At 39.2% G+C, this 121,896-nt stretch overlaps 3 protein-coding genes and 1 non-coding gene across 8 annotated transcripts; 2 read left to right on the forward strand and 2 right to left on the reverse strand.

Annotated features, from left to right (window-relative positions):
- Positions 1–28,971: 28,971 nt before the first annotated feature.
- TRNAM-CAU (transfer RNA methionine (anticodon CAU)) lies at positions 28,972–29,047 on the reverse strand. The gene has a single exon. It is a non-coding gene; the product is annotated as a tRNA-Met (tRNA).
- A 21,906-nt stretch (positions 29,048–50,953) lies between these two features.
- ECI2 (enoyl-CoA delta isomerase 2) lies at positions 50,954–79,232 on the forward strand. 5 transcript variants are annotated; one of them, XM_033114291.1, is made up of 11 exons: positions 50,973–51,105; positions 60,806–60,920; positions 61,163–61,325; positions 63,816–63,914; positions 64,149–64,337; positions 66,194–66,263; positions 71,964–72,066; positions 72,815–72,935; positions 76,335–76,424; positions 78,192–78,335; positions 78,980–79,232. In XM_033114291.1, exons 3-11 carry the CDS (start codon positions 61,218–61,220, stop codon positions 79,133–79,135), a joined length of 1,080 nt encoding a protein of 359 aa, XP_032970182.1. In that variant the 5' UTR covers positions 50,973–51,105; positions 60,806–60,920; positions 61,163–61,217; the 3' UTR covers positions 79,136–79,232. The 5 variants fall into 5 exon arrangements, with proteins under 5 accessions (XP_032970179.1, XP_032970182.1, XP_032970183.1 ...); XM_033114290.1 differs by lacking the exon at positions 50,973–51,105 and adding an exon at positions 51,179–51,528; XM_033114288.1 differs by lacking the exon at positions 60,806–60,920 and having other exon boundaries at positions 50,954–51,105.
- Positions 79,233–79,270: 38 nt separating this feature from the next.
- LOC117027130 (uncharacterized protein C6orf201 homolog) lies at positions 79,271–105,294 on the reverse strand. Its single transcript, XM_033114512.1, has 3 exons — positions 105,102–105,294; positions 97,054–97,249; positions 79,271–79,555 (listed from the first exon to the last, which is right to left on the reverse strand). Exons 1-3 carry the CDS (start codon positions 105,292–105,294, stop codon positions 79,306–79,308), a joined length of 639 nt encoding a protein of 212 aa, XP_032970403.1. The 3' UTR covers positions 79,271–79,305.
- A 9,004-nt stretch (positions 105,295–114,298) lies between these two features.
- FAM217A (family with sequence similarity 217 member A) lies at positions 114,299–121,319 on the forward strand. Its single transcript, XM_033115011.1, has 6 exons — positions 114,299–114,415; positions 116,024–116,108; positions 116,275–116,288; positions 116,931–117,005; positions 117,101–117,168; positions 119,851–121,319. Exons 1-6 carry the CDS (start codon positions 114,332–114,334, stop codon positions 121,067–121,069), a joined length of 1,545 nt encoding a protein of 514 aa, XP_032970902.1. The 5' UTR covers positions 114,299–114,331; the 3' UTR covers positions 121,070–121,319.
- Positions 121,320–121,896: the final 577 nt, after the last annotated feature.

A 121,896-nucleotide genomic window follows, 5' to 3' on the forward strand; every position in this document is an offset into this window, starting at 1 on the left:
AGTTCATTTGATTTTCCTAGGAATTTTCTTATCAAAATTTACTAGCAAACGTGGCTAAGATAAGGCAAAAGAGATGCTGGGGTAGCCTGCTTGATCTGAGTAGGCTTCAGCTGTTATCTGTGGCTGTGAATGAGGGGGTAGTTATAGTGTTACACAAAAAGTTCCAAGATTAACACCATGGGGGATCCAAACCCTGCTCAGTCTGTGAGCAGAAAGAGGCTCTGAACACTGAATGTTGACTACACAGAAAGATCACAAGCAGGAGAGAACACAGCAGGGCACAATGTAGCACTTAAATGAAAAAGAGAAGCAAGGAATCATAGCACTGTGCAGCCAGTCCCATTAACTAATGAAACAGGCAGCCATAACATCTTGTAGGGATATTTGGACAGAAGCAAAGGCTGCCATAAAAATCAATCAATAAAAAATTGGTGTTCAGTGACTACTTAATGTCCAGGCTGGTTTGAAATCTTAAATCAGAAACCACAAATGCCAACAGATGTCAGTACTGGCAGTCACATCACCTAAATAAGTGTCATGAGCCCTGCAGAGGCTGTGGGGAACCAGAAACTCCTTAGTCTGTTGAAAGTAGACAGCCACTACCCACAGCCACTGATTTTTGCCCTGTGAGAACAATGTGCTGCCAAATCTTCAGATCTTTTTAAAGCTGGAATTCAGTTTGTATGTGCAATCTCCTAGTTTTAACTTTGACTCCGTTTTTTTTGAAATGTCAGTGAAAGGCAAACAAAATACATCTATGAACCAACAGTGTGTGACCTGCATTAATAGCTCCCTTTCTTCTCATATCCAATATTACCAATGTTCTATAAATATCTCTATCCCCGTAGGCCTCATCCCCAAGTTATCTTTTTCTGTCTTGCTTCTTTAGATGGAAGATTCTCTGCCAAACTTTTCATTCAGCCTCTCCTAAAATTTGTGTTTTAAATCGTCTTTCTTGGCTTGATCTTGCAGTCTTTGGATGAGTGACATTCCACTTCTGTTTGACCTTGGATTCTAGAGAATGCACCCCAATTTGAGTCTGGCATCCCTACTACTGCTTATATAAAGAGAGATTCTGAACATTTGTGTGTGTGTGTGTGTGTGTGTAAGAGAAAGAGGGAGTGGGGGGAGAGAGAGAGAGAGAGAGGTTAGTAATAAGAACGCTGAATTGAGTTGAGAGAAAGAGATTTGTTCAAAAGAACAGGTTGGGTTATGAATAGCATGGAACATTGAGGATTAGAACTTGAACAATCAAGACTATTTTCTTAGCCACACTGGTTAATAATTACTGACAGCAGCTCTCAACCCAGCTGCACATTACAATCACTTAGGAAGCATTTATAACATACAAATGATTGGGCACCACCCCAGAGATTCTTATGCAATTTATCTAGATTATATGATTTGGCATCATTACTTTAAAAAATATTCTCCAGTGACCTTAATGTGCAGCAGGGTTACAAACTACTGAGTGAGGAAAAGCCCCAGAGCATAATAGTTCAGAAGGTGAACTTTAAAGTCAACTTGAAAGTGTGCTTCAGTTCTGGCTTTATCATCCAGTAGCTATGTGACCTCAGCCAACATGCCTAGGACATTTAAGACTCACTCAATCGCGCAAAACACAGAAACAAATGCCTATTTCATGAGGCTGTGTTAAATGAGGCAATGTTTGTAAAGTGCTTAGCAAGTGTAGAATAAATGACAGCTATCATTATTATCAGCAGATATGAGGGAGAATTTGGTGACCATTCATTATTTAACAACATTTTAAATCATCTTATTTAAAAATAACATGTAATAACCCATGTTTAAATCCTAGTGGAGACTATATATATATATATATATATATATATATATATATATATATATATATATATATATATTCATTCAAAATGTTATTTCACCTAATCATTTTGATGACATAGAGATTTCAGTTGAATAAGCCCTTTAAGCACTCTGACATGTAGACACCTGGGCAGAATAGGTCCTTCTCACTCATTATAATTACGTGCAGGAAGATAATACAAAAAAATACAATTGGCTATTATGTATATGATAAGATATTGAACAATCCTAGCAATCAAGCAATTTCAAATTCAAATAACAGTGGAATACCTTTGTGGTCTATCAGAGTGACAAATACTTTTTTTAGACCAATATCACAACTAAATTCTATTCAGGTATTTTGGGACAATGAGAGAACCTCTTGCCAACACACTGAATAGGTTAAAAATATAAATCCTCCCCCACAAAAGTATTTTTTTCTCAAGAAAAGAGAAAAAGGAGTGAGGGTATCGGGGAGGTACAATAAAAAGGACACATATTTAAGGTGCTCATGGGGCATCCAAGTGAGGATGCCCAGTGGCAGCAGAAAATAAGGGACTCGAACTCAAAGGAAAGGTTGGCACTGAAGATAGCGCTCTAAGAGTTGAAGACATAAAGATAAAAGCAAAGGACGTGATGAGTTTACTTAAAAATGTATGTGTAAAAGGAATACAATGTCAAGAACTGAAATCTGGGGAAAATCATCATTTAAGAAATGGAAGTGGGAAAGATAGCAGTGATGGCAACATAGTTTTTCACCTTTTCAAACCCTTCCATAAAAGTAATGAAAGAAACTAGGCTGGTAAAAAGTCTCTGAACAATACCTACAATGTAACTAGGTTGACAAGACGTTTCATAGATTCCAAAAGCCAAGCAGGGGCACACAAATCTCTGGCAGCTACAAGATCTGCATAGCACCACTGCCTCTACCAAGGCAAGTGGCGAGAAGCAACAGAGCATCTGATGGACCTAAGAATTGCAAAATAGTCATTAGTGATCACTTGAAAAGCTTAGCAAGACAAATTAAAGAAATGGGAGGGGTTCATACATCCCAATAACAGATGATTTTGAGGGATTCCAACGAAGACCTGCAGGGGCTGAAATAGTTAATGAACTTTCAAAACAAAATAGCCAAAGCTGCATTCCAGGTGTGGCCAAACCTCAGCCTGAGGGTCAATCCCACCCACTGATGTGCCAAAAGAAATCAAGGCTCACTATAATAGGAGGGCACACACAACCCATACAAGGGACACTCCTGGAACTCCTGGTGCAGGTAACCAGGGAGACTGTGCCACTGGGCCCCACAGGGCATCTACTAGATAAGGCCACCGGCCAAGACTGGAAGACGTAGGATATCTACCTAATACATAGAAACAACACAGGGAAGCAGCTAAAATGAGGAAACGAAAAACTATGTACAAATAAAGGAACAGGACAAAACTCCAGAAAAAGAACTAAACGAAATGGAGGAAAGCAAACTACCAGATACAGAGTTCAAAACAATGATTATAAGGATGCTCAAGGAACTTAGTAAGAACTTTAATGAAGAGATAGCAAGCATAAAAAAGGACAAAGAAACCGTAAAAAAGAACCAGTCAGATGTGAAGACTACAATAACTGAAGTGAAGAATGCACAAGAAGGAATTGCCGCAGGATATATGAAGGAGAGGATCAAATTAGTGACTTAGAAGACAAAGTAGCAGAAAACACCCAATCAGAACAGCAAAAAGAAAAAAGAATTTTAAAAAATGAAGATAGCTTAAGAGACCTCTGGGACAAGATCAAATGTAATAACATTCGTATCATAGGGGTACCAGAAGGAGAAGAGAGAAAGCAAGGGATTGAGAACCTATTTAAAGAAATAATGGCTGGAAACTTTTCTGGTGAAACAAATAGACATACAAGGCCAGGAAGGGCAGAGAGTCCCAAACAAGATGAACCAAAAGAGGCCAACACCAAGAGAGATTATAATTAGAATAGCAAATGTTAAAGACAAAGAGAGAATCCTAAAAGCAGCAAGAGAAAGGCAATGAGTAAGTTATAAGGGAGCTCCCCTGAGATCGTCAGCTGATTTCTCAACAGAAACTTTGCATGTCAGAAGAGATTGGCACAAAATATTCAACATGATGAAAAGCAAGGACCTACAACCAAGACTACTCTACCCAGCAAGGCTATCATTTAGAAGGACAGATAAAGAGGTTCCCAGACAAGAAAAAGCTAAAGGAGTTCATCACCACCAAACAAGTATTACAAAAAATCTTACAGGTACTTCTTTAAGAGAAAAGAAGGGGGGGAGATCAAAAATACAAATAATAAAATGGTAATAACTACATATCTATCAATAATTCCTTTCAATGTAAATTGATTAAGTGCTCCAATCAAAAGACACAGGGTGGTGGATGATGACGTCATAGGAATGGCAGCAGCGGGGCGCACTTTCTGAGTTCTCCTCCGGATCTTATTACAAACGGGACCTATAACCCATCAAAGAACTCTTTGCTCATCACACAGAACAGCTAAGAGACTCGTGGAAGGATTACTTGAAGGTGCGCTAATTGGGCGAGCAGGGGAAGGAAGGAAGGGAGCGGAGTGAAAACGCGCGAGCCCGCGGTGGAGTCCCGGCCGGCAGCAGTGGCGAATCCTCGGTGGCACCCGCAGTTCCAGGCACGCACGGGATCCCAGGCCGGAACGGAGAGCACAGAGACCAGGAGAGCCCAGCTTAAGAGGCATAAGATTCAACATATCCAGAGGCCAACTCCAGACCAAACCAGAGTACTACTGGGTTTGACCTACAAGTCACACACCCAGAGGGAATTCTCTGCAGGCACTAGAGCCCATAGAGGCCAAACCACACTTAAGTGGTCAACCCTCATGCAGCAGAACACCCTGCAGTGGGCAGAGCCAAGTCTCACAACGAGTCAGCCTAGGAGTTAACCCCACCTACTCACAAGCAAAAAGCAATTAAAGATCTTCTTGAACAGGACAATATACACAACACAAGAGTCACCTTTGGAGCACACGCAGAGGAGAAGAACGAAGTAGTGCAAGTCAAATATAAAGGACATACTACATAAGATAACCTAGAAAAAACTAAGAACTCTAGGGGATCTACCTAATACATCAAAACAAACACAGAGAGACAGCCAGAATGGGGAAACAAAGATACACGTCCCAAATAAGTGAACAGAAGAAACCTCCACAACTGGAACCAAATGAAGCAGAGGTAACCAACCTTTCAGAGACAGAGTTCAGAACACTGGTGATAAGAATGTTTAAGGAGCTTAGAGAAGACATAAAGAAGGATGTAGAAATCATAACGAACAACCAGTTAGAACTAAAGAACACAATTACCGAAATTAAGAACTCACTTGAAGGAATTACCAGCAGGTTAGATGAAGCAGAGGATCGAATCAGTGACTTAGAAGACAAGGTAGCAGAGATCACCCAAACGGAACAACAGAAAGAAAAAAGAATAAGAAACAATGAGGATGGCTTAAGAGACCTCTGCGATAACCTCAAGCGCACAACATGCACATCATAGGAATACCAGAAGGTGAAGAGAGGAAGCAAGGGATTGAGAACATATTTGAAGTAATAATGTCCGAAAACTTCCCCAACCTGATGAAGGAAACCAACATACAAGCCCAGGAAGTGCAGAGAGTTCCAATCAGGATAAACCCAAACAGGCCCACACCAAGACACACTATAGGTAAAATGGCAAAGCTTAAAGACAAAGAGAGAATCCTAAAAGCAGCAAGAGAAAGACGGAGGGTTACATACAAGGGAACTCCCATAAGACTATCAAATGACTTTTCTACAGAAACATTGAAGGTCAGGAGGGAGTGGCAGGAGATACTCAAAGTGATGGAAAACAAAGGCCTACAACCTAGATTGCTTTATCCAGCAAGGCTATCATTTAAAGTTGATGGAGAGATAAAGAGCTTTCCAGAAAAAAATAAGCTAAAGGAATTTATTACCACCAAGCCAGCATTGCAAGAAATACTAAAAGGACATCTGTAAATAGAAGACAGATCAAAACAACCTAACTACAAATTTAAAAATGGCAATAACTATGTACCTATCAATAATCACTTTAAATGTAAATGGATTAAATGCTCCAATCAAGAGACATAGGGTGGCTGACTGGATAAGAAAGCAAGACCCTTGTATATGCTGTATACAAGAGACTCACCTCAGATCAAAAGACACACACAGGCTGGAAGTGAAGGGTTGGAATAAGATATTTCATGCAAATGGAAATGAGAAAAAAGCTGGAGTTGCAATACTTATATCTGACAAAATAGTCACATGCGGGTGTGGGATCAGCCCGTTCTGCATCTCTGCCCTTCCTAACAGTCTGGAGGTGGCTTCTTCTGCATGTGCTTAGTTGAAAGGCTTCAGTTCAGCTTGATTTTAGGTGATTCTCAATAATGGTTGTTTTGTAGATTAGTTGTAATTTTGATGTGGTTATGAGAGAAGGTAAGCACAGCATTTACCTACTGTACCATTTGGTTCCTCCTCCCCGAGAACATTTTGATGGTTACCAGATGGGAGGGGCATTGGGGGGATGGTTGAAAAAGGGTATGGGATTAAGAAGTATAAATTAGTTATACAAAGTAATCATGGGGATGTAGAGTACAGCATAAGGAATATAGTCAATAGAATTGCAATAACTATGTATGGTATCAGATGGGTACTAGATTTATCGGGGTCATAGATGGGAGGGGGTTTGGGTGGCAGAGTGAAAAAGGTAAAGAGATTAAGAAGTACTAATTGGTAGTTACAAAATAGTCATGGGAATGTAAAGTACAGCATAAGGAATATAGTCAATAATATTGTGATAACTATGTATAGTGCCAGGTGGGTACTAGACTAGTCACGGGGATCACTTCTTAAATCATATAAATGTCTAACCACTATGCTGTACACCTGAAATTAATATAAAATAGTATTGCATGTCAACTAAAAAGGGAGGGGGGAGTGAAGGGAAATAATACGTCCAAATTTCCAGGTATAAAATAAGTCATGGAGGATGTAATGTACAGCATAGAGAATATAGTCAATAATACTGTGACAGCGTGGTACGATATTAGATGGCTGCTGGACTTATCATGGTGATCACTTCTTTAGGTATATAAATGTTGAATAACTGTTGTGTACCCCTGAAATTAATATAATATTGTATGCTAGCTACATTTTAATAAAAACCTTTAATAAGAAAATATGGACTGCCCAGTTAAATTTGGATTTCAGATAAATTATTGCTGTTTAGCTGAAATTCAGATTTAATTGGACACTCCGTGTTTCATTTGTAACCCTAGCCTAACTTGCTAATAAAATCTCAGAAGAAGTGAAGAAAAAAAAAACAAAAACTCTGTAGGTAACCAAGTTAATATAACAAGTTACGTAAAATGGAAAGAAAATGTGATCACCATCGGACTTTTTTATGGCAACACATTCCTAGAAGAATATTGAGTAACATGTTTTAGGTACCCAAAAGAAGAAAGGCCTTTATATCTAGGTAAATTTATTTTCAAGCAAATTGTCATCAGCATGCAAGAATTAAGAAATATTGTTCTAGGCCGACCGGGTGGCTCAGGCAGTTGGAGCGCTGTGCTCCTAACGTGAATTCACCGGTTGGATTCCCACGTGGGACAGTGAGCTGCACCCTCTACAGCTAAGATTGCGAACAACAGCTCTCCCTGGAGCAGGGCTGCTGTGAACAGAGGGAGGTTGGCGTGGGCTACTGTGTGCCGCCATGAGCGGCCGGTGGCATGCGTGAGTGACCAACAGTTGTATGAGTGGCCGGCAGCCAGCATGTGCTGCTATGGGCTGCTATGTGCTGCCCTGAGTGGCTGGTGGCCAGCATGAGTGGCCAGCAGCCATCGTGAGCTGCTGTGTGCTGCCCTGGGCTGCTGTGTGCTGCCATGGGCTACCATGTGCAGCCGTGAGTGGCCAACAGCCAGCGTGAGTGGCCGGCAGCTAGGGAGAGCTGCCATGAGCTGCTGTGAGCCGCCGATGACAACTGGCGACTGACTGCTTCAGCCGAGGGGAGCACAAGGATCATAATACCAGCATGGGCCAGGGAGCTGAGTCCTATACAACTAGACTGAGAAACAATGGCTTGAACCGGAGTGGGTGGGGCAGAAAAAGGGGGAGGAAAAATATTGTTCTCATGAGTCCTTCTTTAGAGTCTACTAGAGAAAGAACTTTTCGGGGCGACCGGTTTACTCAGTGGTTAGAGTGCAGTGCTCATAACACCAAGGTCACCAGATGGATTCCCACATGGGCCAGTGAGCTGCACCCTCCAAAACTAGAATGAAAAAACGACAACTTGACCTGGAGCTGAGTTCCGCCCTCCACCACTAGATTGGGGGGAAAAAAAAAGAAAAATAACGACTTCACTTGGAGCTGGTGGATCCTGGAAAAATACACTGTTCTTCAATATTTCCCAGTAAAAAAATTTTTTAAAAATTTGAAAAAGAGCTTTAATCAACCAAAAATGCTTTGAAGAGATATCAACTTAAATACTGGCAGTGAGCACTAAATATATATTTAAATGTACACTGGAGGCTAAATGAAAGATATGAGAGAGAAATTATAAAATATTTCTTGACAACGTAGATTGTAGTACAACTCTAAAAATAGGGAGAACATATGCAAAATTTTTTTTAAAATTTTCATTGTCTTCAATAATCCTAACAGTAAAAATGTTGAGATTGTTATTCTGAAAATGTTTGGGGAAAAGCAAATTAATAATTCCATGATGTCTAATTTTATCATCTACGTGCCCTTGAGAATCAGGAATTTTGGTTTAGGAACAAATATATACAAACATAAGAGACAACATTAATTATTCTGCAATCCTAAATTTGAATTGGAAGTGTCAGTATGAACTCATGAAATGTTTGGAGTTTTTTAAGTCTTTAAATATACTAGCTCCACCTACTGAAAAGGCATAGAAATGATGACCTGTCCAGTAGCAAGGAGTGTCACTAATTTCCTGATTGTGATGTGGAGAAATGGCTGATTCCAGGCATTGGGAAGGAAATGTACAAGATTAGCCTGGAAAATCATGTCATACAGCAAAAAAAAGCTATAAAGACTCTTTAGGGTAGGGTTGGTCAAAAGGATGTAGGAACTCACTTGAAAAGACTCCCGCTGACCAAAGATGGAACAATTTGAGTATCAATAAGGATAATAGCTGTAAGATTATTTAATCCCTGAGTTCATAAATTGTACTCATCCCCACCACCAAAAAACAAAAAAAATACCCTAGTGAGTTGCACTTGGAGGGTGCTGGAGAACTGACTCTAGTTTGCAAACTAGTAAATATAAAGAAGATTTATTATCTTGTTTTTCCTTTAAAAATTCTACTTACTACAGAGTAATCAAATAGTAGATGAGAGAATGTTTCTATTTATAAAAGTGTTCCAGTCTAATAAATAAAGACAAAATAATAAATAGGACTATTACCATTTTGCAATCTTCAATTAAGTAAAGGATCTAGGCATTACCAATGGCTGTTAACAGCACAAAAAGAGAGACAATTAAACATTATATGTTTCTCAGTAAAGGGCAAAATAACACCTGTGATGAGGTTCTCCAAAAATAAAAAATCTAGGAGGCACCTAGAAATTAATATAGACCTAAGAAACATATATTGAAATAAAAGCAAACAGGGATAGCGATAGCACTTGGGTGATGTCACTTGGGTGATAAAATTATAAAGAAACGTAAAAACGTGGCAATCATAAAGATTAGAGAGTGGTTATTCATAGAAGAGGTTTGGCATTATTGGGGAAATGTGGCTAGACAAGGAGGACATTCCTTGTCCTGGATGGTGGTTACAAGGGTGTTTGCCTTATAGAGCAGGTGTGAGAATAAACGGCTGGGGACAGAACCTGCCAAGAGCCTCAGAATTTAAGGAAAGAATGGAAAAACAAAAGGAAATAGGATGGGGAAGGGTGGACGAAGATCTAGAAGTAAACCAGAAAAAAAAATGGTCTAGAACACAAAGAAAAAGAAGGAAGCAATGAAAATGTAGAGACCAAGTGAAACAATGGTGGTTCTCATGAAAGTCATTGATAACCTCCATAACCTCTTGGTAGCACCTCACAGGATCGACCAATGCTTGAGAAGCTCTCCTTCCCAACTTAGGTCATGTTCTCGGTGCCATTCTCACCCTCTCCCTGATTCTTCATTGGGACATTTTCCTTTTCAGATACCATAAATGTTGGGATTCTTCCAAGGTTCTGGCATTATTTTTTTTTTCCTTTTTAGTTATTCTCCTGTGCCAATTTCTAGTACCCCCACAACTTTGCTATCATGTCTAAGGTAATAAATCTGTGTCTCTAGTTCTAAACTTTCTCATAAACTCCCAACTGATTTCTGAACATTTCCACATGGACTCCCATTGGCACTTCAAGTCCAATATGTATGAAACCAAATATGCCAGCTCCCAACCATCATTTTCTTCTCCCATCAGCCTTGATTCTGTACACACCACTGCTATTCTCTTTCACACATGCTTGAAATCCTGTGATCATCCGGGCTTTTCCCTCTTCTTCCTGCCTTAGAAGTGCCACATTCTATCAAATCTACCCTCAGAATGTCTTGTGAACCAACAAACAAGCTCTTTCTATTTCTCCTGCTTCTTCCTCAGTGTAGACTTTCCTATCACTCCCCCAGTCTTATGGCAATAACTCCCTAACACCTCCTGGTCCGTTCCATCCTGCCTACCACCAGGCTGATTCCTGAACAGTAACTTTGATTGTAAGGAGAAACCAGGATCTTCTTAACATTCCAAAAAATCACACTAAGTAAATCCTCACTAGCTGCAACAAATTAAAAGGAAAACCAGTCGTGTTAGGTGTCATGGAAGATGTTTTATCTAGATGTACTTTTCCTGTTTTATCACGAGGAAACACACACAAAAAGCAATACTTCCTTGTAGGCTCAAGTTCGTTGTTGTCAGAAAATAGTGCAAGGTCTCTTTTTTCTGTTAAGCTTCTGGTTTTTAAAGAGAGATTCAGAAGGGAAAGCATAGGTATAAACAGAGGGTTCAGAGAAGACAATCACAGGGACACTGGCACAGTGAAGGGAGATGCAAGGACATGTGATGTGTTGTAACTGACACTGAAAAATGCTATACAGGTAACCCCCGTATAACGCGGCACTTCTATAACACGATTTCACTCTAACACGATTAGAGAATTGGGGAAAACCGTCGTACAACAGGGCATCATAGAACATGGTTTCACTCTAACACGGTTTGAGAATTAGAGAAATCCCCAAACAACACGGAGCGTAATAAGAGGTTTTAAGAGTAAAAAATATCTCATTCGAAATTAGGGAAATCCCCAAACAACACGGAACGCAATAATATTAATTATTAATATTATTAATTATATTAATATGTTATACTTTTGGTGAAAATTGCTTTAATAAAGATATTTCTCTTAATTATAAAAATATAATAGTATGTGGGTTTTTTTTTTAAGTTTTGGATCCTAACTCCCTTTTTTGTACTAGTTCTTTTTTTCATATAACACGGATTTGCATAACACGGCGTTTTTAGGAACCTAAGAAACAAGTTATACGGGTTTTACCTGTATATACAAACTGCAACACAGGCATATCACTTCACTAATACTGGCACAGAGTCAGAATCACAGCTGGTTGGAGGAAAATAAGTCAAAAGTGAGAAGCACACATCAGAGCAACCATTTATTTTAAGGCTTTCCCATAATCCATTGCAGCCGTGCACCTCCAGACCACGTCACTCTCTTCACTAACATATTAAACAGGTAATTATGTGCCTATTAAATTCGAGTATTCTGAAATCTCTGTCCCACTCCATTTAATACTTAATCCAGTTTTTGGCAAAGCTGAAAATTGCAAGAGCAAGAGTGTGTGCATGTGTGTATGTGTGCTCATGTATTTGTGTGGAGGAAAGTGCTAGGCATAGGATCCTCAGTGTTTGTAAAACTTGGCTGCATACTAGAATGATTAGGGGAAATTTTTAAAACCCTAATGTACAGGCTCCCCCGGCCCCAACTTAATAAGAATCTCTGAGGCAGGCAGCAGTATTTTTTAAAACTGCCCAGGTGATTCAAATGTGTAACCGATGCTGTAAACCACTGTCCTCTCTGCCATGTCATCTAACTCTGTCTTTCTCTTGGACCATCACTAATACGGTACTATAAAATCATTCCTTAGTATCTCCCATATCTTAAAACTCCTCCTTTGGCCGGGGTTGAGAACCAGGGTTATTGAATGAGTTCCCTTACATTTACCCTGGTATGGCTTTGTTCTTCTCACTGCTTATTTTAATGTAATAGAGAAGCCAAGTAAAAACAAGATTGGCTTCTAAAAATATTTTGAATTTTTGAGAAAAAAAAGGTGAGAGTCATACCTGCCTCTTTTCTAGTTATGTTGGTCGCATTCATGTGGTACTTTGATGTACTGTTGTTTGTTGTGATTATCTGTGCTCATCTTACTTCCCCATAAAACCTGAAACTCCCTGAGGGTGGGATCACATTGGACTCCTGACCCTTCCTAGCACTTTGTATCATTGCCTTGCACACAGTAGGCGCGCTATGTATGGTTTTCTGATTTTTCTAAGGTCTTTCACTCCCATTAAGTAGAAATATTTTAAAATATCTTAAAATTTAACATACTTTTTTGCTGCCTCTGATTGTGTTTTTGTTCACATTTCTAATGTAATCATGAGGTAAATGCCTTCTTCGCTCACCTCTTTTGTGGTTTTGGCCACACCCTGCTTAACAAATTTTGCCTGTCTAGAATGTTCCCTCTTGGTTTGGTTTCCATGGAAATCTACCTCTGGGGAAGAAAGGTGTATTTGCTGAAGGAGAACCATACAAGCCTGTTGCATCCTGGTATAAAGTCACAAGGGAGGTGGAGAAAGTTTGGAGTTGCACTAACTCCAGTGGGAAGCTAATGCATTCCAAGCCGGTCAATCCTGTGTCTACATGGCAGAGATTTCTTGAAAACCCAACTCAAGACAGAAGCAAATTATCACATACATTGATCGCCTTGTCACATACAATCAAGCACACCAATTTCTCATACTCCTATTCTAGAGCTTTTACTCTTCAGGGAGTGACCAGGGAGGTTGTGGAAAGGGACAGTGAGGTTTTTCAGTAGAGAAAATGGCCTTCCCCTAGACAAGACTGGTTGAGGCTTTCAGAACAATTGGAGGCTGGGATGAAATCCCTAGCGATGCCCACAAGGTGTCGCAATGATTCTACATAAGATTATTCCTCACCATCTTCGTGAGAAAAATATAGTAAATGCCTTATAGCTAGTTAGTAGTCTTCAAAGACAGAAGGGGACTTAGAAGATCCAGGAATGTTGGTACATTGAAAAAGAAGCTACAACATTGGTGACAGAAGTCATGCAAACAGACCTCCCAGTTCAACGCACTTGCCATTCAAAAGGACCCACAGTTTAAAATGCAGCTCCAAAGATGTGTTTCAAATTCATTACTAATACAAACAGTGACTGGTGGAGATATTGCAATAGCTGTCTTAATATTTAAATGTGTTCATCTGTGTTTTTAAATATGCATACACCCTTAAAGCTATGCTTAAACCTAATTACTAAATTAGAATGTCAGGAAGCAGCTACACTTAGAAATAAAGTCAGAAGAGGTGAGGGAAAAAGTATGTGCCCAGATGCATCTCAGGATTCTCAGACATCATCCCAGACCCCAGGTAGAAATGTCCATCTCCGAGCCCTCCCAGTTGCTTTGGCCATTCAATTACACAGAGATATTCTCCCTTTCTGCCCTGATCAATCATTTTTAATACTTAAAAATTTCCATCTGACTATACACATGCAATGTACAAGATGCCGAGCAATGAGAGATACAGAATACTGGGGAACTCCTCTCCAAAGAACTCAAAAGCTAGGTGTAGGAATAGTTTTACAACCAAAGATGACGATGGTTGTGGGACCACTCATCTGCCATTGGGGTGGCATATCTATTCCTTGGGGGAAACAATGACAGGGACTTTGAGCACTACTTAGTATTTACTCTCAAACACGGCATCACAAGAGAGGCCCCTAATTTGGGAGAAGTATCCTAGCCTTTAAGTGATGTCAAGTTTCATAGGCTTCAAGGGCTTATTTTGCTCCCTCAAAGTTGTTACTTTTTTACCAACAGTTTTCCAGCAGTCCAGCCAGCAAGCTGAGATTTAGGACCCACAGAAACCAAATCAGTTAAACCTCGCTGTACTGTATGCAGCAAGTCAGGAGGCTAAAGTTGAGAAATCAAAACTCTATTAGGCATCATAGTAATCAACTGGTATAATCCTCAAATAGGTTCTAAATCTGTAACACTGAAATTCCAAGTCCTGATACTAGATTTTAATATAACCGACTCTGCCTCTCTTTGAGCCCTCTTCTTGCTTCCTCTTCCAACTGCCTTTTTGGTGCTCTCTTCCAATTGTAACTCTGACTGTTTGTTTTAATTTATTATAGCCCATCTCTTTCATTACCATCTTGTCATTTGACTATTGAAGAGATGTTTCCGTGGTGATGTCAAAATATCTGCTTAGAGATTTGGCTACAATAAACTTTTAGGTTCCTAGCATGCCAGTTCGTCCATCTCTGGGGTCCAGTAAGTCCAAAGAGTGGTTGGGTATCCTTCTTCTATCTCCTGTATCTGTGTGTTTTATGGGAGCATTTAACAACACGGGGGTCAAGGGAAGGACTCTGAACATATTTCTTTCATTGTCATGGAACTACCTGCTTACCATATTCATGAGGGCTTCAAGTCTAGAGCGTAAATGGAAAAATAGACTACTTTATGGGAACTATCCTTGACAAAAGTTTTGACCACCCAAGATTTTCCTGGAAGCGTAGTACTTAAGTGGGAATGAAAGTCTGCCCCACCCAATTACCCAGTGGTGATAACTGGAACAAAAAAAGAAAAATAAGTAACAGAGATAATACCAGAACTTTTCCATTTAGCCAGTCAGATCCAGCGAGGGCCTACTCTTTGCCAGGCACTGCATAGGTCCTGAGGCATCCAGGGGAGGGAACTGCCACTTTCGGCGGGTGAGAGAGGCAGGAGCAGGAAGGCAATGACCATACAGAAAGAACATTTTGAAGACGGCAGAGATGAAGCAAAATCAGAACCCAGGGTAAAAGGAAAGATAAGAAAGTGCTTAGAGAGCAGCAATTGTACTGAGAGTGCTGCCTCTGTTAGAGTCAGTGTGTCCACGTGACCCGGGGAAATGCGAGACACCAAGGTAATTACAACACCGTGTGGTTAGTGCTAATCATAGAGGAAGAAACAGGTTGTGTGGGAGCACAGAAAAGAGAAATTTCTTCCTTCTCTTGTCTTTTTCCTCAGGGAAAAGACAGCAAGAAAGGAGGAGCTTTGTGTTTAATAGTGACTGCTCCTGGTGGCCACGGGGAGTCCCGAGCGGGCACATGGCACTTGCTAAGTCAGAACAAGGGCGGGTGCAGCCACGCCATGGAATTAATCAATGGCGCTTAGAAATCCTTAGGTGGATCCTAACCAAGTGTTTCAAACACTGAAGTTGCTCTTGGTCATCCAGAAAAGAAGTACTCGCAAGCAAGGAACATAGATTTAAAAAGGGAAATGTGCAAATAAATGTGGTCTCAAAAGAAATTAACTCTCGGGTCTCTGCCACCACCTTTCAATCTTGTGAAGAGGAATCTCTTGCTTCTTAATTACAGTTCTTCAGAGTCCACGGGGCTTTCTGAAATAATCGTTTCACGTGGTTGGACCCAGGGGCCCCTCCTTGGGGTAAAAGTAAAATTTAAAGCCCCAGGAATAGGAAAGGGAGCTGGGACAACTCCGTTCAGTCCTGGCTGGGCCTGTGGCTGTGCCCCTGGCACTGGCTACTGTGCCAGCAACCTGAGTTCTAGTGGAAGCCACCAGCTCTCCCCAGAGGAAACCGGGGGGGATTCACCCCAAGAGGAGCGCATTTACCAGTGTGCTACTTTGATGTAAACACTTAAAACACTGCCCGAAGAACCTCAAAGCAGAAGTAAATGAAAGTCATTTATCTGAAAATCTGAAAAAAACGTGGGAAGAGAGACTAAATGGATTGTTAACTCCAGCAAAATTTGCTAAATGAAAAAAGAAAGTATCTGAAGCTAACTTTGGAAACTTACAGGTAAAATAAGTAAAAAGCCGGTGTCTGGGTCATAATAATAATGTTTATTATAGATAAACAACAACATAGCTACCTGCAAGAAACAGTTAACAGAAAAGCTTAAAATCATTCTGTCACATTTACCACACAATTTGGAATCACAGTTTATACTTCTGGCACTTATTTAGCTTAACTAAACTATACTCACAGTGAGAAAGGATCACGTGATAGAGCCCAGAAAGAAACAACTGAAAACAGAAATTGGGCAGAGTTAGAGTTCTCAAAGGATAAGCACTCTCAAAACCATCAAGAAATATATTAGGCGACTCTTCTTGACCTTTAATTTTTCTCACCCTCACTGTACCAAGCCCCTTACCTGATATTCCTACCCCTTCCTATAACTGTATAGTCACTTTTTTTTTAGATTCTTTTACCTGTGTTATAGTATTTCTAGAATACATTTCTCCCAGATAGAAATTGTTAAAGAATAAAGTTCAACCAAGTAAACTTGAAGATCTAATTGGCTTTATTAAGCAATTCATGAAATGGACAGCATCCTACCTAGCAAGTAGAGGGGTACTCTGATGAGTTGTACAAAAGGGAAGAAGTTTATAGACATAAAGAAGGTGCGACAAGATTTTCAGGCAAGGTCAGCTTCCCTTAGGGGAAGACAGCGGGTCTTATTAGACAGGTTACCTCACTAGTGCTGACCAGGAAATTCCAACTACTGATTGGTTTAAACTATCACCCAGGGAGAGGCTGAAGCTACAAGTAGGTTAATTATTACATTTTGATTTGGTGATATTTCCCAGCTAAAGTGTCTCCATTTGGCCCGTGTAACAAAATAAAAAGTGTTAAGAATCCTATGCGGGTGCCCTTTTCCTGGTTTTGCTCACCCTTGAATTTAGGTTTTTAACTATGATTGTCAGGATAAGGTCTGTGAGGTCCTGTCGATGTAAAGAACATTTGAAGCTGTAGAAAATTTTTATAAGAGTTGGAGTCAAACTGAGGGCACGTGCCGGGGAGAAAGATCTCAAAAGCTCCAGAAAATAACAGTTTTGCAGCTTCTTTTATGCATTTGAAATTAATAAGGGGACATAAGGAAGGTTGGAGAAAGCAAGGTAGGGATTGGATTACAGGATAGTTAACAATTATGTGCTCTTTTGACAGTTAATGTCCCCTTAGAGGGTTATTACTTCTGGCATTTCAAAGGTGTGATAACCTAGATAGCAAAAGAACAGTGGACAGGGCTGGCTTAAAACCTTTCACTAAAGAAGTTATATTCCTGGGGCATGTCTACCCACCATGACCTGCCCAGTTAGGAATTTATGATCAGATCACCCTGTGAGGTGACTTTCCATAGAACCCTTTTTTGCATCCACAGTCTAGACTTTTACATATAATAATTATAACAGTATTAAAAAAAAAATCTCAGGACTTGAAGTAGACAACAAAAGTATTATTAGGTTGGTGCAAAAGTAATTGTGGGTTTTGCAATTATTTTTAACCTTTTAAACCACAATTACTTTTGCACAACCTAATAGTTGAGAATGACTACACTCATACTTTGTAATAAGAATTATGTTCAAATCACAACATGTGATTATAAAGGATATACAGTGAGTACTGAAACCAATTCTTAATTCCTCCAAAGAAACTAGTGATAATTCGACGGAGCCCTCCGCGGGATGCCCCACCTTGTTCCTAAGTGCTCTGATTTGAAGAATGACTGATCAGAAAGTTCTAAGCCACATTACTTGGGTGTGGTACAGGAGTAGAAGGTGAAGGTTCATATGACTTTTCAAAGCCTGATAGGAAAGTGAATAATGTGTTAGATTAACAAAGTAAATTGTCAATTCAATGCATGATTCTATTCATTCTTACAGGGTGAAACTGCAACTTCTTTGAGACACAATATGAAGACTTAAGAAGGAGCCTGAGGAGCACCACGTTTTTAAGTACCAATTATCTGCACCCTTCTCCTTCTCCAGTTTTGTTTTATGTTTTTCATGATAGACTGTGTGATATTGTCACCGCAGACTCAAAGGGTCCGCTTGCATGCACACATCCAAGCCAAAAACAAAAGATGTGAGCAGGAGTTTGCAGGAAAGAAAGTACAGGTTTATTTCAAGAGTTGGCACCACGCCCGAGACACAAGTGAGTTAGTGCTTTCCCAAACATGGCTCCTCATGGCCTCTAGCGGCCGGGTTAGATAGGGGAACATCATTCATCACGGGTACTATGGGAGTGGGGGCTGTGGGCTCTACTGATTGGTCGGGGCTAAAGCAGGGGACTTCAGGTCCTGATGTCAGTCATTGTTCTGTCCTGTTCCAAGGGGATACGGTCCGTGGATCTGTTCCACTTTCATGAGTACGAAGCTGAAACATAACTGAGGCCAAGGTGTTATCTTTGTTTGACTAAAACCTTATTCCAGTTTGAGGCTTTGTTATTACATCCTAGTCATGGTTGATAAACCTGAAGCTTTATTCTTCAATGAATTTGATGTTGAGCAGAACATAATGCCCTAAGGGCTTAATGATTAAAAGGAACGGACATACAGTATGTGTGCATGTATGAGGGTCTAGGGAAAGAATGCAAGTAAGTTACAGTTCTATCAGGATACACAAAGCTAGCTTGGATTAAAGCAAAATGCATGGTATGCTAAAGAAAGTTCATGTGCAGTTACAAAATCTGCCCAATTGAACACCATAGCCTAAAGGAAAATCCAAGTAAAGCAAGTCTAAAGTCACAGCAGGGAAATGAGCTGGTGAGGTGAATCACAGGCAAGAGCCAGGGGAATCAAAATGCTAAGAATGCTAAGGCCAACAGATGAGCGCACACAGCAGACATCAAAGTTGAGGATGACATGACAATTTTAGAGGTGTTCTTGTGTCAACCTGCTATGTGACACGGGGTTGAGTTCGACAGCTTTAAGAAGTTGAGTAGGGCAATGACAGACAAATAGAACAATGGGACAGATTAGAGACCCTAGAAATATATGCACACATGTTAGTTCAGTCCCTCAAGAAGCAAGCTCTGCGACAAGAATTTGAGTACAAGCAGTTTATTTGGGAGGTGTGGGAAATTAAGATAGAGGGAAAGGTAGTCTATAAAGGGTGAACAGCTAATAAGCTGGCTACAATAGTGAGCTATGGCACTATTTTCCTGTGGGAAATGCTGTGACAAGGTCTAAAACATGTCTCAGAATGATCCCACCTGAGGAGGGAGGGAGGGAACTAGGATAATCCTAAGCCAAGTCCTTTCAGACTTCGGTTGTCAGTTCCCCAGCATTTTCTGGCTTCTGTGGTTCTGTGAAAGTCTTCAGGCACAGATATCAAATAATGGTGACTGAAAGTCAACAGAAACACACTAAAGGTATATCACATATATTAAGTATAAGAAAGAGGTAACTCGAGGTGGCCGGATTGGTCAGTTGGTTAGAGCGCAAGCTCTTAAAAACAAGGTTGCCGGTTTGATTCCCACATAGGCCAGTGAACTGCGCCCTCCACAACTAGATTGAAAACAACGGCTTGAGCTTGAGCTTGGAGCTGAGCCACAGTTGGATGGCCAGTTGGCTCAGTGGTTGGAGCACGGTGCTCATAACACCAAGGTCACCGGTTCCATTCCCACATGGTTCAGTGAGCTGCACCCTCCACAACAAGATTGAAAACAACGACTTGACATCCTGGAAAAACACACTGTTCCCCAATATTCCCCAATTAAAAAAAAAAAGGTAATCCTACAAATAGTGAGGGAAAAAATGGACTATTCAATAAAAGATGTTGGGATAAATGACTATCCATATGGCAAAAGATAAAATTAGTTTCCTATCTCACACTATACACAAACATAGAGTCCAGATGGATTTAAGACCTAGAGGTAAAAAAAAGGAATATGTAAAAATCATTGGTAAATATCTTTATGACATCCAGAAATGGGATTTCTTAAGATGTGAAAGCTACAAATCATAAAGAAAAAATATATATAATAAAATGTAAAATAATATATAGATATATAAATTTGACTTTCTTAAAACTTAAAACCTCTGTATCTTTAAGGAACCACAGATGAAAAACCAACCTAAAAATGTAAAGAAGTTATTGGCAACTAATGAATATGATAGAGGATTAATTATCTAGAATATACAAAGTCTTTAAGCAGTAAGAAAAAGCCCAGTTGATGAGCAAAAGATATAAACAGAATTTGAAGCGAAGGAAACCGGTGTCCAATAATCATATGAAAAAAATGTTCAATATCAATAAAAATCAGGGAAATGCAAATTAAAAACAATAACATAACATGTCACACCTATCAGATGGGTGAAAATGTATGCCTGGTAATACCAAGTATTAGCCAGGATGTGGAGAAGCGGGAACTTCCATACATCATTGGTGGGAGAGTGCATGGAAAGGACACTCTGGAAAGCAACTGTGCGATACTAGTGAGGTAAAGATGCTATAAAAAAGCAATTCCACATCTAAGGATACACCATAGAAAAACTTCCACACATGTAACCCAGGGGACATCCAAAAGGATGGACACAACTGTTTGCAATAGAAAAAGAAAGACAAAGGGAGAAAAGAAAGGGAGGGAGGCAGAATTTAAATGTTCCTGAGTAGGAAGAATATATAAACTATTGTTTGTGACATACTGCTCAGCAGTTAAAATGGCTGAGGTAGACATATGCATACAAACATGGTTAAATCTCAAAAGCATACTGTTGAGAGAGGGAAAGGTAATTTGCAAACATTTAGTTATACCATTTATACATCTATTTAAACAAAATATGGTATAATTGTTTGTGGATACCAAAAAGCCCAAACATGTTAGGGATGTTGGTGCTCTCAGAAGGGGGTCTGGGGAAAGGTTCCAAGGAGGAAGAGTGCTGTTCAGGATTGTTTTAGGGCTTCTTAAAAAGATCTAAACAAATACGGCAAAATCTTAACATACATTTAATCAGTGGTGGGTATAGAAGTGCCTGCTATTTTTGTACTTTGGGGGACATTTGAAATATTTCATAATTTAAAATATTAAAAATAAAGTATTACTAAGTCAGAAGTAGCAGCCATAAAGGATCTACAGCAATAATCCTAAAGGGCCAACCCTGGGGATTTTCCCACACCCAGGCCGTCGTTCTTCTCCAGGACATCACCGGCACCTGCAAGAGTCCCTGATATGCATCGCCCAAACCTGGACACAGGTCACTCTTTCTCCTCGAAAGTGATCAATTTGAATCAGGTTGATTTGTCAAGCTCAGGACAAGCCAACCTTGGGACTTATTTCATTAATAAATAATCAAATGATAATAGCTAATATGTATAACTCTTGTCAACAATTATTTTATTTATTTTTATATAATATAAATGTTATATAATTATATATTTTGTTTTATATTTCCATTTATAATTATATTTATAATGTAATCATATTTAGGATTTTGTGGATTATATTTATAATTTATATTTCATGTTTTATAATTTCATGCATAGAATTATATACATATAATTATTATAATTATTCTTATCCCCATTTTATAGATAAGTAAACTGATGCCGGGGTTACAGAGTTTGCTCACGTTCTCACGAGTACTAGGAAGCAAAGCTGGGATCTAGACCAAAGTCTGTCTTTCTCGAAGCCAGAGTCTTCTGTGCACCAAATGGCTCTATAGGAAAGAGCATTACCAGAGAATTTCAAAGATGCAACCTGACACCTCAAGTTTTTATTGCTTTATGTTTTTGATTTTGGGAGCATGTATTGGAGGGGAAATAAATTCTCAACTTCAGTTGAGAACAGCATTGGTACCTGGTGTCTATCTGTGGGTGGCGCGTTTTTATAGACCAGTAGAAGTCAAAAACTGCTGCTCCTGCTAGGTCTACTCTAAGCCTAGGAGCTGGAGCTGCTCAAACCCTCGGTGTGAGGAAGGCCAGATTTGAAACACAGGATAAGGAATGTTTAAACTTCAGTTCCTGACTTTATCCCATCACTCCTTTCCCCGTGTTACTCCAGTTTTAATCTCCTCCCAGCTCAAGGCTTCTCCAAGTTGTGAGACAGTTCTCACCCCACGTAGTCCAACCCCATGGTACTCAGTATCAAGTGCACTTTGCTGCTGCCATAGCCTGACCTCGTACCCAAACCTGAAAGCTGTCTTGTCTGTGATGGAGCCCCTGCAAGGTGTCACAGGGGCCGACCTCCTGCAGTCTGGGTCCACCCTCTGTTAATGGGTCCTTGTCGGTGCTGTCCATGAGCCCAAGCTTGGAAGAAAAGCTCTCCAGGTTTTGAGCTCAGTTCCTCTTCCTATTTATGGGCTCTGAGGCTGAGCGTGTCACTCCACTTTTCTGGGCTTCAGTTTCCTCATTTGGGAGCAGAGGTAATAACAGTGTATTTCATAGGGTTATTGTGAGGAGTAAATAGATAAGGGATGAATAGTGATATTAGTGCAATGCCTGTCACTAAAGGGGCTCATTAATATTAGTTATTATTATGAATGTCAGGCTCCTCTTCTTGTTGCCCTCAGCCTTCTGAATATCACCTTCTCCTGGATTTTCCATGGTCCTGTTTGGTCCACCTGGAAGGCCCTTTTCCCACTCTATGTAAGAGCCTGCAGGATACAGCTTGTCTGTCTCAGGCCCTTCAATTACTGTCCTATTTCTACAATTGGATTTTCTCCCAGGGCCTAGGCTGCTTATGGCCTCTGAGGGCCTGCAGTACCCCACAGGGCAAAGACAGGGCCAAATACAGTGATACCTTGGTTTTCGAATGTCTCCCTTGACGAACATTTTAGTTTATGAACGCCGTAAACCCGGAAGTAAATGCTTCGGTTTTCGAACGTGACTCAGAAGTCGAACATGTCACACAGCTTCCGCTGAGTGCAAGATCCTGAGGCCTAGAAAACCGAAGTACCACTGTATTAGATTCTGGATTCTCCTAGTCATTGTCCCGCTGCAGTTAGACAGATAACCAAGCTCGACCTTGCCCTAAAATATGACAGAAATGACAAGTTGCTGGTGTTCTGTGAATAGTTTGGTTACCTCAGGGATAGCAAAGTTAGTGAGATTAGATGTGGCAGAAATTAAGCCCTCACGTTTTAGACACATCATTAACTGGGTCACCTAACTGCAAAGAAAGTAGAGCAATCAGGTTTCTCAGTCTTGACACTATCAACATTTTGGGCCGGGTAATTCTTTGCTGGGGGTGCTGTCCTCTACCTTGTAGGATGTGTAGCAGGATCCCTAGCCTCCACCCACTAGCCGCCAGTTGCATTATTCTCCCCACCCCTCTCTCTCCACCTCAGATAACCAAATGTCCCTGGGGGAAAATCATTCCTTTAGAAACCAACCCGTGTTCAACAGAATGAAGACAGATCTGACTATGGGTAAAAATGAAGTGATCTAAAGAAACTCCATTTCTAAGATCTTCCAGGATCACCAGGGTAGAAATTGTTTTCCATTTCCTATAGTCAGAGTTCCCAAGAACTACTATCCATCCATACCTTTGTTTTCTTAGGAAATGGCTGAAATAATGCACTAGGGTGACTAGGGTTTACTTGGGGCCACCTCAATGATGCTATGAAATCTGCCCAGGGCAAGAATGCATTTTCTCCCTAATGAATATGCTGGTTGATTTAGAAATAGCTGATAACAAAATTCTTCATCCCAGAGGATTTCATTTTCTTGTCTATGCCCACTTGTATTTTTCATCTTTCCTATACTAAAGATGTTTTATTTATGTAAATTTCAAGTTTATTACTTATAAGGGCTTTCATCATAAAATTTAATTCACAGAAATTAGGGAAAAGACTGAAAAGGGGAGTAAATCATTTCCCCTTTGAGCTTCAGATTTCTCATTTGTAACATGAGTTGTTTGCATTGTCTGTGAGGTAGATGGGTAAACAAAAAGACATAAAGGAGGAAAAAAGTGTTGTTATTAAATAAAGGGAAATTCAAGCCTGTTTCTTTCTTTGTGGGAAGGAAACAGACCACTATTGCTATACAGTGTGGCAGACACCCTGGGTGACCCCTAATGAGTCATACTCTTATACATCCCTCTCTCCTTAAGTGTGGCATGTGATTTGCTTTTTTTTTTTTTTTTTTTTTTAGTTTCAGGTGTACAGGTGTACAAAACAATGTAACAGTTAGACATTTACACCCCTCACAAAGTGATAGCCCCTTGCCCCCAATCTATTACCCCTCTGATATCGTATATACCTGTTACAATTTCATTGACTCTATTTCCTATGCTGTCCTCCGTATCCCATGACTATAAATATATTAAACTATAATTGACATTCAATATTATTTAGCTTCAGCTTCATGTGAATAGCACAGTGGTCAGGCATCTACACCGTCCATAAAGTGGTCTCCCTAATAAGACAAGTGCCCACCTGACACCCTACAAAATCTTTACAACATTATTGATTATATTACCCCCAAAAAGTCATTGGTAGTTTGATAGGAATTGCGTTGAATCTACATATCACCTTAGGTAGTATAGACATTTTAACTATGCTAATTCTTCTGATAAGGAATGGGAGAAGATATTTGTCAATGATACATCTGATAAGAGGTTAATATCCAAAATTTATAAAATACTCATTTAACTCAACACCAAAAAAACAAACAACCCAGTTAAAAAATTGCCATGGTTATTTGCTTTTAACCATAGGAAATGGCAAAGGTGGATGGCTGTTCATCCTTTGATTACGTTGTATAGCAAAGATGATAGGATGTTACCGCCTTGCGTAAGTTACACTGTTGGCAAAAGATAATGGGATATTATGTTCATGTTTACATTATGTTATATAAGACTCTTAGACTGAGAGAGCTTCTCCTGCTGGCCTTGAAGTAGCAAACAGCCATGTTTTAAATTGGTGATAAGACCACACAGGCCTGGCTCCCAGAAATAAGTGCTGATTCTTCATCATTCCCTGTTATCTGCATCCTTTGTTATGTAACTTCACAATTCCTCACACTAGAGGGAGCATGTATTTCTTGCTCTTTTATATATACTCAGCAAAACATCCTCTTAAAAAATGAAAACAAAATATATCAATAGATTGAAATGTAAAAATGCAGGAAAGAATGAAGAGTACTAGAAAGGGCATACGTATTTAAAATATACATGAATATTGACCATAAAAAGCAATAGTAGTTATGTCTTGTGAAGGTTTAAATATATCTAGAATTAAAATTTAAAATAACAAAAGGCAGGAAGAGGAATAAATGGAATTAATATATTCTAAGGTCCCAGCATTATCAATGACAGTGTAGAGAGGGACAGAGGAGGGGATTCAGAGACAAAGACATTGTAGAAAGATAACTTTTTGCTTGTCACAATAGGCAGTCAACAGATAATGTCTAAATTTTTAAAATAATTAGATGTTCAAGGGCCAGAGGAGACAGAAAATTGAAAGTGATTGCCTCTGAAGAAGGATTCCAGAGGGAGTGGAGAAGGAGAAACAGGGAACCACAGCATTTTCATGAGCCTTTTAGAACGATTTGATTTTTTTACAATTTTTACAATTCTGTACTCATGTTACTTAAATAAAATAAAAATTAAGCAAAGAAAGAATGAAATGAGAAAAAAAGTCTAAAAGAACATAAACCAAAATATTAATAGAGTGTGTCTCTAGGTCATGTGATTATAGGTTATAATTTTTTTTCTCTCTTTTTTTTTTTCTCCTCTGATTTTTCTACAATGGACATTTTTAACAATAAAAAGGTACAGTGGAATCTTACGCAGAATATTTGTTTTCTCTGAGGTCATAATTGTCTTACCTCAGGAAACTCCCCAGGGGGACATTACAGGTCGCTTGGCAATAGAATCAGAGCTCAGGAAGAGAGCTGGGGCCTGGGCGGAGGTGATATCACTGCAGAGAGCAACCAAGTGGTCCCAGCAGTGCCCAAAAGAGCACACCAGGCTTGGTTCTAATTCCTGAATCAGTCAGTGCACAAGTCTGATGGAGGGTGGAGTGCATGGGGGTGGATGATGGCTGAAGAAACCTGGCAGAATGAGCACTTGGGAGCCCAGCAGCAGGCTGCTATTGTTCAGAAGATCTATCCATACGACAGGCTCTGCCTTCCAAGCCTTTGATGCTCAAGTTGGATCTTGTTTCAGGTAGAGTTACCTAAGCTGGGGGACAGGTGAACCCTCAGTCTTAAAAGGAGACATTAGAGGACAGGCAAACAATCATTCTGTACTCAGTGAGTTCAGAAAAGGCTACGTGGGGAGCTAAGGGCTCTCCCTTGGCTCCAAACCCTGGGCTCCCTGGCAGTGGAGACACTTAGAGGCAACTCAGGGAGTCCTGTCATTGTGACCAAGGCCCTGAAAACTATACCAGGAGCAGTAAATTCATTTATAGCTTGTGTTAGTTTCCTAGTACTACCATAACAAAGTAGCACAAACTGAGTGGCTTATAAAGCAGAAATTTATTATCTCACTGTTCCGGAGGTTACATGTCCAACACCAAGGTATCAGCAAGGTCATTCTCCCTCTGAAGGTGCTAGGGAAGGATCTGTTCCAGCCTCTCTCCCAGCTCTGAAAGTCCTCGGCTTGTGACAACATCATGCCAGTCTTCACATGGCATTCTCCCTGTGCGCATGTTTGTTTCCAGATGTCCTCTCTTTATAAGGACACCAGTCACATTGGATTCAGGGCCCATCCTACTCCAGTGTGACTTCATCTTAACTAATTACATCAGCAAGGACCCTATTTCCAAATAAGGCCATGGTCTGAGGTCATGGAAGTTAAGGCTCTAACATATCAATACTTGGGGCACAGCTCCACATTGATATGGATGGGACCACCTGGATTCAGCCTCAGCCAGCAGTGGAGCACACCAGTGGGTCCAATTTCAAGAAGCAGAGGAAAGCAGAAACAAGATAAAAGAGCAAAAGTGGCGCCACTCTCAGGTGCATATGTGAGGATGGATGATTGGAAGGCATTTCCACTTGATTTCAGATATGACCTGGAAGTGTGGGACAGCAGGATAGCACACAGGAGTCATTATCACCATCACCACCGTGGACATTATCAAAATCACAGCGGACAACTGCTGAGCACTTACAGAAGTGATGTTTTACATGAGTAGACATAGTTAATACTCAACTTAGACCAATGGGGTAGGTATGACTATTATCCCCATTTTATAAAAGAGGAAAGTGAGGCTCAGAAAGATTGAGTAGTTTTGTCAAACCTCCCAACAATTAATGTAATGACCCAAGATGTGACTCTAATGTCTGTGCTCACCTTAACCCCTGTGCGTGTGCAGACGCCTGCTGGGTGAAAGGGCTGCCAGATCTCTGGTGGAAGAAGATGGTGAGATATGGTGGGAACCAGGCTAGCATTAGTTGTGGACGTCTGCCATGGATATGCAAGTTGGGAGCTAGGGTACGTGTGCTGTATATATGCCACCCTACTGGAAACAGCACCTAAAATTCAAGAAAGACTGCCTTAAATTGTTACAGGTCTTTCAGCCAATGAATGTCTGGCTGGCTTTTGAGTAGCACTGCATAGGTTGGGCCCCCTTCTGGCTCAAAGGTCTCTTTAAGTTTTCAGCTTGAACATAAAAAGTCAAAACTAAAAATAGACTCAGATAGTGGTTATGCGCTAGTAAAAGTGTAAGCACATCATCAAAGGCTACTACAGAAGCATAGGTTGAGACCAAGGACTGAGTTAACAGCAGACAGCTCTAATCTGGATGAGGCTGATGTGATCATCTGAACCCAAGGGCAGGCTGAGATGAGGTGATAAGTCTCATAAAGAGTCAAGCAAAGGAAAGGTGGCACAGTACAAAAGGCACAGGTCTCTGAACTGAGTGTCTGACAGCCCCTCCTTTGATGGTCTTTAAGTGATCCAGGCTGTCTATAGCCTCCACCGTGACTCTAATAAATCAGATTTATAAAGCCATCTGCTTAGAAATGTCAAGTACTGTTGACAACACCCACTGTGCACATCAACCTATTGCTCCGTGATGCAGGCCAGTTTTCTATTATAAGCAAGAGTGCTTGTCTTCCAGTTCTCACTGACTCATGGTGGCTGGGTACCCCACAGATTAGGACACTGCCTTTGTCAGAACTTTTTTGTTTGTGCATGACAAAACCGACTGAGAATATCATTAGCTATTACTCAGGAATTTTGTTATTTATTATAAATTATTTATTAAATAATTAAGAATTTATTGGAAAGCACTAGAATGCTTCACGTGATCCAAAGAAGGGTTGACCAGCAAGCTCTAAGAAAAATGGGGATGTATTTGGGCGTCAGGAACAATTGGAGTCAGCGTCCCCTGGACTCTTCATCTCTATCTGTGCTTCTCTTCAGTAGCCTTCTCTCTCCCTTATTGCTGGATAACTTTCTCCACAGGGCAAGAAACAAGGATGCCAACTCGTGAGTCCTACATCTTGCTGCTCTTACCTCCACAAACACTCTATGTTTCACTGACAATTCAAAACATTCAGAGGGAGGACACTCAGAGGCTCAGTGTGGCAGTGTACCCACCTGAACAATAACTTGTGGTCAAGTGGATGGGGGCTCCACGTAGCCCACCATGACACTGAGTAACTATGGGAGGCAAGGAAGAGAACTCTATGAATGTACATTCTTGGCAGCTCCCAGGGGAACCACAGAGTGAGAGTAAAGGAGCAGCCATTCCCAAAGGAAGGGAAGGGGCTAGGTGCCCCATAACAGAGATGTCCGATGCAAGTTCAGACAGTCCTTCCCCTGGGTAACTCCTATTTTCTGTCAAGACTCAGCTCAAGATAACTTTCCTGTCCCCCAGACTGAATGAAGTGCCCTGCCTTGGTACTTTCCAGCCCCTAGCACATATATCTGCCTCTACACTGAATTTCTGATCAATAGCCTTACCCCCCAACCCAAGACTGCTTTTCTTTTCTTTTTTAAAATTTTTTTATTGGGGAAGAGTGTGTTTTTCCAGGACCCATTAGCTCCAAGACAAGTCATTGTTTTCAATCTAGTTGTGGAGGGCGCAGCTCATTGGCCCATGTGGGAATCGAACCCATGACCTCGGTGTTATGAGCACAGTGCTCTATAACCAACTGAGCCAACTGGCCAGCCCATTGGCAGCTCAGCTCCAAGTCAAGCTGTTGTTTTTCCCTCTGGTTGTAGAGGGTGCAGCTCACTGGCCCATGTGGGAATGGAACCAGTGACCTTAGTGTTATGAGCACTGTACTCTAACCAACTAAGCCAACCAGCCCCGCCCCAAGACTATGCTTTTCTTGAGAATACAACTGGGGCCATACATCTTTGCATTTCTAATACCTAACCCAGTCCCTGGCACATGATATGCTTTCTGTGAAAATATGTTGACTAACACATCAAAGAAACATTGAAAAATAAAGGCTAATACAGTGGTGATGGGAGAGAGGCTACAAACCAAGAAACTATAAAACAACTTTTGAGCCATTTGGTACAGAAGAAAAGACAGTTGAGAATATCCTGAGGGCATAATCTCATGCCAGTGCAGAGCAACCAAGGGTATTCACAGACCATTGAGAAGTGGCTGAATTTGGTTCAGTTTATGTTGTTTAGAGAAGAGAATATATATATATATATATATAATATATATATAATTTATCTATATATTTATAATTTTATATATATTCATAATTTATATACATGTATATTTTAAGATTTTCATTAAAAATGGTAGAAAAAAATCCATTTTCTTCATTTCTGTAAAATTATGCTTACCTGATTCTCTTTATTTTTAATTAAGGAATACAAAAAGCACTTATCACTTGCCAATTATGAAGCAGAGACAGTGCTAGGAATCAGGGTTATAAAGGAATTCACAGCCTGCTGAGACCATCAAAGCCTTTGAGAGCAGAAGACACAGGGCTCTAGGTCAGGCTGGGGGATCTGAACCTTCCAGAGACAGTACTGTAGAGGGTGAGAGGATGTTGCCTTGGGTTATTTGGTTGCAAGCAAAGAATCTGACTCTGGCCAACTCAAGCAAAATGGGACCCTATTAGAAAGACCTAACAAAGAGAGACTCAGAAAGGAGGAGTCAGAGAACATCCAGGGGCCTAGGGATCCAGCCAGCAAGGACCTACTGACCATGTGTCAGAGCTTCTGAGCTGGGTAAAAGAGCTCCTAGCATTTCTTGTCCTTCTTTGTGTCACTTCAGTCACATTTTCAAATCCTGAGATGAGGATCCAGGGACCCAGCCTGAGTCACTCACACTCCCCTTGCTCAGGGGAGGTCAGAGCCTATAACTGGCAGCTCCACAATCCTGCATATAGTGACAATTAAGTTCTCGAACTCATCCTAGAAAAAGTGCTACATGCCTCATTGCTGAATATCACTATGGTTACCTTTGAAGTACTCCCCTTGGGAAGTTGGCACCAACGCCAGTGCCTAGTCCACCCTTCAAAGCAATTTTGGAACTCTTTTTCTGGAATGGCCATCAGAGCTGTCATCATATTACCCTTGATGTCCTGAATGTCATCAAAATGTCTTCCTTTCAATATTTCCTTTATCTTCAGGTAAAGAAAGAAGTCATTGGGGGCCAGATCAGGTGAGTAGGGAGGGTGTCCCAATACAGTTATTTGTTTACTGGCTAAAAACTCCCTCACAGACAGTGCCGTGCGAGCTGGTGCATTGTCGTGATGCAGGAGCCACGAATTGTTGATGAAAAGCTCAGGTCGTTTTCGTCTTTTTCACGCAGCATTTTCAGCACTTCCAAATAGTAAACTTGGTTAAATGTTTGTTCAGTTGGTACAAATTCATAATGAATAATCCTTCTCATATCAAAAAAAGGTTAGCAACATTGTTTTGACTCTTGATTAGGACTGACGGAACTTTTCTTGTTGTGGAGAACTGGCTGACTTCCATTGTGCACTTTGACGCTTTGTTTCAGGGTTGTATTGATACACCATGTTTCATCATCAGGGATAACATGGCCCAAAACACCGTGTTGCCTCTCCGAAAGGTTTTGGCAAACTTTGATTCTCCTTTGCTTTTGTTCATCGGTGAGCTTCTTCGGGACCATTTTGCACACATCTTTCTCATGCCAAGATTTCAGTTAAGATTTTCTTAACTGTTACTCCATTGATATTTACTTGGTCTGCTATGCTTCTCACAGTCAGCTAATGATTTTGATGCACAATTCAATGAATTTTTGCAATGTTTTTGTCAGTTCTGTTGGTTACTAGCCACCCTTGCCTCTCTTTATCAGTGACGCATTCTCTCCCCTCAGGAAAATGTTTAATCCATTTGTACACTACCATTTTCTTCATGGCATTATCCCCATAAACTTGGACTAACATGTCCCTGATTTCACTTCCACTCTTCCCAAGTTTAACAAGAAATTTAATGTTTGTTCGTTGCTCTAAGTCAAGCTCAGACATTCTTGCAACAGCACACAAAACCATGCAACAACAATAATGAACGCCACTCAGCAAGACACCACCACACATCGACAGGAACACAGCTGTGAGACACTGATATACCATGGTTATGATATCTCACCGAGCTGTTGTACAGTCCTGCCAATGGAAGTATATGGTGGCAAGTTCGCAAACTTAATTGTCATACCTCATATAACAGAAATTAGCTAAGTGAGGAGGAAGGGGAGAGCTTGGCAATTTTATGGAGATACAGTTGCTTGTGTTATTGGAACAAAAGGTCAATATCGGAAGTAACAAGATTGAGCAAGAGGAGTGGGCAAAGGCTGATTCTCAAGAACTTTCAGGGCCAAATCACAGTCTGCTTTATCCCAACAGCCTGGAGAGGTTCCAGAAACTACTGGAAGGTTTGAGGCAGGACGTGACTTCATGGGGTTTGTAGTTTTTTTAAAAATCCCTGGCAGAGATGGAACTGGCTGGAAAGGGACCACCTGAAGGGAGGTGGGTGAAAAGTGATGAGGAGCACAGTGTGAATTGGGGATGGGGGATGAAGAACAACTGAAGAGATAGAATCCCAGGACTTGATGGTTGAACTTGGGAACCAGAGATGGGGAGGCAAGGATAAAAACAGGAATTCTGGCTTTCTGACTAAATGTGACAGAGGACAAAGGTAAAGAAGTAGCAGGAGTCTCAGGAGCATTAAAAAAAAAAGTGAGTTCAGTTTTGGACATGTTGAGTCTGAGGGTGTTATGAGACTTCCCAGGGTCTTAAAACCCCAAATGTATGCTCCCCCAAGTATAAATGAACAATAACAAAAATGACACGATTCCTTTGTTCACTTATTCATCAAACATTTATTAACCACCTATAATATGCACGGGTTGGGAATATAACACTTAGCACAATCCCTATGTTTAAGAACTTGCCATCCAGCAGAGATAAGCTGACAAAGGAATACAGCACAGTGAGATAATGTGCTATATGTAAGTATAGTAGAGAGCTAAAGTAAATTTCCTCTTTTACTCTTTGACCTAAAGCCAGACCTAGGTGGAAGAAAGATTGATTTTAAATCTTTTTTTAATGATGACTTTAAATATTATGGTACTTCTGAAGTCATTTTTCTTACGATCCCCAAACTGTGTATTTTCAACTCTCCAGAGCTCTTCTATTTTCACACTGTGAAGACATGAAATTATAAAAAAAATATATATTCCTCCATAATTCATTTTAGTTTGTTTCAATTGAATAAGTATATTTACATTCATATATATATGTGTGTATATGTGTGTGTATATATATATATATATATATATATATATATATATATATATATATCACATTGATGAACACCCAGTAACAGAAGAGAGTTTGCAAATAACTGCAATAAACAACAAATTGGTGAAAAGACAACTTGATAGGAAACCAAGCTGTGAAATGAACCCCAATCACTGTCATGACTGCCATATGCCCTGCCACCAGAGGAGCCGTGGGAGTGTATCCTAGGCAGGAAATCTGGGAACTCCTCTTTGGTCCCCCCCACCTACTTCCTCTTGCTCTTTTCCAGTCCTGACCCAGAGGATAACTTCTGGGGTCTTTACAGACTCACACATCCCTGCAGTCACCTGTTTTTGAGAAATGATGGTGCCAAACTCATCCTGGGAAATGTACTATGAAAATATCTCTTCAACCATGAGGCATGTTGTGAAGAGTAGAAGGTGAAAGGAGAGCCTTTCTAGCTTCCCCAGATTCAGGAGTGGTACATACTCTTGGTCGGAGACTTGCTGTTCTCTTCCTGGAGGCACACAACTGTCTAAGTGGTGTCCGACTGGTAACCACTAAACACGTCTTTTTTTTTTTTTAATTGAGAAATATTGGGGTACAGTGTGTTTTTCCAGGATCCATCAGCTCCATGTCAAGTCAAATTGTTTTCAATCTAGTTGTGGAGGGCACATCTCATCTCCAGGTCAAGTTGTTGTTTTCAATCTAGTGGTGGAGGGTGCAGCTCACTGGCCTATGTGGGGATCAAACCGGCGACCTTGGTATTATAAGCCCTGTGCTCTATCCACTGGGCAAACTGGTCACCCCCTAAACACGTCTTCTAAATGTTTCCCTGGTACCTTGCTGTGATGCTTAATTTTATGTCAACTTGACTGGACGGTACCTAGATATTTTGTCAAACATTATTCTCAATGTTTCTGTGAAGAAATTTTTTGGATGAATTTAACGGGTAAATCAATAGATTTTTGAGTAAAGCAGATTACCCTTCATAATGTGGGTGAGCCTAATCCAATCAGTTAAAGACCTGAATAGAACAGAGACTGACCTCTGAGCAAGAAGGAATTCTGCCAACAAACCACCTTTGGACTCAGACTGCAACTCTTTCCTGGGCCTCCAGCTTCTCGGCGACCCGGCAGATCTTGGATTTACTAAGCTTCTATAATCACGTGAGTATGAGCCAATTCCTTAAATTTCTCTCTGTGTCTCTCCAGGAGAGATATAGATAAAGATATAGATATAGATATATAATCTATCTATATATATACATATGTAGATAGATAGATAGATGATAGATAGATATATCTCCTATTGGTAATATACTTGGATTCTCTTTAGCAATGTTATCCAGATATTTTGCTCCCAGGACCTACAGTCAGTACTGACTGCTCTTATTTTTGCATGATTCCTGGAACCTGCCACTTTATGGATCAGAAAGAAATGTTCAAATAAGTTGGGCGGCAACAGTGAGCCCCTCCCTCAGGCTTTCTGTGACCCTTCTCTACCCTCCCACCCCGTGCCCACCTCAATCCACCTCTGAGAATCGGGGGTTTCTAACCATGCTGCATTTCATTTGAGAAAGTGGCAAGGGGAGACCATGCCAAAAAGTTCCAGTCCAACCCAGACCATCTATAACGGATCAATGAGTGTGTCGGCCCCTTGCCCCTTCCACATTTATCAGCATTTATTGAGCACCTACTGTGACCCTGCTGATGTTGGAACAATGGATACAGCCATTAATAAAACAGCTGCTGCCCCCAGGGAGACAGAATTTTCTGTTGCTTTTCTTATTCTTCCTCACAACAGGAAACATCATCCAGATATGAGAATTTCAACCATTTTTTAATCCTTTTAGGAGCCATTTACAGGGAAAGCTATAGAAGGAAAAGCTATAAATCATCAATTGGGGATTGAATTTTGACATCCCCTTGACTTCAGGTAGCTATACTCAGGTACATAATGCAATTTAAGTGCTGAAGAACCAGGGGCATTTTAAAACATAAATGGGGCAGCATTTTTAGAGACGGCTGTTAAGTGCACCTCTGTCTACTCCCTTGAACTGCTGACAAAAATTTTAGGTTCTTGAAAGTGTGAGTTAATCTCTTACAGTGCAAAGGTTTTTAAAACATGTAAGGCATTTTGGAGTTTGTTTGTTTCTTTGTGTTTTTTTTTTTTTTAAGTGTAGTCAAAATAGAGCATTAGGAGGGAATTGCAGGCTTCCTTTTGCAGCGGTAAATGTGGTTCAACACTTTTGTTCCCAGTGGAAGACACTATAGAACTGTAACTGCTCACACTGTTGTCACCAGGGACTTCTGTGACTTCTGTCCACTGATTTGGGAGGGGTGGGGAAAGGGAGGGCACGGAATCACTGGCCTTTTGTTTTGATGTAGGTGGCTGTGGTGCTTTTCCTCTTGGCATTAAATAGGTCAAACCACCATAGCATCTATTGATATCAAAAACAAGTACCCCCAAGTGTGTAATTGATTTGACTGCATCATTATCAATGTGGGCAGGAGTTGCAGGGGCAGGAAACGGGAATTTGACAGATTCCAAAAGCACTTTGTGTTACTTGTGTGTATTTCCTTAGCATTTCTGAACGGTAGTGATATCCTAGCTTTAGAGCTGTTTTCTAAACGTGTATTTTCATAGCCCCACTGTCCCAGACACCTTTAGGCCTGGATTAGGGCTCAAGAGTACTCACTTCTCTCTTCCCACACTGCCTTTGTACAGAGATGTTCATTGTCCCCAACTTCCTGACCTGTGTCCCAAGGAGTCTTTCTAAAAGAACAGCACCGATTCTGTTCCCTGTGTCTGGAGGTGATTGACTAACCCTCTGTTAGGGATGCTATAGAGATGGAGAAGATTGGGTCTTTGGTTAGAAGACCAAAGTCCCTCGTAGGTCTAGGATCCCATCACTCATACAATCACTTGGCAATGCCAACAAACTAGAGCTCCGTAATGCCTCATAAGAAGAATTTCTTGGGGATATGCCCCTGAGAGAAGGCTCAATCCAAGCAGCAGTTAGTTTTCACCACCAGCCTGGGGCAAGTGTTGCTGCTTTAGCCGGCCCCTTCCTCGAACTTCCACACCTGCATCCATTCTTCCTCCAAGGCCTTTATCAGCACCATAATTTCATACTTATGTGTATGTTTATTTCATCAATCTCTGCCTCCTTTTCTTTCCTGGAAGCTACAAAGAGCTAAGAGCAGGACTGGTTGTGTCTCCAGGATTTTGCACAGACTAGGAGCTCAATTGTTGAATGAAGAGCCACATGAATGTCTGCCTTGGTGCCATCACTTCTCACAGGTGAAAGCCATTTGCAGGCCTATGTGTCTTTGTGCCCATTTTACATTTAGTGAGCACCCCCAGCTTTATGCATCTCAACTTCGCACTTACAGGAGAGCACCGGGGTTCTAGAGCAGCAGTGTTCCATCCTTTGAGCAAACTTCATTCCAGCAAACTTTATACTTTATGACCTGCTAAAACAGAAGGCTAGTCTTGGGCCAGTTCCATCACACTGTGACTGCCGTGCTTCGGGCTGCCACTTGCATTCAAGAGAGAATTCTTATGTCTGCAGTAGACATACAAACCTCTCCATTTTTTATTAAAATCCATCACAACACTGCCACTTTTGTAACACTTCCACAATTCCTGAAATGACTCTGTCCTAAGGGACTGCATAAACCTTTGTAGCCCCAGGGGCAGAAGAATGGAGGCCATTTACCAGGGACACTGGACAATGCGGAGCATAGGGTGTACACCCAGAATTACCCAATGTTAGTTATGACATGACTTACTGTGACCTTTGATAGGTTCTTTCTTCACTAATTGGCTTTAGTTTCCTCTTCTGTAAAGAGAGGTTTGGCCAGAGAGTGTCTCAGGTCTCTTCCACTCCTGAAAATATGTAATTATGCCAGAGACATGTGCCCTGAAAGCAACCCCATCCAAGATAAAGTTACTAGCTAAGCCCAGTTTTAGAATCTCTGTTGTACACCTACTTTAGTAGCTATATCTTGATATCCAAAGAAACCAAAATATGATAGGAGCTTTCACCTAGTTTCCTAAAATTCTCCTTAAAATGCAATAGCTGGGCCGGCCCAGTGGCTCAGGCGGTTGGAGCTCCATGCTCCTAACTCTGAAGGCTGCCAGTTCCATTCCCACATGGGCCAGTGGGCTCTCAACCACAAGGCTGCCGGTTCAACTCCTTGAGTCCCACAAGGGATGGTAGGCTGCACCCCCTGCAACTAAGATTGAATACGGCACCTTGAGCTGAGCTGCCACTGAGCTCCCAGATGGCTCAGTTGGTTGGAGTGCGTCCTCTCAACCACAAGTTTGACAGTTCGACTCCCCCAAGGGATGGTGGGCTGCGCCCCCTACAACTAACAACGGCAACTGGACCTGGAGCTGAGCTGTGCCCTCCACAACTAAGACTGAAAGGACAACAACTTGAAGTTGAATGGCACCCTCCACAACTAAGACTGAAAGGACAACAACTTGACTTGGGGAAAAAACAGTCCTGGAAGTACACACTGTTCCCCAATAAAGTCCTGTTCCCCTTCCCCAATAAAAAAAATTTTTTAAAAAAATGCAATAGCTGAGTCTCTCACGGACATATGTGGACCAAGGCCTACTGGAATTACTTCTCCAAATGATATCAATCAAGTGGAGCCTTGTCTATTTTTAACTTAACATTTGTAGTTTTGAGTTTTGTCAAGAACTTTTAACAGTCTACGTGACGTGGAACCATGGGTCATTTTTCTGGCGCCCTATTTTAGTAGATGATACAGAGTGAGCCACTTGCCAATAAATGGGTCAGCCAACCTCCAGCCCCCACAGGGAGAGGTGGCTTGGTTTTTCTAGTTCCTCTTAGAATATTCAGCAACCACCACTAAGTGATAAAAAAAAATTCACTTCTTTGACAAAAACAGCCCCCCAAAAAGGGCCAAGTGCTTATGTTGGTGATGGAAGTTGAAAAAAAAGGAAGCATGTGTTAGAAAATAATGATACTTCCAGAAAGTGGAAGTTGTAGCCAGCTACAGCATGGTCATAGCTCTCTGGTCTCTGAGAGGAATGGACCCACTGCAAGTCCTGCTGTGAAACATGACAGTGTGACTCAGGGCACTGTTCCAGTGAAGGCACCAGCCAGGGCCAAAGCTGCTCGTGGAGGGCGCAGATAAACTTTGGTGGCTACATTTTGGAGTTGTGTTTTATTATATTTTAGAGGAGAAATCATAGTGTATAGCAGAGGTCAACAAGCTTTTATTATAAAGGACCAGATAGCAGCTATTTAAGGCTTTGTGGCTATGTACTGTGTTATGAGCTCAGTTGTGCTCCCACTAAATGCATATGTTGAAGTCCTAACTACCTGTACCTAAGAATGTGACTGTATTTAGAGATAGGGTCTTTGAAGAGGTGAGTAAGTTAAAATGAGGTCATGAGGGTGGGCCATAATCCAATGGGACTGGTGTCCCTATAAGCAGAGATTTGCGCACACACACACACGCACACACACCAAGGGGTGACCATGTGAAGACACAAGAAGAAGATGGCCATCTACAAGCCAAGGAGGAAACCAACCATGCTGACATCTTGATCTCAACTTCCAGCCTCCAGAACAGTGAGAAAATAATTTTTTGTTGTTTAAGTCACCCCATGTAGTACTTTGTCATGGCAGCCCTAACAACGTAACGCACAATCTCTGTTGCAACTACATATTCAACTCTGCCTTTATAGAGCACAAGTCACCACAGACAATAAATAAACAAATGTTGTGACTGGGCTCCAATGAAACTTTATTCACAGAAATGAGTGGGAGCCATAGTTTGCCAATCCCTGATCTAATCTGAGCCACAGTGATCCCTGGGAGTGTCATTAGTTATTTACGCAATATGTAAAACTATTGGCTCAGTGAGTAAAGTAAAATAAAAGAACAACTTCAAGACTTTAGGTATCACTACACCTGACACCCATATTTTATTTATATCCGGTTTGCTTCTGGGAAAAATATAGCGATTTTTCTCTTAATTGCACTTGAGAAGATATCACATGGTTTTCAACAAAAATAATAATTCTAAATTGTTTTCTTTTTAATTAGTAATGAGCGCTGTTTGTAAATAGGAAAATCAGACCTAGTACCACAGCATACTGCAGCAAAAATACTGCCTGTCGGCCTCTCTGCTGTGGAGCCTCTTTATAGTAGAGCGAGGCTCTCAACAAGGTATTTCAGTAAATAGTGTCTTTTGGGTAGAGTTCAAGATCACTGACTCACCAACTTTTGTCTGTACAATAAGATGACTGGGCAAATGCTCTCCTACATAAATACTCTAACATTTATGATTCTTCTTATTGAATAAACACACAGAACAACAAAGGGAATACATGAAAGATGTTTCTCTCATAACACAGATGAAACAATCCATGAATAATTGAAAACAGTACATTTTTTAAGCACGGTGCTCTACATTGTAGTTCTCATGGCCTTGTAGACACAATGAGAATCCAGAGACAGGATAGATGAAAAGGACTGAAGATCACATTGGAGAAAATACCAGGGTGATACTTTAGTCAGTGAAAAATGGGTGGGACTTCAACAGTGGAAGGAGGAAAGTATTTTAGATGTGAGGATACATGGAAGAGGGCTTACGAGGCTTGTACAGATAGGTAACAGGTTGGACGGTACTATCTATATCCAGAAAGACATGGAAGCTAAAACAATGGTTCTAAATTGCTACTAGTGGGAGAAGAGGCAGGTGAGCAAAATGAGCTAGGAAGTTTTCTAAAATACACATGCCATCTCACCTCCTCCAACCAGAGCATAACAAAAGAAGGAATGATTTGATAGACCTTCCCAGGTGATTCTGATGCCCCCACCCCAATATTGATGGGTGAAAGGCCAGTGATTTTCAAAGTGTAGCCTCCATGCATTAGCATTACCTAGCAACTTATTGGAAATACAAATGTGCACACCCCAATTCTGACTTACTGAGATAGAAACTAGGCAATCTGTGTTTTAAGAAGCCCCCAAGTGAATCTGATACATGGTAAAATCTGAGAACCCTGGGCAGGAGGCCAGTTCTTTTCTACTCTGGCTGTACAGCAGGCTCACTTGGGGAGCTTTTATAGATTTAATTGTTCTGGGGTGGGGTCCCAGCATGTATTTTTAAAAAGGTGCCCAGATGATGTGCATACAGGGTTGAGAACCCCTGAGCAAGATAGTTGAGCCAAATCTACAATGTGGAAAATAATCAAGGCAAATATAATGTCCCCACTGTAGTTAAGAATAGGGACTAATACAGGCATACCGTGTTTTATTGCTCTTCGCTTTATTGAACGTCACAGATGTTGTTTTCACAAATTGAAAGCAAGATCCTCCATGAGCAAAAAGATTACGACTCATTTTATTGCGGTGGTGTGGAACTGCATCCACAATATCGCCAAGGTATGCCAGTACTCAAATACTTGTACATGGATGTATATAGCAGCACTGCTCATCATAGCCAAATGGTGGAAACAACACAAATGTCCACTAACAGGTAAATAAATAAATTGTGGTATATACAGATAGTGGAATATTAGTCAGCCATAAAAATGAATGGAATATTGATACATGCTACAATGTGGATGAACCTTGAAAACACTATACTAAGTGAAAGAAACCACTCACAAAGGGCCATATTGTGTGTTTCCATTTATATGAAATATCCAGGATAGATAAAGCCACAGAGACCAAAAACAGATTAGTGGTTGCTTAATGGGTTTTCTTTCAGGGTGATGAAAATGTTTTGAAGCTAGACAATGGTAATGGTTTACAACACTGTGAATGTACTAAATGCCACTAAACCACACACCTTAAAGTGGTTAATTTTATGTTTTATAAATTTCACCTCAATAAAAAAATATATGGATTAAAAAATATATAAACTCTTCTTAATAACAATACACAGTGAAAAGGCGCTTGGATGTATGGTTTCTCTGCCAACACTGCAGTGTGGATCTGGGCTGTTGATTTTCCCCATATATTCCTGTCCCCATTCTCCCCATATCAAGCAGCAAGCCTGGCTTTGTCTCTTTCAGGTTAAAGTCTAAGAAATAATATGGACTTCCGGTCGAGATGGTGAAGTAGGTAAAGGCCATGTTCACTTCCTCCCATGACCACATCAAAATTACAACTAAATTATACAACAACCATCATTGAGAACCACCTGAAGGCCAGCGGAACAGAAGTCCAATAACTAAGGATATAAAGTAGAAGCCATTTAGACTGGTAGGAGGGGTGGAGACACAGAACGGACAGGTCCTACACACATGGTGTGGCAATTAAGAATCAGGAGGGATATCTCAGATGCAAAGATCCCCTGTGAGGAGCGAGGGGTCCCAGTCCCACACAAGGCTCTCCAGCCCAAGGTACCATTGCTGGAAAGAGGAGTCCCCATAACATCTGGCTGTGAAAACCAGCAGAGATTACATCCAAGTGAAATGGAGGGCTACTAGAGTCCCAGGTATTCCCCTTATGGGGCCTGTGTATGGACTTGCTCACTCACAGACTCACTCACTCTGGGCTCAAATTCAGCACAAAAAAACTCCAGGGACCTATAGGGAGGAACTGAATTGACTAGCTTCAGGGCAAAGGCTAGAGGGGCAAGGCTCAGGGTAGCCTTCTCCAGGGCAGAAACATTGGCATGCACCATTGCTCCCTTGTTCAACTCTCCTGCCACCCAGCCAGCCCAGTGCAGGTAGGTGCCAAATCTGAGCTCTCCATTAAACTGGACAATATCATTCACCCCACCATGGTGATTCCCTGAGATTCTGCCCCACTCAACTCAAAACCCGGTCCAAGCCACTTTTGCACAGGAGTGGCCTGCCTTGGTTTGCACTGCAGATTTTCTTAAAATCTCTTAAAGTCCACAAACCCCAAACAAGCAGCAGTTGCCCTTGGTGTGTCTTATACTTATTGCTAAGCAGACACAAGCCTGGCACAAGCAGCAACCTGTCTGAACTTGCATTGTAATATCCATCAGGTGGCCACAAGCCTAGCATAAGCTGCGGTCAGTGTTGGCTTGGAATGTATCTGCATCTAAGTGGCCACAAGCTTAGCAAAAGGAGCACCTGACCTTAACACGCATTGTGGTTCCCACCAAAAAATCCCAAGTGCAAAATTAGTGGCAGATAGCCCTGGTTCACAGCACAGCCTGTCCCAAGCACGTCCAAGCCACAGTGGAAACCCCCTACAGATAATTTTGTAGCTCCCATCAGGCAGCCCCATGATGGGCACAAACAGCAGTTGATCTCGACCTACACCAGAGCTCTTCCCAAGAGGCTATAGAACCAAAACACGCAGTAGCCATTTTCAGACTGTACCATAGCATCATCTAACCAGCTCCACAAATGACAAACCCAAAAGGCAGATTTGGTTGGCAACAGAGCCCTGCTAAAGCAACTCTTGCTCCATGGCATCAGCCCCCTCACAATAGCTTGTCCACTGTACTTATGGCCAGGCCTCACAGCAAGTCAGTCTGAGGGTCAGTCCCATGCACTGAGGTGCCAACAGCAATCAAGGCTCAACTACAACAGAGGGGCACACACAACCCATACAAGGAACACCCCTGGAGTACCCAGCTCAAGTGACCAGGGAGACTGCACCACGGGGCCCCACAAGACACCTCCTACATAGGCCACCCTTATAAGGCCAAGACTGGGAGACATAGCAGATCGACCTAATACATAGAAACAAACACAGGAAGGCAGCCAAAATAAAGAGACTAAAGGACATGTCCCAAATGAACAAAAAGAACAAAACTCCAGAAAAATAACTAAGTAAGAAGGAAGGCAAGCAATCTACCAGACACAGAGTTCAAAACACTAGTTATAAGGATGCTTAATGAACTTAGGAAAAGAAGAGATGAATTCAGTGAGAACTTACACAGAAAGATAGAAACCACAAAAAAAAGAAGCAGTCAGAAATGAAGAATACAATAACTGAAATAAAAAATACATTAGATTAAAAAAACAACAGATTAGATGAAGAATAGGAATGAACCAGATTTGGAAGACAAAGTAACAGAAAACACCCAATTGGAACTGCAAAAAGAAAAAAGAAGTTTTTTTTAAAAAATGAGGATAGTTTAAGGGACCTCAGGGACAACATCAAGCATAACAACATTTCCATGATGGGGTACCAGAAGAAGAAGACAGTGAACAAGGGATTGAAAACCTGTTTGAAGAAATAATGACAGAAAACTTCCCTAACCTGGTGAAGGAAATAGATAAACAAGTCCAGGAAGTACAGAGAGACCTGAACAAGATGAACCTGAACAGAGACTGACACCAAGACACATCATAATTAAAATGACAAAGGTTAAAGACAAACAGAGAATCTTAAAAGCAGTTAGTTACCTACAAGAGAGCTTCCATAAGACTGTCAGATGATTTCTCAACAGAAACTTTGCAGGTCAGAGGGATTGGCAGGAAATATTCAAAGTGATGAAAATCAAGGAGCTACAACTGAGCAAGACTATCATTTAGAATTGGAGGAGAAATAAAGAGCTTCCAAGGCAAGAAAAAGCTAAAGGAGTTCATCACCACCAAAACAGTATTACAAGAAAGGGACAAAGAAGGAGGAGGAAAATATAAATATATGAATAATAAAATGTCAATAACACATACTTATCAATAATTACTTTAAATGTAAATGGATTAAATGCTCCAATCCAAAAACATAGGGTGACTGAATGGATAAGAAAACAAGATCTATACATATGCTGCCTACAAGAGACCTACTTCAGATTGAGAGACACACACAAACTGCAAATAAAGGGATGGAAAAAGATATTTCATGCAAATGGAAACATAAAAAACTGGCATAGCAATATTTATATAAGACAAAGTAGACTTTAAAACAAAGGATATAATAAGAGATAAAGAAGGACACACTACATAATGATACAGGAATCCATCCAACAAGAGGATATAAACTTTGTAAACATTTGCACACCCAACGTAGGAGCACCTGAATATATAAAGCAAATATTGACTGAAATAAAGGGAGAGAGCAACAGTAACACAGTCATACTATAGTAAGGGACTTTAACTGTTGTCACGCAGCAGACTACCCATCTGTCCCCTCGTACCTACCCTTAAAGAAAGGAGAGTCTGTGAGACTGATCCTTTCAGGGACTTTGCTTCACCTTTGTGTTTACACCTTATGTCTCCCTGTTTGGCCCCAAAGGATGGCTGGTTAGTCAATGATGGGTAAAGTGATTGGTTTGAATCAGTTTCTTAGTATAATGTATGAAATTCACAGACCATGGAAAAAACAATGTTACTTCCTTGTGTGTACATCAATAAAAGCCCCAAGGTGGCCCAATTCGGGGCTCTCAGTCCTTTGAGGCTGTGAGGCCCTTGGCCCCTATTGCATAAATCTCTGGACTTCAGTTTCTTTCTTAACCTTTCACCGCCCCTTCTCGTTCTCTCACTGCCCGTGTCATGCTGGACATGACATTTAACATCCCATTGACATCAATAAATAGGTTTTCCAGGCAAAATCAACAAGGAAACAGCAATCTTAAATGACACATCAGATGGATTTAATTGATATCTTCAGAACATTTCACCCCAAAGCAGAGGAATATACATTCTTTTCAAGCATACATGAAACATTGTCTAGGATAGACTACACGTTAGACCACAAAACAAGTGTCAATAAATTTAGAAGATTGAAATCATACCAAGCACCTTCTCCAATCACAATAGTATGAAACTAGAATTCAATTACAAGAAGGAAACTGAAAAACATACAAACACAAGGAGGCTAAATAACATGCTACAAAACAATGAATGGGTTAACAACAAAATCAAGGAAAAATTAAAAGATACCTTGAGACAAACTATAATGAAAATACAACGACCCAAACATCTATGGGACACAGCCCATATGGGACAAAGCAGTTCTGAAAGAGAAATTCATAGCAATACAGGCCTACCTCAAGAAACAAGAAAAATCCCAAATAAACAATTTAATCTTACACGTAAAGGAATTAGAAAAAGAAAAACAAACAAAGCCCAAAGTGAGTAGAAGGAAAGAAATAATAAATATTAGACCAAAAATAAATGAAATAGAGTCTAAAAAAACAATACAAAAGGTCAATGAAACCAAGAGCTGGTTCTTTGAAAAGATAAACAAAATTGATAAACCTTTAACCAGATTCATTAAAAAAAAAAGAGAGAGGACTCAAATAAATAAAGACAGAACTGAAAGAGGACACCACATAATACAAATGATCATAAGAAAATACTATGAACAATTATATGCACAAATTGGACAACCTCGAAGAAATGGATAAATTCATAGAAACACAGTCTTCCATAACTGAATCAAAAAGAAAAAGAAAATCTGAACTACTAACGAAACTGAATCAGTAATAACAACAAAAAAAAACTGCCAAGAAATAAAAGTCCTGGACCAAATGGCTACAGTTGAATTTTACCAAATATTCAAATAAGAATTAACACCTATCCTTCTCAAACTATTCTAAAAAATTCAACAGGAGGGTAGGCTCCCAAGCTTTAACACCCTAGAGAAGTGTTAGGAGGCTAGCATTGCCCTGATTCCAAACAAGCAGACATTACAAAAGAAGAAAATTATAGGCTAATATCCATTATGAACACAGATGCAAATATCCTCAACAAAGTATTAGCAAACCAAATCCAGCAATACATTAAAACAACTGTACACAACGATCAAGTGGGATTTATTCCACAGAGGCAAAGTTGGTTCAATATCTGCAAATCAATTAATGTGATACACCACATAAACAAAATGAAGGATAAAAGTCATATGGTCATATCAATAGATGCAGTAAAAGCATTTGACATAATCCAGCCTCCATTTATGACAAAAATTCTCAGCAAAATGGGAATAGAGGGAACAGAGCTCAACATAGTAAAGGCCATATATGGCAAAGCCACAGTTAACATCATACTCAACAGTGAAAAGCTAAAAGCATTTTCCTTAAGATCAGGAACAAGACAAGGATGTCCATTTTCACCACTTCTATTCCACATAGTATTGGAAGTCCTAGCCATAGCAATCAGACAAGAAAAAGAAATAACAGGTATCCAAATTGGAAAGGAAGAAGTAAAACTGTAATTATTTGCAGATGACATGATATTCTGTAGAAAGAACCCTAAAGGGTCACTAAAAATCTATTCAAACTGATAAATGAATTCAGTACAGTAGCAGGATACAAAATTAATATTCAGAAATGAGTTGCATTTTTATACATAAATAATGAACTATCAGAAAGAGTAATTAAGAGAACAATCCCATTTACAATTATTTCAAAAAAACCTATAAATAAATTTAATCAAGGTAAAAGACTTGCACTCAGAAAATTATAAGACATTGAAGAAAGAAATTGAAGAAGACACAAACAAATGGAAGCATAGACCATGCTCATGGATAGGAAGAATTAACATCATTAAAATGTCCATAACCCAAAGCAATCTATAGAGTCAGGGCAAGCTATATCAAAATACCAATGATATTTTTCACTGAATCAGAGTAAATAATCCTAAAATTTATATGGAACCACAAAAGACCCTGAATAGCCACAGCGATCTTGAGAAAGAACAACAAAGTTGGAGGTATCACGATACCTGATATGAAAGTACACTACAAGGTTACTGTAGTCACATAACAGCCTAGCCACTGTCCCTCCGTGTCTTTCCTTAAGGAAAGAAGAGTCTGTAAGTCTGTGCCTTTCTGGGACTCTGTTCCATCCTTGTGTTTACACCTTATGTCTCTCTGTCTGGTCCCCCAAAGATGGTTTGCAGCCAAAGACGGGTAAGATACCTTACGGGAGATACAACCTAAGCCAGGCGGAACCGAGTGGGGACCCCCAATGAGCTGCCTTAGAGAAATATGGAAAGGGGCCTTGCCTCCCCTTGCCCCTGCCTGGGAAAGTCTGTTGCCAGCTCTGGCTTTTCCCTTGCACCTGTTTGTGAGAGAAGTCATGAGGACAATAAAGATCAGTTCTCTCCACTTATCTCAATGGAGCTGTTCCAATATGAGAGACTTGACACTGAAAAGGTACATACCTTAGGTTAGACATCATGGTACCTTGTGCTTCGGCTGTTTATAGACAAAGGGTGATTGGAATAAACACTTTTCTGCTATGATGTATGAGTCTCACAGACTGTGTAAGAAACAATGTTACTTTCTTGTATTTGTATACCTATCAATAAAAACCTTCAGTCGGCCTTATTCTGGGCTCCAGTCCTCTGAGACTGAGAGACCCCTGGCCTTCTGAGAGATTTAACTGCATTAAGTCTCAGTTTGTTTCTTTCTTAAAAACTTAACCCAAACCGCCCCTTCTCTCACCCTCACTGCCCTTGTTGCGCTGGACGCGACAGGTTACAATAAAAAAGAAAGGAAGGAAGGAAGGAAGGAAGGAAGGAAGGAAGGAAGGAAGGAAGGAAGGAAGGAAGGAAGGAGGGAAGGAAGGAAGGAAAAGCATGGTACTCGCATAAACACAGACACATAGATCAATAGGACAGAATAGAAAGCTCAGAAATAAACCCACGCCAATATAGTCAATGAATCTATGACAAAGGAAGTAAGAATATACAATGGGGTAGAGACAGTTACTTCAATAAATGGTGTTGGGAAAAGTGGACAGATACAGGCAAATAATGAAACTAGACCACTTTCTTATACTATATACAAGAATAAACTCAAAACGGATGAAAAACTGAAATGTAAGACTCGAAACCATAAAAGTCCTGGAAGAAAACATAGGCAATAAACTCTCTGATATTGCTCTTAGTAATATTTTTTCTGAATATATCTCCTTGAGCAAAGGAAACATAAACAAACAAACAAACAAACAAATGGGACTACATCAAACTGAAAAGTTTCTGCACAGCAAAAGAAACCATCAACAAAATGAAACAACCTACTACTAAACGGGAGAAGAGGAGCGGTTGGATGGCTCAGTTGGTTAGAGCACAGGCTCTCACCATGAGCTGAGCCCCCTGTAATTAAGATTGAACGGCGACTGACTTGGAGCTAAGCTGCGCCCTCCACAACTAGATTGAAGGAAAACAACTTGGAGCTAATGGGCCCTGGAGAAACACACTGTTCCCCAATATTCCCCGATAAAAATTTTTTAAAAAGTGAATGTACTTAATGCCACTGAGCTATAAAAACCACAATTTTAAAATAAATAAATAAATAAATAAATGGGAGAAGACATCTGCCAATGATTCATCTGATAAGGGGCTGATATTCAAAATTTATAAAGAACTCATACAACTTAACACCAAAAAACAAACAATCCAATTAAAAAATGGGCAGAGAACCTGAATAGACATTTCTCCAGAGGACATACAGATGGCCAAGAGGCATATGAAAAGATGCTCAATGTCACCAATCGTCAGAGAATTAAAATAAACCACAGTGACATATCACAGCACAGCTGTCAGAAGGCTATCATCAATAAATCAACAAACACGTGCTGGTGAGGATGTGGACAAAAGGGAATACTTGTGCACTGTTGGTGGGATTGCAAATTGGTGCAGCCACTGTGGAAAATATTATGGACATTCCTCAAAACATTAAAAATAGAACTATCTTATGACTCAGCAATTCCACTTCTGGGTATTTATTAAAAGAAATCCAAAACACTAATTCGAAAAGATATATGCATTCCTATGTTCGTTGCAGGATTATTTATAATAGCCAAGATATGGAAGCATCCTAAATGTCCATCAATAGACTATTGGATAAAGAAATTGTGGTACATTTATACACTGATGCATTACTTTACCATGGAAAAAGAATGAAATCTTACCATTTCAACATGGATGGATCTAGAGGGTATTATGCTAAGTGAAATAAGTCAGATAGAGAAAGACAAAAACCATATGATCTCACTTATATGTGGAATCTGAAGAAGAAAATAATAAACAAAACTGAAACAGACTCAGATACAGAGAAGACACTGATGATTGCTGGATGAGAGGTGGTTAGGGGGCTTGTTGAAAAACGTGAAGGAATTAAGAACTACAAATTGGCAATTACAAAATAGTCATCGGGATGTAAAGTACAGCACGGGGAATATAGTCAATAATATTGTAATAACTACGAATGGTGCCAGGTAGGTACTAGATTTATCAGGAGGATCTCTTCGTAAGTTATATAAATGCCTAACCACTATGCTGTACATCTGAAATTAATATAATATTGAATTTCAACTGTAATTACAAATAATAAAAATAGAAATTTTAAATAAGATTTATTTGGATTTTTTAGAATTTTTAATAAATAAAATCACACAGCATAAAAAAATTGAGATGTCAATTAGGCATCTTGTTTGGTCAGAGTTCTGTAGGAACTGCCATCTAATGGATGGGTCTTTAGTAAGTGACAGCTGTTAAAGATGAAAATGATTTGTTCAACAGAAAAAAATTTGCCCCCAAATTTATGGTTTTATTACTCTGTAGGATATTAGACAGTTTTGTATATAACTTTGCAATCTATTCCAGCATTCTTTTTTACATTAACTATATAAACCAGTGTTTCAAATTCCTCTTTACGATCCTTCTGATTCCTTAGTTAATAAGTAAATATTTGACACATGCTCCTTCTTTATTGTTTAAATTCTTCTTTGATAAAAATAGCTAATTTCCCACACCCCACTTTTCTGTGTGAAACATAGTAGGCATAAGCCTGAGAAGAGTTCACTTGTATCATGAAAGGTTTCACAATCTATATCTGCTTACCAGTGAGAGATTTTAAAAAAGATTAATCCCTTTTCTATGAGTGGTGTTTCATCTTCTGGAGCCCAGTGGATATTCCAGTATCTGCAATTTCTTTATTATTATTATTATTATTATTATTATTATTATTATTATTATTAGTTTCAGGTGTACAAAACAATGTACTAGTTAGACATTTCACCCCTCACAAAGTGATAACCCCCCTCCTCCAATCTATTGCCCCTCTGGCATCGTGTATATCTATTACAATTCTATTGACTCTGTTCCTTATGATATACTCGATATACCATGACTATATATATTAAATTATAGTTGACAGACAATACTATTCAGCTTCAGCTTCAGGTGTACAGTGCAGTGGTCAAGCATCTATACTGTCCATGAAGTGGCCTCCCTAATAAGACATGTGCCAGTCTGACACCCTACAAAATCTTTACATTATTGATTATATTCCCCAAACTGTCTTTCATATCCCCGTGGCAATATTATGGCTACCAAATTATGCTTTCTAATCCCTTCCTCTTCTCCCTCATTCCCAGCCCCTCCCATCTAGCAACCATCAGTTTGTCCTCTATATCTCTGAGACTATTTCTCTTTACTTTGCACATTTATTCAGCTGTTTACATTCCACATATAAGTGAGATCATATGGTATTTATCTTTCTCCAACTGACTTATTTCACTTAGCATAATGTTCTCTAGGTCCATCCATATTGTTGCAAATGGTTAACATTGCATTCTTCTTCATAGCTGAGTAATACTCCATTGTATAAATGTACCACAGCTTCTTAATCCAGTCATCTACCGATGGGCATTTCAGTTGTTTCCAAGTCTTGGCTATTATAAATAGCGCTGCAAGCAATTTCTGACTATGTAGTCCCATTACCTCTGAGAGTCACCTAACTCAACCTGGGAGGGGGGTCAGGGTCTTTGAGAGACTCAGCTCAGCCTATCAACCATCACCTTGGACTTTCTGAAGAAATATTTAGAATAAGTCCAAATTGTTCTACTTGGTTTTCAACTTTGCCCCCACCTACGCCATTACCCAGATCTGCCTGATGAAGCACAAATAATAACGGGGCACGGGATAATAAAATTTCTTGGGACTTCGACCCTGGGCACTGAGTTGAATCAGGACTCTGATCACTTGCAAGTCTTGAGTCTTTGGGAAAGCCCCCAAATAAACATTTCTGGCCTTCAATTTCCACATCAGCAAACCGGGGCAACGACCTGTTGCATTCCAGCCTAACCGCTTCCAGGAGTCCACCTCTCACGCGTGGGGGTTCAGCCCTGGACTCGCCCAGACCTACTGCACCCGGGTTCCTCTTCTCGCCTCGCTTCGGCTTCTCCTCCCCCTCAAGTCGGCCACCCCCGCTCTCCTCCTCCACCCCCCCGCCCCCGCACTCCTCCTCCACCCTCCTCCTCCTCCTCCCCCCATCCCCGTACTCCTCCTCTCCCCTCCCCCCAGCACTGTCCCCATTCCAGCCCACCGGCCCCGCCCCACCCTCGCCACGACCCTGCGCGTCCCAGTCCCTCCTCCCATCGCCGCCAATCCCTGCCCTTGGGCCTTTCCTTCCGCCCCCGCGCGCCGGCCCCGCCCCCTGAGTTATACCCACGCCGACTCCCGGGCCCAGCTTTCGGGTCCCCCGGAATCGCTATGACTGAGTTTTCCCGGAGACTAGTACGGCGCTGCTGGCTGAGCGCCGTCCAGAAGTAAGTGCTGGGCCGGGTGCCCAAGGTCGCCCATCGGATGCCGCTATCCTTGCTGGGGTCACCGCCCGCGAGAGTCGCCCTCTCTGTTATCTTGTCTCCGTAGCAACGGGGTTAGGCTTTCACGGTTTTCCTACAAGTAGGTGAGGGTGGCATCACGTGACCATCTGAACCGCGCACCCACCTCCTCTGCTGCACCCGGAAGGGTCCGGCGGGCCGCGTCTGGAGGCCTGCGCTGCAGCGCTCTCTCCGCGCGTCCCCCTGGAGGCCTCTCGCGTCTCCCGCAGCCCGGAGTCTGCAAGTCGCCACCCTGGTTGCTTCTCGGTTGCAAACGTACTTTGCTAACGCGGTAGGACATCTACTCCTAACACGCTTTGCTTATTTCCTGAACGCTGTGGAAACGCAAGCCGTTATCATCAGTGTGAGGTTTGTTTGCTTTTTAGAAAATATTTCTGCTATAATGTTAAATGGCGGGATACACAAACGATGTAAACACCAAAAAAGGAATCTCTGCGCAGGAAACGACAAAAACCTGGAACACGGTGTTGCCTTGAGGTGATGGAGTTACGAATGATTTTCCCGATATTATATATTAAACGGTCGTGATTTGTAAGTTTTAAAAAACTGACTTTATTTTAAAATAAGTAAATTTGTACCATATTTTGTGAGAACTTGCACATTTAGGCCTTCTATGAACATTTTTAAATTTTCCTTTCGTTTTTTACTTGGAACTTGCCAGGTACCAAATTCATGTAGGATGCAGTTTTTTTCTGGAAAAACAAAGAAACCTAGTTAAATTATTTAATATAAAGCTTATTGAGGACCAATTTTACTGAATTACACATTAGTATTTCAAGGTGTAAACCCTAAATTTCATCATACTCTTTGAAAGTTACATATTCCAAAGGGAGTGATAACATTTGCTAGGTTTGAGCTTTATTTGTAAGTATTATTTTAATCATCTTTGATGTCATTAACTTTATTATTTGGGATCATCATTGTGAACATCCACATTTTGCTTCTTGGCTCAATATCGTGTTTCTCTGGAAATAAGACAGCTGGACAATCAGCTCTAATGCGTCTTTTGGAGCAAAAATTAATATAAGACTCGGTCTTATTTTACTATAAGGCTGGGTCTTTATAATATAATAAATAATATAATATAACGTACCTCATCTTATATTAATTTTTGCTCCAAAAAACACATTAGAACTGATTGTCCAGCTATGTCTTATTTTCAGGGAAACACAGTACTGTGCACTGAATTTTCCCCTCCCCTCTGCTAACTGTGCTTAAAAACTTACCTGCCTGGCTGGTTAAAACATCCAGGATGAGGAGTGAGTCTGTGTCATTTCAGGGGGGCTTCACCGACTAGCATCTCTACCTGGGGGAGGTAGATGTCCCCCAGGCAGCTACGCCACCTCACTAAGAACTGGCTCTCTGTCTGGAATGCTAGCAACTGCTCGTCTGTTTTTTTGTTTTGTTTTAATTAGATTCATGTGTACAAAACAATGTAATAGACACTTATCATTTATACCCCTCACAAAGTGATAACCCCCTTCCCCCAATCTATTACCCCTCTGACTTGCATACAGCCATTACATTTCCACTGTCTCTATTCCTAATGCTGTACTCTGCTTCTTGTGACTATATATATATATTAAATTATAGTTGACATTCATTATTATTCAGCTTCAGCTTCATGTGTACAACGCAGTGATCGCCTCTACACCATCCCTGAAGGGGTCTCCCTAATAGGAAAAGTGTCCATCGGATACCCTACAAAATCTTTACAGCATTATTGATTATATTCCCCAAACACTTTCGTATCCCCGTGGCAATCTTGTGGTTACCGATTGTGCTTTCTAATCCCCTCACCTTCTCCCTCATCCCCAACCCCCTCCCATCTAGCAATCCTCAGTTTTTCCTCTGTATCTCTGAGACTGTTTCTGATTAGTTCATTCATTTATTCTTTTCTTTAGATTCCACATATAAGTGAGATCATATGGTATTTGTCTTTCTCCGACTGACTTATTTCACTTAGCGTAATGTTCTCTAGGTCCATCCACATCTCCACATCGTTGCAAGTAGTAAGATTTCATTCTTTATGGATGAGTAATAATACTCCATTGTATAAATGCATCACAGTTTCTTAATACAGTCGTCTACCGATGGACATTTCAGTTTCCATGTCTTGGCTATTGTATATAGTGCTGCAATAAACATAGGAGTGCATAAAGTTTTTTGAATTAGAGTTTTGGATTTCTTTGGATAGATACCTAGGAATGGAATTGCTGGGTCATAAGATAGTTCCATTTCTTGTTTTTTGAGATACCTCCATACTGATTTCCATAGTGGCTGCACCAATCTGCAATCCCACGAGCAGTGCACGAGGGATCCCTTTTCTTCACATCCTCACCAGCACTTGTCGTTTGTTGATTTTGATGGGTGAGGTGGTATCTCATTGTGGTTTTTATTTTCATTTCTCTAATGATTAGTGAGGTTGAGCATTTTTTCATATGTCTGTTTGCCATCTGTATGTCCTCTTTAGAAAAATGTCTTTTCATGTCCTCTGCCCATTTTTTAATTGGGTTGTTTGTGTTTTTTTGGAGTGGAGTTGAATGAGTTTTTATAAATTTTGTATATTAACCCCTTATCAAATATGTCATTGACAAATATCTTCTCCCATTCAGTAGGATCCCGTTTTGTTTTATTGATGGTTTCCTTTGCTGTGAAAAGCCCTTTTAGTTTGACGTAATCCTATATGTTTATTTTTTCTCTTACTTTCTTTGCCCGACGGGATATATCAGTAAAAATATTACTCCGGGTAATGTCTGTAAACTTTCTTCCTATATTTTCTTCTAGCAGTTTTATGGATTCAGATCTTACATTTAAATCTTTAAGCCATTTTGAGTTTATTCTTGTATATGGTGTAAGGAGGTGGTCCAGCTTCATTTTTTTGCATGTGTCTGTCCAGGTTTCCCGGCACAATTTATTGAATAGACTGTCTTTACCCCACCGTACATTCTTGCTTCATTGTCGTAGATTAAATGGCCATATAGGCATGGATTTATTTCTGGACTCTCTATTCTGTTCCATTGATCTATGTGTCTGTTTTTATGCCAGTACCATGCTGTTTTGATTACTGTAGTCTTGTAGTATGATTCGATGTCAGGTATTGTTATACTTCCCACTTTGTTCTTATTTCTCAAGATTACCGAGGCTATCCAGGGTCTTTTATGGTTCCATATAAATTTTAGGATTATATGTTCTATTTCTGTGAGAAACATCGTTGGTAGTTTGATAGGAATTGCATTGAATATGTATATTGCCTTAGGCAGTATGGACATTTTAACTATATTAATTCTTCCTATCCACGAACATGGTATGTGTTTCCATCTATTTGTATCTTCTTTAATTTCTTTCTTCAGTGTCTTATAATTTTCTGAGTACAGATCTTTTACTTCTTTGGTTAAATTTATTCCCAGATATTTTATAGTGTTTGAAACAATTGTGAATAGCATTGTTTTCTTAATTTCTCCTTCTGATGTTTTCTTATTGGTATATACAAATGCAACTGATTTCTGAATATTAATTTTGTATCCTGCTACTTTACTAAATTCATCTATCAGCTCTAATAGTTTCTTGGTGGAGACTTTAGGGTTCTCTATATATAGTATCATGTCATCTGCATATAATGACAATTTTACTTCCTCCTTACCAATTTGGATGCCTTTTATTTCTTTTTCTTGTCTGATTGCTGTGGCTAGAACTTCCAGCACTGTGTTGCATAGGAATGGAGAAAGTGGGCAACCTTGCCTTGTTCCTGATCTTAAGGGGAATGGAGTATGATGTTAGCTGTGGGTTTATCATATATGGCTTTTATTATGTTGAGATATGATCCCTCTATTCCCACTTTCTTAAGGGTTTTTATCATAAATGGCTGCTGGATTTTGTCAAATGCTTTTTCTGCATCTATTGATATGATCATATTTTTGATGATCATATTGATGATCATATTGATATGATTTTTATTTTTCATTTTGTTAATGTGGTGTAGCACATTAATTGAACCACCCTAGCATACCAGGAATGAATCCCACTTGATCATGGTGTATGATTTTTTAAATGTATTGCTGAATTTTGTTCGCTAATATTTTGTTGAGGATTTTTGCATCTATGTTCATTAGAGATATTGGCCTATAGTTTTCTTTTTTTGTAGTGTCTTTGTGTGATTTTGGGATCGGGGTGATAGTGGCCTCGTAGAAAGTGTTTGGGAGCCTTTCTTCCTTCTGGATTTTTTTGAAGAGCTTGAGGAGAATAGGTGATAATTCTTTTCTGAATTTTTTGTAAATTCGCCTGTAAAGCTATCTGGTCCAGGGCTTTTGTTTGTTGGGAGATTGTTGATTACTGATTCAATTTCCCTGGTAGTAATTAGTCCATTCAGGTTTTCTGATTCTTCTTGAGTTAGCCTTGGAAGGTTGTATGCTTCTAGAAAATTGTCCATTTCTTCCAGATTGTCAAATTTGTTGGCATATAGTTGCTCATAGTAATTTCTTAAAATTTTTGGTATTTCTGCAGTGTCTGTTGTCAGTTCTCTTTCATTTCTGATTTTATTAATTTGGGTCCTCTCTTTTTTTTTGATGAGTCTGGTTAAAGCTTTGTCGATTTTGTTTATCTTCTCTAAAAACCAACTCTTGGATTCATTGATCTTTTGTATTGTTTTCTGGTTTCTATTTCATTTATTTCCGCTCTGATCTTTATTATCTCCTTCCTTTTTGGTTATTTTGCTGTTCCTTTTCCAGATCCCTTAAGTGTGAAGATAAACTGTTGATTAGTGATTTTTCTTGTTTGTTTAGGTAGGCCTGCAGTGCTATGAATTTCCCTCTTAGGACTGCTTTCGCTGTATCCCATAGATTTTGGGTCATCATGTTTTCATTTTCGTTTATCTCGAGATATCTCTTGATTTCTTCCTTGATCTCATGGTTGACCCATTCATTATTTAGTAACATTTTATTCAGTCTCCATGAATTGGTGTGTCTTCCAGTTTTTTTCCTGTAGTTGATTTCTAATTTCATAGCACTATGGTCAGAGAAGACAATTGGTATGATTTGAATTTTCTTAAATTTATCAAGACTTGTTTTGTGGCCTAACATATGGTCTATCTTGGAAAATGTTCCATGTGTGCTTGAGAAGAACGTGTATTCTGTAGCTTTGGGGTGAAATGCTCTGAAAATATTGATTAAATCCAAGTGGTCCAATGTGTCATTTAAGGCTGTTGTTTCCATATTGATTTTCTGTCTGGAAGACCTGTCCCTTGTTGTCAGAGGTGTGTTGAAGTCCCCTACTATGATAGTGTTGCTATTGATCTCTGTCTTTATGTCAGTCAATATCTGTTTTACATATTTAGGTGCTCCTATGTTGGATGCATAGATGTTTACTAGGGTTATGTCCTCTTGTCGGATCGATCCCTTTATTATTATATAGTGCCCATCTTTGTCTTTTAATATGTTCTTTATTTTAAAGTCTATTTTGTCAAATACAAGTATTGCCACTCCAGCTTTTTTCTCCTTTCCATTTGCATGAAATATCTTACTCCAACCCTTCACTTTCAGCCTGTGTGTGTGTGTTGATCTGAGGTGAGTCTCTTGTATACAACATATGCAAGGGTCTTGCTTTCTTATCCAGTCAGCCACCCTATGTCTCTTGATTGGAGCGTTTAATCCATTTACATTTAAAGTGATTATTGATAGGGACATAGTTATTACTATTTTTTAAATTTGTAGTTAGATTGTTTTCATCTTTTTTCTGTTTACAGAAGCCCTTTGAATATTTCCTGCATTGCTGGCTTGGTGGTAATAAATTCCTTTAGCTTATTTTTTTTCTGGGAAGCTCTTTATCTCTCCATCAACTTTAAATGATAGCCTTGCTGGATAAAGCAATCTAGGTTGTAGGCCTTTGTTTTCCATCACTTTGAGTATCTCCTGCCACTCCCTCCTGACCTTCAATGTTTCTGTAGAAAAGTCATTTGATAGTCTTATGGGAGTTCCCTTGTATGTAATCCTCTGTCTTTCTCTTGCTGCTTTTAGGATTCTCTCTTTGTCTTTAAACTTTGCCATTTTAACTATAATGTGTCTTGGTGTGGACCTGTTTGGGTTTATCATGGTTGGAACTCTCTGCACTTCCTGGGCTTGTATGTTGGTTTCCTTCACCAGGTTAGGGAAGTATTTGGTCATTATTACTTCAAATATGTTCTCAATCCCTTGCTCCCTCTCTTCTCCTTCTGGTATTCCTATGATGCACATGTTGTTGCGCTTGATGTTATCCCAGAGGTCTCTTAAACCATTTTCATTGTTTTTTATTCTTTTTTCTTTTTGTTGTTCCGCTTGGGTGATCTCAGCTAACTTGTCTTCTAAATTGCTGATTCAATCCTCTGCCTCATCTAACCTTCAAGTGTGTTCTTTATTTCAGTTTGCATTCTTTAGTTTTAACTGGTTGTTCTTTATGATTTTTCTATCCTTCTTTATGTCATCACTAAGCTCCTTAAACATTCTTTTTTTAAAAAAGATTTTATTGGGGAATGGGAACAGGTCTTTATTGGGGAACAGTGTGTACTTCCGACTTTCTTCTAAGTCAAGTTGTTGTCCTTTCAGTCTTAGTTGTGGAGGGTGCTGTTCAGCTTCAAGTTGTTGTCCTTCACTCTTAGTTGTGGAGGGTGCAGCACAGCTCCAGGTCCAATTGCCGTTTTCTAGTTGCAGGGGGCGCAGCCCACCATCCCTAGCGGGAGTCGAACCGGCAACTTTGTGATTGAGAGGACGCACTCCAACCAACTGAGCCATCTGGGAGCTCAGTGGGAGCTCAGCTCAAGGTGCCATGTTCAGTCTTAGTTGCAGGGGGCGCTGCCCACCACCCCTTGCCGGACTCAAGGAATCGAGTTGGCAACCTTGTGGTTGAGAGCCCGCGCTCCAACCAACTGAGCCATCCGGAGGCAGCTCAGCTCAAGGTCCCGTGTTCAATCTTAGTTGCAGGGCATGGAGCCCCCCCATCCCTTGCGGAAGTTGAACCAGCATCCTTGTGGTTGAGAGCCCACTGGCCCACGTCTGAATCGAACCGGCAGCCTTTGGAGTTAAGAGCACGGAACTCCAACCACCTGAGCCACAGGGCCGGCCTTCCTTAAACATTCTTATCATCAGTGGTCTGAACTCTGTCTCTGATAGAGGTAACCAACCTATTTCATTTGGTTCTAGTTCTGGAGGTTTTTTCCGTTCTTTCATTTGGAACATGTTTCTTTGTTTCCCCATTCTGGCTGGCTTCTGTGTTTGCTTTGATGTATTAGGTAGATCCCCTAGGGTTCTCGGTCTTTGCTGATTGAGTTTATGTAGTATGTGTCCTTTATATTTGATTTGCACCACTTCCCTATTCTTCTGTGCATGTGCTCCAAAGGGGACCCTTGTGTTGTGTGTATTCTCCTGTTAAAGTTGAGCTTTAATTGCTTTTGGCTTGTCAGTAGGTGGGATTGAGTCCTAGGCTGACTAGTTGTGAGACTTGGCTGTGCCCACAGTGGATGAGCTGCTGCGTGAGGGTTGACTGCTCACATGAGGCTTGGCCCTTATGGGCTCTAGTGCCTGTAGAGAATTACCTCTGGGTGTGTCACTTTTAGGTCAAACCCGGTGATACTCTAGTTGGTCTGGAGTTGGCTTCTGGGTGTGTTGAATCTTGTGCCTCTTGGGCTGGGCTCTTAAGCACAACAACAACAAAGAAAAAAACAAATACACTCACATGTAAAAACAACCAATAATCCACACTCAACACAGGCAAAAATATCAAAAATACAAAACTGCAAACAAAAACATTAATACAGAAAAATGGAAAGAGGGAGGAAAAGTAGGGCAGGTAAGAGAAAAAAGAAGAGATCGAAAAAGGGGAAAATGTGTGTGTGTGTGTGTGTGTGCACTAAAAAATGATAATAATACTTAAAAAAAAGAAAAAAAAAGAAGGCAGCGCCAGTCTTGGCTTAAGCCCACCAAACAATCTCCAGGTTGTCTTCTGCTGGACAAAGAGTCCCCTGCGTCTCATAGAGGCAGAGCCGGCCAACTGGCACCCAGAGTGACCCTGGCACTGCAATTCTAGATGAGTGCAACTATGGGGTGTGGATGGTAGTTTTTACAAAGTCAGTGCAGTTCCTGCTCTCGCCTGTACATACGTGTGCGGAGAGCACCACAGCCAGCCACTGGGAGTTGGGCTTATTCCCTGTGCCCAGGTCTCCAGAGTCTTAAGGCACTTCTTTCATCGGGAAGGTGTGGAGGGCAGGAGATTTCTGAGCTGCTGAAAGCCCAGAGCTGCCTCTGCCACCTGCTGCTGACCCCTGTGTGTGTCTCTGCAGCTGTACTTGCCCTGCCACCGGCAGGCCAGAAAAGGTGGGGGCTGGGGATGGAGGAGTTTTCTCTCTCCCAGCCCAGCAGTGTCACACTCTTCCCAGCCTCTTCCCTAGGTCACAGCTGCAAACGAGGTCTTCCCAGATCCTGAACGCTAGGGCTACTCCTCTGTAATCTGACACTACTCCTCAGAGACCTACTTGAGGCTCTGGAAGGGCAGGGGTAGGATTGCTGTGGGAGAGTAGGGGGAGGGGCCCACGTATGGCGTTTGCTTTTTTTGTCTGACCTAGGGCCCAGCTGGAGATCTGAGCTGAGGTTACTGCCTCAAAGAGAAATCAGCTGTGGGGAGCAGGGAAAGAGCCCACTTCCTGGCTCTTGTGATCTCTGTTCTGTGTCCTGGGGCCCCCATGCCTCCACTCCGCTCCCTTCCCTCTTCCCCTGCTCGCCCAGGTTGCCCACCTTCAAGTAATCCTTGTAAGAGCCTCTTAGAAGTTCTGTGTGATGAGCAGAGTGTCCTTTGATGGGTTATAGATGTTCAATTTGTGGTGAGTTCCGGAGGAGAACTCAAGAAGACCACGTCGGTACCTTCATTTCTATGGCGTCTTGTCATTCAGGATGTCATGCTGGGTCTCCTGTCCCGCTCCCCACATAAGAACGCAAGATATGGTGAGGCCAAAAAGGCACACCCATGGAGCCATAGATGGGGGAGTCATACCACTATATTCTTGCTGGCGGCTGAGTTGGAGACATAGGAAGTAGGATCAACATGATCTGCAACCTGCTGTCTGCTTCTCTGTCATGCAACCAACCTCACTTGCTAACTGCAATCCGCTCTTGCAGGCTCAGCCACCATCTTCTTGCTTGCCTCCATTTTGCTGCTAGCCCAGCCATGGCAGTTTTATTAGTGGCCAATGGTTCACTGGTTACAGCTGGACGGCCAACTAGTCACAGCTGATGGCCATCGAATCACAGTTGATGGCCATTTACTACCCGAGCCAGCACCTTTCCACGTGAGGCCAAGAGCCTGGAAACGGCTCTCCTGGCTCTTTCCCCACAGAGAGGAAAGAACTGACCTGATAATAATTTATACTTTTTGTTAATCAGTGACTGCAGAGGCTGTTTCTGGACTTTGGGCACAAGACTAAATTCTTTCTGTTCACGTTATTTACCCCTTTGGTCTCAGACTCCTGCTCGCTTCTATCTTGCCGGCGTTTCATTTACTTCTTGCCTGTGGCAAAATTTACATGGGCCTTGGGCTCTGGCTGCTTTTATAATATCTATACAGGCATACCTCGTTTTATTGCACTTGGCTTTATTGCACTTCACAGGTATTGCATTTTTTACAAATTGAAGGGAAGAACCTCTATTCCAGCAAGAAGCTTGCTTTACTGTGATACTTTGAGTGGATATAATACCTGGAACCAAACCTACAGTATCTCCAAGGTATGGCTGTATTTAATTTGAATTGCGACAAATAACGTGCTGGATAGTATCGTCCTTATCCTTTATTATAAAATTACTACAGTTAGCTTCTGTATTGATTTCTTATCTAGGGATAATTTTGGAAACCACTAACCATTTGCAGTCAGCTTGCTGAGGCAAGTATATGGAAAATATTTACAGAGGAACAGCATTTTGGTATATAAGGGTTGGGAATAATTAGAAATCAGTTTGCCTGTTTGCAGTCCTTTGCAGGTCATTAGTTTCCCAGCACTTCAGCTGCACGTGAGTGGAACAGCAATGAGAGCCAGTCAGGAAGACTTTGAAAATGCAATGAATCAGGTGAAACTGTTGAAGAAGGATCCAGGAAATGAAGTGAAGCTAAAACTCTATGCACTATACAAGCAGGTAAATGCCTAAGTTCTGATATAATTTAGAGACATTTTGAGCAAGTGGCTCCTCAAATACACATGCTGTATGTTTTACTAAAATTCAGCTTTAATATTTTGGGGTTGTTTTGCTGCCTTTCCTCTAAAAAATGTGTTAACCTAAAATAAAAAGTGAGAGGCAACAAGTATTTATTTGAGATCACAGAATTGCAATTTTGGGTACAGATGCAGTCAGAAACCCAAATTGTGTCTCAAGGCAAGGGAGTTTTATGAGAAAAGAAAGGGAAATGATTATATGAATAGAGAAAAGAAATTCCTATTGGTGCTAACAAACTGAGTTACTCTTTAGCTCCATGTGGCTGACTGATTATATCTTCAGAAAGAGTGTCCGAAATCAATAGTCCTTGTGGTCAGGATGTTCGTTTTCCTGTTGGTTTCACAAAAAAATTGTTTATAAGACAGTATTGCTTTGGCCCAATCCAAAGGTTACTTTGCTAGTTCAAACATTCCAAAGGTTCAAGGACCAAGATGTGCAAGACAGTTCCTCTGCAATAGCTGCTCTGGCTCTATTTTAAAATGGCTCCACCTATGTCAGCTTTTCACAGGTGTATACGTAAGTGTTTGTATATTAGACTCTCAAATGCTATTATTCAAAAAGTAACCGGTCAGGATCACTCCAGAGTAAGAGATTTAAAGGATGGAACAACCAAATGTGTAGATCTTATTTGGCTGCTGATTAGAATAAATCAACTGAAAAAGTTGTCTGAGAAAACTGGGAAATTTGAATATGGACTGAGTGTTAGATGACACCTAGGAACTTCAGTTAATGGAGTTGTGGTTATATAAGAAAATGTTGATTTTTTTTATAGGACTGCATACTAAATAATATGGTGTTTGGAATTCAATAAAATACTTAAAGCCAAAAAAAAGGATGGGGGAAGTAACTATGGCAAAAAGTGATAGTTGTTGAATTTGGGTGACGAATATTGCGAATTTATTATAATTTACTTTTGTTTATGTTTGAAAGTTTTTATAACAAAATTGTAAAACTTGAGTTTTTAAGTTGCAATGTCTAAGGACTGACTATTCTGGAAAGTCAGCTCCTCTGGGCTCCTGTGTATTCTGTTTTTCTCTTCCTGTGATTGGTCTGAGCCTCTCTTACTTTCATATGGGTGTGTATAGTGAAGAATTTAACTTTGCCCAAAAAGAGATCTGGCTTTTGCCCTTGTCTTCTGGGCAAGGTTACCATAGGTTACCCAATATCTACAGCTTTGAAACACCACGTCTGATAGGAGTGTCTTTGTTTCGCTGGAGAGTCTAACAGTGATTTAGAGTGGGACTGGCCACACGAGAGTAACAATATGATTTAGAGGTGGGGCTTCGGTTACACTTTCAATTATGCCTGTGCGATGGAGCCCCAAGTGAAAACTCTGAACACCCAGGCTTCAGTGACCTTCCCTAGGCGCTGCTCCGTGTTGGTTGTCATCCATTGATTCTGGGAGAGGTACACTGTCGTAACTCCACAGTGGGGACCGGAGGCGGGTACTTCCCCAGACTTCCCCTTATGCATCTCCTCCTCCCTTGCTGATGTTACTCTGTATCCTTTCCAGCAATAACTGTAATCAGAGTATAACAGCTTTCAGTGAGTTCTTGTGAGTCATTCTTGCAGATTATTGAACCTGAAGGTGGTCTCAGTACCTCCCCAGCCTTGCACTGGGCATCAATTTGGGGAAGTCTTGAGGATTGTTGCTCTAATTTCTCAGGTGCCTAACTCTTGCAAAGCCACTTTTATCTCTGTTTTTCCAAAGTCTTAGCCTCATTTACTGCCTGTGTTTTTCAAAGCCTCTTTTAGCCAATTATATTATGAAATTAAAATTTTTTAAATGTGGTTATTAAGTGGGGTTTTAAATTGCCATTTCTGAAAAATAGTTCAGTAGGGTATTTTATTCATCTGAAAACACTCACTCTGTCCTTCAAACAAGTAAAGTCTGTTGCTTTTTGCTTTCAATTCAAGTCCTTTGCTTCAGTTTCCTAAGGGCCAGTGGCTCTGACAGTCCTACCTTGCTCCCTCAGCTACATCTCTGTTGTTCAGTTACCAGAAATCCACTGCTAAATTAGTGGTAGTTTTTTGTACCTCTGAATGGTTTTTAGAATATACTGTGGATTACCAAGTGTTTATTGGCTAGTTATGCTTGAAGATTGTTTGAATATTCTATTGTATGTGAAAAATGTGATTATCAGTATAAAACTAATGAACTATTCGAGTTTTTGAAAAGTGCTTTCCCATAACCTTTATCTTGCGTTATTTTCATGCGGGCAGTTATAACTTATTTTAGAGACTCGTAGCCAATGGCACATTTTGTCTCTCCAGTCTTTTTTCTGTTGTTTATGCATTTGTGAAAGTGTTTGGGAGGGAAAGGTGCATTCTTGCTAGTTATGCATTTTATGGATCTTAAATATTTAAGGCTTCAAATTGCATGGGGGCTAATAATTGCCCCTCCTTTCACAGGCCACTGAAGGACCTTGTAGTATTCCCAAACCAGGTGTGTTTGACTTGACCAATAAGGCCAAATGGGATGCATGGAATGTTCTTGGCAACCTGCCCAAGGTAAATTTACCTGTTACTCTGCTTTTATTTTAATTGCTATACTCCTGAAGGAAGTTAGATGTTTCTCATTATCAATCTGCTATAGATGGAGCCTTCGAGATCTTGATGTAACTCTATTGAATCAGAACCTCTGTTCTTTCTTCATTGCAAGATGCTACTTTTCAGCACAGTTAAGTTTCTCAAAATGCTTATTCATTGACCATGGGCTGAAGTTACTTGTCATCTTCTCTTCAGGAAACTGCCCGGCAAAACTATGTGGATTTGGTGTCCAGTTTGACTTCTTCATCCAAGTCCTCTAGCCAAGCGAAGCCTGGAGCAGACAGGGAACGACAGGGATATGAAAACCTGGTGGTGACCTCTGAAGACGGCATCACAAAGATCATGCTGAACCGGCCCATCAAAAAGAATGCAATCAGCACTCAGGTGACATTACCTGCCCTGGAAGTTCATCCTACTGTTCTTTTCTTCCTCTGTCTGTTACACTCAAAAACTGTAGTGTTTCGGCATCATTCCTACTTTTGTGTGATCTCATTTGGTCTGTGCAGAAAGATTAGTAATTGTGGCTACATCTTCATACAACTGAGTTGGGCATTTATTATTTAGAATTTGTGGTCTCTGGGCAGGTCCTACATGCCCCCAAACCTCTGTAACTTTCCTAATGATGGAACCAGATAAATTAAATATTGATATAAGAGAATAGGCTTAGAGGTTCGCTAAGATCCATATAGACTGTCCCCAGAAGTATCCTCATGTCACGTAGACTTGACAGTGAGTACTATTCTACCTGCATGGAGCTTTATTTTATACAAGTAGAGAGGAGAGAAGGACTTCATCTTAAATAGATTACTACCCAGCTTTGCTTGAAATGTTCTACTTCACAAGAGCAACTTTAGTCTTTGAACCTATCATTGAACTAAAATGATAAGAAAAATAAGCACGTAAGCCCTTTCACCTTGAAAAACTTATAAAGAATTAATTGGATGCTTGGTGCTGGAGGGGGAGTAAAATTTGAGAGGGCTATAACCCCTTTCATTGGATTTATCATCTGCATCGTAGCAGAAAGAGCATATAACTTAAAATAGTCTTAGATTAGAATTCCATGAAGTTGGATATGTGCCATTCAATTAGTAAAACATTTGGTTCTCAAACTGTTTTTTCTTTCCCCCTATTCATTTCTATTAAGTTGGTGCAAAAGTAATTGCTGTTTAACAGGTTAAAAACAATTGCAAAAACCGCAATTACTTTTGCACCAACCTAATATATTATCATGGTAATAATAACACTAGCTACCCTTTATAGAGTGCCTCATATGTGTCAGCACTTTCCACACAGAGGTTTGTTTAATCCCCACAAGGAGCCCACTGTTGTTACTATCTAACAATAAAGTAATTAGATGAAGTAGTAACTTGCTCAAATTCACATAACTAATAAGCAGGAAAACCTTACTGAAACCCGATAATACCCATCTCCTAATCCTGGCTCTTGCCAGTTACCCTGTCATGCCGTGTGTGTCATCATATCTATAATAATAATGGAATGACTTCTTCATTCCCTCCCTCAGTGGAAATGATTTCACCTTTATTCATATATTTTGTAAAGTCCATACATTTTTTTTTTTTCAGTGTCTGTGTATCTGTAAATATCAGCCATCATCATTCTCTTCCCACATTGAAGTCTCATCTGAGGTAGAAACTGTAACTGTTTTAAATGCATTAAAAGCTATAACAACTACACAGCCAAGATTTTCAGAGATGTTGCTGATTTGAAATATTGGGCCCATTGTCTTTGTCATTGCAATGTCTTGGAAATCCCAGCCTTTTAACACTCATTAACACTTCGCAGACTGCCTAGGATCCTCCTGCTCCTTCTTGAGGTCCCCACTGAAAAATTGCTTCTAGGAAGTCTCTCTCTGGACACCTCCCATCCTGTTCCCAGCCCTAGATCAGTGTCTCCTCTGAGCTTCCTACTACTTCCCACCAATTTTAGAGCTATCCCCTCCATTAGCTCAAGGACTATCTTATTTGTTCACTTTTGGAAAAAAGTGGATATAGCCCCAGCATCTACTGTAGCACTTGGTACATAATACAATTCATTATAAAATGAATGAAACTCTTTTCAAGTGTATTGGGCTGCCTTTTAGGTTATGTAAACACAACCAACATAAATGTGTGGCACTTTGCCAAGAGCAGGCTTGCAGACTGACATTTAGTGAATCCACTGGGTGATGGTTCTCATTTTCAGAGTTCCTTTCTTTTCCTCGTCTTCCCTCTTTCATACAGATGTATCACGAAATCATGCTTGCACTTAAAACCGCAAGCAAGGATGACTCAACCATAACTGTTTTAACAGGTAAGACATTTTCTTGGATTTCTTTCTATTTGTGGTATTTCGTACTAGATAGGAAATTAAATAAATAAACTTTAAGATCTTTTCTACTACTGAGAGACTCTAATTCTTAAATATATGAAAAATATAATAGACACAAGATTGATATCTTTGTCATGTAAAAAGCAGATACCAATTGGTAAGAAAAATACCGTTGGTACTAAAATTGGGTACCTCCCAAAGGGAAAGGTCTTATGCAAGAAAGATAATTTTTGTAACATTACTTATAATCGTGAAAATGTAAAAACATTCTAAGTATGTTGCCATAATAGAATAAAAATGCAAATTATAGAAAATCCACAAGACTATATTGCACAAGCATTAAAACTTAAAATTGTAAAGACCAACAATATAGAAAATGTTTAAGATCCTTTTTAAAAATATTAAAAATTACATCAGCGTTGTATCAAACTGGAAAGTATGATGGATGCCCATGGACCTGGACTGATGAGAACATGGAAAAAGAAAGTCGTTGCATCAGGAAGGGGCACCATGCATAGTGGGCTTAAATTAAGGTCAGGACTCAGAACAACTTGAGTTTAAATCCTGGCTTTACTCCTTACTATCTGTGGGTGACCTCTGCTTCCTGAATGGAGAAGAGTGTTTTACCAACCCCACTGAATGGTTGAGATGATGACATGAGATAATGCAGGTGAGGGCCACGGAGCATAGCTGATACTCGATAGAAGATAGTTGTTACTGTTTGTTGGCATGGCAGAAGCAGGAGTGATTCGCTTTTCTTTTAATTTTTGTTAAAGTTTGTAAAATAAATATTATCTAGACATATCAGATAGCTTTTATTTAAAAAAAAAAAAACGGGGGGTGTGTGGGGAAAATGTAAAAGCTGATTCGAGGGAATGAAAGGGAAGCGTTGAAGATGGCCCTGGTATTTCATGTGTATACCCAGGTAATTTAGGAGAATGGAGATAAGAAAAACAATAGTCTAGACATATCACTGGTTTGATACAGGAAAGTAATGTTTTTAAATTAACTGTATTTTAATAAAAGTATAATGTACCGTGTTATATACCCAAAAATAAGACCTAGCTGGACAGTCAGCTCTAATGTGTCTTTTGGAGCAAAAATTAATATAAGACCCGGTATTATATTATATTATATTATATTATATTATATTATATTATATTATATTATAATATGTTATATAAGACAGGGTCTTATTTTAATATAAGACCGGGTCTTATATTAATTTTTGCTCCAAAAGACGCATTAGAGCTGATGGTCCGGCTAGGTCTTATTTTGGGGAAACACGGTACTATCAATTCAAATCTTTATCTTGAACATAAAGAATTGGAAAACGGCTAATTTTTTATATCATCCAGGAGCACTTTGAAAGTATTCATTCTTTATTTTTAAGGTGTAGAGTGAAATAATAGATCAGTTGGACTTACCTTTCTAATTGATGTTATTTAGATTCGCCAAATTCTGGTTTTGCTCCTAGTGAATTTGTCTTAGATTTAAAAAGAGTGAATTAAAGGCATCTTGTGTTTCTGTGAGATTTTCCTTTTTGTTCAAATAAAGCAAGTTTTTATCTTATTAACACTAAAAAATTTATAGTCAGGTCTTCACTGTGGAGTTTATTTTTTATTACAAAATGGATGTCTTGTCTCATTTAATGCTTTTTGCCTTGAACTCAACCTTGTCAAATAGTAATACCATAACACCTGCTTCAGTATCATTTGCACTTGTCTGCAAATCTTTACCCATTGTTTTAACTTTACACTTTTCTGAATTATTTTTTTATTGAGTGTCTTTTGCACATTGTTGTATTTTCTCCCTTTGATCCAGTCTGAGTTTTTCTCATAAAGGTGCGTTTACCTGTTTAGATTTATGTGTATGACAGACCTGTTAGGTTTTAGTTCTGGCACCTTACATGCTTTCTATTTATAATGCTTTTTTGATTGTTATTTTTTACTTCATGGTTTGTGTTTTCCTTCTTTTGCTTTGTGTGAGTTTTATTTCTCATAGTTTGGAAGCTTTTTACTTATTTTAGTAATTCCTTTCATAGGTTTATGGGATACACACCAATGTCTCTATCTTGTATTATTCCCTTTGGACAGTATCTGTCGTTTGCCCCTATGAAACGCGAAAAAGTTAGCATGAATTTCCCGATACCCCTAAACCTCTCTTCCAAGTGTATAGTCTGTTAAATACAGCTCCATTATTTTCTAGCATTGAATATTGCTGGGAAGATGTTGACGCCACCATTAATTTTGCTTTTAGCCCTTTTATACGATCATTTTTTTTTCCCTAGATGACCATTGGATACTTTCCCATTGTTTATCACTTTTTAAAAACTGATTACTAAGACGTCATTTCAAGTTTTCTTTGATAGTATCTCTGAATATTTTTGTTTCAATTGATCTGTTCCTTTTGAAAGAATTTCTAGTTATGGAAAAGAAATGTCTGGTCTGTTGGGACTGTTATCTGTTATTTTCTCTAAATTCTTAACTCTTGTCTTCCATTTATTTTGCTCAGTTGTCTTCAATCCTGTACTCCAATGCCCTGACTGCGTTTTTAGCAATGTCTCTTCTCCTTTTACTGCTTCTAATGCATCATTTCCCTAATGGCTATGGTTTTCTCTTTCATTTTTTTCCTGAACTTTCAGGTACCTTTTTATTTCTTTTTACTGTCCATCACTTCTATTTTGAGTCTACAGGACAGCTCAGCTCTTAATGTTATTACACACACACACACACACACACAAACACATCCAGTGCCAAAAAAATGTATACACATTTTAAGAAAGAAAAAAACTGTTAAAATTGTACTACTCAATATATACCGATAGAAAAAGATGAATACAAATCACGTTTGACTTCTGCAATGACAAGAGGTGCTCAAAGTGATTACCATCAGCGTCCAGACACTTCTCATTATGGCAAACTACTGCTTGAGCAACGTTGACCAAAGTGTCCATTTGTATATATATTTTTTGGCACCCCCCAGTATATATATATATGACTAGCATAAGAATTTGGAAAAGAAGTTTTATTGCTCATAAAATTATTGAAAATACTAAATACTATTTGTGGCACTATTTGCTCCTGGTAGAAATATAGGAAAATATTAAGGGACAAATTTACTATGGAATAATACTGCTAAAATCAGACATAGCTCTTTGTTTCTCAGTACTCCAAATATAACTGTCTGAAGCCCTACTGCAAAACAATCCTTTGATTCTTTCCTTTGAAACTTGTTCTTGAACCCATTCTACTGGGATCTCTACTGTTTGCTTGGGTCTCCACTGACCTTGGTATCATTAAATACTGGGATGTTTTTCAAGCTTCATCTAACTTTCCATCGTCCTTAAAGTTCTGTCTTCCCTGGGCTCCAGTGGCACAGCCTGCCGCTGGTTTCCCCCGTCCCTGATTGCTCTCTCTGAGCTTCTTTGCAGATTCATCCTCTACGTGGCCATCAAATGGGAGAGTTCCTGAAGGTTTAGCCCTAGGCACTCTTCTCTGTGTTCTCCCTGGGCCCTCTCACCCATGTCCACACTTCAACAAAAGTCTACATGCCAGTGATTCGCATATCTTCAGTCCAGGATGCCCCAGACTGGTGTACCCACCTGGAACTTCCTCATGGGTGTCACCTCCCACATTTCTCTCTCTGCATGTTTTACAATGTTCCAAGTCACAGTGGGTGGCTGCACATCTACCCTGTTAGGTAGACCAGAATCCTAACACTCATTGACAGTTTTCTCCCCCTCACCTCCCATGTCCAGTCTAATCCCATTTCACCTTATCAGTTTCTCTGGAATCAGTCCTTTTTTTCCCCCTGCCTCCTCTGCACTAGGCCAAGCCACCGTGCACTCTGAACTGAAGTGAGCCCATATCTAGCCTCTCTGGTTCCCTCTTGCCCGCCTCTCTCCCATTCCCAGTCCAGTCTCTTCACTACTTTCAATATAATCTTTTTCCAAATAAGAAAGAAAAATCTATTAACAAATGGTACAAGAGCAACTAAATTTCCATATGGGTGAAGATGAACTTCAATCCCATCTTACACCCTACACAAAAATTAATTTTAAAGCTATCTAAGCATAAAAGCCAGAAACATAAAGCTTCTAGAAGAAAATATCTTTGTTTACCTTGGGATAGGCAATGATTTCTTGGACAGGACAGAAAAAGCATTAACCATAAAAGAAACAATTTATAATTAGACTTTTCAAAATTTAAAATGTCTGCTTATCAAAAAACAGTAGTAAGAAAATGAATATAAAGCCACAGGCTGGGAAAAAAATATTTGCCATACATAAATCTGATTAAGGACTAATATCCAGAATACATAAAGAACTTCTACAAATTAATAAAATGAACCACCAGATTTAAAAACTGGATAAAGACTTGGACAGTTCATAAAAGAAGTGAAAATGTGCTCAATATCATTAGTCATCAAAGAAATGCAAATTAAAACCACAATGAGATATTTCACCCACTAGATGGCTAAAATCCCAAAACAGACAATACCAAATATTGGTAATGATGTGGAGCAACTGGAACTCTTAGACATTTCTGATATGAGAACACTTCTGGAGTGTTATTTGGCAACTTGTTATAGAACTACAACACATCAGCTCGGTGACACACCAATCCACACCTAGGCAATTAAGATAAATTAAGGATATGTTCACAAAAAACTTGTACAAGGACAATTATGCCTGTTTCACAGTAGCCAAAAACTGAAAATAACAAAATGTCCATTAAGAGATGTGTAAATAAACAAGTTGTTGACTATTCATACAATGGAATGCTACTCTGTAATAAAAAGGAATGAGTAATTGATACACACAAGAACATGGTAAATCTTAAAAACTTAGTTCAGTAAAAGAAGACAGGCACAATAAAGTACATATTGTATGATTCCATTGAGATAAAGGCAAAACTAATCTATAATGATTGAAGCCAGAAAGTCTCAAACACAGGGTGGGGTGGTATTATGTCTGGAAGGGAGCTCAAGGGAACTTTCTCTGGGATGATAGAAATGTGCTGTATCTTGTTCTACATGGATCACACAGGTATTTACAATTATCAAAAAATTAATTGAACTGAGTCTTGAAAACTGGTCATTCTGTATGTAAATTATAATTGAATTTAAAACTACAACAGCAACAACAACAATAAAACACCTTCAACGGCTATTCTCCCATGCTCCATCCTGCCTTTCCTCATCCTACATCAGCTTCTTCCCCCTGGCTTTTCCTGCTCTGGCACGGTGGCACTTCTTTGAACCCATCATAAACACTGAGATTCCCCCCTCCACAGAACATTTGCACATACTGTTCCCTCTGCATGAATGTTCTTCCCACACCCTTTTTTCTAGGTAATCTTGCCTGCCTTTCAGATCTCAGTCAGTTGCCCCTTCCTTAGGAAAGTCCCTCCCTAAACTCCTTGATTAAACCAAACCCCCATTACATAGTCTCATATTATCGTCATGTACCTCTCCTTTCTGTCATAGTTGGGTTGCTTACGTTTATTATTTGTGTGTTTTTCAATATGTGTCCAACTTACCAACTGATCTGTAAATTAGGGCAAAAATCAGAGCTGGTTCACCAGTGTGTTTCCAGTGGTTGGCATAGAGCCTGGTACATAGCAGATACTCAGTAATTATAGAATGAATGAATGGTGAGTTCCTTGATTTTATTTACAGGAAATGGTGACTATTACTGTAGTGGGAATGATCTGACTAACTTCACTGATATTCCTGCTGGTGGAGTAGAAGAGAAAGCTAAAAATAGTGCTCTTATGCTGAGGTAAGAGTGACGTTTGTCTAATCATAGAGGTTTCATTGGTATTTATCAAAGTGGTATTTATTTAAATACTTCTTTCTGTCAATGTAATTAATTGTTACTTTGAACAGGCATATTTCTCTCAACTGCTTCTATCAATAGGTGGGCCTTCATTCTGTCACTTGAACTTCTGTTCATTCTACTGTTCTCCATGAGATTTGTTTGGAAAGCATAAAAGTCAACTATAGTAAATAAAATTCTCTCCAGTTGAGGCAGAGGAATTGAGCAAATCCTCATCTGGCCAGAGGAATGCATGACTTTCATGTTTGCTGGTAATAGGAGACTTTGAAGTAATCTCAAAAAACACAGAGGATGTGAAGGCTTCTCATTCTATCTCATTTATCCCTGCTGAGTCTCTGACTCCCCCCGAGCTGTTACATTGCAGCGTATGCTCAGTCGGCCATCTTAATCTGGAAGCCTACAGGAGGTTTACAGCCCTGACCTAACTGCCCAGAATATAAGGTTTGAAACAAGGTTGAACTGTAGGACTCACTCTGTGAGCTTCCATCAAGTGCCATTCAAATGGGTGTCGTGGATGAATCTGGTGTGGCAGACCAGGGAGGTGGCAAGACAGGGAAGCCCTGCTCGGTGATGTGGAAACACCCAGCTTGGCCAGAAGAGTTTGTGATTTCAGACTCCTACTATCTTACCTATATTTTAGTAATGCTGCTTTGAAACATTTGAATATGCTTTTGTATTTCCATTTCTGTAGGGATTTTGTAGGTTGTTTTATAGATTTCCCTAAGCCTCTGATCGCAGTGGTAAATGGTCCAGCTGTGGGAATCGGAGTCACCACTCTCGGGCTATTTGATGTTGTGTATGCGTCCGACAAGGTAAGTGAGCTCCCAGAAACTTAGGAAGTCATGCAAGTGAAAATGAGATCCTTTGAATTCTCCTTTATTGTTGCCAGTAGCATACAGGTTACATTTGGTTTGTGGTTGGATGGACTAAATTTTTCCCAAAAAGGTAGTCTAACTAATTTGACTCATTTTATTTTGAATTTTTAACTTGAATTTTTCTAAACACCAATATGATTGTGACCAGTGTCTCAACTCTTTTAATCAGATTATACACAGCAGTGGTGCAATTTTCATATTACTCTAAAATAATCTGAAGACTCTGAAACCTTGTTACAGGGGGTAGGAGGGTAGGTAGCATCTTTGCAGGTTATGCAAGTGGATTATATGATACTTTTTTCCCAAGTAAATGAATTCTGGAATTTAGAATTTTAGAATAAGAAGGAACTTCCTAAAGCTCAGAGAAGTTACTAGCCCAAAACACAATTCACCCTTCTGTTCGCCGCTGAATTACAGATTTTTTTTTCTTATTACAATAGTAATATGTCATAGGAGAAAATAAAATTTTGAAAATGTGGAAAAGTACAAAGAATAAAGTTAAACATCATTCCTTATCTTACCACTCAGAGATAACCAGTGCTAACATTTGGGTTATGTAACTTACCTAATTTAACCAGTCCCTAGCTACTGGACTCTTGTCTGTTTCCAGTTTTTGACATTATAAGCAAAGGTATGATTAATATTTATTTTAGAACTTTTACCCTAGAACTTTTACTGTGTATCTAATAACAACTTCTAGGGTTATCTGATTTTTAGAGTGACTTTTGCTTATGTGATGGTAAGATTTGCTGATCTACAATCTGGTGGGAAACCTGTGGTTTTTACCACTAAAGAGATTCCTTGTTGTATTTGGAGGTATTTTCCCCACTGATACAGGACCATATATTAGGGTCTTTAACTCTTTGGTTTATCTTTTACTGGATTCCATTTAACAGATTGGGTGTGCTGGCAGACCTAATTCTTATTAATAATTTTCCACTGAAAATAGCAAATGAAATTCTAGGTGCTATGCTGCCTAAATTTTATAGGTGGGAATTTCTGCCCAAAGGTAGAAATCAATAGTCTTTGGTCACGTTCTGTGGCTTAAATGACCAGTTAATCGACCTGCTTTAAACAGGGGTGTCATGAGGAGTTCCTGACCTGAATTCGGGGGCCTCATTCTTCACTATTTGGAGGGCAAATATCGTCATATTTGAATCTTGTCCTAAGTCTCCCACTGTATTCAAAATGACTGTCCTAAACATCATCCTTTTAAAGATGTCTAGGACTTCCATCTTATGATATAAATTGGAATTAAATTGAAATTATAGAGCATATGTAGAAATATAAATATGTTGTGTGTGTGTGTGTGTGTGCATAATTTAAATGCTAAGAGATTTGGTCCAGAGTAAAATATTTCACAAATAGTGACCAGTGCTAAGAGTTCACGCAATTGAATTAAAACAAGGTTCAGTTTAAAATCAGGGAAGACACAGAAGAAAGAACCAGTGTCGAGGAATTCATTTTGTAGGATTTATCATTACTAGCTCATGAATAAATACCATATTAGATGTGGGTTAATATTTAACCCATATAACCAAATTACTCTTTATTATGGGCAATAGTTAATGACTATTAGTTTCTCTGTCAGCAAATGGTATATTTTCTCTGAGTTAATAAAAAGATAGGAATCATAAAAGTGATAAATATTTGAGTACTCGTTATGTGCTAGGCACTCTGTTGATGCACATTGTAATATTCACTTAATACACACAACAGTCCTGGGAGATAGATATTCACCCCCATTTTACAGATGAGGAAACTGTGGCACAAAGAGGTTAAGAAACTCCCAGAGTTACCAAGCGGTCTGATACCAGAACATCAGACTAAACCCATAACTACATCTACTGCTCCATTTCTAAAAATAAGCTAAATGCTTACTTATAATAATGCTTATATATAAGTTAAATGCAGCTATTGTCAGCTTTGTATGTACCTGTTTGTAGCCCCTTATCTATGGTTGGCTTGTTCTTTTTCGGTTCCCTGCTATGTTCCTTAGGCTGTGACTTCTCAGTATATTTCCTTAAATAAGCTTGCTTTTGTGGGAGGGAGGAAGAGAAGATAGGAGACATTAATAACTTTTTACTTTATATTTTTATTATTTCGATTTATATACTGCATACATTATATATTTATATCACCTAACAATATGCATTAAAATAAAACACTGTATCTGCTTATGGGAAATGAAGCCAAAATATTCCGTTTTCAATCAAAAAACCTCTGGGGCAAAATCAATACAAATGACAGATTGAGGAAACAGTTTTTCAACTCAGTGAAGGTTAATCTCTAATATTTAAAAAAATACATCTAAAAAAGGATAGGTCAACAACTTAATATATAGGTGAGCAGTGAAGAGACATAAATAGCCCACAGAAAATAAAGTATAAATGGCTCTTAAAAACATACAAGGACACCATCAAGAAAATGACTTATAACCAGCGTATATGAATGAGGTGTGACAATTAAGTTTGAGAACTTGTTGCAATGATGTTGCTAACCAATTTTGATATCAGAGGATTATTCAATATGAATTTGTACAAACTGGACAAACAGTTTTAATCAAGTTTACTATTTGGAAGTGCTGAAAAGGCTGCATGAAAAAGTTAGATGACCTGAACTTTTCACCAACAATTCATGGCTCTTGCATCACGACAATGCACCAGCTCACAGGGCACTGTCTGTGAGGGAGTTTTTAGCCAGTAAACAAATAACTGTATTAGAACACCCTCCCTACTCACCTGAGAATTGAAAACATACATTCGTGCAGAAACTTGAACACAAATGTTCATAACAACCTTATTTATAACAGCCAAAATGCTGGAAATAACACTGATGGCTTCAACTGATGAATGGATAAACAAATTGTGACATATCCATACAACGGAATATTACTCGAAATAACAAGAACAAAATGCTAATACATACAACAACGTGGTTATTCTCAAAGATTTATGCTAAGGGCAGAAGCCTACAAAAGGCTACACGTATGATCCAATTTACGTAAGTTTCTAGAAAAGTCAAAACTGTAGGGACAGAAAACAGATCAGAAGTTGCTTGGGGGGTGAGAGGAATGGATGACTGTGGAGAGACACAAGGCAACTTTTTGGGGTGATGCAAATATTGCATATCTTGATTACGGTGGTGGCTACATAAATGTATACATTTGTTAAAATTTATCAAACTGCATACATTAAAAGAGTAAATTTTATGTATATATAAGAACACAATATTCCTAATTTTTCAAAACAGTTTCTCAACTAAGTATTGTGAGGAGATAGGTAATGATTTTTAAAAATCATGTACAAAAAGAATTTTTTTTTTCCCTCCAAATAGGCAACATTTCATACTCCCTTTGGTCACCTAGGCCTAAGTCCAGAAGGCTGCTCCTCTTACACTTTTCCGAAGATAATGGGCCCAGCCAAGGTAACCTTTGGAAACCTTAAAAATAAATTTTAATAAGTCATCTCTATTCGAAAAGTAATCCCATAGTTCTCTTCTTTCCCTCAATGATACAGACAAAAGAGAAGCAAACTGTCTGCTCCCCAACTCTTACATGTTTTAAATATAGAAGGACCAGGCTACAGGAAATGTCTGGTATGGGGGAAAGTCAGAAACTCTCTGCAGCCCCACAACTGGGGGCTGCTCCTTGAGCTGGCTGCCAGTGCTGGTCTCATCCGCCACAGCCGGGGGTTGTTAATCAGATGAAGGACCAGGGTTGTGCCAGCCTCTCTTGGTTGCTGAGCTCATTCTTCCACTGAATTTCTTCATGGATAAGTATCATCCACTAAATGATGACATCTTGACTTTCAGAATCATGTAAAGTACCAACAGGTATTGATGCCTCTGGGGCTTTACCACTCCCAGTCAGCCTTTCATCAGCCAGTTTTCCCAGTGTATCAAGGCCCCGGGAGTGGTTAAGTGGCTGCTCAGATCTTTCTGATCTGAAATGCTGTTTATGGAAACAGCATTGCCCACACTCTGTGCATGAGTCCATGGGATCCTGACCAGTCCAGAGAGCCAAATGGATATGGAAAGGCTTGGTGAACACTCAAGATCTGAAAGGGGAGTGGGATTGAGCCTGTTTTCATTGCCATTAGGTTTTGGTTGTACATATATATTTTTAAAAATCTCTTTATTCTGTCACTGAATTGTTATATACATTTTAACTTTGAAAAGTTGGGCTAAACCAACACAAGGCTTAGAGAATTTGGCTATGGAATAGCCTTTACTTTTCTTAAAGAGAAATTGTAAATGTAGAGAAAGATATGTACTTAGTGACCTCAGTTCTGTTAGAAACTAAATATTAGTCTTCTTCACTTTTCTTCAGTCGAATAGAACTAATTTGAGTACCTGTTCAGGTAAAAGAAAACCGTCAGAGCTGGACCACTGGGTAGACTTTCCAGGGAAGGGAATTTTGAAAGTTAGGATTCTCTGGCATTTCTATGACCATGATCTTTTTTCTTTTTTTTTTATTGGGGAGTATTAGGGAACAGTGTGTTTCTCTGGGGCCCATCAGCTCCAAGTCATTGTCCTTCAATCTAGTTGTTGAGGACGCAGCTCAGCTCCAAGTCCAGTCACCGTTTTCAATCTTAGTTGCACAAGGCACAGCCCACCATCCCATACAGGAATTGAACCGGCAACCTTGTTGTTAAAAGCTCACGCTCTAATCCAACCAACTGAGCCATCCGGCCACCCTTCTGGCAGCCCAGCGGCAGCTCGTTGTCTTCAACCTCGCTGTGGAGGGTGCAGCTCACTAGCCTATATGGGAATCAAACCAGCAGCCCTGTTGTTCAGAGCTCGTGCTCTACCAACTGAGCCATCCGGCCATCCTTTTCTTCTTTTTTTAATTATTTATAGTGTATAAAATGGAAAATCATAGCTTCCATGGGCTATAAAATCAGCATGTGCTTCAGGTTATTTCAGCCCTAGGCTCCTTGCTCTTGCCTCTCCAACATAGACACAAACAGAAGCAGCAACCTCTGCAGACCTTCTAGAGCACCTAAGATGGTCTCAGCAAACAGTTTGCAAACCATTGCCTATTGAGGTCATCAATTTCTTCCTTTGAGAATTCCTAGCAACCTCTAAAGGCCACAAGTAAATTTTCCTCTGTCTACTAAAAGCAGTTAATTCTGAAGTTAACTGAGCCTTGTTTTCTTTAAGTTAATTTCTTAATCTTGCTTTTCATTTCAGGCAGCAGAGATGCTTATTTTTGGAAAGAAGTTAACAGCAAGAGAAGCATGCGCTCAAGGACTAGTTACTGAAGTTTTTCCTGATAGTATTTTTCAGAAAGAAGTTTGGACCAGACTCAAAGCATATTCAAAGCTCCCCCCAAATGCTAGTATTCTTTTTTTTTTACTTGTGGTAACCGTGGAAATAATTTATTTACCTTAAGAGAATAAGCAATCAAAAAAACAAGACATATCTTGGTTGGCCTTAAGTGCATCCAAATTTGAGATTTAAAATAACCATAATAACGTTAGTAATATGGATTTTTACAGATGTATCAAATAGTCATCCCGTGTCTAGGATATGAAGACAGAGGGACAGTTCTTTCTGGGGATAACTTTGAGGAGGATGGTAGACAGTATTTGCCAAGCACTTTTATTCTGAGTCTAGGTGAGAAACCAGATAGGATAGGTTGACTTACGAGATTCTTACCATGTAGCACTTCCATTTTTTATATGTGGTAGCTAGTGACTGATTGCTCTCATATTTTTGCTGCTCAAAATGTGGTCTTTGAACCAGAAGCTTTAGTGTTTATCTGGGGCTTTTTAAAAATGTGTAATTGCAAGCCCTGTCCCATACCACTGAGATGATTTGGATGCACATTAAACTTTTAGAAGTACTGTCTTATATTACACATATATCTTAAGGTATAATTGTATTACATGAACAATGAAGAAACAAGAAGCAGAATTATAGACTAATCACTCCTATCCACATACCTCTTCACCTTATTGTTGGTTTTGTTTATTCAGGCCATGAGAGTTTCAAAACAGGTCATCAGAAATACAGAGAAAGAAAAGCTCCATGCTGTTAATGCTGAAGAATGCAGAGTCCTTCGGGAAAGATGGATGTCAGACGAATGCATAAATGCAGCCATGAACTTCTTATCCAGGAGAGCAAAACTGTGACGACTACTACAGCGAAGTTAAGAAGGCACATGCTATGATTTCTGATTTCTAGTACTTCAATTAAATAAACTTCACTGTGCCTTTTTCTGTGATAAAACGTTGTTTATGATGATTATATTTCACTAGAGCCCTGATGAAAACCAAATTATGTCAAACAAGCTTTAAGAAATTTACATTTTGGTAACGTGGAGTCTTACATCTTTTGACATGAGTCGTTGTTGCCAGGAACACTGAAACATTGTGCCAGGGGCCCTGCTTTGAAACGCATTTATGGCCTTACAAGCTGAAGTCATGTTCTCAAACTCCACTATTGCACTTTGCCGTCCACAGAGGTTGACTGACTTAATTGGGCCAAACACAGACAGCTTCTGGATTACTGAGCGAAGATCTTCGATGGGTTGCATGTTCTTTTTCAGCCACCTAGCCAGGGAGCAAATTGAAGCATTACTAATAATCTTAATTTCATTTTTTCCCATAATTTAATAAAAAGGCATGGAGGGAGGATTGGGTTATTTCATGGGGAGGTAGTGTTCTGTATCAGTAATTAGTTCCTTACTTATTATGTAGTCTTCATTCTTGTTTAACTTGCTATTTTATAAAAGGCATACCCGCAAGCTTCCTTAACTCCTTGCAACTCTCTGTTTTGATTTCTGCCATATGTATCAATTGAAAAGGGTGAGGGTATAACTCCAATGGCTGCAAAATTGACATAAAATATTTTGCCTTTCTAAACATCCTCCCTTTTAAACCTTTCCTTCAAGCATCAGCATCCACGTAGCCAACCCACCAAAGCTCTTTAACTTTTTAGTTCTTAATTTTTTATTCCAATAATCCCAATCCAAATGTTCACACTTATGGGAAATACATGAATAGTAATAACTATTAATGCTCATTGAGCACTTACTGTTTGTTACTAGTGCTTACTGCCTGTAATCACATTTTATTCTCAAAACACAATGCAGAAGTTAAAAATGAGGTAGGTACTGTTGCTGCTACCATTTTACAAGTAGGGATCCAAAGGCATAGAGATCTAAGTAGCTTTTCCAGAGTCAAACTCCCATAAGTGTTCCCGTTGCACTATGTCACCGTGAGCCAACTACTGCCTATCCTTCCACAAATTTCAACTTAAATCAACAAAAATATGGAAAACAACGACTTGAGGATGTTGAAATTAAAAGCAGTTGGGTGTGTTGGGGTGTCAATATGGAGAAGCATCTGCACAGGAATGAGTTTATCAGACTGGAAAATAAGGAAACAATTGCTGAGATGTCTCCACTGAGCATGTGACTTATGCTTCAAAGGCAGAAAGACTCTTACTGTGGAGCTAAATAAAATTTGAGGTAAAGAAAAAACATCTTTCTAACCAAGAACAGGATCCCTGAGGGCTAAAGAGAGAGTGAGAAGAGAATCACAAAGCAGAGAGAGTCCTTCCCCTAATTCTCTGTAGTGGAGGGTAAGAGGGGCAGAAGCAATATTGGTACCCAAGAAGCCACTTCCTCCCCCCACCGTTGCGAGAGAACCTTGTATCTGTGGTAGAGAGGTGCCTAACAGTACAAAGGTGCTAGAGGCCATTCATAACAAGGAGGCAGCTCTGTGGGCTTGTGAGTCTGGCTCTCCACTGCCCTGCACGTCTCCCCACCACAGTGGTGGTACCCCAAGACCAAGGTGACACGGCATACTGGGGAAACCCACTACCCTCTCACCCAGTAGTCAATTTCTATGAACAAAAGTGATACCCCTCCCCCCATGATCCCGGGAGGCACAAGCAACACAGGTGAGAGAAAACAAAAATTTGCACTATAGCGTCATCTACCAGAAATCAAAAGAAAGACATAATTATCAGCCTGCTGAATTGTTAAGATCAAAACAGTAACTAAACAAGAGCCCAGTACTACAAATGTGTCAGCAGAGGAACAAAACATCAAGCAACATGGTAACAAAAAGAAAATGACAAGCCTCCAGAAACCAAACTCAAAGTCATGGAAGACTGTGATTTAAATGACAGAATTCAAGATAGCCATTACGAGGAAATTCAATGAGATAAAAGAAAACCTCAAAAGGTGATTCCAAGAACTCAGGAAGAAAATTAATGAATATTTCAGGAATTAATACTTAGCAATACTTCACCAAAGAGACTGAAACTATAAAAAAAAAAAAAATCTGGAACTAAAGAAAGCAAGAGATGGAAGAGAGAATTAACAAAGTTGAAGATAGAAATCTATAAATGACTCGGAAGAAAAGAGAGAACTAATTTTTTTTTTTAAACGAAAGAACTCTATGAGAACTATCTGACTCTGTTAGAAAGAACAAAATAAGAACAATCAGTATCCCAAAAGAAGAGAGGAGAGAAGCGAGAGTTTATTGAAAGAAATAACTGGTGAGAACTTCCCAAACCTAGGGAAAGAGTTGGTCATTCAAGTGCAAGAAGCTAACAGACCACCTAACTACTTAATGCAAAAAGACCTTCTCCAAGACTTATATTATAGTATAGTATAGTATGTCAAATAAAAGTTAATGATAAAGAAAAAATTCTTAAGACAGCTGGAGGAAAAAATAAAAGCAGTAATCTACAAAGGAAGTCCCATCAGATTTCTCAGCAGAAACTATAGGACAGGAGAAAGTGGAACTATATATTCAAGATATTTACAGTGGAACCCCCAGCCAAAAATAATATATCCAGTGAAGTTATCCATTGGATATGAAGGAGAAATAAAGGCTTTTCCAGACAAACAAAAGCTGATGGAATTTACCACCACAAGAACTGTGTTACAAGAGATGCTGAAAGGAGCTCTTCTACCATAACCAGAAAGACAAAAGTATACAAAATTTTGAGCTAGGTGACAAACAGAAGCAGAAAAAATGCAACTCTATTTCAGAATAGGGTAATAAATAATTATAACATAAAGGTTAAAGGGGGAAAGCATTGGAAATAACTATAGTTACTGCAATTTGGTGACAAGTGCACAACATAAAAACATAATTTGTGACAAAAAAACAAAAGGAGAGGAGGAAAAGGACTGAACACGTATTGGTGAATGAAGATAAAATGCTATCAGAAGCAAAAGTATTATTTTATCTATCAGACATTTTATATAAACCTCATGGTAATCACAAAACAAAATTCCACCTGAGACACAAAACACAAAAAAAAGAGGAAATGGAGAAAAATAGCACAGAAAACCAACAAACTAAAATATCAGACAGAAACACAAGGGAAAGAAAAAATGGAAATAAAGAGCAACCATAAAAAATAGATAAAATGACTGCAGCAAGTCCTCGTATATTAATAATCACCCTAAATGTAAATGGACTAAACCCACTAATCAAAATGCACAGAGTAGCTTGGTGGATTAAAAAACAAGACCCAATTATATGCTGCCTTCAGGGGACATATCTCAGCTCCAAAGAAAAACAGGCTTAAAGTGAAGGGGTGGAAGATGATACTCCAAGCAAACGGCATCCAAAGAAAAGTGGGTGTAGCCATACTGAGACAAAACAGATTTCAAGACCAAAAAGAAAAAGGTAACAAGAGACAAAGATGGACATTTTATAATAATAAAGGGGACAATCCTTCAAGACATAAAAGTTATTAATGTATATGTACCCACCTTAGGAACACCAAAATATATAAGGCAATTATTAAAAGACCTAAGGAAGGAAATGAACAGTAATACAATAATAGTAGGGGACTTTATTACCTCATTAACACCAATGGATAGATCATCCAGACAGAAAGTCAACAAGGAAACATTAACTTTAAATGACATATTAGAACATATGGATTTAATAGGTATTCATAGATCTTTCTACCCCCAAATGACAAAATACACATTCTCCTCAAGTGTACATGGAACATTCTCAATGATAGAACATATGTTGGAAAGCAGAGCAAATCTCAGTAAATTTTGGAAGATTAAAATTATACCAAGCTTTTTCTCTGACCACAAAAGTATGAAACTAAAAGTCAACTGCAAGAAGAAAGCTGGAAAAATCAGAGATGTGGAGATTAAACAACATGTTACTGAACAGTTATTGGGTCAAGGAAGAAATAAAAGAAGAAATTAAAAGATACATAGAGACAAATAAAAATAAAAATATGACTTACCAAAATTTTTTTGGATGTAGCAACAGTGGTGCTAAGAGGAAATTTTAGAGCAATACAGGCCTATCTGAAGAAAAGTCTCAAATAAAAAATCTAACATTACACCTTAAGTAACTAGAAAAAGAACAAATGAAGCCCGAAGTCAGTAGAAGAAAGGCAATAATAAAAATCAGAGAGAAAATGAATGAAATAGAGAATTAAAAAACTAGGAAAAATTAATGAAATGAAGAGCCAGTTCTTCCAAAAGAAACAAAATTGGCAGATCTCTATCTAGACTCACTAAGGAAAAATGAAATAAGATTCAAATAAAATCAGAAATGAAAGAGGTTACAATGGATACCACGTAAATACGAAGGATTTTACAAGAACACTATGTAAGGCTATATACTACCAAATCGAACCTAGAATAAATGGACAAATGCTTAGAAGCATATAACATTTCCAGGCCGAATCAAGAAGAATTAGAAAACCTAAATAGACTGATCATCAGTAAGGAAATTGAAGCAATAATCAAAAACCTCTCAAAAAAGGACCAAATGGCTTCACTAATGAGTTCTACCAAACATTCAAAGATTTAATACCTGTCCTTTCAAATTTGTACAAAAAAACTGAAGAGGAGGGAATGCTTTATAATTCACTTTACAAGACCAATAATACCCTGATAACAAAACCAGGCAAGGACATCAGAAAAAAAGAAAAATTACAGGCCAATATCTCTGATAAATATAGATGTAAAGATCATCAACAATTGTAACGGTGACACTGTATTTTCTATTTTGAGATTTAAATCTCTAGTGTAATTCAATTTAACAGTAGTTTAGCTTGGGACTTTTTGAAAGTTTTTCTTTTCTTTGCTTCACTTTCCTGCCACAAAACCTTAATGATTCTGTTTACTATACATTTACTATGCAAACCAGTTTCAATGTTTCTGTTTACTCCAAACCATTTGCATACCAGGCTCAGGCTCAATGACCCTGTTTCCTCAAGGAAATCTCCAGGACACTGACTTGAAAGAAGTTTTTACTTCTACATAAAATCCACTCCTATCCCTGAAACAAACCAGCCTCTGGGAAGCACCTTTTTCCAGGAATTGCTTGACCAACATCCCCTTTCCTTTGTTCTGCCTCTCTTTAACTGCCTATAATGCCTTTTGGCCATGCTGGGAGGGGAGCAGATGTTTTTTGGACATGTCTGGGAGTCTGCTATACTCCCAGAATGAAGGCATTCTGAATAAACCTGTTTTTCTTTCTACCAACCTCACCTCTCAAGTTTTGGCTTTTGTGCAGCAAGCAGCCGGATCTTTAACATGGTAACACAATTACTAGCAAATCAAATATGACAAAACATTAAAAGGATTATACACCACAATCAAGTGGGATTCATTGCAGGGATACAAGGATGATTGCATCCACAAATCAATCAACAACATTAACAAAATGAAAGATAAAAATCATATGATCATGTCAATAGATGCAGAAAAAGTATTTGATAAAATGTAGCATACATTTATGGAAAAAAAAAACCTTAATAAAATGGGTATAGAGAAAAGTACTTCAACAGAATAAAGATATGTGACAAACCCTCAGCTAACATACTTGATGAGAAACTAAAACCTTTTCCTGTAAGATAAGGAACAAGATAAGGATGTCCACTTTTGCCATTGTTATTCAACATAATAATGAAAGTCATAGCCAGAGCAATTGGACAAGAAAAAGAAATAAAAGGCATGTAAATTGGAAAGGAAGAAGTAAAACTCACTATTTGAGGATGACATGATTTTAATATATAGAAAACTCTAAAGACTCCACCAAAAACTTATTAGAAACAATAAAGAGATATAGTAAAGTTGCAGGATACAAAATCAATATACAAAAATCTGTTTCATTTCTATATACTAACAAGGAAATACCAGAAAGAGAAAGAAAACAATCTCATTACAATCACAATGAAAAGAATAAAGTACCTAGGAATAAGCTTGACAAAGGAGGTGAAGGGCTTGTATGCTGAAAACTACAAGACTTTGTCGAAAGAAATTGAAAAAGACACAAAGAAATGGAAAGATATTCCATGTTCATGGATTAAAAGAATAACATTGTTAAAATGTCCATAAAGCAATAAATTGATTTAATGCAATCCCAGTGAAAATTCCAATGGCCTATTTCACAAAAATAAAACAAAAATCCTCAGATTTGTATGGAACCACAAAAGAGCCTGAATAGTCAAAGCAATCCTGAGGGAAAAGAACAAAGCCAGGAGTATCACTCCCTAATTTCAAAATATACTACAAAGCTACAGTCGTCAAAATAGTATGGTGCTGGCAGAAAAACAGACACATGGATCAATGAAACAGAACTGAGAAACATGGATCAATGAAACAGAGCTGAGAAATAAACCCACATGTACATGCACAACTAATTTATGACAAAGGAGCAAAGAATATACAATGGAGAAAGGAAAGTCTCTTCAATAAAGTGTTGGGAAAACTGGACCACCGTATGCAAAAAAAAAAAAAAAAGAAAGAAAGAAAAAATCTAGACTAGTATCTTATACCATACACAAAAATTGACACAAAATGGATTAAAGACTTGAATGTAAGATCTGAAACAATAAAATACATAGAAGAAAACATAGGTACAAACCTCCTGGATACTGATCTTAGAGGTGTTTTTGTGAATTTGAGTCCTAAGGCAAGGGAAACAAAAACAAAAACAAATGGTACTACATCAAACTAAAAATCTTCTGATCAGCTAAAGAAATCATCAACAAAACAAAAAAAAAGCAACCATCTGAATGAGAAAAGATATTTGCAAATGATATTTTGATAAGGAATTACTATCCAAAATATATAAAGAACTTATACAACTCAACAACAAAAAAACAATCTGATTAAAAATGGGCAGAAAATCTGAATAGACATTTTTCCAAGGAAGTCATACAGATCGCCAACAGACATATGAAAAGATGTCCAACATCACTAATTATTAGGGAAATGCAAATCAAAACCACAATAAAATATCACCTCACACATGTTAGAATGGCTATTATCAAAAAGACAAGAAATAACAAGTGTTGGAGAGGATATGGAGAAAAGGGAACCATCGTGCACTGTTGGTGGGAATGTAAATTGGTACAGCCACTATGGAAAACAGTATGGACCTTCCCTTAAAAATTAAGACTAGATGGTCCAGCAATTCCTTTTCTGGGTATTTACGTGAAAATATGAAAACATTAATTCATAAAGATATATGTACCCCTATGTTCATTGCAGCATTATTTATAATAGCCAATAAGTGGAAATAACCTAAGTGTCTGCAGAAGGATGAATGGATAAAAATGTGATATATATATAATGGAATACCATTTATCCCTTAAAAAGATGAAATATTGCCATTTGTGACAGCATGGATAGATCTTTAGCATACGATGCTAAGCGAAATAAGTCAGACAGAAAATGACAAAAATGGTATGATTTCACTCATATGTTGTAGTCACACAACAGCCTAGCCGTCTGTCCCCCCATAACTTCCCTTAAGGAAAGAAGAGACTGTGGGACCGTGCTTCTCTGGGACTGAGTTTATTACAACTTATGTCTCTCTGTCTGGTCTCCAAAAGAGGGCCTGCAGCCAATGATGAGTAAGATTCCCCACGGGGGGAACAACTTAAGCCAGGTGGGACCCTACAGAGACCCCCGATGAGCTGCCTTATGAAATCTGGGGAGGGGCCTTCCCTCCCCTTTCCCCATGCTTGAGAAAAGTTGCTGCTGACTCTTGCTGTTCCCTCTCACCTAATTGTGAGAGATCTTTAGAGCGATAAGATCAAGCTCTTTCTGCTCAGCTCATGGAATTGTTTCACCACGAGAGATTTTGCCCCCCAGGGAGGTGCATACTGCACCTTACTCATCATGGGACTATATGCTTCGGCTGTTTTGGGACAAATAGTTTTGGTTTGAGGTAATTTTCTGACGTAGTGAAAGAGCTTCACAGACATTGTCTAAAACAATGCCACTTCCTTGTGTGTGATCAATAAAAGCCATCAGTCGGTCCAATTCGGGGCTCCAGTCTTTCGAGGCTGTGAGACCCTTGGCCCTCTGAGATTTAACCGCATTGAGTTTCTGCTTCTTTCTTAAAGCTTAACCCAAAGCCACCTCTTCTCACCTCCCCACAGCCTGTGTTGCGCTGGACGCGACAATATGTGGAATATAAAACAAAAAATAACAAATGAATTAAGAAAACGAACAAAAACAAACTCATAGATACTGACAACAAAATGGTAGATACCAGAGGGGAATGGAGTGGAGGAGGTATGAATTGGGTAAAGGGGGTCAAATATATGGTAACAGAAGAAAATTAGTCTTTTGGCAATGAGCACAGATATTGAATTATAATGTTGTATACCTGAAATTTATATGTTATTAATGTTACCTCAATAAATTTAATTAAAAAAAGAAAAACACACCTGAAATGATTCAAACTATATGAATTCAGCAGAGAAACACAAATTACAGAAAGAGAACAAAATAAAAATTAGAATTCTGAACAATTAAACAATTAAATCTAAAATTAAAACAAAAATTCTCTGAAGGGAGTTGTTAGCAGACTTAATGACAAAAGAAGGAGTTGATGAACCTAGAAGATAAATCAATAGAAATTAAACAATGTGAAGGATAAAGAGAAGATAATATTGGGAGAACATAAATAGACTGACATCAGCAAGATGGAACACTAGGAAGTTTCAAGTCCTCATTTCTCCCATAGAAACATGAAATGAACAATGACAGAAACAAGTCTAACAACTACAAGTGAATGTCCAACCAGGAAAAAAATATCACATTAAAAATATAGGAAATTTGATGAGGGTGAGGGGGATCAAATGTACGGTGATGGAAGGGGAGCTGACTCTGGGTGGTGAACACACAGTGTGATTTATGGATGATGTGATTCAGAATTGCATAACTGAAATCTGTGTAATTCTACTGACAATTGTCACCCCAATAAATTAAAAAAAAAAAAATATATAGGAAATTTGTGGCATTTTTATTTGCCATTGGCTCACCCACTCCCCTGCATGATGTGGTTGGAAGGAATTAGCGTAATTCCCAGACCCCTCCCTTAGGATGGAAGGAGCAGAGTGGAAGTTGTTTGCAACATTCTGGCCTATCTGTAGGTTGACTGTGGGACTGGTTGTTCTCTTGCCTCACTCATGTTTACACAGGAAACATTGGCATAGTTTGGATCTCAGGCCAGAAGTCACAGAAGGCAGCGGCAGGCAATGAAACACATGAAAAGTACAGCTGTTTGCAGATCTTTGGATGTGTAATGGTGACACTATATCTTCTATTGTGAGATTTAAACCTCTAGTGTAATTCAATTTAACAGTAGTTAAGCTTGGGACTTTTTGAAAGTTTTCCTTTTCTTTGCTTTACTCTCCTCACGCCAAACATTAATGATACAGTTTACTATACATTTACTATGCATACCAATTTCAATGATTCTGTTTACTCTAGACCACATGCCAACCAGGAGCAACAACCCTAGTTCCAGGAGGGAAACCTCCAGGACACTGATTTGAAAGAAGTTTTTACATCGAGTGTAAAATTCACTCCTATTCCTGAAACAAACCAGTCCCTGGGCAGCGCCTTTTTCCAACTTCCCCTTTCCTTTGTTCTGCCTCTCCTCACCTGCCTATGAAACATTTTGGCCAAGCTGACAGGAGGATGGGATGGTCTTTGCACAGGAGTCTGCCTCCCTCCTGGAACGCCAACATTTTTTAATAAACCTGCTTTTCTTTCCACCACTCTCTCAAGTTCTGGCTTTCATGCACTGAACAGCGAAACCTTTCACACAGTAACAGATGCGGAGGAAGATATTACACACAGAGGAATAAAATGGAACATTTAAGGCCCTAAGAAAAAGCTGGAATTAGACTGTTTAGGAAATAAAGGAATTTAAAAGCATCTGTGGAAAAGTTTTTAAAAAGATAATAAAATAAAGCATATACACAGACTCAGACAGAAAGTATGCCCAGAAAAGAGCTGAGAAGTCCTGGTCTGATCTTAACTCATGGGCTCACTAATTTAAAAAGATGACACACACCAGCGTGCAAACACCAGGAGAACGGGCTCTTTTTTTTCCTCAAATGTCCAACACTCAACTAAACATTAAAAGGCATTCAAGGAAACAGGGAACTAAGGCTCACTCAAAGGAACAAAATCCCCACAAAAAGTCCCTGAAATAGCATAAGCATCAGTGTTACTAGCAAAGACTTTAAAATAACTGTCAGATATGCTCAAAAGAGCTAAAGTGAAACATAGAGAAAGAGCTAAAGGAAATCAGGAAAATGATATATGAACAAATAAGAACATCAACAAAGATGGAAATTATTAAACAAATTTTGGAGCTAAAAATTACAATAACTGAATTTGAAAATTCACTAGAAGGTTTCAACAGCAGACTCAAAAAGGTAGAAGAAAAAAATCATCAAACTTAGAGGTCATTTAAAATTATCAAGTTCAAGGAGCAAAAAAAGAAAAGATTGAAGAGAAGTGAACAGAGTTCAAGGAACTGATGGGATACCATTAGGCAGATTAATACACGCACAGGTGAAAGAAGAGGGGGAGAGAAAAGGATAGAGTTTCTATTTGAAAGAATAGCGGCTGAAAACTTTCCACATTTGAGGAAATACGTGGATATACAAATCCAAGAAGCTTAATGAACTATAACCAGGATAAATATAAAAGATCTACATTGAGGCACCTGTCAAAGATAAAGACAAAGAGGAAAACAACTTACCACATACAAAGGATCATCAATAAGACTACCAACAGATTCTTTGGCAGAAATGTTGCTGGCAAGAAAGCAGTGGGATAATATATGTAAAGTACTGAAAGAATAAAACAATTGTCAACTGATTACATCTGGAAAAGCTGTCTTTCAAAAATGAGGGGAAATTTAAGAGATTTCTATACAAAATCTGAGAGAGTTCTTTACCACTAGACCTGCAGTACAAGAAGTGTTAGTGAGTCCAAGTTGAAATTAAAAGATGCTAGATAATAACTCAAAGCCACATGAAAATATAAAGAGCTCCAATAAAGGTAAATACATGCACAAATATAATTTATAATACTACAATTTTGGTTTGTAACTCCACTTTCGTTTTCTATAAGATTTAAGAGAAAAATGCAATCTATGTTAATGGGTATACAATGTACAAAAATGTAGTTTGTGGCATGAATAACATACGAAGTCAGACAGTTAAGTTTGTGAACTCATCCTGGAAAAAGTGCTACATATCTCATTGCTGAATATCACTATGGTCACCTTCGAAGTTCTCCCCTTGGGAAGCTATGCACTGACGCCAGTGCCTAGTTCATCCCTCAAAGCAATTTTGGAACTCTTTCTGGAATGGCCATCAGAGCTGTCATCATATTACCCTTGATGTCCTGAATGTCATCAAAATGTCTTCCTTTCAATATTTCCTTTATCTTCAGGTAAAGAAAGAAGTCATTGTGGGCCAGATCAGGTGAGTAGGGAGGGTGTTCCAATACAATTATTTGTTTACTGGCTAAAAACTCCCTCACAGATAGTGCCGTGTGAGCTGGTGCATTGTTGTGATGCATGAATTGTTGGCCAAAAATTCAGGTTGTCTAACTTTTTCATGGAGCCTTTTCAGCACTTCCAAATAGTAAAACTTGGTTAATTTTTTGTCCAGTTGGTGCAAATTCATAATGAATAATCCCTCTGATATCAAAATAAGTTAGCAACATCATTGCAACAAATTTGTGAACTTAATTGTCAGACCTCATAAGCAGAGAAGCAGAGTTGTAAAACAGTAGTTTTTGGATGCAATTGAAGTTAATTTTGTAACAATTTAGAATCGATTATCATGACTTTAGAATGTTATGTGCAATCCCCATGGTAACCACAAAGAAAACGTCTATAGAAAACACACAACACAAATGAGAAGGGAACCAAAATGTGTCACTACAAAAAAAATCAACAGAACTCAAAGGAAAGCATAACAGAGAAAATGAGGGACAAAAAAAAAAAAGATATATGAAATACAAAAAACAAAATGGCAAAAGTGCTTTCCTATCAGCAATTACTTTAAATGTAAGTGGATTAAACTTTCCAATCAAAAAACACAGATTGACAGATGTATAAAACAATCATGATTCAACTACACACTTCCTATAAGAGTCTCATTTTAGATCTAGGGACATGCATAAGTTAAAAATGAAAGGATGAAAAAAGATATTCAGGCAAATAGTAACCAAAATAGAGCAGGGATGGATATACTCAGATCACACAAAATAGACTCAAAATTGTTGGAAGAGTTAAGGATATAATATAACAATAAAAATATCAATACAACAAGAAGATATAAAAATTATAAACATTTACACACCGAATATTAGAACTCTAATATTTATAAGGAAACATGGACAGAATTGAAGGGGTAAATAGTTCTACAATAACAGTTGGAGACTTCAATGCCTCACTTTAAATAGTGAATAGAAAACCAGACAAAAGGTCAATAAGGAAATATGATTTGAACAACACTATGAACCCACTGAACCTAACAGACATATACAGAACAACCCACCTGACTACAACAGAATACAGTTTTTCTCAAGTATACATGGAACATTCTCCGGGAGAGATTATATGTTAGCACAGAGCAAGTCTTAATAAATTTAAAAGACTGAAATCATATGAAAAATATTTTCTAATCACAATGGAATGAAACTAGAAATCAATAACAGAATAAAAACTGGAAAATCTACAAATAAGTGAAAATTAAGAACACACTTTTATACAACCAACAGGTTAAAGAAGAAATCACAGGGCAATTAGAATATGTCTTGAGACAAATTAAATGAAAACAACATACCAGATGAAGCAAAATCAGTGTTAAGGGTGGAATTTATAGTTGTACATGCTCACATTATGTACAACAAAAGAAAAGTCTTAAGTCAGCGACCTAGCTTTACACCCCCAAAAAACTAGAAAAAGAACAAACTAAATGGAAAGGTAACAGAAGGAAGGAAGGAAAAAATTAACAGTAGAGCAAAAGTAAAATATAGATAGAAAAACAATAGAGAAAACTGACTAAGGAAAAAAAGACTTAAAAAACTAAAATCAGAAATGAAAGAGAGAACATTACTACCAATTTTACAGAAATATAAAGGATTACTATGAAAAACTGTATGCCAACAAATTGAATAACATAAAATGAACTAATTCCTAGATACACAACCTACCAAGAATGAATCATGAAGAGATGGAAAATCTGAATAGAATTATAATTAGTAAGCAGATTAAATCAGTAATTAAAAACCTCCCAAAGAAAAGACCCGGCTCAGTTAGCTTTACGATGAATTCTATGAAACATTTAAAGAATTAGCACCAATCCTTCTCAGACTCTACCACAAAATTGAAGAGAAGGAAACACTTCCTAACATCCTATGAGGCTAACGTTACCCTGATACCAAAGCCAGACAAACACACTACAAAATAAGAAAACTACAGACTAATATCCATTATTGATATTGTTGAAAAAATCTTCAACAAAATCTTAGCAAACACAAATACAACAGCATATTAGAAGAATTATATACTATGATCAAGTAAGATATTTTTCCTGGAATGCAAGGATGGTTCCACATATGAACATCAATCAACGTAGTATACCACATAAGGGAAAAAACACATGATCATCTCAATTGATACAGAAAGAGCATTTGAGAAAATTCAAAACCATTTCATGATAAATACACTGAACAAACTAGGAATAGCAGGGAACTACCTCAATATAATATAGACCATATATGAAAAACCTACTTTTTTAACAGTTAATTTTTTAAAATATGATGCAGAACATTTTCAGTGAATAACCTTAATTCTAGAGGGGAATTCAGAGGGGAAGTCAGTGGCCAACTATTCCAAGGTTAACCATGACATGCAGTAACCTTTGGACCATACTACCTCTAGAATGTTAAAATATATCTATTGAAAGGTTTCTGTGAGTGCATTTCTCACCATCACACTCAGAAAACACTAGAGATAAGCACCCCAAAAGATGACATCTTTCCAAAACTGAAACCTTTCCTTCTGAGACCAAAAACAAGACTAGGATGCCTGCATTCACCACTTCTATTCAACATAGTACTAAATATTCTAGCCAGAGCAATTAGACAAGGGAAAAAAAGCCACTCTGGAAAGGAAGAAGTAAAATTATCTGTGTTCACAGGCAACGTGATTTGTATATAGAAAATCCTAAAGATTCCATCAAAAAATGATAAAATTAACAAATTTATCAAAATTGTAGGAAGTAAAATCTACACATAAAAATCAGTTGCAGTTCTATGTACTAGCTATGAACAATCTAAAAGGGAATTGAGAAAAAACATTCCATTTACAATAGCATCAAAAAGAATATGCTTAGGAATAGATTTTACCAATGAGGCGAAAGATTTTTACAATGAAAACTACAAAACACTGATGAAAGAAATTAAATAAAACATAAATAAATAGACAGATATCCCGTGTTCATGGATTGGAAGACTTAATAGTGTAGAGATATTAATACCACCCAAAGTGATATACAGAGTCAATGCAATTTCTATAAAAATCCTAATGTTTTCTTTTTTGCAGAAATAGAAGAAGTCACCCAAAAGTCATACGGAATTTTAAGGAATCCCGAATAGCCAGAACATTCTTGAAAAAAAAGTTGGTAGACAAACTTCCTGATTTCAAAACTTACTACAAAATTGCAGTAATCAAAACAGTGTAGTTCTGGCATAAAAGCACACCTATAAACTAATGGAATAGAATAGAGAACTCAGAATAAACCTTTGCATATATGATCAAATGATTTCAACAAAGATGCCAACACCATTTAATAGGGAAAGGATGGTCTTCTCCATAAATGATGCTAGGAAAATTGGATATCCACATGCAAAGGAAAAAAGTTGGACATTTTTATTGTTATTGTTTTAAAGATAAGTTTATTTCTTGACTTGCATCCTTTACCACGAACTCTTTAACTAAAACAAATGTAACCAAACTTTTTCACATCCTTTCAATTAAATCATGCTTTCATCATGTTTCTGCTACTTCTATTTTATCTACAAAAATATGTATATTTCCATTAAGCAATACATTCTGCATATGAAAACTGATATATTCTGATGTTAGGATTAATTCTGGAAAAAAATTTTATTATTAAATTTATTGGGGTGACAATGGTTACTAAAGTTACATAGGTTTCAATTGTACATTTTCATAATACATCATCTATATATCACATTGTGTACTCACCACAGTTGGACCTTTACTTTACACCATACACAAAAATTAACTCAAACTGGATCAAAGACCTAAATGTAAGAGTTAAAAGTATAAAATTCTTGGCAAAAAAAACATAAGATAAATACTTCATGACATTGGATTTGGCGATGATTTCTTGGATATGATACCAAAATCGAAGCAACAAAAGAAAAAAATAGATGAATTGGAATTCATCAAAAATTAAAAACTTTGTTCATTAAAGAAAATTATCAAAAAAGTGAAAACCCACAAAATGGGAGAAAATATTTGCAATTCTTATATCTGATAAAAGATTAATATCCAGAATATGTAAAGAATGGCTGCAGCTCAACAACACAAAATAAATAACTCAATTTCAAAATGAGAAAGGACACAGTGACCTCCATGGTCCTCCATGTCTGTCTCTTTCTTCAACCGTGTTTGGACAGAACAAACCCAGGGACACCCCTTTCTTCAACCTCCGACTAACCTCCAACCTCTTCCAGTTGCAACCTTCAGAACCATCTCAGTCATCCGTAGCCTCCAAGACCAGACAATACTGGGTTTTTTTTTTTTGGTTTTGATTTTATTGGGGAAGGAGAACAGGACTTTATTGGGGAACAGTGTGTACTTCCAGGACTTTGTCCAAGTCAAGTGGTTGTCCTTTCAATCGTAGTTGTGCAGGGCGCAGCTCAGCTCCAGATCCAGTTGCCGTTTTCTAGTTGCAGGGGCACAGCCCACCATCCCTTGGTGGGAGTCGAACCGGCAACTTTGTGGTTGAGAGGATGCACTCCAACCAGCTGAGCCATCCGGGAGCTCAGTGGCAGCTCAGCTCAAGGTGCTGGGTTCAATCTTAGTTGCAGGGGGCAGAGTCCACCATCCCTTGTAGGAATCGAGGAGTCGAACTGGCAGCCTTGTGGTTGAGAGCCCACTGGCCCATGTGGGAATCAAACCGGCAGCCTTCAGTATTAGGAGCCGAGCTCCAACTACCTGAGCCTCCGGCCAGACCCCAAATAATACTGTTTTTTGAGCTTAACTCCTTATTGCCGAGGAACCATGAGCTTCCAAGTTCATCAGAATTATTCCACCAGAATTATTCAACTGTCTGGTCAGCCTGCATCTGCAGGCCTCCTACACCTACCTCTCACTGGGCTTCTATTTCAACTGCAAAGATGTGGCTCTAGAGGCTATGGGCCTCTTCTTCCACGGGTTGCTGAGGAAAAGCGTGAGGGTGCTGAACGTCTCTTGGAGGTACAAAACAAGCATGGTGGCTATACCCTCTTCCAGAACCTGCAGAAGCCTTCCCAAGATGAGTGGGGTAAAACTCAGGATATCATGGAAGCCACCATGGTCATGGAGAAAAACCTAAACCAAGACCTTTTGGACCTGCATTCTTTGGGTTCTGCCCACACAAGCCCCCAATCTCTGTGACTTCTTGGAGAACTGCTTCTTAGATGAGGATGTGAAACTCATCAAGAAGATGGGCAACCACTTGACTACTCTCCACAGGCTGGCTGGCCCGGCCCGCAGGCTGGGCTGAGTGAGTATCTCTTTGAAAGGTTCACCCTTAAGTATGACTAGGAGCCTTTGGAGCCCAGAGAACTTTGAAGCGCCCCTCTGCATCCCTCTGGCACTGAGCTTCTGCCTGAGACTCTCCCTGCAACCAGTAGGCAGCCTTCTAACCACCCTGGAGCTCTGTCCCATGCCGTGGACCAAATTGAAACGATAAAGATTTTTGCAGCAAAAAAAGAAAACTATAAATAGAAAATAAAAATGGACAAAGGACTTGAATATACATTTATCCAAAGAAGATATACAAATGGCCAATGAGCACATGGAAAGATTATCAACATCACTGATCATTAGGAAAATGCAATTCAAAATAACGAGATAATATTTTCAAACTCATTAGTATGGCTATTATCAAAAACAAACAAACAAAACAAATGAAAACTCAGAAAGTCGCACATGTTGTCAAGGAATTGAAAAATTGCAACACTGTATTGCTGGTGGGAATTCAAAATGTTAAGCATAGAAATATCATATGATCCAGCAATTCCACTTCCAGATATATACACAAAAGAATTGAAAGTAAGCACTCAAACAAATATTTGTACATCCGTATACATATCAGCATTACTCACAAAAGGTGGAAGCAACCCAAATGTTTATAGACAGATGAATGTATAAAACAAAATGTGGTATACACATGCAATGAAATATTATTCAGCCTTAAAAAGTTCATACATGCTACAGCATGGATGAACCTTGAGGGACCCACATGCCTTCTCTTATCTCGATGAGTTTTCTCCCTATGAGGGCTCTTCCAGACACTTGGGCTGTTTGAAAATGGGGTTCATGTGCTTTGATACAGAGCAATGCTTGTTTTTATGCTTGCCATCTAACTCAAAGACAATATTAAGTCATTTTTTTAGCTAAGGCATAAAGAGAGTTTGTGATCACCCTGTATATCTCTAAATATGTCTGCATAGGACAGTTTAGACACCTACCTGACAACTATAGTTGACATTGAAGAATATTTTATGTTTTTATTCAACAAGTGGCATTTCTTCCACCCATTTTCATTGTTGATGGTTTTTCTTTTCCACAGGGGCATATTGCTTGGCTTTGGGGTCAGATTAATCTCCTTTGGAAACTGATGTCTTGCTAAGATCCTTTCTAAGCCAGAGAGTTCAGAATTCTCACCTAGTAGTAATAGAATAAGTATTACTGCAATTCAGTGTTCCTCTTCATTTTTGCATAGCAAGAGTAAATAAAATGACATTAATTTGAGAAAGAATATTTATGCCACTTAATAATTGTTATTTAGCTCTTCTGCTCCTTCACTGCAAAAATATTACTGAGCAACGTTTAGACTTTAGCTTGATCCTAGACATCTAATAGATGCCCAGTGAATGAATGAATGAACGAACGAGCAGATATGCTCGTACTACCACACATATTGAAGGTTATTTGTACAGTTTATGCATTATTTTCAAACTAATGGCAAATTACTGTCATTACAATTATTTTATTTTCAGAGATATCAATGACATTCTTCATTTACATCACATATACTGCTTCACATTGACTTCAATTGGCCCCTAACCAAATTACCCATCTGCAGTGAGACAAAGAGCCTGCCTCAGAATGTAATTCAATACACTATTTCCTTCATCAAAACAGTCTTGCTACAAAAAAAAAAAAAAAAAGAAACAGAAAAGAAAGGAGGGGGGAAGGAGGGAAGGATAGAAGGAAGGAGGGAGGGAAGAAAGGAAGGAAGGAATGAAGGAAGGAAGGGAAGAAGGGAGAAGGAAAAGAAGGAGGGAGTGTGGGAGGAAGAGAGGGAGGAATGAGGCCGAGAAGAAAGGAGGGAGGGAAGAGGAAAGGAGGAAGGGGTCAGCTGAACTACTTAGTGTATTTAGTGACATAGTTGACTTATATTGTAGTGTAAGCTTCTTATCTCTGCCAGCTGGTAACTATTTGAGAACCAAAGCCAGTTTGCAGGCTACACTGTGAGTAGCTCAGCAATCCATTTAGATGTATTAGAAAATAAGAGAGCCGTCATAAACCAGTGCAGGAAGAGAAGCTGAGCGTCAGAGAGATTCAGGGTGACCCTTCATAGGAGTTAGATCAGAACTTGTGCAGCCCCCGTTGTTTCTCATGCTGAACCACTGATGATTCCTGCCAGCCAGGGTAATAGGCAGAAAACCCAAAAAACAAAGAACTGGCTCGAGGCACCTCAGCTTGGCAATCTAAGTGACATAATGACTTAATGAATAGCTTGATCCTTTCAGGCCCCCAACCACTCCAAGTGAGCGAAAAACAGGACTGGAATCTGGGGCTCCTGCCCAGTGGTCAAGGCCTGGCCCAGACAGCTCCCACATAGTGCTCTTAGTAGCAGTTTATGTGCTCAGTGAGCACACAGCTGGGGCACCCAGAAGCTCTCACAGGCACACTCAAACAATAGGAATAGCATGTGCTTTGCTTTGGTTGTCAGAATTTCATAGCTAAATTTAACATTCAACTAAATTAATCAACCCAATTCAGGTATTTGGTGACATCCAGTTAAAATAAAAATTTTTTGCCTCAAGATAATTTTTCTGATTGTCTTGTTGTATACACATAGTTTGTGTATACTGCATTGCATACTGCCTCATATAATTTTTATAAGCAACTAGGGATAAATTAAAGAGAATAATATTTACAAATTCTCATGTTCTCGAGTATGAATAATTATATTTAGTACTGTAACCAAAATGAGATAAAAACTCAGAATTCACTTTGAATATTCAATTGGGTCGTACAGCCCACCTTATTTGAACTTATAAGCAAGTTTCCTGGTTTTGAAAGAAAGTACAGTAAGCATAGGGACACCTCCAGAAATTATTGGAAGTAAAAAACTATTGATTGTCAATTTATAGATGACATTTTGGAGATATTGAACTGTAAGCTGCTTGGATGTTTTTGTTTTGTTTTTTAATTTCTTATTTCAATGTGTGGAATGCAATACATGGTTGATGGATAAATGAACAGATGAATGGATTGATAAATTAGTAATCACAACACAAATCAGCATAAATAAGGTATATAAACCAGTACACAAGCTACTGCGTGTGTGTGTATTTACCGTGTTTCCCCAAAAATAAGACCTAACCAGAAAATAAGCCCTAGCATGATATTTCAGGATGCTCGTAATATAAAATAAGCCCTAATGTGTCTTTTGGAGCAAAAATTAATATAAGACCCGGTCTTATTTTGGGGGAAATATGGTAGGGCTTATTTTATATTACGAGCATCCTGAAAAATCATGCTAGGGCTTATTTTCTGGTTAGGTCTTATTTTTGGGGAAACACGGTACCAGAGACAGTAAAAACAGGTAACTTAAAACTTTGGGCTGTAAGGTGATTTGTTACTTTTGCACCTCAGAATTGTCTTCAATGTATGAACAAAAGTCATCGATTTTGTGGCCATCAGTCGACTGCAAGCATGTGACCAGCACACACTGCTTCTCCAGCTGCCCACTGGTCTCCTCTCCGAGGCCACTCACTAGTGGAAACCACTCTTCCTGCTTGCCTCATCTCTCCCTGCACTTCCCTACCATCCAGTTAAGTATTTGGGGAAGAGGGGGTAGAAGCAGTGAATTAACCAAGGGAGGTATCTTCTTAAGCATTAAAAACAACAAAAAAAGCTATAAACTTCCTCCCACTTTCTATTTATTGGTTTGGTGCTGCTCAGTCATTTAGGAAAGTGATATGGAGAATGTATTAAATATCATAAAGGCAGTAGTACCGAGATCTCAGCATAGCCCCTTCTGCTGTACTGGGCTGGGGTGGGAAGAGGAAGGGAACATCTTGTAGAGTCTTATGATGTTTTGGGGACAATTATCTGGACAGCAGTATATCTAAATCCATATATGTAATAGATCCTCATTTCTCAGTTTTATGCTGTTCTTATGATTTAACTTCGTTGTTATTTAAAGTAGAGAGGAAAACCTGGGTTTTTAGCAATACATTTTTAGTTCTTTTTTTCTTTCTTTCTTCTTGCAATGGCTCTGAGTAACAAATATAGGCTAACCAAGGGAAAGTTCCCATCCAGATGAAGAGGCAGGTGCCAGGGGAAGGATAAAACCCATTGGGAAAGTCAGGTGAAATTTCTATAGAAGGAAGGCGTTAGACATGGTAGCAATGTAACATTAGTATCCATTCTTGAATTCATAATCTGATGAAATAAAGTGTGAGAAATAGGGTCAACCCTTCAGGATGCACCTTCAAGGCGAGCACTATACATTTGGAATGGAATTTGGGAAATGAAGCAGCCTTTTGAAGTGAAGAAGTCAGGGCGTCAAAGGCTAATGTCCCCTCAGTGACTGGATTCTGCCTTAAGGTGCAGGTCCTTCAAGGAACAGACTTGGAACACAGAGGTGACATTTCTTACCCCAACACCATTCACCTTAGCTGCCCTGCGCATCTTTTTAAACTGGCTTCCAACCACAGCAGACAATGATGGCTGCCAAGCCCCTTGGAAACAAAGGCCCAGACAGTATGGGCAGCAGTTTTACATGCCCGTTGTTGCCAAAGGTGTATCAATATCCATCGGTGTCTAACTGGGCAGCTAAGGGAACAGAAGATAGATCACTTCTTCAGTCTCACATGAACACTCACTGCATTTTTCAATTTTAACATCACATTTTAATTACAAGAATACATGGAGAGATTTCCACTAGAATACATAAAATCAAACAACTTAAAGAAGTATACGTAGTCAAAAAGAAAGTATTCCTTCCTTCACTCCCTATTCTTTCTCCAGATATAGCCACTGTCCTGAATTTGGTGTGTCTCTTTTCAGAACTCTTTTCTATGCATTTAGGTACATATTTGTATGTACAAAATGTGGTCTTCTTTGGACATAAGTGGAATCCTTGTTTCTTATTTTGCAGTTTATTAAAACTCTACAGTGTATTCTGTAGATATTTTAATGTTAACTTTTAAAAAAATAGATTCCACAGTATGGGTGTATCAGTTTATTTAATCATTCTACTATCGAACGACATTAGGCTGTTTACAGTTTTTCACCTTATAAATAATGCTTCAACACACAACTTTGTTCACGCACCTGTGTGCACAGGTGTGAGTATTTCTCTAGGACACTAACTAAAAGTGGAATTGCTAACTTGAAGAACATGTATATGGAAGGGGGTGTTAAAATATGAATTTTTCTGTTGTCTCTATTTTGTCCTAAGGCCACACAGTCTGAGAAAAATCCAGTAGGTGCCAGGTACCCACTTATGTACAACATACTTATCTATATAAGAAAAAGCTAAACTTTCTTCAAGGCAAGTGAAGTTTTCTTTAGGCAAAGTTGCTGTAGTGCTATGTCCTGTAGCATCTTCCCTGGCAAATGAAGGTACTGGACTATGTCTGCTAATGCCTCATTTATTAATTTCCTAGGGCTGCCAATTACTTTCCTAGGCCTGACAATTAAGTTTGAGAACTCATCCTAGAAAAAGTGCTACATACCTCATTGCTGAATATCATTATAGTCACCTTTGGCATACTCCCCTTGGGAAGCTATGCACCAATGCCAGTGCCTAATCCACCCTTCAAAGCCATTTTGAAACTCTTTTTCTAGAATGGCCGTCAGAGCTATCATCGTAATACACTTAATGTCCTGAATGTCACCAAAATATCTTCCTTTCAATATTTCTTTTCTCTTCTGGTAAAGAAAGACATCATTGGGGGCCAGATAAGGTAAGTTGGGAGGGTGTTCCAATACAGTTATTTGTTTACTGACTAAAAACTCCCTCACAGACAGTGCCGTGTGAGCTGGTGCATTGTCGTGATGCAAGAGCCATGAATTGTTGATGAAAAGTTTAGGTCGTTTTTGTCTAACTTTTTCACGCAGCCTTTTCAGCACTTCCAAATAGTAAACTTGGTTAATTGTTTGTCCAGTTGGTATAGATTCATAAAGAATAATCTCTCATATCAAAAAAGGTTAGCAACATCGTTTTGACTCTTGATTTGGACTGACAGAACATTTTTGGTCGTGGACAATTGGCTGACTTCCATTGTGCACTTTGACGCTTTGTTTCAGAGTCCTATTGGTACACCTATGTTTCATCTCCAGTGATAACATGGCCCAAAACATCATCTTGCCTCTCCAAAAGGTCTTGGCAAACTTCGACTTTCCTTTGCTTTTGTTCATTGGTGAGTTCCTTCGGGACCCTTTTTACACATACCTTTCTCATGCCAAGATTTTCAGTTAAGATTTTCCTAACGGTTTCTCTATAGATGTTACTTGGTCTGCTATGCTTTTCACAGTCAGCTGACAATTTTGACGTACAATTCGATTAATTTTTGCACTGTTTTCATCAGTTCTGCGTGTTACTGGCCTCCCTGACCTCTCTTCATCAGTGACACATTCTGTCCCCTCAGAAAAACATTTAATCCATTTTTACACTGCCTTTTTCTTCATGGCATTATCCCCATAAGCTTGGACTAACATGTCCCTGATTTCACTTCCACTCTTGCCAAGTTTAACAAGAAATTTAATGTTTGCTGGTTGCTCTAATTCAAGTTCAGACATTCTCGACAGCACACAAAAAATGCAACAACAATAATGAACGCCACTCAGCAAGACACCACCACATGTTGACACGAACACAGCTGTGAGACACTGATATACCAAGGTTATGAAACCTTATCGAGCTGTTTGTACAGTGCTGCCAATGTAAGCGCACGGTGGCAAGTCTGCAAACTTAATTGCAGATCACCAAATGGGTGACTTAAAACAACAAATTTAATGTTTCACAGTTCTGGAAGCTACAAGTCGAAAACCAAGGAGAAAATTCTTCCTTGCCTCTTCCTAGTTTCTGTTGTTTGCTCGCAGTCCTTACTTCTCAGACTGATAAATGCATCACTCCAAGTTCTGCCTCTGTTGTCATATGGCCATCTTCTCCCTGTGTGTCTCTATCTTCTTATAAGAACAAGTCATATTGAATTAAGAACTCACCCTACTCCAGTGTGACTTCAATTCAATCACATCTGCACCTCTATAAAGACGCTATTTCCCAATAAGGTCACATTCTGGAGTACTAGGGGTTAGGACTTCAACATATCTTTTTGAAGAACACAATTCATTCCCTAACACCTAGAAAAGTCTATCAGTAAGCGGTTAGGACCACAGTTGCCTGTGGCCACAGAGAAAAGAAGCCAGTGTTGGAAGCCAGTTGTACTTTCACCAACTGGGTAAAGATATGGAGGACAGGAGTTCAAAGCTGTATGTGAACCTCCTGGAAAGTAGTTGTTTTTGAGTCATCTTGAGTAGCATCTCAAGAGGGTTTCATCCAAAGGGTGAGACAATCTCTGTTGAAACAGGATGGAAGTGTACCATGCCAAAGCTGGGGAAGGGATGGAGCTGGAAGAGGGGAAATGTCAGCAGGAGGCTGTCAAGTGAGAGACCTCCAGCAGTAGGAAATCACCAAAGAACCCACAAAAATGCCCCAGGAACGAAAATGTCAGGTTTGAAAGCTGCCACTCCCAGAGAGCTAGAATGACAGACGACAATTTATTTCACAGTCAAGGGAAAGGTTTTCAGTTCCTCCCACCCTCACCTTTGTCAACCAAACAGTAGCCAGTGAAGGAGCACACAGAGCAAGAAAAGAACTACACTGCCAGGCCTACCAGAGTGGTGGGGAGGAGAGAGGTTTTAAACTGGATAAGGGTATAGAGTTCAGATGTGAATGAACTTTTTATTATCTGAATATGGCCAGGAAAGCTACGAGATCTGCTTGTAATTTCATCCAAAGGTGATGAGTGAAGATCAACAGAGTGGGTCGGAGGGGAAAGTTGTGAGGAAAAAGAAAATTATTTTCTGCCTCCTCTTTACCAAGTTCAACTCATTTAATAAGTCAGTAGCATACACTTTAATTTTGACAAGACTTTGGAATTATCTTTGAAAAAGCCTGACTCAATTAACATGCCATCGATTATGAGGGTATTTATTTCCCCACAGGTTCATCATTATCGATCTTTTATATTTGACCAGTACAATGGCCTAAGAACATCCCCTTGATTTATCTTTTACTTCCTTGATTACTAGAGTGTTTGAATATCTTTCATGTTTATTGATGATTTGTATTTCACCTTGTGAATTGCCTGTCTGTAACATTTATCTAGTCTATTAAATTGCTTATATTTTATTAATGATTTTATGTAATTTTTAGTGTAATAAAAATTAGTATTGATTTGCAATATTGTGGATTTGAAGATTAGAGATTAATCAGAATTCAAATGGACAAATTTGCCATAATGTTTTAAAATCATTACCCCAATACCTGACTTCTTACCCAGGACTTGTGTCTTAATCACTGTGGCAGCTGCTATTTTGCTTTCTAAGTTCATAGGCACAAGTGGCTACCATCTACCTTTTGTCTTTCACTTAAGTGTGAATAATCCAGGAGGCAGGCTACACTCAATTTTGCAAAGCAGTCTAGTCATCAACTGCCTTGATGGAATTTCAGGAGTGACGGGCCACTCCAAACTGCAACAAGTGAAAGTTGCATGTAATCCTCAGGGGAGATACCCAGCTCCTCTCTGTGGTTGTACAATCCTGGCAATAGGAGGAAGGAGTAGTAGGAAATGGAGCAAAGGAATAAACTTCAACACTTGACCTTCAACTTAGAAGTTCTCTCACTAATCTTAAAATCAAATCTAAAGCTAAAATTGTAAATTTAGTGGTATTTCCAACTTAGGCCCCTTTCCATCTTTCCACAGGTATGCTTTGGCTAAAGAAGAGTGACAGGCCTATCTTGATTCATAAAAGGAACGTAAAGAAGTAATTGTGAAGTCCGTGCATGAGTAAATTCCACAGTAAGCTCTGGGAACATGGGCCCCTGTAGCATGATCAGTATGGATGGCGCCATGGGTCTCAAGGACTAAGCACATCTGCAATGTAAAGAATAGTGTTTACTAATGGCTGAAAGAAGAGTCAGCTTGTACCAAGATAAAGTACATGCTTACTAAAGGAATTCACACACCTCCTCCCTCTACATACATACATTTTTTTTGGTCCTGTTCACTCTTATAGGAATAAAGCATCTCCAGCTGATGATTTGGAAGCAGCTTGTGAAGATTAGATAGTGTCTCAAAGGTGTGATGCAGAACTTCAGGATGGTCATAGTTTTTAGGTGTCTTAGGTTTGTCAACAAGTGGAAGTTTCAGTACAATTTGATTGTTTTGGGCTCTTTCCATGATGACTCACTGAGTTCCAGAGAACAAATAGAGAATTTGAAGAGTGAAGTCCCTTGCACTTGCTCTTTCTCCATCTCCAAGAAGATGTCATAGAATCTATTTCCTGGTCTCTGATTGCTTAGCATTCTGAGAATCACAATGGCCCAGATCTTAGCCTGGAACACTGAGTGCTCATCCTGTATCTTGAAACCAGAGGAAATAAGATCAGCCTGTCAAAAATATCTTGACTACTCTTATAGGGATTTTAGGCAGAAACTCCAGTTTCCTGTCTGGTCATGGACAATACCTGAGGAAAACAGAGTGCTTCCCTAAAAGGAAGAGGGAAAGCAGTGTGTATATATCTAGTACTATTTTCCTGTCTGGCATCTAGAGGTTGTGCACCCCATTTGTACATAATTAATTCTCCACAGACCTTCCAGACCCTGAGGGAGAGTGGTTAGTCACATCAGCACAGTTTGTGAGCAGAACTGCGAAAAGAGCTTCATCATCCAAAACTGAGGAAATGTCTGGATTAACTCAGGTAAGAGGCCAAACTGCTTCTTGTTCTCTTAACCAAATTAGCACTGAGGAAACAAAGTAAACAAACAAAATGCTCAACGTTAGCTTTCCTGGTACAAGCCATTCTTCATTGTGGACCAAAAGCAGAGGACAGTAGAAGTACTATGTGGAGAGAGCAGTTTCCAGGCTCTCGGCCTCACTTGGAAAGATGCTGGCTCGGTTATTATATAGCCATCAACTTTAATCAGACGGCTATCCGCTGTGGCTGGGTGGCCATCAGCTGTTCCCAGTTAGCCATTAGCCACTAATATAACTGCCGTGGCTATGGTAGTGGGATTGGTTGGTTGGTAGAGAAGTGGACGGCAGACTGTGGCACCTGCTTCCTGTGTCTCCAACCCAGCCGCCAGTGAGACTATAGTGGTGTGACTCCCCTATCTATGGCTCCGTGGGTGTTCCTTTTTGGCCTCACCATGTCCTGCGTTCTTATGTGGGGAGCGGGAGCTGAGACTCCACAGGCTGCCCCGCATTACAGCATGCTAGGCAAAATCTGGCACTGTTTGCCGACTTCTTACCACACTTGAAAACCTTTGGTCAAGACTATAAAAAATCATGATTATATCCTATGATATGTTAATGCCCAGAGTAGGAGATACACAGTTCCACTTCTTAATTTTCAACTTGCAAACTTAGAAAGTAAAACTTTAAAAAATGAACAAAACATGTGCTTTAAATACAAATGTACGTAAAATACATAGCTAAGCAGAATCACTTAAATATAATGTGATTCTCATAATTTCATGGGTGTTTTATGAGAGAGAAGGGAATTGGTGGAGGTCATGGGGGCAGAATATTTTGATAGCCAGAAGCTTCTTTCTTCCAAGCAAAGTTGAGTTTATTATTCTAAATCCTCATTTATATAAATAAAAAAGAACAAACCATGTTTTAAGCCGTTCAACAGGCCAAGGAAGTGATCTATTAAAATTGATTGTTTGTACTCCATCTATTCTTAATCATTGCTCCAAATAGCAACTGATGGAATGTTTCTAACTATCTGAAGTGTATTGACCTTAGCTGAAATCAGAAGTAGGCCACAATGATTAGATTTTATTTTAAAATAAACTATCTTATGGTTAATGGTTTTTGCAATGGGAAATATTTCTTCAAAGAATCAACCTAATTCATTTTCTCTAATTCTGGTGTGGTGAATCAGGATGGGACTTAATAGTCAAGAATGGAGGCTGCCAATCCCCCTGTTGCTAACTAGTTGTGTGATCTTGATTGCAGCCAACCACGTCTCAGGCCATGGCACTGAGAGTCTTTGATAAAACAAATCCTCCCACTTATATGTTGTTCTGTATTCCACTTATTTCCAATTCTATTCATCAATGTCCAATATGCGAAGGTCTGACAATTAAGTTCGCGAAATTGTTGTAATGCTATTGCTAACCTTTTTTTCCCCTCCTTTCTTCCGCCCCCCCGCCCCACCCGTCTCCCCGTCCAGTTCAAGCCATTGCTTCTCAGTCTAGATGTATAGGACACAGCTCCCTGGCCCATGCTGGTGCTATGAGCCTTGCACTCCCCCCGGCTGAGGCAGTCAGTCGCCAGTCATCCATTGGTGGGCTGCTCATAGCAGCTCACGGCCTCTCTCGACAGGTGCCGGCCACTCACGCTGTCCGTTGGCCACTCATGGCAGCACACGGTAGCCTACTGCAGGACACAGCAGCCCAGGGCAGCTCGTGCCAACCTCCGGCTGCTCACCACAGCCCAGCTCTAGGGAGAGCCGTTGTTCACAATCTTAGCTGTAGAGGGCGCAGCTCACTGGCCCACGTGGGAATCCAACGGGAGACATGAACATTAGGAACGGGGCGCTCCAACTGTGTGAGCCATGGGGCTGGCCCTGCTAACCTTTTTTTGATATCAGAGGGATTATTCATTATGAATCTGTACCAACTGGACAAAAAATTAACAAGTTTACTATTTGAAAGTGCTGAAAAGGCTGCGTGAAAAAATTAAACGACCTGAACTTTACGCCAACAATTCATGGCTCTTGCATCGCGACAATGCACCAGCTCACAGGGCACTGTCTATGAGGGAGTTTTTAGCCAGTAAACAAATAACTGTATTGGGACACCCTCCCTACTCACCTGATCTGGCCCCCAATGACTTCTTTCTTTACCTGAAGATAAAGGAAATATTGAAAGGAAGACATTTTGATGACATTCAGGACATCAAGGATAATACGATCACAGTTCTAACGGCCAGTTCAGAAAAAGAGTTCCAAAATGGCTTTGAAGGGTGGACTAGGCACTGGTGTCGGTGCATAGGGAAGCTATTGGTGCATAGCTTCCCAAGGGGAGTACTTCGAAAGTGACCATAGTGATACTCAGCAATGAGGCATGTAGCAGTTTTTCTAGGATGAGTTTGTGAACTTAATTGTTAGACCTTCATATTTAACTTCTCACAACCACATTTGTAATATGTTATTTTCTCACAAGATGAGAAAGAATCCTCCTAAGCCAGCACTTCTTTTCTTATTGTGACTTGAGTTGCTATGAAAGGCCAGCAGCACCACTTAAGTGCTAGCATTATATTGTTAACTAAATTGGTTTCTCAGCATAGCAGCTGCAGGACTCTGGGTTGTTTTACTAGTTAGGCTGATCTTATTCATGACTTTTAGGTGAATGGCAATTCCCTTTTTTGTTCCAAAGAGGGCTGTTGTGTCTCCGGAACACCTTCCTCTTCCCCTCTGCCATGGTGGATGTAACAAGATCAGCTGTTTTCCAGAAGGCAAAATATTCAGTAATATTCAAAGAGAAAAGATCATCTCCAAGTTTCTTAAAGAAAGCGTTCTGAAGAGAATGTTCCATTCAAAGCGAATGAAGTGGGAGGGTCCCGACTACCAGAAAGAGGACCCAAGCTACAGCTTTCCTAGCACCAGAAAGTAAGTTCTGATCCTGAACTAAATCCAAAATTCAAAGTGAATTCGTGACATAAGGCTAAGAAAATGCAGCTACAGAGTATAGGCATCTGAAGGATAGGAATATTTTTTAAGTAATTCAAGTTGCAGATTTCAAGTCTCGCAGAAAAATCTAAATAAAGGTGCAAATGTGATTGAGAATTTATTCAAAAGTACTAGCTGCAACATATGCATATGTAAAACTTACTGATGTATGTGTTTATCTTACTTTTGGAAATATATTCATATTCATCATTATCAAATTCATTCTAGGAATAAACAGATTTTCAACAAGATTTCTTACATTTCTGTAACAAAATGGTGGGCTCCCAAATAGGATAATAAAGTGTTAAAGGTTAATTTTTAAAACAAAAACAGAATGTCTAACAAAATATTTTCACATGTATTTCTTAAAAAGGAATTTTACAAACACAAGACAGTCTTTTTAAGGTAAATGTTCATAGAAGTGGATTCCTAAATCAGGGATAAATATCACTGTCTATGACTAAAAGACAAAGCAGAAGCTGGAAAAGACAATGAAAGAGTAGTTAGCTAAACCAGACACTAAATACAAATTGCTCATAATTGAATTGAAATGTTCTCCACAAACTTGGCATCTAATTGAAAACAAAAAATGCATGTTATTAATTGGAAACTATTGTCCTGACTTTCTAAAAATATTTATGTAATTACACTAATCAAGATTCTATTGCAGTACAGGACCAGCCATGACCTCGGCAATAATGTAGGGAAAAATAAAGGGAATTGAAGGCAAAAGCTGGGGTACGTGTAAAAACGTCAGAGGTATTGAAAGAGGTAGACTGAAACACAAAATTTTCCCCTCCAGAGTAAATAGAAACTGAACACTGCTGTTACAGACATTTCTTTGCACAACTCTGGACTATGGAAAAAAAAGTATATCAAAGAGCTTTCCAAAATAGTTAGCTGGTGGTCGATATGATCACCTTTGTTTGTCATAGTAGGAGAAACGGAGGTGGACAGCAAGGCATACTTTCCTACTAAGTGACTGGCTTAAGGCTCTCCTTTCCCACCAGTTCAGACCACCTTCGCTGTAATTAATGCAAGAGGAGCTTGTTAAATGCCATGAGACGGAGAACAGCTATGTTACCCTACTCCACTGGATTAGCTAAAGAGGTATGGGTTTAAAGTAAGGGCATCCTGAGGCTGCCACTCAAAATTGAATCCGGAGTGGCCTTGGCATGGTCTAGAAGAAAGGTGTGTTATTTGGGGCAAGGATTGATGATAAAGCTGGACCAGACCTACTATGCAAAACAGCCCACTGTCCAACAAATCCCCTCACTCTCCAGGCTGGACTAGAGCCCAACCAGACTCAAGTGTTTGGAGAGTGCATCATTCCCACAGTTGTTTCCCTTCTATTCACATTACCACATTTCACATTTAGCTCTCTCTCTTAGCCTTGTGTCCTCACCACTTAGAATTTAGACTGGGTACTCCCCTGTAAACACTCTACAGGGACTGTCCTGTCACTATAGTTTTAAACCTGTAATACTAAAAACCTCATCAATTCAACAAGTGGGAGGGGGAGCACACATGATTTTGAGGCTGATGTCAAAGTGTTCAAAAAGTCTCCAGGGAAGAGAAGAGGAGTCAAGTGGAGATGATAAAAGGAAAGGAAGGTTTTAGGAATATGCCTGTCAAGGAAAAAAAATCTTAAAGGATGCATTAATGGATGACAAATCTCAGAGGCACTTGAAGGCATCAGGCATCATCTTGAGTTCTGAAACAAAAGGAAAAAGCAGAAACATAAAGCAAGAAAGATGGGAGATGCGTAAGCTAGACATGTGAAATGCACACATACATACTCACACATACACACAATTCTTGTATCCTATGCAAAGAACATAAAAAAAAAAATTTCAGCTAGATAAATTTGTAAAAAGTGTTAGCTGGAAATACATGGATCCTAATATTTATCCAAGTCACTATTTTTCAAGTAATTGTAAGTTGGGAAAAGTTACTTAACATATTTAAGGCTCAGTTTACTCACTTAATAAAATAGGAATAACTAGTAGTAGCAACTTCATTGTGTTGTAGAGTGTTAAATTGGTTAATCTGAATAAAGTGTTCAACATTATGCCTGGCACATAGTAACCACACCATACGCTCTAGCAAATGTTATTTTGGAGTAAATTAATTGTAATATTTATTGAGTGCCTAGTATATGCCAGCACTCCACTGGACCGAATAAGGCCAGGTCTTTCCTTCAAGGCATTGAAAAGAAAATGAATGAGATATTGTAAACTGATAGTTATAATGTAACAGTGAGTAAGGAACTCTGAACAAATCATTATAATGTAACCCAAAATAGGGATCTTGAAGGAGGTAGCAATTTATTCTTACCGAGGGATCAAGGAAAACGGTTTGTGAGCTAGTGCTATATAAATAGGACTTAATTTAGGCAGGTAAAAGAAGGGAGGAGATTTAAAAAAAAAAAAAAAAAGGAGCTATTACAGAAAAAGTAAACATAATGCATGTCCTGGAAGACAGAGGGTATTTAGAAAAATTGCAAATGTCTTGACATGTTTTGCATGTTGTATGCAGTGGAAAGGTGATGAGCAGACACTTGAAACCTGGCTACAGAATTTGGACTTTATTCTTTAGGCGTAGGAGGGCATTTGAGCAGATCTGTGATTTAGATTAGTAGTATGGAAAAGTCTGAAGGAGGAGAGTACTTAAAAGGGAGAAGTCCAAAGAAGCCTAGGCTAATCTTATCACCATTAACCTATATTTATTGTCCTCCTACTATGCGCCCAGCACAGTTTAAAGTAATGAGGGCTCAGCAATGAACTGGACAGGCAAGGCCCCTGCCCTCATAAAGTGTTATATTCTACTGGGAAGAGACAGACAATAAAAAAAGAAAACGACGAACAAACAAGATTGTAAAGAGTATAGAGAAGAAATAAAAATAGGGTGTTATGAAATAGAGTAATATGGATGGGAAGGGCTTTTTAAAAGTGAAGTTAGGGAAGACCTTTCTGAGAGGAAAATGGAAATGCAGAGGAAGGAGACAGACACCTCTGAGCTGGGGGTGGAGATAGGAGAGCAAATATTTGAGAAACCCTTGAAATTGTGTTCAACATCTGGTGTACACTGTATGTGAGTTTTTTCTGGGAAGATTTTCCAAGGAGCATGGGATTCCCTTCCCCCCAAATGTTAAGAACCAGTGCATTTAGTTGCTTAACAAAACATTTTGGGGGTTGAATCTAGAACTTAGTGTTCAACCCAAAAGAATTCAGTAGAATTCATCAGCAAAAGATTGCAAAAATTTCTTCTTCAAATGTCAGTGCTTTATTATAAAGAACACATCTGGCAAACATTTTTAGTATTTACTTACATGTTTACTTCATTATATATATATAATAATTCATATATAACTATATACTACTATATGTGTATAAATACATGTATTCTTTCCTCTCCCCCACTCCACACACTTATTTCATGGAACTGAAATAAGTGATATGAATTTGGGGTGCAAAATTGGCCTCCCGGGATCTAAATGTATTCTAGACAGAAAAAAATCAACTTTTGTTCTTCCTGTTGTGATGCTACTGAGTGACCTGGAACTGGCCGGAGGTGGGCTTCCTCTCAGCAGGGAAACCTTCCTTCTTTTAAGTATTTATTAGATTACATATTATAAGCATGGCTAAAGCTTTACATATATCCATGCAAGTACATAGATTTAGCTTTGTCTGGCTTAGTACAGAGCAGAGCTCCTGGCTTTATGTGAACAAGCTATGGGATGGAGGCTGGCGGGTGCCAGGGTCACCCTGGCTGCCACGCGGGGCTCCTCAGCCCGGCCCTCGGGGTCAGGGTCAAGGCGCAGGAAGGCCCGGCCTCCATGTGGGGAGGTGGGGGCGCCGGGGCCGTGACCCCGGCCGCTGCGGGGAGGCCCGAGGCGGCCGCCCGCCCGCCATGGCCCAGGGGGCTGGGCTGCCCCTGAGGAGGCCCAGAGGGGCTCAGGGGCAGGAGCCGAGGCCCGGCGCCCTCCCCGAGGGGCGTCGCCCGTCCCGCGGGCCTGGTGGCCTGGTGACTCCCAAGAAACTCCGGGCCTGGGCGGCCGCCGACGACCCCACGGCCCCGGAACACCAATGGACCCTATGGAACCGGGGGCCGTCGTGGCCGCCCCGGCTCGATGGTAGTTGCCTGGCCACCCGGCCGCTGGGGAAGCCCGCGGCGCCGCAGCCCCAGCTCAGGCTGCTCTCGCCCGGCCCGGGGCCAACCCGCGGGCCTCGCAGGCCGTCCACCGCCCGGGGGGCGCGCTCGCGGCCCGCCGCCGCCGCAGGCTACCCTCCCTGTCCTCCCGCTGCAGGAAGGCCGAGTCGGCAGGGGCGCCCGTCCAGCCGTTCGCCCCGCAAGCGGAGCGGGCCGGGCCTTGGGGCCACAGCGCCCTGGGAGACGGCGCCGGAGACAACACGTGGGCCCGCGGCGCCGTGGGGTAAGAGGCCGCCCCCGTGAGGCCCCACCAGCTGTCCCCTTGCCCCGAACTCCCCACTGAGCGGCCCACAGCCAGGGGAAGGAGAGGGCCCCCTCACACGTGGGCTTTGCATCTCTCACTTGCACCTCCTTCCGGGCACCCACCTCCCCGCCCTCCTGCCCTAACGCTCCTTCCCCGGACTCCCAGCCATAAAGGCGTCCTTGTCTGTGGGCCCTCCTCCTGGTGCGGTGGCCTTTCAAGGCACCGGGTGCCCTCCTTCCTGGCACCTGGGTGGCCCCAGGCAGTACCACCTACTCAGTAACCTCCTTCCTCCTTCATTCTTCCATCCCAGTGCCTGCCATAGGGCCGGTGGATTCATACTTACTGATTCAAAACTTTCCTGTACTGTATTTTCTATTTCTTCAGGATACACCTTTCCCTCTAGGTGACAATAAAGGGTAAACTGTTGGCAAATACACTGATTACTGCAGTGGCTTTAATTTGTGAATCTTTCCAGATAGCCATGATTGCTTTACTTGTTATCTTACAGTTCTCTAATACTTCTGTCTTAAACAATAGTGGGCTTGAATACCATGATGCTGTAGTTTGGTGTGAAAAATAGTGTTTGGGGCTGTGGGCTTTTTAGTGTCTCTGAAACATGCATGCAGTGCTTGCTCAACCTGTATGTAAGGTTAATCCCGTTTTCAAGGGGAGCAACTGTTTTCAATGATTAAAAGCAGGGTTCATGGCCCAGTTTTATAAGTCCCAGATAATTCACCGTATTTTTTCCTATTTGTATTTTATCTTCCTATCTGATAATATCTTTCTTATCACAGACCTTAATTTCCTTATCTTCTGTCAGTTAGATCTTCCAATTTGCTTTTGTCTATGTTCCCCCACCCCCTTTTTTTTGGTTTGGCTTGACTCTTGTTTCTCCTTGATTTTATATTGTTATCCCCACTCTGCATAGTCCCTTTCTACTGCTTTCTAGTAGCCGGCCCTATGGCAGGCTCCTTTAGATGGGGAGCCAAAGTTCATCTTTTCTTTAAATCAGCATTGTACCTTACCCATAAATGTGCCTGTCCCACAAACTGTGTAGGATTTTAAGGAAACAGAGGAACAAAATGGGGAGAAGAAATGGTGAGAACTGTGACACCAACCTGAGTATGTCGAATATCTCTCATGAGGGATGGCACATGCTGTTGAAGGTGAGTGTTTGGGCAGCAGCTCCCATTGTTAAGACCTAACTCCCATGGAATCTTCCTGCTGAATCACTTGAAACTGTCTCTTTGTGAGCAGTTTGTCCTGAGTTTTCCTCTGGCTCATTTGGAATATCAAATGGAAATTTTTAAATTTCTTTTAACAAAGGAAAAGTTAACCAGTTCTCTCCAAAACTCAACACCAGTTATAATTGGATTTCGTTTTATTTTCTCACACATATTTTGTGAAAAATATTGGTAATATAGGTGGAATATCAAAAAGTATAACCAATTCCCAACCTGTAAGGAATTGTAATCTAGCTGGCTTCGTGTGTGGTTGAAACCTTCCTTATCAATTGACAAATTTAGTTACATTAATTTTATTGTGTAATCTCAACAGCACAATTCATCAGCTTCCGTTTACCATGTTAATTCCCTCACATGTTATTCGTACATTAGTGTACAATGGTTACATGCATAGCTGAGAGAACTTGAGACTCTGTAAGGGAGGTTTTGAAAATACAAATAACTGGACTATACCCTCAATCTATTGAATCAGAATCTATAGTATTTTTTCAACTGTTATTTTTAAAAAGCTCCCCAGGTAATTCTCACGTAGAGACTAGACCCAAAACATAGTATTTCAGAGAGCAGATAATAATGTATTAATTTTATCTTTCAAAAATCTCAAGAGAAAGAGAATCTGCAGCGTACCTCCCAAGGTTCAGTTATCCTTCCCATCACGAGATAACTTCTTTGTGGATCAGTTAAATCCTCATACTGTATACAAGCTTATTTCTCCCTATTCTTACTTAGTGTGCAGATACCTAATACTATCTAACATTCTATTTGTATTTTGCTTAGAGTTGAACTCACAAAGGATTTTCTCATTTGAGATGGAAAACAACTGAGTTCATTCCTAAAAAAATTCCTTTTTAAAATCATAAACCAATCATGTCTTCACTTTTCCTTTTCCAGAATAAATTATTGCAATCTTTCCTTACACACACCCCACATTTTTGTCCCCATTGCTCTCAGCACAATGTCTGGAACATAAATATTCAGTACATATTAGTACCTTTCCCTATTCATTTTTTGGTTTTCTTTTGAGTATTTCCTGAGTGTTTCTCAACATCTGGAGTTCAGAATGAGTAGTGGGCTGCTCAGTGTTGAGTGTAATGTGAGGATTAGAGAATTTCCTTTGGTTGATGGAAAGATTTTATAGGCTTTCAGATCTGATACTCAGATACAGAAAATTTCGTGAATATGCCATTGTATACCAGGGACACACTGCACTGGACATTTTATTATATTTTTTAACTCAATTTTGAAAACCTGTGTGCCATTATTTTTAACAAAATGAGAATGGAACCATAAATTATTGTAAATGCTTTTCCATTTCCTGACTAATAAGTGTTGTAAGCTGATAATACTTTGATAAGAGAACATTGCATGCTCCTCAAATATGCTGGTAGTAACCTTATAATAGGGAGAGGGGGGTCATGAAGCTTTGTGCCTTTTGTCACATTTTATACCCAAAGGACATGTAAAATTATGTACCTGAGCTTTTAAAATGTTCTTAACATTAACTTTATCTTAAAAGAAATATTCTTTTAGAACTTACCTCACTGGAATTTGGACTCAGAAGTACCTGTTCCTGAAAATAAAAACCTCCCACCTGGAAAGGATAATGCAGCAGGTGGTAAGAAATTCTAGATGTGTATATTTATACTTATATTTCTAAATATAGGAAAATTTATATTCATATTTGTATATGAATAACCACTCATATTAAAGGGGGTTTATTTTTAGTATAACCAGTTTATGTAACTATTAATTGTCATTTTTTTCCATGTACATTCTTTCAGGCAAAATTAACAAGGTAAGGATAAATGTTTGGTTTTAAATAATTCACAAAACACATTATTTTAAAATTATATGCATGTTCTTTAAAAAAAATTTCTTTCCTCATAGTTAAACTTTAAATTTTATTTCTGTAGAGTTCTTCAATCAAGTCAAAGCTTTTAGTGTTTTACAGGGCTGCAAATTGGTCATTAAATTAATATAAAAGGAAATTAACTTTGTAGTGAATATAGTGTTTTCTAGTCATTGCTGAAATAGTTCTCAGCCTTTAAGATATCTTGAAGTAGTTGGAATGGTTAATATTGTGTTTTGAAGAAGTGAGAAAATTAACTTTTACTTTTTTGAAGAAGTGAGAAAATTAACATTTACTTTTTTCAATCAAAATGTAAAACACTTAACTGTTAGTAAAACAGATAATCTTAATGATATTCAAAGCTCATTAGTTAACACTGTTTAGTTGGTATTTATAAAATGATACTAATTCCTACTGAAATCAGTAAAAACAAGTTATGTCTGTATGTATATCAGGAAGTATTGTAGGATTTTACTATAGATTTTTTAGTTGGAATTATATATTCCTTGGTTATAAGAACTATACAGTCTTGGAACATGAGTAGGGAGCAGACATATATTGTGTTTAAAAGTCTTCTGTGCTTTCAAGAACCATTTGGAAATTCCAATAGAGAAACTGATGCTAGAACTTAATTTGTCAGAGCGTGCTCACAAAAGAACACAGGTGAGATTTTATTCATCATAGTCCTTTCCTAAAGTATTATTTTAAAAAAATGCATGCAATTACTAAAATGTTATCTGTGGCTTTTCTGTTACCAGAATAGTAAACAAGAGATATTTCCCTTCTGGAGTTATCCTCTTAATAAAGGAAGTACCATGGAGACCAGGTGAGAGGATATTTTGTAAGCCCCTAAATTAGTGAAATAAATTTAAATACCGAGGAGTTGACTACTCATCTGAAATACTAGGACAAAAAACAACCAGAAGAAAAAAGTATTATGTGCAAATAATACTCACCCTAAAATGGGAAGTAGCTGGCAGACACCACAGAGATAATCAATATATGGGTAACTGAAAGTTTACTGGGCTATTACAATGAGGGTTTAGATGGATAGAGTTTGGACTTCTCATTGAAGAAAAAAGGAATTGTAAGGGGAAAGTAATACTATTCCATGTGCCAGAAACAATTTGAATTTCTTAGGTGTACTAACACTTTTAACCCTCACAACAATCCTATAAGGTAGGTACTGTTACCATCATCCCTGTTTTACATATGAGGATATTGAAGCAGGGTGACAAGCTAAGTAACTTGCCCAAAGCCATCCAGTTAATGAATGGTGGAACCAGAATGTACAAGTAACTTGGTTCACGCTCATAAGCACTGTAGGATATTGCTTCTCAGACCTTACTTGGATTTGAATTCTTGGTTTTTGGTTCTTAAACTTTAGTGTGCATTAGAATCAGCTATAATGCTTCTTAAAAGTACAGGTTACGATTATTTGGAAATTAACATATATTGAACACTATTATGTGTCACTTTTACATATAGTATGTTGTTTAATGGAGAGCTTGAGTTCTGTTCCTCTTTTGTACCCAGTTTTGACAATAGGGTGGTTCACCTTATAGTAGCTATCTCCTAGTCAGAGGGTTTTACCTCTGTGAGGCTTAGGATAAAGTCACCTACCTAATGCTAAAATCTGAGGGGCAAAACCAAGAAGTGCTAAAGGGATTGTCCTAATGGCCTAAGGGAATGTTGGAGCTGATGGGGATAGGAAAGGCTACTTTTACTAGAAAGGACTCAGCTGGAAACAGGGATTTCAAGGTAAAAGATCAAATAAAATGTATTGAATTCTATTATACTGACAGAAGAGCAAGCACTTTATGTCAGAATGCAGGTTACGATCACAGACATGAGATCCCACCACCTAGGTTTAAATCCCAATTCCACCACTTAGTAGATGTGTTACCTTAACCAGCCTTGCCTGTTTCCTTATCCATAAAAGGTAGAAAGTTAAAAGTGCCTATGTCGTGGGGTTGTTGTCAGAACTAAACAGAATAATGTGTGTGATACGCATTCGCTGTTAATACTGGGAAGGCCTAATATTCCCAGTATTATTAGGAAGGCCTAATATTCCCAGTATTATTAGGAAGGCCTAATATTCCCAGTATTATTAGGAGTTGGAAGATTGGTATCAATGAAATATTGTGTTACTGAGATTGTTCTCCTCGATATACAATCAACAAGTAAAAAGAATAAAAGTAATGATTTTCATTTAGTGTTTAACATTTTGCAAAGTACGTTTATATAATCGTCTTGCTTCTTAGATCACCTACAAAGTAGGTATTCTCATTTCTCCTGCCTCCAGATTCCATGATCTTTTTACTATACTATATGGATTGTGTTTATTAGCAATTGTAAGTTTAAAGTAATTTTCCTGTAGTTTTTGAAAGGCAAGTCAGTATACCTAGTTTTTAGCTAAATGAATAAATTTTACCATTTTCTGTAGAAATCAAAGTATTTTTCAAAATCTTTAAAGATTACTTTGCTGTCTTTAATATAAACTAGCTTTAAAAGAAGAAGATAGTGAGATTATACATATTTGTCAATTAATGGATCAAATTTTTCTTTTTTTCCCCCCCTTCTTCTGCTCCCCCTTTTTTCCCCCCTTCTTCTGCCCCCCTCCCCTGGTTCAAGCCGTTATTTCTCAGTCTAGTTGTGTAGGACACAGCTCCCTGGCCCATGCTGGTATTATGAACCTTGCGTTCCACTCAATCAGCAGCCCAGCTCCAGGGAGAGCTTCTGTTCACAATCTTTGAGCAAGGCGCTCCAACCACCTGAGCCACCGGGCTGGCCCCAAATTTTTCAATGTCAGTATTTCTAGTAAGCTTAAAAAAAAATAACTAACTATAAACTCAGTATTCTATGGCCTGGCCTTTTTGCAGTTTTCATTTTAATATAATACCTAGACGTATTATTCCTAAAAGAGTACCATCAGATGAAAATTACTATGGACTATATCTGGGGTAATTTTGGTTTGATAGACATTATTTTGCTTCCTTTTTTGTTAGAATAATTTTAAAAAAACCACAATGGCTAAAGTGGAAGCCTTTATTAAGTAACCTAATTATGTTCTTTAAGAGTTTCCTTTTATCTAATTCTGGGTCAATAAACATTTCACTATAATTTCAATTTGAGTTGGATAGCCTCCTTTTCAGACATCATAATTGCATCTACAATATATTCATAAGAAATAGATATAATTAGCCACTTTTAACCTAGTGGCCATTCATAGCCAGTTAGCCATATGTAGTTATAATGATCTCATTACCTGTGCATGCACAAAGAAATGTCCAGTTAATATTTTAATCAATAGTTTTAAAAAATGTGTACAATTAGAGCATATTTGGAAATTAACATATTTCTATTACAGATAAATACACATATGCCATTAGGAACTAAACATTAACCAGTCTTTGATAAAGTTTACTTATTCATTATCATTTTAATAGCATTTTAATTCTATTCATTCATTAACTAAAGCCATTCATTAACTAAATCATTTTTTAAGGGATTTCAAAAAACCTTCAATGGAAACTGCCTTTAATGTAACCAATAATCCCATAAGGCTCTTCACTCTGAACCACTCACTAACAAGTGCTTCAGTTGATAAACAAGTTGGTTCTTACTCTGGACTGCAGACACCATTAGGTCTCTGCTGGCCCTATGCTGATGGAGATTTTTTTAAGGACAGAAACGAGCCGCATATTAATTTATGTTCAACTACAGAAAACAATAATGGTGAAACTTTATCTGCTGCAAACTGGAATTTGAAATATGGAAACATCAGTGTAGAAGAAAATTTAACAGATGAAAGTGATTTATCAGAAGATGAAAAAACAAATGATACTTTACTCAGCTATTTTAAAAAGATGGACCTGAACTTAAAGCCAGAAACAATAGAAAATGTTGAAGAATCTTTCATGGAAGAACCAAGTGAAGTATTTCTGTATCCTGATTTTCTCCCTCCTCCTTTCAATACTCTGGACTTGCACAAATTAGCCCTCTCAAAATCTGAAAATTGGAAAGCAACAGTGGACTCTCTAGAAAGCTGTACTGAACATTTGATAACTCGTTTACTGGAAATGGAACGCTTGCAGCATATGACTATACAAAAAGAGAGGCCAAGACTACAAAGTACCTTCTGTACTCCAGCGGTAACTGATCGACCCTCTTCCTCCAAAACTATACCCAAAATGAGACAGCCAAAATTTTCTGACTCTGTGAGTCTTCAGACAACTTGTATAGATAAAAGTAGAGAAAAAAGGAAAAACAGTTCTGGTTCTTGCAAGCTTGAACAAAATGCTTCAAAGTGGAATTGGAGCAATGCTGACAAATATAAATGGAATTCTAGACCACCATCTCTGAAAAGTTCATCCACAACAAAACAACTGATGGCATCTTATGATGATTTTAAGAACCCCAAAAGCTCCATTTTAAATCCATGCCAAGAACTCTCAACTAAGCCTACTACTGCCCAAACAACTCAATCACTGGTTAAAGTCGTCTCAACAAGATCTTGCCTGCCACCAAAGTCTCCAATACCAGTTTCACCCATACCTCTGACTTTTCCTGAAAATCTGAGGGAGGAAACTAAAGTATCAACGACAAAAAAGAGATTTTACCAAAAAAACATACTATTGAACAGACCATTCTACATTCAGAAGCTAAACTGTTTATCGCCTTCATTTATAGCCAAGGATAAGTGCTCACCCATTGAGCAAAATTAACTTTTTTCATACATCTGAATGTGAGCAAATGTATATCCAGGAAGCCCAGCTAAAATATGGTTCATCTTTCCGAGATGCAGGTATTACACACACACACAGCGATATATGGAATAGAACTTGTGGAAATCACTGCTGAGGTATCTATGTAACAATCCAAGGGCTTTCATACTGACATATTTGACAATCTTTTGCATGTTCTGTTTCACTTAGTAAACTATTTTATTTAAAAGATTTTTTCGTTGTGATTGATTCCCAGTATAATCCCATCATCAGTAAATGGTATAATGGACTTATTGCTATAATTTTCTTGTGTTCTGTTACACACGTTACAGTTTCCTTTCAGTGATTTTTTTTTTTTTTAATTTTTCCCACTCTATTACCTTTTTTTCCTCCCTTCCCATCTCCACAAATCTCTTTTGTCTGTCATTTTGACTTATCCTTTGGGTATTTGGCCATTAAAAGCTAAAGAAGTTACTATTTTCTTAAATTAATATACAAGATCCTGCAGATCCTATGAATCCTTAGAAACTTTCCATTTTCCAGGTCCTTTGTCATTTGAAAGCAAGATCAATTTTCTTTGGGGCCTAATTACAGGTTTAGGCATGAAACAACCCCCTCTCCTCAGATCTAGTAGTTTTTAAATGTCCAAGGAAAAATGGGAAAAGGTCACTGTCCACAGAGCAGCCAGAATCTCGTGTTAACCGGATTCCCCCTCCACCCCCCCAAGGCTCTTTGTTGCTGGAAGTCTTAACCCTGGTTAGTTGAAACTCTAAGCTAAAGTTTAACTCATTAACTGGTGAAAAGGGAAACTACCTGATTGACACTTA

The sequence above is a fragment of the Rhinolophus ferrumequinum genome, chromosome 9, assembly GCF_004115265.2.
Source record: "Rhinolophus ferrumequinum isolate MPI-CBG mRhiFer1 chromosome 9, mRhiFer1_v1.p, whole genome shotgun sequence".
In the NCBI taxonomy this organism is placed as follows: domain Eukaryota; kingdom Metazoa; phylum Chordata; class Mammalia; order Chiroptera; family Rhinolophidae; genus Rhinolophus; species Rhinolophus ferrumequinum.

What these genes read in the sequence shown, in the direction of transcription:
- ECI2 (XM_033114288.1), top strand. Translation starts at nt 51,050, where the DNA reads ATGACTGAGTTTTCCCGGAGACTAGTACGGCGCTGCTGGCTGAGCGCC. An exon ending in TCTATGCACTATACAAGCAG is followed by an intron (nt 61,326 to 63,815) that starts GTAAATGCCTAA and finishes CTCCTTTCACAG; the next exon opens with GCCACTGAAGGACCTTGTAG. An exon ending in AGAATGCAATCAGCACTCAG is followed by an intron (nt 64,338 to 66,193) that starts GTGACATTACCT and finishes TCTTTCATACAG; the next exon opens with ATGTATCACGAAATCATGCT.
- LOC117027130 (XM_033114512.1), bottom strand. Translation starts at nt 105,294, where the DNA reads ATGGAAAGAGCCCAAAACAATCAAATTGTACTGAAACTTCCACTTGTT. An exon ending in TGAACAGGACCAAAAAAAAT is followed by an intron (nt 97,250 to 105,101) that starts GTATGTATGTAG and finishes TATTACTACTAG; the next exon opens with GTGAGAATTCTGAACTCTCT. An exon ending in ATGTCAACTATAGTTGTCAG is followed by an intron (nt 79,556 to 97,053) that starts GTAGGTGTCTAA and finishes CTCCCTGGCTAG; the next exon opens with GTGGCTGAAAAAGAACATGC.
- FAM217A (XM_033115011.1), top strand. Translation starts at nt 114,332, where the DNA reads ATGGGGAGAAGAAATGGTGAGAACTGTGACACCAACCTGAGTATGTCG. An exon ending in GATGGCACATGCTGTTGAAG is followed by an intron (nt 114,416 to 116,023) that starts GTGAGTGTTTGG and finishes ATATTCTTTTAG; the next exon opens with AACTTACCTCACTGGAATTT. An exon ending in GGAAGTACCATGGAGACCAG is followed by an intron (nt 117,169 to 119,850) that starts GTGAGAGGATAT and finishes TCATTTTTTAAG; the next exon opens with GGATTTCAAAAAACCTTCAA.